Below are 121,896 nucleotides of genomic sequence, written 5' to 3' on the forward strand. Positions count from 1 at the left end.
CACGAAGCGACTATGGGATCCACAGAGCTGTGTAGGTGCCTGACACTGACTGACCTTAAGGGGAGTTGGGTTGGGAATCCCAGCCCAGTGACTTACCCCGAGTGTCCCAGGAACCAGGCCAGAGCAGGGAGCTGAACCCAGCTCAGTTCTCTAACCACTGAACCAGCCTTCCTCTGTCACCTGTGTCATGAATCATGGGTAGTGTGAATGGTTAGCACGAGTGCATGAGTGAATCAACAGTAAGTGAGCTGAAGAGAGGCCATGCTGAGGTCCAGGCAAGCGCCCCAGAGAATTATGGACTTGTTTGTTCTGGACAAAACCCCTGGAGGATCATGGACGTGTTTACAACTTTAAGAAGAAGGACCGTGGGAAATAAAAGAACTCTGTGTATGTGGCTGAGGCAGCGTTTCCAGCATTGCCAGATAAGAAAAGTAACAAGAGAAGAGTCTAACCAAGGACAGACCATTGTTTCTCACTAGTGGTGAGGCAAGTGGTGCAAAAACCGGATATTTCTGGATCGGTTGTGGACACACCAGTAAGAAGAAGGGGGTGTCACTAACGGACATCACCCCACCTGGACTGTGAGCAGCCAGTGGATGCATCCCACCGGCCTGGCCCCTGCCGAGGGGATATGTACCACACCATTTCCCCCCAGGAGTTGGAGTCCATCGATTCGGCATATTGGGGTGATGTGCACATTGGACTTCCACCTCAACCAAATTACCCAACATTCCCTGGGGTCTGGCCAGCCCCAGAGGGTGAGTGTGTGTGAGTGTGTTAAACTGAATTAAGAATTAAGCTGCTAAATTGGGTTAAGGAGTAGATGTAGATTGTTATTCCATTCAAATATTGCTTTTAATGCCTTTTAATGCTTGTGATGCCTTGTATTGTTGTTTTAATTGCTTAGTACTAAATATACATGTAGTGCCCCTCTCCACCTGGTTACTTTCTTTAAGGCCAATCTGCTTACAGGTTTTGATGGAGAGGTCTGGGTTCTTCTGGATTCCGCCACCCACTCAACTTTATTTTTTCCAATGGATTTATTTGGCGGTGCCTCCACCCCCCTCACTCCTTCCTGGCAGGGTCACCAGGGCAGCTTGGGAGAAAAATTCTAACCCAGGGTAATCCCCATGTATTTGCCAGATAGTTGGAGACTCCCAGAAACACATAGGCTGTGCCTACACTGGGCCACTTATTCCGGAAAATCAGCTGCTTTTCTGGAATAAGCTGCGAGCTGCCCCTTGAATTTCCGGAAAAGCACTGACGATCTAATGTAAGAAATAAGCTGCTTTTCCAGAAAAACTATGCTGCTCCCGCTCGGGCAAAAGTCCTTTTTCCGGAAAACTGTTCTGGAAAAGGGCCAGTGTAGAGAGCACAGTAGTCTTTTCTGCAAAAAAGCCCCGATCGGGAAAATGTTGATCAGGGCTTTTTTCCGGAAAAGCGCGTCTACATTGGCCACAGACGCTTTTCCGGAAAAAGGGCTTTTCCGGGAAAGCATCCTGCCAATGTAGATGCTCTTTTTCCGGAAATACTTATAATGGAAAACTGTTCCGTTTTAAGCATTTCCGGAAAATCATGCCAGTGTAGACGTAGCCATGCACTATAATAAACACAGTTATATTAAACAGGAGACAAATATAACAGAACAGGGTAAAACACTATTTTTAAGTTCACCGGTGCCCAACAACTGTAAGGTTAGTGTCCCGTTGGTACGTGCACTTTGCTGGGGCCCTTGATGACTTTTGACCACAAAATTCTTCTCTGCAGTGGTTTAGCAGTAGGGCTGACGGGGTCCAGTACAGCCCAAAGGACTCATAAGCGGGAGAAGGTGGTAAATCCCGCACAGGTTTAATATGCAGCAGGTAATAAAATCCCCAAGCAAATTCCCTGACTTACTAACTAAGGGTATGTCTACACTACAAAGTTAGTTCGAACTAACGGACGTTAGTTCGAACTAACTTTCATAGGCGCTACACTAGCGCTCCGTTAGTTCGAATTTAATTCGAACTAACGGAGCACTTAGTTCGAACTAGGTAATCCTCATTCCATGAGGATTAAGCCTAGTTCGAACTTACTAGTTCGAATTAAGGGCTGTGTAGACCCTTAATTCGAACTAGTGGGAGGCTAGCCCTCCCCAGCTTTCCCTGGTGGCCACTCTGGCCAACACCAGGGAAACTCGTCTGCCCCCCTCCCGGCCCCGGGTTCCTTAAAGGGGCACGGGCTGGCTACGGTGCCCGGGCCAGGTGCAAGCCTGCCAGCACCCAGCCAGCAGACCCTGCACCTGGCACGGATCGAGCCACCCACCCGATAACCCCCAGCCTTCCCCCTCTTCCCGAGACCAGGCTGGCGGCTCCTGGGAGCTTGCCCGGGACTGCAAGAGGCGGGCACCCTCCTGGGCTAGTGCAGACATCGTGGACCTTGTCCACGACCTCCGCACTAGGCACAGGAAGGTGGCCGTCTAGGGCAGGAGAGCTGCCAGCCTGGCCACCTAGGAGCAGGTGTGCATGAAAATCAAGGGAGACCAGTGAGACCCCCGACCCTGAGCTTACTGCCGACAGCAGCCAACCCTAGGGACCCTGGAGGGGATGGACTGAAGATACTGACCAAGCCATTTGTCTCGTGCCATCCCTCTCCAGCCTTCCACAAATCTTGGGCAGGGACACCACTCCTACACCCTGGCTAATACCACTCCATGGACCCAACCTCCATGACTTGATCTCACTTCCCTTTAAACTCTGTTCTAGTTGTAGCCTTCACAGCCTCCTGCAGCAAGGAGTTCCACAGGTTGACTCTTTGCTTTGTGAAGAACAACTTTCTCTTACTAGTTTGAAGCCTGCTACCCATTCCTTTCCTTTGGTGTCCTCTAGTCCTTCTTTATGGGAACTAATGAAGAACTTTTCTGGATGCACCCTCTCCACCCAACTCCTGCTTTTAGAGACCTCTATCCTGTACCCCCTCCGTCTCCTCTTTTCTAAGCTGAGAAGTCCCAGTCTCTTTAGCCTCTCTTCATATGGGACCTGTTCCCAACCCCTGATCACTGTAGTTGCCCTCCCCTCTCCCATCCTCTCTCTTCCCCTCTCCCACCTCCTTTTCCCAGTCTCCCCCAATTTTGTTCAATAAAGACAGATTCTATTTTTGAACACAATTGTCCTTTATTTTGTATATCAGGAAGGGGGGCTAGGGAAGGGTAAGTGGAAGGAGATGAGGGAGGAATGGGGTACGAGCCCCTGATGGGGAGGACTGGGCTGGCTCTGCGGGCTTCTGGGTGTGGAAGCTCTCCTGCAGCCCCCCAATTGCCTCCTCTCCGCAGATGGCAGCCTGCGGCAAGTGCAGCCGGGCTGATGGCCGAGTGCTGTGATGTGCCCAGTGTGGGCAGTCCGGGCAATCCAAGCCAGGACTGCTTTGCTAGCGGGGCACCCCTGAGAACTGTCTGTCCATGGTGGGGTCGGGACCCTTTAAGCACAGCCCTCGGCTAGCCTGAGACAGCATCTCCACGCTCTAAGTCCTCCTCTGATGCCCTGCCGGCACTGCTTCCGGCCATCCTTAAGCCTGGTTCAGGGTCTACTTAATGTGGACATGCTAGTTCGAATGAGCAAAACGCTAATTCGAACTAGTTTTTTAGTCTGGATCCGTTAGTTCGAATTAACTGATTCGAACTAAGTTAGTTCGAACTAACGTTGTAGTGTAGACGTACCCTGCCTTACTAACTAAAAGATGCTGCACTCACACACTCCATGGATGAGGCTCAGGTTCAGAGATGACTTGGTCACTGCAGAGGGGCTGGTCTCTTCTGGCAGGGATCCTCTTCAGGCAAGAATCAGGCTGCTTCAATCCCGGAATTTCCCCTCACCACAAAGGCGTGCCGGGCTCAAGGTGCAGGCCACACAACTGCACCAAAATTCAAACTATAATCTCCTAGCCCAGCATTCAGACACACACACAGCAGGCAGCAGCCCCGAACCAGCAGACGGGAAAGAGCTGACCATGGTGGCTGGTCTCACCCAGGGAGCGGGAGAGCCAGCTCTGCCTCGCTGGGGAAGCCTCCCAGCAAACTCCACAAACTGGGAATCAACAGTGGAGACATAACACCCAGCTGAGGGATCCTGCCTTCCGGTCCCTAGAGGCTAGTTCTCGGGGGGAACCCTGCATGCAGGCCTGGGGTTCACTAGCTCCCACACAGCCAGCTTCCCCTTCCCTGGCTGGCTCCAGACTCTCCCACCAATGGCTCCTCCTTCCCCTCCTGAACTCCCTGGGAAGGGCATCTCACTCCCTATGGGTTGCCGGGCAGACTCTGTCCCTGGTAGGGAGGGGGAGCCAAGGCAAACTCCCTGCGCCTGTCCCTGAGCTGCCAGCAGACAGAGCCCCAGGAATCTAGGTCATCTCCTTGGGGTTACAGACACATATAGGCTGTGTCTACATTGGCACCCTTTTCTGGAAAAGGGATGCTAATGAGAAACTTCCGAATTGCAAATGCTGCAGGGATTTAAATTTTCCCTTGGCATTTGCATGAACATGGCTGCCGCTTTTTTCCTGCTCGGGGCTTTGCCAGAAAAAAGCGCCAGTCTAGACGGGATCTTTCGGGAAATAAAGCTGGATGGGGAGCAGCCTCTGGGGTGCCAGGCCCAGGACACCAGCCTAGCAGAGGATGGGTGGGAGGTGGCAGTGACATCACAAAGGGCCTATTGGGGGACAGTGATGACCTCACAAAGAGTCTCTGGCAACAAGCACTCAGGACAGAGGTGCACGGCCGGGGCAAACGCCGAGTTTCCTGCGGCTTGGCAGCAGCATGGCCCCTTCTCAGGGTCTCTGCAGGGGCCGGATGGAGAAGTGGGACTGAGGGCGGGGGCAGGAGCCTTGTCGACATTTTCTCCTTCCCTGCAGCTGGTCCTGTCGTCCCAGGTGACAAGGTAGGAGCCTTGGAAAGGTTTGGAGCCTGCTCAGTCTGGTTCCCCTTTGCCCCATTCCCTCTCTCTGTCTCGCCTTCTCCTGCGTCTTTTCCCCTTTCCCTGCCCCACCAAGCAGGAGGAAGTGTTGGGGAGTTGGGACAGTGGGAAGCCTCACACAGAACTCAGACTGGCAGAGTTCTCGGAGCAGGCGACCTGGCCCTCCATTTGGACGTGTGCTGAGACCCACCCCCCACCTCCTAGCTCCCAGAGTCTTGCTCCCGAATGGCCAAGCGGGTGGTTACTGACGGAGGACACTTGCAGCCTTTTGTTCTCTTTCAAACCGATTTCGGGGAGTCATTATTAACAGTTCCCAGCCATGCGGGAAGTGCCTAACACCTGGGGTTCCACAGGGGTCTGCTTATTAAGTTTGCAGGTGACCCCAAGCTGGGAAGGGTGGCAAGTGCTTTGGAGGACAGGGTCATACTTCAAACTGATTTGGACAAACTGGAGACATGGGCTGAAGTAAACAGGATGAAGTTTAATGAGGAGAAATGCAAAGCGCTCCACTTAGAAAGGAACCACCCATTTCACACATGCTGAATGGCTAGGAAGGAGTCCTGCAGGAAGGGATCTAGGGCGTCAGAGTGGACCACAAGCGAAACAGGAGTCAACAGTGTGACACTGTTGCAAGAAAAGCAAACATGATTCTGGGAGGCGTTAACAGGCATGTCGTGAGCAGGATTGGAGAAGTCATTCTTCTGCTCTACTGTGCACTGATTAATCCTCAGTTGGAGTCTCGCTGCTGATTAGGCCTCTGTTGGAGTTTTGTTGCAGTTCTGGGCACTGCATTTCAAGAGAGCGTGTTCTACTTCCAGGGGAAAAAAAGGAAACTGTGAACCGTAATTTGAATACCTTTCTTCCGGGGCAGGGTTTTGTTTTTGTTTTGTTTTTTGAAGAGGCATTTCTGGGGCCAAATGTCACAAAAAGCCCTCTTTCGGAAGCTCCCTTCTTCCTGATGGGAGGAGGAAGACTGGGCTTCCAAAAGAGTAGGTTTCCACTTCCAGCTGAGCAAACATGTTCCCTGGATGTAGCGGGGCCGGGGATGGGCAGGTGTGTGTGTGGGGGGGGGGGCGTGTTTCTGGGATACAGCAGTATATACCAGGCCTGAGAGGGGACACGAGAGCAGTTTTCAAGTGCCTAAAATGGGGTTATAGGGAGGAGGAGATAAATTGCTCTCCTTGGCCTCCGAGGAGAGGACAAGAAGCAATGGGCTTAACTGCAGCAAGGGAGGTTTAGGCTGGACATGAGGAAAAACTTCCTGTGAGGGGGGTTACACTCGGGAGATATTTCAGAGCAGACACCTGTCAGGGATGCTCTAACGGTGCTTGGTCCTGCCGGAAGGGTAGGGGGCTGGACCCAAGGATCCCTGATGGCTGGTGCCCATTAGTGGTGGCTGGGCTGTGGCCGGTTGGAAGGCCTCTCTGTGTCCTAAGGGGGTGCTTGGGGGCAGGACATCAGCCTGACTGGGGTTGGGGGGGCAATGACACCACAAAGGCCTATGGAAGGGAGGGGCTAGGGAAGGGCTGAGCTCATGGAGATCCCCTGACAGCTGCACGGCAGGGCAGCCTCAGAGACACCCCCCAGCACTTTCTGGCTGTGTGGGAGCCCCCCAAAGAGGCGGGGCTGGAATCGCTCTGAGACCGACCCTGCTGGGGGTGACCTGGGCCAGCCCTTGGGACGTCCCCGGAGACCTCTCGCCCGCCCCCCTCTCCCAATCTCGCTGCTGATTGGCTGAGCCGGGGGCCACGGACAGGGAGGAGGTTTCCCGGGTGTGACCCCCCTGCCCTTCCTTTGCAGGCTCTGCACGGCCGGGGTCCAGGCCTCCAGCTGGCCCTGCAGGGGGACCGGCAGGCACAGCCCCACACAGGTGCCAGGAGAGCTGGTAGGTGAGCATGAGCAGGGGTGTGGGGGCAGTTTTCCCTTAGCACTGGGGTAGGGGGGCATGGGGACCCTGGGGCAGGGCCGGCAAGACAGGGCTGTGTTGGGCCTTTTCTCCATCCGGGACAGGTGAAGGGGATGGAAGTTGAAGTCAGGGCCTGGCTGGCTTTGGGATAGGGACCCTCAAATCCCATACACCTGGCGGGGGGGGGGGGAGGGGGGGGGCTTGTTGGCACAGCCTGGGCACTGGTCTATTGACCCGGCTCTGCCTCTCTCCCCCGCAGCACGTCAGCTCCTGCATCACGCCCACGGTGTCCTAGGGGAGAGCCAAGGCCCAGGGAACAACAGAGCCGGTTGTAACCTCCCCCCCCCCATTTCCCGCATGGGAGGCGAGTGACCTCTGAGCCGGCCCCAGACCCTGGGGTGGGCAGGAGGCTCCCGCAGGGCTGGCAGCGGTAGGGCTGCGGGCTGGCAGCAACCCCTGGGGAGGGCCAAATCCGAGCCGGGCCTGAGCAAGGTGGCCAGTGTCCGGTTTGGAACCGGACTGGCCAGAATCTGAGGTTTCTGTGTGGGAAAGAAATGGAGACAATAGAAATGAGACAATGGGAATGGGCGGGATTTCCCTGGGGAGACGGAATGTCGATTGTGATGTCATGTCAAGTGTGTCCAGTAGTTTTGTTGAGACCATCTGGCAAACCCAGGCCTGAGCCAGACTTAGGCCCAGTTCAGGGGAGACCCTGGGACGTTAAGGGCCCATGTTCCAGCCAGACTCCTGCCCCGACCTGGGTCCCTCCTTGTCCCCCTGGAGCATCTGGGGGTGCAAATCCCCCTGGAGGGCCTTGCCCACCGCTCTTTGCCCCAGGAGCTGGGGGTCTCGTTAGCTCCTCTCCCCAGTGGCTTCAGCAGAGGGATGTGGGGAGGGAGGCGCCTGGCCCAGGGGGGTTGGGAGCTGGCAGCAGGACTGCCAGAAACCAGACTCTCCAGTAGAAAACTGGACACCTGCCATCCCTAGCTGGCAGCAGGACACTGATGGGGCCCGTCTCCTCCCTTCCATCCCAGCTCAGCACAGCCCCCACTAGGGAGCTTGGGGCCCAGCTGGGACTGTCCCTCAGGGGCCCAGCCGAGGACACCGGCCGGCCGGCCAGGGAGGGTCCTGACCCCTGTGCCCACTGCTGCTGCACCAGAGGTGAGGGACCCCGCTGGGCAACGGGCCCCCAAGCACTGACACCGACAGACGCCAGGCCGGGGGCCCTGCTGAAGTGTAGCCCCCTGATCCTGCCCCCCCCCCCCCGGGAATGGGAGCCTGGTTGCTACACACCAGACCCTCTGGGACCAGCCCCACGGAGGGTGAGTCTGTCTCTCTCCCCTCCCCCACACTCCATGTAGGACCAGCCCCTCCCCAGGCCCCAAGGCACCTGCTCTTTGTGGGGCCAGGGATGCAGCCCGCTGGGAACCCAGCCCCAGCCAGGGCCCTAGGGCAGCTGGACGCTGCAGGGGGAGAGGGGCATCACCAGCTCCTGCACTGATAGCCCCGGAGGGGTCTGGCCCTGGGGGGCACTAGAGAGGTGCTACGCCCATCCCAGGGCCAGCTCCCCCTACCCCCTGGTTCCCAGGCACCGCGTCTGACAGGCCCTTGCTCTCTTGGGACAGGAGGAGCCCGGCCACGGGGACACGCCAGCTCCCCTGGGCTGACCCTGGCCCCAGGTGCCTGCAGCTCGGCAGGGGCTGCCCCAGGGCAGGTGACGACAGCTGGGGACGGAGCCGCCTGCGATATCAGCACCTCGCTTTCCCTGCTCACGCTGGGAGTGGAGCCGCAGCCGCGGCCAGGCACCGGGGAGAGGGAGGGGCTTCCCCCCCCCCTACCGCTGGGGATAGAACCACCCACCCATCTCCTGTCTCTGGACAGGGACCTGCACAGCCTCGTGAGTCAAGGCCAGCTTACGGACTACAGCCGTTAGGCTGAACTGCCTGACTAAAGGGGCAAAACACTGGCCATTGGGCCACACTGCCCTTAGAAAAGGGGCAAGGTACTGACTGGCCATTGGGCCACACTGCCCAGAGGAAAGGGGCAAGGTACTGACACTGGCCATTGGGCCATACTGCCCTTAGAAAAGGCGCAAGGTACTGACACTGGCCATTGGGCCACACTGCCCAGAGGAAAGGGGCAAGGTACTGACACTGGCCATTGGGCCACACTGCCCTTAGAAAAGGCGCAAGGTACTGACACTGGCCATTGGGCCACACTGCCCTAAGAAAAGGGGCAAGGTACTGACACTGGCCATTGGGCCACACTGCCCTTAGAAAAGGGGCAAGGTACTGACTGGCCATTGGGCCACACTGCCCAGAGGAAAGGGGCAAGGTACTGACACTGGCCATTGGGCCACACTGCCCTTAGAAAAGGCGCAAGGTACTGACACTGGCCATTGGGCCACACTGCCCTAAGAAAAGGGGCAAGGTACTGACACTGGCCATTGGGCCACACTGCCCTTAGAAAAGGGGCAAGGTACTGACTGGCCATTGGGCCACACTGCCCAGAGGAAAGGGGCAAGGTACTGACACTGGCCATTGGGCCACACTGCCCTTAGAAAAGGCGCAAGGTACTGACACTGGCCATTGGGCCACACTGCCCTAAGAAAAGGGGCAAGGTACTGACACTGGCCATTGGGCCACACTGCCCTTAGAAAAGGGGCAAGGTACTGACTGGCCATCGGGCCACACTGCGGTTACGGACTCCACCCACTAGGCTGCCCTGCCCTATGCCGGGCTCTGCCAGAGGGAAGCTGGGAGCCTGCAGGCTTTGTGGCCAGAGAAGCTGTCGTCCCCTCGGCACCAGGCGCGAGTTGGACCCAGGGGCCGGATGGTGACGATTCCAGCCCAGGGACGGGGCGTGTCGTGGCACAGACTGAAGGCTGAAGAACTCACCCAGAGGCCAGGACCAGGGCAGCGGAGGAGGAAACCGGCTGGCCAGAGCAGAGAGGCCAGATGGAGGCTGCACTTCGGGGACCGGCTGAATCTGGAATAGACGGAGGGGCCTCCCCGTCGCGCCGCTTCCCCCCGGAAGACAAGCTCAGGCAGAGAAGCCACCGCGAACCCGGCACCTCGCAGCCCTACCCTGGGCGCTCGTGGTCTGGCCAGGCCTTTCCCAGGGAGACTCCCATCCAGTGCAGATCCCTATGGAGGGGGTGGGGAGCCTTAGGCATGGGGGACGGATGCAGCCCCGGCTGGTGGGGATCCGGCCCCTGAAGCTCGGGGCTCCCCCCTGCACTGGGGGCCCATGCTGGGGAGGGGAGGGGGGCTGTTTCTCACTTGTGTGCAGCCCCCCATAGATTTCTCTGTGGGTCAGTGGCCCCGACCCAGCAAAGGTTCCCCACCCCTGCTCTGTGGGGGATAAAGGTCCCTGGGAACCTGACTAGGGCCCCACTCATTTCACAGCCAGGAGACGTGCAACGGGGGGAGAGGAGGGGATGGGGGAATGGCGAGGGGAGTCTGAGTTCCCCACGTGGCGAGGGGCCTGGAGCGTCAGCTGCTCCCTGACATGGCTGGGATGGGACAGGAGTTGTCCTGCCCCAACACGGGCACTCGCGGAGGGGGCAGATCAGAGCCACCCTGAGGGGCAGGGAGAAGTGAGGGTGAAACGGCTCTAGCCCTCCATGCAGGCTACTGGGAAGTGAAATTGGCACTCTTGGGGCGCCCCCACCCCCATTGCACACTATCCTAGTTTGGGCCAGGACCCAGCCGGTCGGAGAGCCGGGAAATTTCCCAGGGAAGCCCCCGGGAGTGTGCCAGGGAGCAGCGTGGACACGGTCTGGCTGTGAAATGGGCGAGGTTGCAGGGGGACGCGATGGGGCCCTAGTTCCGGCGTATTCCCTGGAAGTTGTGGGAAAGGGTCTGCCAGAAACTCCTGGCCCTGTTGGTCTCCAGGGTCATTGGGGAATCCCCTAGTGCAGCCTTTCTCCAGCTGGGGCTCCCCACCCAAAAGGGGGTCCCAGGGCCAGGGGAGGGGGCTCGCGAGCAGGGTCACTGGCCGCCTGGGTTTTCCCAGCCATGACCTCGTCTTCAGGCCCCAAATCTTCCTCTGGGCAGATGTTTGGAAATATTAAAAACTGTCGGATTTCTCCCGGCTTTCCCAGCTGAGTGGCTGGAGAGCAGCGGCTACTGTCTGGCCATCCGGCTTGGGGGCAGCCCCATTGACAGCAGCAGCACAGGAGGAAGGGAGGCCAGGTCCGGTGTTGCCACCCTTCCTTCTGCACTGCTGCTGGCGGGGGGGCTGCCTTTCCATCTGGGTGGCTGCAGAGCAGCGGCCCCTGGCAGGTCACCCAGCTCAGAATTCAGCGCCAGCACCAGCTGCAGCGCAGAGGGAAGGGGGCATGATAAGGTCTTGCCTCCTCCCCTTCTGCACTGCTGCAGGGTGTGGGGCTGCCTTCTGACCCGGGTGGCTGGAGAGCAGTGGCTGCTGGCCAGGGGCCCAGCTTAGACGACGGCGTCCCTGCCAGCAGCAGCGCAGAAGCAGGGTGGCTCCGTGTTGTGTCACTCCTACTTCTGCACCACTGCTGGCGGGGGCCCTGTCCTCCGAGCTGGGCGCCCCAGGAGCAGCCACGACTCTCTGGTCACCCGCTCGGCCGTCAGTGCTGCCCCAAGAGCGGTGCAGCAGGAAGTGCAGGAGGGGCGGGATTGCAGCACTTCCTTCAGCACCGCGGCGGGTGTCAGCCCTGCCTCCCACACCGGGTGACCAGAGAGCGGGTGCCACTGGCCAGGGGCTACCTCAGAGGGCAGCGCCGATACCAGCAGCAGCACAAACTAGGGGTGTCAACGTGTGTAGCTGGCTACACGATTAACCGATACGTCTGGGCTTATTGGTTAATCCTGTCGCCTCCACACGCCCCTCCCCCGGCTGCCTCAGGAACAGAAGCAGCAAGAGGGGGGGAAGGTGGGAGCTGGTGTCTGCGGGGATCCAGCTATTAAGCTACCTCCCCATGAGCACCAGATCCCATGGAGCTGCCTGGCCCGCACCATGGGCTGCTGCCTCTCATAGAGATGCAGCAACACGGAGGGTGAGGGAGTCAGGCAGGATCTGGTGCACACGGGAAGCAGCTTTTAAGACAGCTCCCCATGTGTATCAGCTCCTGTGGAACCACGTCTCACCCATCCCCCTCCACTGCTGCCTCCCTATCAGCGTGTGGGCAGGGCAGACATGAGATGAGATGTTCGGGGAACTATCTTCTAAGCCGGCTCTCCACACAGGCCAGCTCCATGGAGCCCCCTTTCCTCCCTCGCTGTCTCACATAGAGGCGAGGGGGATGGGGGGTTGCTCGAGGGGAGCTGACTTAAAATCTAGTTCTCCGTGAGCACCAGTTCTGCGGAGCTGCCTGCTCCTGCCTCTCACGCTCCAGAGGAGGCTGCTGCAGAGCAGCCTCTGTCCGGGGCTGGCACAAGCTCTCGTCGCACAGAGGCTGCTGTGTGGGATGCCGGTGCAGCCTCCGTCTGCTGTGTGGGATGCCGGTGCAGCCCCTCATTGCTGACTCAGGCACCAGGGACTATCGAATAATCGTGGAATTGCTACAGTTTGATGCAGTGACATGATTGTTCAGTGACTCCCGGTCTGACATCCCCAGCAAACAGGGAGGGGGGCCCTGGACGGTGCTCCCCTCGTCCTTCTCTGCCATCGCTGGCAACAGCGCCGCCACTCCCGCCGGGCAACTGGACAGTCTGTGCCTCCCTGCCTTCCGTGCCGCTGCTGCTGGGTAAGGATGTTAAATAACGATTCACGGACAAGTTGAGGAGTCGATGGAATTTCCATTGGCTACTCGACTAGTCGATGGGCACTTTCTGCACTTTGAACTGGACAAGGGCCCCAGCAGGGCCTCCTGTGCACTTCAAAACGGGAACTCCGTGTGCAGCCCGGGGCCAGCAGGAAGTCCCACTGACTCGGCTTTACGAGGGTCCTTCCGCTTTGAAAGACTCAGGATCCTGGAGGCTCTTGTGCATTTCTGAGTGGAAGCACCTGCATGGAGCCTGGAGTCAGCAGGGGACTCAGACCCCTGGCATCCCCGAGGTCCATGCGGCGCTGCTCCTTTGGAGAACCCCCTTTTCACACCTTTTCCCATGAGCAGGCAGCGCCAGCACCACCAGCAGCGCAGAAGGGAGGGTGGCCTGGTGTGGCGGTGCCTCCCTTCCCTCTGCACTGCTGCGGGTAGCGGCTCTGCCTACTAATGGGGAGGCTGGGGGCAGTTATAAGGGGTCAGGTGCCCAACCTGGATGGCAACTCCACCGCCAGCAGCAACGCAGGAGGGAGGGGAGCTGGTCTGGTATCGCCACCCTCCCTGCTGTGCCGCTGCTGGCCGTGCCTCTCACTTCTCAGCTGGGCAGCTAGAGAGCGCAGGCACCATGTGCACAAGGCCGCCTGACCCAGCAGAGCCACCCTCCCTTCCGTGCCACTGCTGGGGGCAGCCCTGCCTGCCACACTGACGCTACGTCTAGACGACAGGCTTTTGTCCACAGAAGTTTTGTCGACAGATACCGTGGACAAAGCTTCTGTCAACAAAGAGCATCTAGACTACGTCCAGTTCTGCAGACAGAGCAAGCCGCTTTGTCAACATGACAGTGTAGACGCAAAGGGCAGTGGAGATGCAATAGCGCCTTCTGGCGACAGAACTCTCTCGACAAAAGGCGTTATTCCTCGTAGAATGAGGTTTACAGCTGTCGACAAAACAGCGGAGTCAACAGAACTCAGCAGCAGTGTAGACGCAGGTATAATTGTGTCGACAAAAGTCCACTTTTGTCGACAAAACCCTGTAGTCTAGACACACCCTGAGTGGCCTGCGAGTGGCCCATGCTGGCAGGACACCCAGCTGCAAAGTCAGCGCCAGCAGCAGCGCAGGAGGAAGGGAGGCCTGGTCTGGTATCTCAGCTCTTCCTTCTGTGCTGCTGCAGGCGGTGGCGCTGCCTTTGGTCCTGGGCGGCAGCAGAGCAGCGGCTGCTGTTGTGGGGCCCAGATCGGAGGGGGCCCCACTAGCAGCGAGTGAGGGGTGGTCACTGACGGGTCCCCCAGCTCAGAAGTCAACGCCGCCCCAGCAGCAGCGCAGAGGCAGGGTGGCCTGGCATGTTGTTGCCACCGTTCCTTCAGCACTGCTGCTGGCAGGGCTGCCTTCTCCGCTGGGGACCACAGAGCAGGGGCCACAGGGGAGGTGCCCAGCTTGGAGGGCAGCTCCGCTCCCAGCAGCAGCGCAGAAGGAAGGGGGAGTGGCTGCCATTGCATCCTTCCCTCTTCCCCCTGCTGGGGGCATCGCTCCCTTCCAAGCTGGGTGGCCAGAGCGAGCGGGATCCCAGCTGTGGGGTCAGTGCCAGCAGCAGCAGCAGCGCAGAAGTGGAGGCAGCGATGCCGTTGCCACCCGTCCGTCTGCGCCGCTGCTGGCCAGGTTGGGGGCAGAGAGCAGCTGCCCCTCCAGCCGCCCAGCTGGGGAGGCCAGGAGAGATCAGGGACATTTCTTCTTATTTCCAAACTCCGCCGGGATGGGGACCTGGGGACTGAATTGTGAGATTGGTTTCAAATAAATACATTAAAGAGAAATACACAAATTATGTTTTTATGAGCTTTGCTTTCTGGGCCCTAAGCGCACGCTTGGGTCCGTCTCAGCCATTCCCTGCAAACCGGAGGACTTGAAACACTTTTCCCATGACAGCCGAGGGGGCGGCTACACCCCAGGGCCTGTGGGGACAGAGCGGTGCCAGCAGAGCCCCCCCACTGGGATGCAGCCCACAGGCACAGCAGGGGTGTTTCCATTGCCACGACAACAGCCCCTCCCCAGGCAAAGCCCTCCCAGACCTCTGGCTGGAGCAGTCATGCCTAGCAGTTAGAGCAGGGGCTGTGGGTCACAGCTGGGCTCAGGAGTCCCTCAGCAGCTGAAAGGCCGGTCTCCTGGGCTCAGACTTGAAGGGCCGAAGGGACCATCATGAGTACCTGGTCTTACCCCTTGCACCTTGCAGACCCTAGAACCTCACCCACCCCTCCGGTCCAGCCCCACTCTCCCTGGCTGTGTTACTGACGCCCTCACGTCACGGCTCAGCGATGGGGAGGGATGGAAAATCCCCCATTGACACGACTTGATCCCAGCCTGGGACCCTGCCCCACACTGCAGAGGGAGGCAGCCTCGTCCACCCTGCCCCCACGGGCTCTGCACATCTCCCCCTTGACAGTCCCTTCCCACCCCCAGACACGGGATCAGTCGGCGCAGGCGTGTTCTGGCCGGAGCCCCCAGCCACACGGCGGGGAAAGAATTGTCTGGAGCAGCTCAGCACGGGGAGCCCACGTTTCCCTCTGCGGAGCGCGGGGCAGCCGGTCCAATTCCTCCCACTCACGTGAGTTCAAGGGCTGCGGATGGGAGCTGGGCAGCACAAACGCTCACACTGACTCCCAGTTGCCTGAGCCCCCGTGTCGGGGGCACAGCTGGGGGGTGGCTACCCCTCGAGATGAGCCCTTCCAAGGGCGTTGTGCTGCCTTTACTCCAAGGCCGTGCCCTTTCCCCACACTCAGTGTTAACATGGCTGGTCAGCCACGTCTCGAGGGGTGTCTGCTAACAGCTATGTGACTCCGCGGCCTGGCACCCAGAGGGGTCCCCTCGGTTAGAGGCTCCCAGGCCCAGAGGCCTCGTTGAGAAGTGAGTCTCCTCTCCCTCCTGAGACATATGGCCAAGAGGTCCAGTCCATAGGTCAGTCCCTTCTATCAGGAGCAATAGGGCCTAGCTCAGAGGTGAGTGCAAACTTCCAGAGAACTCTCTTGCTACGGGTAGTGGGGTTATCTAGACCTGGGCCCTCCCGCTACCCTGGCTCCAAGCCCCGGGCCCTGTTGGCCGTGGAGCAGGGACTCCGACTCCGACTGCAGCACGCTGAGCTCTCAAGGAACAATCCCAGCTCTGGTGCATCTCTCCTGTCGTGCAGTCTCTGGGCAGCATCCCGTCCGAGGGCTTCCGTGGCTGCTGCTGGAGTCTCCCGCCACCTCCTGTTACACAGAAATCCCGCCTGGCTGCAGATGAGCATTCATGGCTTCCCCCTCCTGAAATAGCATTTTCCAAGGACCCTTTGTGGAACCCTCCCCATCCCCAGGGTGAAATCAGATTTCAAGTGTGTTCCAGCACCAGCTGACAGGGTCCCATGTCTCTGTGCCACAGCTAGGGCTTCCAGGGAAAACACAAAGCCATTTCCAGATTAGTGCTCTGAGCACTGGGCCGGCAAGGTCCTTACTCACCATGAATGGCTTTGTCTACAAGACCCAGATTAATAACACAGGTATTGGGAGAGTGGGAGCCGTGTCAGTCTGTGTCTATAAAAACAATGAGGGCTCCAGTGGCACCTCAGACTAATGGATTTATCTGAGCATCAATTTTTATGGGCAAACCCCACGTCCTTGTTACATTCCTACGTGCCTCCAGCGTCCATCCAGGACCCATCACATGCTCCATGTCCAACGCCAAGCCCTGAGACACACCCACACGGGCTCCAGTCTGTCAGGGTATGTCTACACTACCCTCCTAGTTCGAACTAGCGGGGTAATGTAGGCATACCGCACTTGCAAATGAAGCCTGGGATTTGAATTTCCCGGGCTTCATTTGCATAAGCGGGGAGCCGCCATTTTTAAAACCCCGCTGGTTTGAACCCCGTGCAGCGCGGCTACACGAGGCATGAACTAGGTAGTTCGAACTAGGCTTCCTAGCTCGAACTACCGTTACGCCTCGTGAAATGAGCACTTGAGGTGTGGATGCTCCACCGGTTTTTGCACAAAAATTGCAGAAGAAAATTGACAGAACAGAGGACTTTTGCTGGTAGAGTTATTCCTCTCCCCACAAGGAATAACTCCTTTTTTGCACGACAGCTCTTGCACAAAAAGGCAGGTATAAATGCTCTGCAGGGGTTTTTGCACAAAGCAGAAGTTCTCTAATGCCCATTTTGTGAATGGCAGTCAGAGCTTTCTTGTGCAAAAGTGTCCATGCAGTGTGGACACTCCCTTGTGCAAAAGCACATTACATTTGCAATGCACTTTGACATCTGGATGCGCGTTTGCACAAGAAGTGTTTGCATGAGAACTCTTCCACAAAAGGCTTCTTGTGCAAAAACCCTGCAGTGTAGACTAAGCAAGGGGATTGAGCTGTCATTGATTGCCACTCTTGGGTTAAACCAAAGGGGAGTGAACTATCTCTCTCACCCACACAAACACAGACTGTGATGGGACAGGGCTTATGGACATGAATATACATAACTCAAAGGTGGTTTGAGCAAATGATTTCATCTAACCTGTCCATCTTCATGTCATGATCCACTGGTTCTGTTTATCTTACTCTGTTGTATGTATCTGTGACGGCGCGTTGGGGGTCCCCCGTCTCCTGCACCCCGAAATGGCACAAACAGACTGCACCAGCCGGTGGAATAGAGGAAGTTTATTGCCTCTCCAGGATACAGCACAGCACAGATGGAATCTGGTCACAGAGCTGGGCTAGGATGCCTCAGGCCCCCTTGAGATGGGGGAGACTGGGCCCCTAAACTCCAGCCCCTTTCCCTAGGCTGTCTCCTCCATACTCCCAGACAGCCAGCAACTAACTAACTCCCTTCCAGCCCTGCCCCCCAGCCAGGGCAGCATTCCACCTTCCTTTGTTCCTCTCCATGGGGGGTGTCTGGCCACTGGTTTGCATAGTGACTCATCCTGTTTTGCTGGGTCGTGGTACCCACAGCAGCCAATGGGGGTTACCCCAGAGCCAGCAGCATAGAAACCAGCCAGGTACCTCCACTACGTCACAGTATCATTAGAATGTATAAAATTAGACAGGTGGAGTGGGGAATACTTTGTGAGTTTCAAATGTGCGAATGGGAGACATGGAGGGGGTTACCTGAAACTTCTTGATGAGCCACTGTAAAACAATCTTTTGCCCTTAAGTCTGAGCAGTGGTTGGAAGGGAGCGGCCTCAACTCCTTAACAAAAAGAGTAGGAAAGCAAAGGGTCTTTTGGCTGGGCTGTACCTGAAGGAAGAAGCCAGGCTTCATGGTGTGGAAGAGAGCCCTGGTTTAGAGTGGCAACTGGAAAAGAGGTTTTAGGGTGAGTTTGTGCTGAGGCGTCAGTGTAGAAATAGCCAAGCATTTTTGTTTCTTTTGATTTGTAACTTACTTTGTTCTGCCCTTTGTAATTTACTTTGCTCACTTATTACAGCTTAAATCCTACTGCTTCCACTTAATACAATAATTTTTGTTTTCTATCAAACCCGGTATAAGCAATTGTTACCTAGGGGGGAACAACCAGTGTGCACATTCCCAACCTACCCCCACCACGAACAGTGTAGCATGCTGGGGAAACTGAGGCAGACACCATCTTCCTGGAAACTATTACAGCAAATTCCCACCCCCACCACGAACAGTGCAGCATGGTGGGGAAACTGAGACACACCGTGCCTGGAAACTATCACCGAAAATTCAAGCCTGGAAGCCACCTTCTGTGCCTCACGTCCCAGGGCAGCCATCGCATTGGCAACACCCCGTGCCCAGACAGCGCGTGGGGAAGGGCTGGTCCCAGGACTGACCTTGCCAGGCCCCTCTGGGAGACACTGGCAGGTCCTGCACCCTGGGGAGAAAAGGGCTGAACAGCATCCTCCATGTGCCCCCACCCATGCCTGGTCCCTGGACCTCCGGGACTCCAGTTCCTCTTGCCGATGGAGGCTGCTGCGGCTCCGTCTGGTTTGGCACAAGCCAGGGCCCCGTGTGCAGCAGCAATGGCCCCAGCTGCTGATGCAGAACAGACAACGCCCACACCCGGGCCCCTCCTGCCTAGCTGGGTCCTGACCCCCTGGGTCCTGTTACCAGTGGGGCCGGGACCCCTGCACTTCCCGTCCCAAACTGCTGTGCCGTGTGTCTAGGAGGTGGCTGCTGCGCTGCACCCCAGCTACAGCTGCATTTGGCACCAGGCCAGGAAGTCCCTGCACCAACCGCCCCGTCCCGCCCCAGCGGTGGCTGCATCACTGTCCCAGGTGAGCGACGCTGGCTAAAAAGCCCCACACCTGCGCCCATGGGATGGCTGCCTCTCAGTGCTGGGCGAGGGGCCCCTGTACCAACAGCCCCACCTCTTCCCCAGAGGTGGCTGCATCTCCGTGTGCAGGTTGTGGGGAGCAGCTGGCAGCCGATGGAGGCCTGAGTCACAGCAGGCTCTGGGGTGGAGGGGAGGGAGGGCGGGCGAGTGTCCAGCGGGGTCAGGGGCAGGAATGGGAGGGGAGTGAGAGGGCAGGTGCAGTGAGTGTCTTTGGCCACCAGGTGGCGGCAGGACCCTGGGAGGGTGGGTCAGGCTGGAGTTCGGGGCTTGTGACTGATTTTGCTGCCTGCTTGGAGACCCCCACACCCCCAGCTGGCTGGGCACAGGGAGGGGGCACAGTTAGGCTAAGGGCCTGGCTGTCCTGCCCCCAATGACATGCTCACTGCTGCAATGAGTGCGTCTGTTCAAAGCACCCCGGTGGGTGGGTGGGCGTGGACCAGAGACGGGCGGACGTCCTGCTTCCTGCAGGCAGGGCTCCATGGGAGCGGAACGTGGGCAGTGTGATGAGTACCCCACCCCGTTCTGGGGCTGCAGGGGTTCAACCTGGCTCCCTGAGCGAGGGTCCCCGCCTGAGATCCCTATTGGGCATGCTCCAGCGGAAGGCAGCTATAAAAGAAGGGGGAGGGGGAGCAGCTCAGTGGGGCTGGTGTTGGCTGGACTTTGTGTCCGGGAAGGGCTTTTGGGGGGGAGGACGGGGGGGTCTGCCAGAGAGGTCAGTACCAGAGGCGGCCGCTTGCTTTTCTCTCGCCTCTCACAAGCTCTTTGGGGGACACAGAGTTTGGGGTGCCCCGGGGTTGGTTTCCATTGTCTGCCCCACTTGTGGGTTCCAAGCACTTGATGGTGGCAGCAGGTCCCCCAAAATGTGGGTATTGGGGATTTGGGGAAGCCTGCAGAGGCAGGGTTTGGGGTGCTCTTGCTGGCCCCCAACTTCTGCATTTATTGTGCCAAAGTGGGGCATAGCCCTGACAGGGGCTCCTGGAGGTGGGGCTAATCTGGGGCTGCCAGATCTGTTAGCTCCCGGGGGAGGGTCACCCCTTGACGGGCGGTGTCCTCTCCTGTCGCTATCTCGTGTCCCGGGAAGGGTTTGGAGGTGCTGAAGCTGGAGCACTGTGGAGGGCTGGACGTGCTTGCCCAGGGCTGGGGGGTGCGGATGTCATAGGCTCCTTCCCCACTCTGGCATGATAAATGCGGAAGTGGGGCCTGCAAAAGTACCCAGAACCTGATCTCTCCAGGCTGTGTAAAAACTTCCCCTCAAAAACTTAACCTAGATTTGGGGGACAAAATCCGCTGCCACCACCCAAGTGATGAGAAAAAAACCAGGGGGAGAGCACTTGGGAAATCTCCCCCCTAAGGAAAAAACCAGGACACAACAATTAACCGATGCCAGGTTAATACAAAGAAACGAGAAAGAACGTTTATTATGGTGACGGCGTGTGGGGGTTCCCGATTCTGCCCCCCGTAGCAGTGGGAACAGGCTCCGCCAGCCAGTAGAACAGGGGGGCTTATTGCTTCTCCAGGGTACAGCCCAGCACAGACGTGATGTGGCTACAGGAGTCAGGGCCAGGCAGCCTCAGACCCCTTGGGGTGGGGGGTCAATCGTCCCTGGACCCTCGCCCTCAGCTTCGGTTGTTCCCTTCATGTTTCCAAGCCAGCAACTGCCCCTTCCCCCCAAAACCTCCCTCCTTTGTCCCCTCCCTGCCCTCCACCGGTCGGACAGGTTGGGTCTTGGCCTAGGAAGGTGACCGTAGGCAGCCGTCCTGCTGGGCCGTGCTACCGACACCGGCCAGTAGGGGTCACCCCCAGCCCACACCGCCACCAGTGGATGTCCCAAGGGTACGGCTGCCCAGTGCACCACAGTCATCACCACAACACTCCTGTTGCAAGCAGAGCGACCAGCTAGAAAAGTCCCCCAGTGATGTCCCCGTGGAGGGACCCGCCCCGGGCCAGGGCTGGGTTACAAAGGCGAGCGCGGAGCTTTGGCGCTGAGCAGGCTGGAGCGAGGGGAGAGTCCAGAGCCCAGCAGGAGATTCAGTCGGGACCCTCCGCGGCTGCAGGGCCCACGGCTCAGTCAGACATTAGGAACTGGGCAGGGAGAGGCAGGGTAAGGCGGGCAGGGCCGGTCACACTGTACGGCTCACGGGTGCTCAGGGGAGGGGGGGCTCTGACCGGGGCCCACGTGGAAGGGAACGGACCCCGCAAGCCGGTCACCCACCCCCGCACTGTAGCCACCCTGCTCCCGGTGCCGGCGCCATCTCCCGTCCGAGCCAGACACGCCCCCACCACCACCCCATAGCCTCTCCTGCCTGGGACCCACCAGTCTCTGGCCCTGACCCCCCCCCCGGTCCCTCGTGCCAGCATCCCTCTGCCCCAGGGTGGGTGTGAGGCTGCCCCAGGTGAGAGGCTGCACTGAGCCCTGAGGTGTGGGGCGACGCAGGGAGGTGGCGGAAGTCGGGGGAGTTACACATGGGGCTGGTACCTGCTCCCTGGGCTAAGACCCTGCACCACCCCAAGACTGGGCACATGGGGTGGGGCTTTCAGAAGCACCTTGGGGACTCAGGAGCCCAAACCCCAGTAAATCAGTGGGGCTGAGGCTCCTGCCTCCCTCCCCCTCGGTGTAGGACACGTCCCACCAGTCCCCAGCCACAAAGCCAGGAGCCAGGCTAGACACAAGCCAGACACCCCCAGAGCCACAGCTGGCCAGATGCAGCCGACGGGAGGGGCGGGGGGCAGACTGCTGAGCCCCAGAGCGCACAGTGAGCCGCACAGGGATGGGGGAACGACTCAGCACTTACCTGCGGCTTGTCTGCGGCAACCTCTCTACTTCCCTGCAGAGGGAGACAAGGCAGAGCAGTGAGTGCGGGGAGTCTGGGGAGTCCCACCCCGCAGCGCAGGGAGCCGGGGGCAGGTCCGGGTGCCACGGAACAGACAACAAAGCCTGTCCAGCCATCCTGCTTTGGGGGGTCCTGTCTGTGGGGCTGGGCCCAGCTCCCCGCTCTGAGCCCTGCGACTGGGCACAGCAGGGAGAGGAGAAAGAGCCTGAAGCAGGAGCCTGTCGCGAGGCCTGAACCCGAGTGAGCAGTAATTGTGCTAGGAGCAGGAAGTCGGCGCCTGGGACGTGAACTCGGCCCTAGCCCGGCTAAACCGCGCAGACGTGCAATTGCCTCCCGCCAAGAAGGGCCCCGTGAGGGAGAGGAAACGCTGCTGGGGTGTCTCCCCTGGGCCTACAGCTTCTCCCCAGGGAGTCCTGGGCCAGTGCTGGGGACGTTGCTGTGGGCTCAGTCCCTGGCCCGACTGCAGAGCTTGGTGGGAAGGAACACGCCAGGGCCTCCTGCCACTCCTGCATCTGCAGCCACTTTGTTGCGGAAAACGTGTTTCCCAAACATAGCCCATGTACACGGGGCCAAAGTTTGGGAAAACCTGTTCTGTTGGAGGGGTGAAACCAGGCACAGCAGCTCCCCTCCCGCAGTCCCTCTGAGCCCCTCACAACCTCCTCCATGGGCGCCGCGCCCTCGGTCTGGTCCCAAGTTCACACCCCCAGCCCCACCGGGAGTCCATTTGAGCCCTCTCCTAGCCTTGCACGCAGCCCCTCTGCACAGCTGGTGTTCCACTCAGACCCCCCGCTCGAATGCCCCGCACTCACCCCCGCTCTGGCTGAGGGGCTTACCCCCGGTCTTTGGGTCACTGTCCACTTTGGGCTTGTCCTGGAAGAGTTTGCAGATCCCTGTGTCGAGAATGCAGGGGGGTATCAGGAAGGCAAAAGCACAATTGGAAGTGCAGCTAGCAAGGGATGTGAAGGGGAACAAGAAAGGTTTCGACAGGCATGTCAGCAAGAAGAGGGGGATCAGAGAGGGGATGGGCCCTTCCTGGATGAGGGAGGAAACCTAGTGACAGATGATGTGAGGAAAGCAGAAGTACTCAAGGCTTCCTTTGCCTCTGTCTTCTCAGACAAGGTCAGCTCCCAGATGAATGCACTAGGCTAAGCAGTATGGGAAGGCAGAGGACGGCGCTCGGTGGGGAAAGAACAGGTCAGGAACTATTCAGAAAAGCTAAACGTACACAAATCCATGCGCCCGGATTTAATGCATCCGAGGGTACTGAGGGAGTTGGCAAACGTCATGGCAGAGCCTTTGCCCGTTATCTTTGAAACGTTGTGGAGATCGGGAGAGATCCCGGACGACTGGAAAAAGTCAGATGTAGCGCCCATCTTTAAAAAAGGGAAGAAGGACGATCCAGGGAACTACAGGACTTCCGCTTCCAGCCCGGCAGGCAGCCGTGCCCTGAGCCCAGTGTGTTGCTTCCCAAGCCCCAGGGCTGTTTGCGCCATTTCTGGGAACTATTTGGGTTTGTCCCCCCTAGGGGGCGACTTTGGACCCAGGGAAGTTTGCCCCCAGCAGCAGCTCAGGCGGGGGGCTGCTGACAGACCCCAGGTCCCGCACGTCCCCTGCCAGGAGTGCACCAGCAGCGCAGGAGGCAGGGGAGAGGTGCCAGGCAGCCGCAGCGGGCGCCGTTTTGCCTGAGCCGCCATCACCCCTCCCGCACGAGCTCTGCTCTGTCGGAGGGACTGTGGGGGAAGAGGAGCAGCCCAGCCCCAAAGGGCCATGTCCCTGGTCCAGCTGCAACGCGCGGCTCTGCTCTCACCTGCGCTCTCCAGAGCATTCAGGAACAGCTCCATGTCTTCAGGTGACCAGCTGATCTCCCCCGCTCTAGGCTGCCTGCACAGGAGCTCTGCCGTGGCCTTGCGTTAGGCTGAAGGGAGACGGGGGGGTCAGAGCCACCTGCTCCAGGACCCCGCATCCCTTCTCCCCCCCTTCCCACCCCGCCCCCGACATCGCCCCCTGCACCGCCTGGGCTACAGACCTGGTCTCAGCACAGGCCCGGAAGGGAACCCGGCAGAGCCTGGAATCCCAAGACCAGCTGTTCGGCGCACACGGACCCGCCCCCTGCTTCCACCGGGCCCCGCCCCCAAGCAGCCATTGAACACTGATTGGGGGAGAAGTTGGAGGGCAGGGCTGGACCTCCCCACTCCCAGCCACTGGCTCCCCACGCCCCTCCCCCCAGCAGTGCCCTCGCCAGGCACAGGAGCTGGTCCCAGCCACTAATGCCCAAGCAATTAACACCCTGCTGGGGCTCCCCCCACTCACCCACCGCCCGGCGCATTTAGTGTGTGGGCAGGGGCCCCATGGTCCTGTCTGTGCCCAGTCTGGAGACCTGCCACCCCCGTGTGGTCACTGCCCCCCACACCCAGAGGCAGGGAAAGACCCCAGGAATCCTGGCTCCCAGCCCCCTGCTCTAACCACTGGCCCCCACTCCCCTCCCAGAGCCGGGGGAGACCCCAGGAGTCCCGCTCCCACCTGGCAGACAGCCGTGCCCTGACCCCAGTGTTTGGCTTCCCAAACCCCAGGGCTGTTTGCGCCATTTCGGGGAACTATTTGGGCTGGTCCCCCCTGGGAGGCGGCTCTGGGCCCGGGGCAGTTTGCCCTGAGCAGCAGCTCAGGCTGGGGGGATGCGGGTCCCAGGCTCTGTCTGCCCTGCAGACTTTCTCCGGGGGGGTTTCTGCCGTGTCCAGGGAACGCAGCTGCCCCCCACTTGCCGGGGGAGGTGCGGGGGGGTGGGGTGACCTCTGAGCGAGGGGTGTCCCAGACAGGGAAACCAGGGGAGGTGGGCCAGACACGGACCAGTTGGGGTATGTCTACACTACAAAGTTAGTTCGAACTAACATTCATAGCCGCTACACTAGCGCTCCGCTAGTTCGAATTTGAATCGAACTAGCGGAGCGCTTAGTTCGAACTAGGAAAACCTCATTTTACGAGGATTAAGCCTAGTTCGAACTAGCTAGTTCGAATTAAGGGGTGTGTAGCCCCCTAATTCGAACTAGTGGGAGGCTAGCCCTCCCCAGCTTGCCCTGGTGGCCAACACCAGGGAAACTCGTCTGCCCCCCTCCCGGCCCCGGACCCCTTAAAGGGGCACGGGCTGGCTACGGTGCCCGTGCCAGGTGCAAGCCTGCCAGCACCCAGCCAGCAGACCCTGCACCTGGCACGGCACAGAGCCACCCACCCGATGTCCCCCAGCCCACCCCCTCTTCCCGGGACCAGGCTGGCAGCTCCCGGAAGCTTGCCCTGGACCGCAAAAGGCGGGCACCTTCCTGGGCTAGTGCAGACATCGTGGACCTCGTCCACGATCTCCGCACTAGGCACAGGAAAGTGGCCGGCTAGGGCAGGAGAGCTGCCAGCCTGGCCACCCAGGAGCAGGTGTGCATGAAAATCAAGGGGGTCCACTGAGACCCCCGACCCTGAGCCCTGAGCTTACAATGGCCGTCCTGGGTCAGACCAAAGGTCCATCTAGCTCAGTAGCCTGTCTGCCGACAGCAGCCAACCCTAGGGACCCTGGAGGGGATGGACCGAAGACAGTGACCAAGCCATTTGTCTCGTGCCATCCCTCTCCAGCCTTCCACAAACTTTGGGCAGGGACACCACTCCTACCCCCTGGCTAAGACTACTCCATGGACCCAACCTCCTTGACTTGATCTCACTTCCCTTTCAACTCTGTTCTAGTTGTAGCCTTCACAGCCTCCTGCAGCAAGGAGTTCCGCAGGTTGACTCTTTGCTTTGTCAAATACAACTTTCTCTTACTAGTTTGAAGCCTGCTACCCATTCCTTTCCTTTGGTGTCCTCTAGTCCTTCTTTAAGGGAACTCAGGAAGAACTTTTCTGAATGCACCCTCTCCACCCAACCCCTGCTTTTAGAGACCTCTATCCTGTCCCCCCTCCGTCTCCTCTTTTCTAAGCTGAACAGTCCCAGTCTCTGTAGCCTTTCTTCATCTGGGACCTGTTCCCAACCCCTGATCATGTTAGTTGCCCTCCCCTCTCCCAGCCTTTCTCTTCCCCTCTCCCACCTCCTTTTCCCAGTCTCCCCCAGTTTTGTTCAATAAAGACAGAGTCAATGTTGGAAGAAACGTTATCTTTATTTTGTACATCAATAAGAAGAGGGGCTAGGGAAGGGTAAGTGGAAGAAGGTGAGGGAGGAATGGGGTACGAGCCCCCGATGGGGAGGACTGGGCTGGCTCTGCGGGCTTCTGGGGGTGGAAGCTCTCCTGCAGCCCCCCAATTACCCCCTCTCCCCAGATGGCAGCCTGCGGCAAGTGCAGCTGGTCTGATGGCCGAGTGCTGTGATGTGCCCAGTGTGGGTACTCCGGGCACTCCAAGCCAGGACTGCTTTGCAAGCGGGGCACCCCTGAGAACTGTCTGTCCGGGGTGGGGATCGGGACCCTTTAAGCACAGCCCTCGGCTAGCCTGAGACAGCATCTCCACGCTCTAAGTCCTCCTCTGATGCCCTGCCGGCACTGCTTCCGGCCATCCTTAAGCCCTGTTCAGAGTCCACTCAATGTGGACTTGCTAGTTCGAATTAGCAAAACGCGAATTCGAACTAGTTTTTAGTTCTAGACGCGTTAGTTCGAATTAGCTTAGTTCGAATTAACTAATTCGAGCTAAGTTAGTTGGAACTAGCGCTGTAGTGTAGACGTACCCTTTGGTAGTGCGGGGGACTCTCAACTGTGTACGATGGGCCCACATGCCAGAGATGGCCCAGGGCACTGCTGGGGGAGAGTCTGGCAGTGCGGGGGTGAGGACACACCCGCCCCACGGCCCCCACCCGGCTAGAACTGGAAGGCGCCGAGTGGCATCGAGCCCAAGGCCCTGGTGTGGGCAAGGGCAGGATTGGGGCCTTACAGCCCTGGGGGAGGGGAGATTTCCAGAAAGGGCCCCGTGAGGCAGAGGGGACACTGGGGCATCTGCCCTGGGCCAGATGGGCCTGGATCCAGGCAGGAGGGTCCAGGGGACACGTCCCAGACCGGAGGAAAAGGACCAGGCAGGTCTGTGGCCCGGTAAGCACAGAGCCCCCCCGCCCCACTGCCCTCCTCCCCTGCCTGCCTGGGGAGGGAAGAGGGAGCAGCATTTGCTGGGACGCACTTCCACTGCGGGGCAATGGGCGCAGCCGGAGGGGGGAGTGACGGTGACTCGCCGGGGGGGGGGGTGGAAAGTGGCCAGGCCTTAAAGGCCATTTCCCTGTTCCTCCCCCCTCCCCGGGCCTGCTCTCACCCCCGCTCTGGCCGAGCCGCTCCCTCAGCTCCTCCAGGGTGTGCTCGTTGTCCAGGGACTTCAGGACCGAGGCGACAGCCTTCAGGGTGGCCTCGTCCGGCAGCGGGAAGATGAACTGGAACTGGGGTTGCTGCTCCCCACGCTGCTCCGCTCCGCCCTCCCCACCAGCAGGCCGCCGGCACAGACAGCCCGGCTTGAGCATCACTGGAGGGGGGGGGTCAGAGTCACCGGCCCCCCACGTCCCTTCCCCCTGCACCTCACGTCCCTCCCCGCGCTGCCCCGACTCACCAGCGTAGCCCCCCCGCAGCGCCAGGGCCATGTGGCTGCCAGCACCAGACGCTCGTAGCTGGCAGGCCCATGAACGCTGATTGGGGGAGAAAGTTGGAGGGCAGGGATGAATCCCCCCCTCCAGCCGCTGGCTCCCCACAGCCTCCCCCCAGCCCTGCCCTGGCCAGGTACAGGAGTGGCAGCCTGGCACAGCCATTAACATCCAAGCAATTAATGCCCTGCCCGGCCTCCCCTCCCCCCCAACCGGTGGATTTTCTGTGTGGGCAGGGGCCCATGGTTTTTTTGTGTCCCGCCGTCCCCATACTGGACACCTGCCACCCGTGTGATCACTGTCCCTCTGCCCCAGAGCCAGAGGAAGAACGCAGAGGAGTTCCTATCCCAGCTCCCCTGCTCTAACCACTGGCCCACACTCCCCTCCCAGAGCCAGGGGGAGACCCCAGGAGTCCCATTCCCACCCGGCAGGCAGCCGTGCCCTGACCCCAGTATTTTGCTTCCCAAGCCCCAGGGCTGTTTGCGCCATTTCTGGGAAGTGTTTAGGCTGGTCCCCCCTGGAGAGCAGCCGGCCCCGCCAGCGAGGGGAGAGGACCAAGCCCGGGCAGGTTTGGCAGGACGGGGGGGGGGGGAGGTCCCTCCCATTGGCACGATGGGCCCACGCACCAGAGCTGGCCCAGGGCACCGCTGGGGGAGAGTCCGGCAGCGCAGGGGTGAGGACGCACCTGCCGCACGGTCCCCACCCGGCTAGATCCGGAAGGGACTGAGCCCAGGGCCCAGGAGCAGCTGGGGCAGGATTTGGGATCTTACAGTCCTGGGGGAGCGGAGGGGAGGCTGCCAGGGAGGGGGGGGCTGCTAAGAAGGGCCCCGTGATGCAGAGGGAAGGCTGAGGCCTCTCCCCCGGGCCAGATGGGCCTGGATCCAGGTGCGAGGGCCCAGGGGACATGTCCCAGGTTGGAGGAGAAGGACCAGGCAGGGCTGGGGCCTGGTGAACACAGACACCCCCCTCCTGTTTCCCCCTCCGCCCGCTTGGGGAGGGAGTTGGGAAAGCGTCCGGACCCCAAAGTCAATTTCCCTGCCCCACCTCCCCACGCCCCCCGGGGCTGCTCTCCTCTGCGCTCTGGCAGAACTGCTCACCCGTCTCCTTCACGGTGCTCTCGGGGCACTGGACCTCTTGATCCTCAGGCAGCCTGTACAGGGATCCCGGCTTGAGCGTCACTGGAGGGGGGGGGTCAGAGTCACCGGCTCCAGGACCCCACGTCCTTTCCCCCCCCCTCACGTCCCTCCCTGCGCTGCCCCGACTCACCGGCGTAGCCCCCCTGCAGCGCCAGGGCTGTGTGGCTGCCAGCACCAGACGCTCGCCGGATCCCCCCAATGCTGCCCTGGCCAGGCACAGGGGAGGCAGCCTGGCACAGTCATTAACGCCCAAGCAATGAACACCCTGCCCAGCCTGCCCCCGCATCCCCGGCCTGTGTATTTACTGGGTGGGCAGGGGCCCCACGGACCCTTCTGCGCCCTGCCCCCCGTATGGTGGGGCTGCGGCTGGCATCCAGGTGAGCACCAGCCCCCCCCCCCCCAGGTCTGGGGAGAAAAGGGAAAAATCTGCTTGCTGGGATGTGCTTCTGCTGCTGGGCAGTGCACCCACAGCTGGCAGGGAGGGGAGGGGGAGGGGGAGAGGGAGGAGCCGGGCCTCAAAGGGGCATCCCTGTTCCCGCTGCCCCCACCCCCCGGACCTGCACTCACCCGAGTCTTGGTTGAAGGACTCGTGCTGGGGCTGCAGGACCCATTTCGCCTCTGGGCCACTCCAAGATGCGATTGCTAGCAAATAATCCACTTGGATTTACTTAGTAAATGCTGCAAGCCATAGTTTCAGCTTGTCTGCCACTGTTATTACTTGACAATGTCCGACTGCGATAGCGTTCTTTGATGGGATAACGAGTCTTGTGGATAAGGGAGAGGCGGTGGACGTGTTATGTCTAGACTTTAGTAAGGCGTTTGATATGGTCTTGCGTGATATTCTTATCAATAAACTAGGGAAATACAACTTAGCTGGGGCTACTATAAGGTGGGTGCAGAACTGGCTGGATAACCGTAGTCAGGAAGTAGTTATTAATGCTTCTCAATCCTGCTCGAAAGGTATAATAAGTGGGATTCCGCAGGGGTCTGTTTTCGGACTGCTTCCCTTCAATATCTTCATCAGCGATTTAGATATTGGCATAGAGACGATTCTTATTAAGTTTGCAGCTGATCCCAAGCTGGGAGGGGTTGCAACTGCTCTGCAGGATAGGGTCAGAATTCAAAATGATTTGGACACACTGGAGAAATGGTCTGAGGTAAATAGGATGAAGTTTTATAAAGACAAATGCACTTAGGAAGGAACAATCAGTTTCACACATGCAGAATGGAAAATGACTGTCTAGGAAGGAGTACGGCAGAAAAGGATCTAGGGGTTATAGCGGACCACAAGCTAAATAGGAGTCAACAGTGTCATACTGTTACAGAAAAAGCAAACATGTTTCTGGGCTGCATGAACAGGAGTGTTGTGCGCAAGACACGAGAAGTCATTCTTCCGCTCTGCCCTGAGCTGATTAGGCCTCAGTTGGAGTATTTTGTCCAGTTCTGGGCACCGCATTTCAAGAAAGATGTGGAGAAATTGGAGAGGGTCCAGAGAAGAGTAGCAAGAATGATTAAAGGTCTAGAGAACATGAGCTATGAAGGAAGGCTGAAGGAATTGGATTTGTTTAGTTTGGAATAGAGAAGAGAGCAGTTTTCAGGTATCTAAAAAGGTGTCATAAGGAGGAGGGAGAAAACTTTTTCATCTTGGCCTCTGAGGACACGACAAGAAGCAACGGAGTTAAACTGCAGCGAGGGAGTTTTAGGTTGGACATTAGGAGAAAGTTCCTACCTGTCAGGGTGGCTAAGCACTGGAATAAGTTGCCCAGGGAGGTTGTGGAATCCCCATCTCTGGAGATATTTAAGAGTAGGTTAGATAAATGCCTATCATGGATGGTCTAGACAGTATTTGGTCCTGCCATGAGGGCAGGGGACTGGACTTGACCTCTCGAGGTCCCTTCCAGTCCTAGTGTTCTATGATTCTATGATTCTTAACCCGTGAGCTGAGATTTGACATAGATTCCTCTAAGATCTCTTCCTGTGTTGCCTGGGTAGGGAGGGAAGTCAACAGACAGGATGGGAGGCTTTCCTCCTTGCAAAGCATGCTAATCCAGGCTGCCCTGCTGCCCTGGGGATGAGAGCCTGTGTTGCTCCCCAGTACTGAGGAGTTGGGGAGCAGCAGAGGGCCCAGCAGGGCTGGATTTGGAAGGAGGCCTGCAGAGCTGGGAAAACATGATGTCCGGGGGGGCTTGGTCTGGGGTGACCATTAAACAGTCTTTCCATGCCTCCTCAAAACCTCCTCGCACACAGCCTGGGTGCACTCTTCCCTCGGGGGATCCAGTACTTGACTGAGCACAAGGAGCTGACCTCAGACTTGGGAGAGATCGCCAGGTTCCTCTACAAGGGAGAGGGCCTGAACAAGACAGGCACTGGGGATTATCTGGGGGAAAGGTGAGCAGGGGTGTAGTGAGGATGTTACGTGCCCAAGGGCAAAGAAAACATTTAGGCACCCCCCTCCCCCCGCGCGCCATGTGACACGGCCCTGAATCTGGTGCACAGCTGAGGAGAACTTCTACTGCATCTTCCCCCACCCTCTACAGCAGTGGTTTCCAACCTTTTTATACCCAAGATCACTTTTTAAATGACAGACCAAGCCAAGAGCTACTGCCCCGCCCCTTCCTTGAAGCCCCGCCCTCTCTATTCTCCTCCTCTCCATCACTTGCTATTCCCAATCCTTATACTGCTACTTTAAAAAAACATTCCCACCATTCCTTGCAGCTACTCACCTGTGCTGTTGCTCAGTGAGTAGCTGCTCCTCAAATGAGGAAATCTAATGTAAATGTACTGCGCAGGCACACAGTTCAGAGAGGGCTCAGGAGCTACTCTTAGAGCCTCCGAGATCTACCGGTAGATCGCGATCTACTGGTTGGTGACCACGGCTCTACAGTTTGAGGCCGGGCTCCCCCATGCACTAACCAGCCAGTGGAGATGGAGGAGGGTCGGGCTTAGAGCAAAGAGGCAGGGAGGAGGCTCCAGGTGCCGGTGGCAGGCGGAGTAGGAGCACGTGAGCTCAGGGACGACAGGGGGAGCAGAATGGGATTAAATTGGTGCCTCCCTAGCATGGTGCCCAGGGACAACTGACCCCTCTGGCCCCCCCTCTATGCCACTGCCCCCACCCCCTGCAGATCTATCATCTTATGCATGTGCAAGATCTGTGAGAGCGTCCCCTGAATCTGCAGTTAGTGTCTGTGGCGCCTGCTTCTGGGTGGTGTCTCAATGCTGCCACATTCACCTCCAAAGAGGGGGCTTCCCAAAGCAGGCCCTTGCTGCTGACCCCCAAGGCATCCACAGGTCCAGTCTCCTTTCAATGGGCCCACTTCCCAGGGCTCATTGATCTTGGATCTGGCTTCCATCCCCTCTCCAACCTTTGCAACTGCCCAGAGGTGTCACCTTCTGCCTTATCCCTTCCCACCTCATTCACCCTACAGGGACAGTCTTTGCCTCACTTGTCTTGTCCTAGGGACTATTCTACCAAGACGTAATACAGAGTTTCCATGTAAAAGTACTCCCTGCAAAGCTAAAAATTTCAATGAGAGAATGATTAATACAGAGATGTGTCTACATCTGCCACAGGGAGACACCTCTGCCTGCCTCCACCCCTCTTCCCCCAGAGTCTACAGCCCCATTGCAAAGCAGGGGAGGGGAAGGAAAGAGGCTGAGGCCCATCAATGACACTGAAGCAGTCACAAGCAAGCCATGCCGGGAGCCATTCTCCTGTTCATTGTACATCAAGAAGAGGGGCTAGGGAAGGGTAAGTGGAAGGAGGTGAGGGAGGAATGGGGCACGAGCCCCCGATGGGGAGGACTGGGCTGGCTCTGTGGACTTCTGGGGATGGAAGCTCTCCTGCAGCCCCCCAATTGCCCCCTTTCCCCAGATGGAAGCCTGCGGCAAGTGCAGCCGGTCTAATGGCCACGTGGTGTGATGTGTCCACTGTGGGTAGTCCGGGCAATCCAAGCCGGGACTGCTTTGCAAGCGGGGCACCCCTGAGAACTGTCTGTCTGGGGTGGGGGTCAGGACCCTTTAAGCACAGCCCTCGGCTAGCCTGAGACAGCATCTCCACGCTCTAAGTCCTCCTCTGATGCCCTGCCGGCACTGCTTCCGGCCATCCTTAAGCCCTGTACAGGGTCCACTTAATGTGGACTTGCTAGTTCGAATTAGCAAAATGCTAATTCAAACTAGTTTTTTAGTCTGGATCCGTTAGTTCGAATTAGCTTAGTTCAAATTAACTAATTCGAACTAAGTTAATTCGAACTAACGTTGTAGTGTAGACATACCCGGAGGAAGGCTGGCTCGCCCTCTCCACATATGTTCCATGAGTCACTGCTTAGCACCTGCCAGTTTCATGGAAAAAGTCTTTGTAAGACTTTCTACCCAGCCCAAGTGGTTACCCCTGCAAGGTGGCCTGGAGGGCAAGAGAGAGCAGGTGTGAGTCCCAGGATCTCTCTCTCTCTCTCTCTCTCTCTCTCTCTCTCTCTCACACACACACACACACACACACACACACACACACACACACCCCTCATTGCTGCATTGTGCAGACTCAGGAGGAACTGGAGTCCTTCTGGTGCCTCTCTGGTACATTTCCTCCTTTCTCCCTGCGTTACCTTTCTCACCCCCCTTTCCTCAGCCTCTCCCTCCCTCGCCATCCCTGTGTGCCTGGCTCCATCCTCTCAGCAGAGAGGGACGGCAGGTTTATGGGGCCGGTGAGGCTCTCCCGGGGGGAGGGGAAGCAGAGGTGCACTGCTCTGAGGAAGTTGTTGTGGGAGCTGCCCCTCCCCCCCCCGCCGCCTGCCCCGGCCTGTGACGGCGATTGCCCCACCCAGCGCCCGCCCCGTGCTTCGGGCAGGGCCACTATCAACGGAGGCGCCGCCGCTCATCTTAGGGTGCAGCTTGGACAAGTGCATCTGTGTGCAGTGATGGGGCAAAGTAGGAGGACTTGGGGGGTGGCAGGAGGAGGGCATAGAAGAGGTTTCCGAGGGGGGCAGGCTGGGAGCCGGGACTATTGGGGTCTCTCCCGGGTCGGGGAGGAGAGTGAGGGCCAATGGTTAGAGCAGGGGGGCACTGGGAGCCAGTACTCCTGGGTTCTCTCCCGGCTCAGTGCGGGGAGTGAGGGCCAGTGGTTAGAGCAGGGGGGCACTGGGAGCCAGTACTCCTGGGTTCTTTCCCGGCTCAGTGCGGGGAGTGAGGGCCAGTGGTTAGAGCAGGGGGGCACTGGGAGCCAGTACTCCTGGGTTCTTTCCCGGCTCAGTGCGGGGAGTGAGGGCCAGTGGTTAGAGCAGGGGGGCACTGGGAGCCAGTACTCCTGGGTTCTCTCCCGGCTCAGTGCGGGGAGTGAGGGCCAGTGGTTAGAGCAGGGGGTACTGGGAGCCAGTACTCCTGGGTTCTTTCCCGGCTCAGTGCGGGGAGTGAGGGCCAGTGGTTAGAGCAGGGGGGCACTGGGAGCCAGTACTCCTGGGTTCTTTCCCGGCTCAGTGCGGGGAGTGAGGGCCAGTGGTTAGAGCAGGGGGGCTTAGAGCTTCCCGGCCAGTGTCTGCCAAGGGGATCCCGTGTGATTTCAGCCTATTGTCCCTTCCTTGCAGGCACCAGCAACAGCGGCAAAATCATTGGCAGCATCATCGGCAGCAGCAACACCCACAGCACCATCGTGGTCCTGGCGGCGCCATGCCCCAGCTGTGAGCAGTGGGGGGCGGGGAGGTGATGGGGGTGTCTCCGGCGGCGCCGCTGACTCCCCGGCTCTCCGCAGTGTTCCTGGGCTCTTCCCACCCGGGGCTGACGGCCGACCCGGAGCAACTTGCCTCTTGGAGCGGCCCAGAGGAGACATGGGTCCTGCAGCCCCAGTCCCGCAACCAAGACTCTGGTGATTGCAGGTTCTGGGGGGCGGCAGCTGCAACAGGGACATGGCCCTTTGAGGCCCGGCTGCCTCCCCACAGACAGAGCAGCGAGTGTGTGGGCAGGGGCTCTGCTCCGCTGCCTAACGTCACTTCCCCCCCCCCGCCCCACAGTGGCGCACTGCCCGGCAGCAGAAGCTTCCTCTTCTCTCCCCTGGCGCGGGGGGTGTGTGTGTCTGTGCTCACCTGGACGCCCAGCCACACCCCCGGCTCCTCCTCTGCCCTGTGACATTTCCCCTCCCTCCCCCAACCTGGACCCAGGCCCAACTGGCCCGGGGGGAGATGCCTCACGGGGCCCTTGGCAGCCCAGCCTCCCCTCCCCCCCAGGGCGGTAAGGTCCTCTTTCCTGCTCCCAGGCCCTGCACTCGGTGCCCCTCAATCCCTCCGGGTTCCAGCCGGGTGGGGGCTGTGGGGCGGGGGCGTCCCCACCCCCGCGCTGCCGGACTCTCCCCAGGCGGTGCCCTGGGCCAGCTCTGGCATGTGGGCCGCTCGTGCCGGGGGGAGGTGGCCCCCACCCTGCGGACCCCACCCATGCCTGGCCCCTGCCCTCACCAGCTGGGCCGGCTGCTGCCCAGGTTGGGACAACCCTCGCTCAGCAGGCGCCTGGCCCTGCCCCTCCCCTGGCAAGTGGGGGGCAGCCACGTTCCCTGGCCATGGCAGAGACCCCCGGAGAAAGTCTGCAGGGCAGACGGAGCCTGGGACCCGCATCCCCCGGCCTGAGCTGCCGCTGGGGGCAAACTGCCCCTGGACTCAGAGCCACCTCTCAGGGGGGACCAGCCAAAATAGTTCCCAGAAATGCCGCAAACAGCCCTGGGGTTTGGGAAGCAAAACACTGAGGTCAGGGCAGGGCTGCCTGCCGGGTGGGAGCGGGACTCCTGGGGTCTCCCCCTGGCTCGGGGAGGGGAGTGTGGGCCAGTGGTTAGAGCAGGGGGCTGGGAGCCAGGACTCCTCAGGTTGTCCCCTGGCTGTCAGTGAGGGGTGCAATGCCCACCCGGGGGGCAGGTGTCCAGCATGTGGGTGGCAGGGCGCAGAAAGAACCGTGGGGTCCCTGCCCACCCAGTAAATACACAGATCAGGGGTGCGGGGGCAGGCTGGGCAGGGTGTTCATTGCTTGGGCATTAATGGCTGTGCCAGGCTACCGCCCCTGTGCCTGGCCAGGGCAGCATTGAGGGAAGGGGGGTGGGCAGCCAGGGGCTGGAGCTGGGGGGGATCCGGCGAGCGTCTGGTGCTGGCAGCCACACAGCCCTGGCGCTGCAGGGGGGCTACGCCGGTGAGTCGGGGCAGCGCGGAGAGGAACGTGAGGGGGGGGGAAGGGACCTGGGGTCCCGGAGCCGGTGACTCTGACCCCCCCTCCCTCTCCAGTGATGCTCAAGCCGGGATCCCTGTACCGGCTGCCTGCGGATCAAGAGGTCCAGTGCCCCGAGAGCACCGTGAAGGAGACGGGTGAGCAGTTCTGCCAGAGCGCAGAGGAGAGCAGCCCCGGGGGGAGTGGGGAGGCAGGGCAGGGAAATTGACTTTGGGGCCCGGATGCTTTCCGAACCCCCCTCCCCAGGCAGGCAGAGGGAGGAGCGGGGGAGGGGGGGTGTCTGTGTTCACCAGCCCTGCCTGGTCCTTCTCCTCCAACCTGGGACGTGTCCCCTGGGCCCTTGCGCCTGGATCCAGGCCCATCTGGCCCGGGGGAGAGGCCTCAGCCTTCCCTCTGCATCACGGGGCCCTTCTTAGCAGCCCCCCCTCCCCGGCAGCCTCCCCTCCGCTCCCCCAGGACTGTAAGATCCCAAATCCTGCCCCAGCTGCTCCTGGGCCCTGGGCTCAGTCCCTTCCGGATCTAGCCGGGTGGGGGCCGTGCGGCAGGTGCGTCCTCACCCCTGCGCTGCTGGACTCTCCCCCCAGCAGTGCCCTGGGCCACCTCTGGCGCGTGGGCCCATCGTGCCAATAGGAGGGACCTCCCGACCCTGCCGAACCCGCCCAGGCCTGGCCTCCTCTCCTCGCCGGCGGGGCTGGCTGCTCCCCAGGGCGGACCAGCCCAAATACTTCCCAAAAACTTTGCAAACAGCCCTGGGGCTTGGGAAGCAAAACACTGGGGTCAGGACAGGGCTGCCTGCCGGGTGGGAGCGCCACTCCTGGGGTCTCCCCCTGGCTCTGGGAGGGAAGTGGGGGCCAGTGGGGTGGGGGGACAGTGATCACATGGCTGGGAGGTGTCCAGCATGGGGGCATTGGGACACAGAAAGGCCTGTGGGGCCCCTGCCCACACAGAAAATCCACCGCTTTCTGGGGGTGGGGGGAAGCCGGGCAGGGCATTAATTGCTAGGATGTTAATGGCTGTGCCAGGCTGCCACCCCTGTACCTGGCCAGGGCAGGGCTGGGGAGAGGCTGTGGGGAGCCAGCGACTGGAGGGGGGATTCATCCCTGCCCTCCAACTTTCTACCGCAATCAGCGTTCATGGGCCTGCCAGCTGCGAGCGTCTGGTGCTGGCAGCCACATGGCCCTGGCGCTACGGGGGTGTGACGGCGCGTTGGGGTCCCCCGTCTCCTGCACCCCGAAATGGCACAAACAGACTGCACCAGCTGGGGGAATAGAGGAAGTTTATTGCCTCTCCAGGATACAGCACAGCACAGATGGAATCTGGTCACAGAGCTGGGCTAGGATGCCTCAGGCCCCCTTGAGATGGGGGAGACTGGGCCCCTAAACTCCAGCCCCTTCCCCTAGGCTCTCCTCCATGCTCTCAGACAGAACTAACTAAATTCCCTTCCAGCCCTGCCCCCCAGCCAGGGCAGCATTCCACCTTCCTTTGTTCCTCTCCATGGGGGGTGTCTGGCCACTGGTTTGCATAGTGACTCATCCTGTTTTGCTGGGTCCTGGTACCCACGGCAGCCAATGGGGGTTACCCCAGAGCCAGCAGCATAGAAACCAGCCAGGTACCCCCACTACGTCACAGGGGGGGCTACGCTGGTGAGTCGGGGCAGCGCGGGGAGGGACGTGAGGTGCAGGGGGAAGGGACGTGGGGGGCCGGTGACTCTGACCCCCCCCCCCCAGTGATGCTCAAGCCGGGCTGTCTGTGCCGGCGGCCTGCTGGTGGGGAGGGCGGAGCGGAGCAGCGTGGGGAGCAGCAACCCCAGTTCCAGTTCATCTTCCCGCTGCTGGACGAAGCCACCCTGAAGGCTGTCGCCTCGGTCCTGAAGTCCCTGGACAACGAGCACACCCTGGAGGAGCTGTGAGAGTGGGTCGGCCAGAGCGGGGGTGAGAGCAGGCCCGGCGGAGGGGGGGTTGGGGTGCAGGTGGAACAGGGAAATGGCCTTTGAAGCCCCGCCTGGTCCTTCTCCTCTGGCCTGGGACGTGTCCCCTGGACTCTCGTGCCTGGATCCAGGCCCATCTGGTCTGAGGGAGATGCCCCAGTGTCCCCTCTGCCTCACGGGGCCCTTTCTGGAAATCTCCCCTCCCCCAGGGCTGTAAGGCCCCAATCCAGCCCCTGCCCACACCAGGGCCCTGGCCTTGGTGCCGCTCGGTCCCTTCCAATTCTAGCTGGGTGGGGGCCGTGGGGCAGGTGCGTCCTCACCCCTGCACTGCCGGACTCTCCCCCCAGCAGTGCCCTGGGCCAGCTCTGGTGCGTGGACCCCTCGTGCTGGGGGGGAGTGGTCCCCCGCCCTGCTGAACCCACCCGTGCCTGGCCCCTTCCCCTCTCCAGCGGGGCCGGCTGCTCCCCACGCTTGATCAGAGGACACCCAGCCCCCCCTTCCCCTGGCAAGTCGGGGGCAGCCGCATTCCCTGGACACGGCAGAGACCCCCTGGAGAAAGTCTGCAGGGCAGACGGAGTCTTGGAGACCCGCATCCCCCCCGCAGGGCCCCAGAGCCGCCTCCCAGGGGGGACCAGCCCAAATAGTTCCCCGAAATGGCGCAAACAGCCCTGGGGTTTGGGAAGCCAAACACTGGGGTCAGGGCACGGCTGTCTGCCAGGTGGGAGCGGGACTCCTGGGGTCTCCCCCGGCTCTGGGAGGGGAGTGGGGGCCAGTGGTTAGAGCAGGGGGCTGGGAGCCAGGATTCCTGGGGTCTTTCCCTGCCTCTGGGTGTGGGGGGCAGTGACCACACGGGGGTGGCAGGTCTCCAGACTGGGCACAGACAGGACCATGGGGCCCCTGCCCACACACTAAATGCGCCGGGCGGTGGGTGAGTGGGGGGAGCCCCAGCAGGGTGTTAATTGCTTGGGCATTAGTGGCTGGGACCAGCTCCTGTGCCTGGCGAGGGCACTGCTGGGGGGAGGGGCGTGGGGAGCCAGTGGCTGGGAGTGGGGAGGTCCAGCCCTGCCCTCCAACTTTCTCCCCCAATCAGTGTTCAATGGCTGCTTGGGGGCGGGGCCCGGTGGAAGCAGGGGGCGGGTCCGTGTGCGCCGAACAGCTGGTCTTGGGATTCCAGGCTCTGCCGGGTTCCCTTCGGGGCCTGTTCTGAGACCAGGTCTGTAGCCCAGGCGGTGCAGGGGGTGATGTCGGGGGCAGAGTGGGAAGGGGGGGAAGGACGCGGGGGCTTGGTGTTGGTGGCTCTGACCCCCCCGTCTCCCTTCAGCCAAACGCAAGGCCGAGGCAGAGCTCCTGTGCAGGCAGCATAGAGCCGGGGAGATCAGCTGGTCACCTGAAGACATGGAGCTCTTCCTGGGTGCACTGGAGAGCGCAGGTGAGAGCAGAGCCACGGGATGTAGCTGGACCAGGGACATGGCCCTTTCCGGCTGAACTGCACCCTCTGCCCCCCCCTCCACCAGACGGAGCAGAGCGCTTGGAGGCGGGGTGATGGCGGCTCAGGCAAAATGGCGCCTGCTGCAGCTGCCTGACACCTCCCCTCCCTCCCGGCCCCTCCGCGCTTGCTGGTGCAGTCCCAGCAGGGGATGCACAGGACCTGGGGTCTGTCAGCAGCCCCCACACCTGAGCTGCCGCACGGGGCAAAGTGTCCCAGGCCCAGAGTTGCCCCCAAGGGGGACCAGACCAAATAGTTCCCAGGAATGGTGCAAACAGCCGTGGGGATTGGGAAGCAACACACTGGGCTCAGGGCATGGCTGCCTGCCGGGTTGGGAGCGGGACTCCTGCGGACTAGTGGTTAGAGCAGGGGGGCTGGGAACCAGGATTCATGGGGTCTTTCCCTGCCGCTGGGTGAGGGGAGCAGTGACCACAGGGTGGGGGACAGGTTTCCAGCCCGGGATCAGCAGGGCACAGACAGGACCACAGGGCCCGTCCCGCTGAGTGACACTGAGTGGGGGGTTGGTCAGTAACACCCTGCAGGCTGCTCCCTCGGCTGCTCCGAGTCTGTCACTGAAAGGGGCTGAAGGTGGTGGGGGGCCCGGTCCAGCCCTGCCCTCAAACTTTCTCCCCCAATCAGCATTCATGGGCTTCCTGGCTGCCAGCTGTGAGCGTCTGGTGCTGGCAGCCACATGGCCCTGGTGGTACAAGGGGCTTCTTGCCTACAAGGGCGCCCTGCTGACCCAGTTTCTCAGATCCAGGTTTTCATCTCCTGAAATCCCCAGGGTCTGTTCTGCAGAACTTATCCCATCGGTCCCCGGCCTGTGGCAATGCTTGGGAATCTTACTCCCCATGGGCTGGACTCTGCACTTGTTTCACCTCATCAGATTTCTTGTGGCCCAATCCTCTAATCTGTCCAGGTCACTCTGGACTCTGTCCCCGCCCTCCAGCATATCTACCTCTCCCCAGATTAGTGTCACTCCGCTAGAAACCGACCGCCAACCTGATATCGAGCCGTTGATCACTACCCGCTGGGCCCGACAGTGTAGGCAGCTTTCTATCCATTTTACCGTCCATTTACCCAAACCACATTCCCTTAACTTCCTGGCAAGTATATTTCGGGAGACCGTATAAAAAACCTTGCTAATGTCAAGGTGTATCACATCCACTGACTTTCCCATGTCCACAGAGCCAGGTACCTCATCATAGAAGCTAATCAGATTGATCAGGCAGGACTTGCCCTTGGTGAATCCATGCTGACTATTCCTAATCACTTTCCCCTCTTCCAAGTGCCTCAAAATGGATTCCTTGAGGATCCCTTGCATGAGTTTTCCTGGGACTGAGGTGAGGCTGACCGGTCTGTAGTTCCCTGCATTGTCCTTCTTCCCTTTTTTAAAGATCCAGTCATCCAGGATCTCTCCCAATCTCCACCACTTTTCACAGATAACGGCCAAGGGCTGCGCCATGACATTTTCCAACTCCTTCAGTACCCTCGGATGCATTAAATCTGGGCCCACGGATTTCTGTATGTTTAGCTTTTCTAAATAGTTTCTAACTTGTTCTTTCCCCACCAAGGGCCATCCACCTCCTTCCCATACTGCTTAGCCTAGTGCATTCATCTGGGAGCTGACCTTGTCTGAGAAGACAGAGGCAAAGGAAGCCTTGAGTACTTCTGCTTTCCACGCATCATCTGTCACTAGGTTTCCTCCCTCATCCAGGAAGGGCCCATCCCCTCTCTGATCCCCCTCTTCTTGCTGACATGCCTGTCGAAACCTTTCTTGTTCCCCTTCACATCCCTTGCTAGCTGCACTTCCAATTGTGCTTTTGCCTTCCTGATACCCCCCTGCATTCTCGACATAGGGATCTGCAAACTCTTCGGGCAGAAGCCCAAAGTGGACAGTGACCCAAAGACAGGGGTTAAGCTCCTCAGCCAGAGTGCAGGTGAGTGCAGGGCCTTCGAGCGGGGGGTCTGAATGGGGCACCGGCTGTGCAGGGGGGCTACATGCAGGGCTAGCAGAGGCTCAAAGGGACCCCCAGTGGGTGGGGTGGGGGGGTGTGGTGGTGTGAATGTGGAACCGGACCGAGGGCGCGGTGCCCATGGGGGAGGTTGTGAGGGGCTCAGAGAGGCTGGGAGAGGGGATGTGAGGTGCCTGGTCTTAGCCCTCCAAGAGAGCAAGTTTTCTCAAACTTTGGCACCGTGTACATGGGCTACGTTTGGGAAACACGCGTCCCTTCCCACCGAGCTCTGCAGTCGGTTCAGGGCCTGAGCCCGCAGCAACGTCCCCAGCACTGGCCCAGGACTCCCTGGGGAGAAGTTGTAGACTCAGGGGAGACACCCCGGCATTTCCTCTCCCTCACGGGGCCCTTCTTGGCCGGAGGCGTTTGCACATCCGCGTGGTTTAGCCAGGCTAGGGCCGAGTTCACGTGCCAGGGGCTGAATTCCTGCTCCTGGCCCAATTCCTGCTCACTTGGGTTCAGGCCTCAGGCCTCACCCCAGTCCCCTGCTTCAGGCTCTTTCTCCTCTCCCTGCTGTGCCCAGTCGTAGGGGTCAGAGCGGGGAGCCAGGCCGAGCCCCATGGACAGGACTCCCCAAGGCAGAATGGCTGGACAGGCTTTGCTGTCTGTTCCATGGCCCCTGGGACCTGCCCCCGGCTTCCCGCACTCTGGGGATGGTGCTGACCACGTCTCCGTTTGCACCTGGCCCCTGAAATGTTGCGGGGTGGGACTCCCTAAACTCCCTTACAGCTCCTCTCACTCCACGTATTCCCTCCTCATCTCCCCTCCCTATGAGCTCTTGGTCTGGGGCTGCTCAGGCGCCCCACTCCCCAGCCGGTCAGCTGAGCTCCCTGCCATTGTGGGTGCTCTGAGCCTCTGGGAGGAGCTCACTAAACAGCTGTGCAGCCACGCAGCTTCCAGGGCACTTAGCTGTCACCTCCCTTGGGATGGGCCGTGGGCATGGAATGAAGCTAGGTCCTGTCCCGGGAGTCTCCACGCTCACTGCTCTGCCTTGTCTCCCTCCACAGGGAAGTAGCGATATCACCGCAGACAAGCCGCGGGTGAGTGCTGAGTCGTTCCCCTGTCCCTGTGCTGCTCACTGTGCCCCCTGGGGCTCAGCAGTCTGCCCCCCACCCCTTCTGTCAGGTGCATCTGGCCAGCTGTGGCTCTGGAGGTGTCTAGCCTGGCTCCTGGCCTAGTGGCTGGGGGTTGGTGGGACATGCCCGACACTGACGGGGGTGTGGAGGGGGGAAGCAGGAGCTTCAGCTCCACTGATTAACTGGGGTTTGAGCTCCTGAGTTCCCAAGGTGCTTCTGAAAGCCCCATCCCCGTGTGCCCAGTCTTGGGGCAGTGCAGGGTCTTAGCCCAGATAGAAGGTATCTGCCCCATGTGTAACTCTGCCGACTCCCGCCAGCTCCCAGCGTCACCCCACACCTCAGGGCTAAGTGCATCCACTCACCTAGGACAGCCTTACACCCACCCTGAAGCAGGGGGATGCTGGCACGAGGGACTGGGGGGTCATTGCCAGAGACTCTAACACCAACTTGCCCTTCGCCCACCAGGCAGTAACCAGGGTAGTGAGGGGGGAACGGAGGGGGGGAGACACAGGAAGAGCCCGGGTCCCTTTCCAGAGTCCCCCAGGCCCTGCCCCTCTGACCTGCCGGCTGGGGAGCCAACCCCTGGTCGCCCACAAAGACGGGTCCCAAGCAGGGTGGCTGCTGCACGGGGGTGGGTGACCGGCTTGCGGGGTCCGTTCCCTTCCACGTGGGCCCCGGTCAGAGCCCCCCCTCCCCTGAGCACCCGTGAGCCGTACAGTGTGACCGGCCCTGCCCGCCTTACCCTGCCTCTCCCTGCCCAGTTCCTAATGTCTGACGGAGCCGTGGGCCCTGCAGCCGCGGAGGGTCCCGACTGAATCTCCTGCCGGGCTCTGGACTCTCCCCTCGCTCCAGCCTGCTCAGCGCCAAAGCTCCGCGCTCGCCTTTGTAACCCAGCCCTGGCCCGGGGCGGGTCCCTCCATGGGGACATCACTGGGGGACTTTTCTAGCTGGTCGCTCTGCTTGCAACAGGAGTGTTGTGGTGATGACTGTGGTGCACTGGGCAGCCGTACCCTTGGGACATCCACTGGTGGCGGTGTGGGCTGGGGGTGACCCCTACTGGCCGGTGTCGGTAGCACGGCCCAGCAGGACGGCTGCCTACGGTCACCTTCCTAGGCCAAGACCCAACCTGTCCGACCGGTGGAGGGCAGGGAGGGGACAAAGGAGGGAGGTTTTGGGGGGAAGGGGCAGTTGCTGGCTTGGAAACATGAAGGGAACAACCGAAGCTGAGGGCGAGGGTCCAGGGACGATTGACCCCCCACCCCAAGGGGTCTGAGGCTGCCTGGCCCTGACTCCTGTAGCCACATCACGTCTGTGCTGGGCTGTACCCTGGAGAAGCAATAAGCCCCCCTGTTCTACTGGCTGGCAGAGCCTGTTCCCACTGCTACGGGGGGCAGAATCGGGAACCCCCACACGCCGTCACCATAATAAACGTTCTTTCTCGTTTCTTTGTATTAACCTGGCATCGGTTAATTGTTGTGTCCTGGTTTTTCCCTTAGGGGGGAGATTTCCCAAGTGCTCTCCCCCTGGTTTTTTTCTCATCACTTGGGTGGTGGCAGCGGATTTTGTCCCCCAAATCTAGGTTAAGTTTTTGAGGGGAAGTTTTTACACAGCCTGGAGAGATCAGGTTCTGGGTACTTTTGCAGGCCCCACTTCCGCATTTATCATGCCAGAGTGGGGAAGGAGCCTATGACATCCGCACCCCCCAGCCCTGGGCAAGCACGTCCAGCCCTCCACAGTGCTCCAGCTTCAGCACCTCCAAACCCTTCCCGGGACACGAGATAGCAACAGGAGAGGACACCGCCCGTCAAGGGGTGACCCTCCCCCGGGAGCTAACAGATCTGGCAGCCCCAGATTAGCCCCACCTCCAGGAGCCCCTGTCAGGGCTATGCCCCACTTTGGCACAATAAATGCAGAAGTTGGGGGCCAGCAAGAGCACCCCAAACCCTGCCTCTGCAGGCTTCCCCAAATCCCCAATACCCAGTTTTTGGGGGACCTGCTGCCACCATCAAGTGCTTGGAACCCACAAGTGGGGCAGACAATGGAAACCAACCCCGGGGCACCCCAAACTCTGTGTCCCCCAAAGAGCTTGTGAGAGGCGAGAGAAAAGCAAGCGGCCGCCTCTGGTACTGACCTCTCTGGCAGACCCCCCCGTCCTCCCCCCCGAGAGCTCTTCCCGGACACAAAGTCCAGCCAACACCAGCCCCACTGAGCTGCTCCCCCTCCCCCTGCTTTTATAGCTGCCTTCCGCTGGAGCATGCCCAATAGGGATCTCAGGCGGGGACCCTCGCTCAGGGAGCCAGGTTGAACCCCTGCAGCCCCAGAACGGGGTGGGGTACTCATCACACTGCCCACGTTCCGCTCCCATGGAGCCCTGCCTGCAGGAAGCAGGACATCCGCCCGTCTCTGGTCCACGCCCACCCACCCACCGGGGTGCTTTGAACAGACGCACTCATTGCAGCAGTGAGCATGTCATTGGGGGCAGGACAGCCAGTCCCTTAGCCTAACTGTGCCCCCTCCCTGTGCCCAGCCAGCTGGGGGTGTGGGGGTCTCCAAGCAGGCAGCAAAATCAGTCACAAGCCCCGAACTCCAGCTTGACCCACCCTCCCAGGGTCCTGCCACCACCTGGTGGCCAAAGACACTCACTGCACCTGCCCTCTCACTCCCCTCCCATTCCTGCCCCTGACCCCTCTGGACACTCACCCGCCCTCCCTCCCCTCCACCCCAGAGCCTGCTGTGACTCAGGCCTCCATCGGCTGCCAGCTGCTCCCCACAACCTGCACACGGAGATGCAGCCACCTCTGGGGAAGAGGTGGGGCTGTTGGTACAGGGGCCCCTCGCCCAGCACTGAGAGGCAGCCATCCCATGGGCGCAGGTGTGGGGCTTTTTAGCCAGCGTCGCTCACCTGGGACAGAGATGCAGCCACCGCTGGGGCGGGACGGGGCGGTTGGTGCAGGGACTTCCTGGCCTGGTGCCAAATGCAGCTGTAGCTGGGGTGCAGCGCAGCAGCCACCTCCTAGACACATGGCACAGCAGTTTGGGACGGGAAGTGCAGGGGTCCCGGCCCCACTGGTAACAGGACCCAGGGGGTCAGGACCCAGCTAGGCAGGAGGGGCCCGGGTGTGGGCGTTGTCTGTTCTGCATCAGCAGCTGGGGCCATTGCTGCTGCACACGGGGCCCTGGCTTGTGCCAAACCAGACAGAGGCGCAGCAGCCTCCATCGGCAAGAGGAACTGGAGTCCTGGAGGTCCAGGGACAGGTGAAGGATGCTGTTCAGCCCTTTTCTCCCCAGGGTGAGATGTAGATAAGGAGCCCAAAGCTCATAAAGCCGGAGGGTTTTGCAGCAACCAGCCCAGCCCAGCCCAGCAAGTCCTACTGAGATTTGAACTCAGCTCACAGGATTCAGAGTCTGAGTGCTGCCCCTTACACCATGGGACCTACATGAGCCAGCAGTGACTCAATTACACTGAACTGGAGCCTCAGCTCATGCCCACTGGGACCAGCTTTGCTTGTTTTCCTTCCACCCAGAGCCCCCTTCTTCTCCTGGGCTGCAAGGAGCCTCCCTGGGATGCCCTGAGACAGGCACAGGACTGTCCCATAACCAGCCCCACCCCACCCAACTGGCTTTGGAAGAACAAAGCGGGGGGGCGGGGCTAGCTAGACTGTTCCCTTCTTACACACTTCAAAATGTCCATCCTTTAACAGGCCAAGACTGTGTGACCTAAAAGATAAGACACCTGCCTTTGGGTCAGAAGACTGAGGGTTTGAGTCCCTTTGCAGTTGTGTTGATTGTGCTTGTGGCTTTTTGTATCTTGTGCTTGGAAAGGTTCATAATAATATGTATCCTTTGGAAGGCCTCTAGCTATTTGGCAGATCTAAACTAAAGCCTTCTGCAGGCAGAGTGGCAGCAAATAATTGTAGAGCCTGCGCTCACATTCCATCTAAATGGCATTTCAATAGGGTCAGGCTAGGCTGTGAGAAGGGGCTTTGATCCTAATGACACCCACTGTTACCTAGTAAGAAACAGATCTCAAGGTGGGTGGAGAAAGCTTAGTTAACAGCACTTTGTCTGGCAAAAAACTGCTTATCGATAGTTGTGTTTGTGCAATTGGCATTCTATGATCATTGTCCTCACTTTCCTATTGTTTGTCTGTGTGATCGCTGTCTGGTTTGTAACTGTTTCTGTCTGCTGTATCATTAATTTTGCTGGGGGAAAATCAACAAAGGCGGTGGAGTATGATTGATTAGGAAAATGATAATAGTATGTTACTTTGGTTAGTAACATTAAACTAAAATAATTGGTTAAACAGGACTCAATTTTCACTATATAAACTGGGGTCCGAGAAGGAGACCAGGGAGAAGAAGGAAAAGGGGAAATGAGAAGAGGAAGAAGGAGGAAAAGGAAAAGGAAGGGAGAAGACCAAGAAGGAGGAGGGAGACCTGGAAGCAGAACTCACCTCCGAGGCAGCCTCAGACCAGAGCGCCCAGGACCCCTCTGTACGACCGTTGAAATGGTTTGCTGTGTGAATTCTGTCAGGTGACGTCAGGCCTGGGCACTGGGATTATTTACCATTTTCCCTGAGCTGGTAGGACTCACATCTGTGATGGCCGAGTGGTTAAGGTGTTGAACTAGAAATCTAATAGGACTTCCCTGTGCAGGTTCAAATTCTGCTCACAGTGAGGTTTGTGTTTTGGCCACACCCCTTCCTAGGGCAACAAGGTACCCAAACTCTGAGACCCCTGAGAAGAACGTGCCTGTCCCATCAGAAGGGACACCTGTGCTATGTTTACACTTGCAGCTTCTTGCATCAGTAATATGCAAATGAGGCTAAATGTGGAATATTGCTGAGCCTCATTTGCATAGCTAAGGAGCCACCATTTTTTTCAGAAGAGGCTCTTGCACCAGAAGGAGCGTCTACACTGCCCCTTCTTGTGCAAGAAAAGCCCTCTTGCGCACTGCGATTACACCTATTACTTTTCACTAAACACCATTATCAGACTGCCCAGTGCACATTCCTACCTTCCTTTGTGCACACACCATACCTGGGGCTCTAATTACTGGCCACCTGCCTTTCACACAGATCATTGATCCTTGTGACTTTCAGGTACATTCACATGGCAGCTGTTTAAACATAACGTGCTTCTATTGCATGATCAGCACCAGAGTCTCCGGTTGTGTCTACACTGTGAGTTTTCTCAGCAAAAGACGTGCTCATGAGCAGGGCTTGCCAAGCAGCGGGGAGCTCTGCTCGCCAGCCACGCGGTTTCGCATGGTTCTGCGCTCTGCGCACACGCAGATCGTTCTGCACATGTGCAGATCGCTCTGCTCCAGCTCTTCCGGGATGTAATTATTTACATCCATGGGCGAGTAGATTCCATTATTTGCTGAGCCCTGCTAATGAGAGTCTCATTTACATGAGTCATTATCTCATTTGCATATTTTCTGACAAACTGGTTTTGTGCTGGGGTTGTTGTGCAAAAACAAGCAGCATGAAAGTTTTCTGTTTGTGCAAAACCACCTTTTTCTGCAAGATCATACCCTTTTTCTGCTCCTCTTTTTTGGGAGCATAAGAATCTTGTGGAAAAAGGGAAAATTGTGCAAAAAAAATGTTCACTGCTTGTTTTTGCACAGCAATCCCATTGGCAGAAAATATGCAAATGAGATTGTGACTCATGCAATTGAGTCCCTCATTAACATATTTTTTACAGAGAAAACTTTTAGTGTAGCTGTAGTCTCTATGAGCCTCACTAAATCAAACCCCTAGGGCACCTCCTGCTCTTTGCTATTATCCTATTCCCACTGTGAGGGCACCACCAAGCTCAACTGAAGGTAAAACCAACTCCAGATACATGTTGAAGAATGGTGGGAAGAAAAGACCCATTGACCTGGCAACAAGGCACCACTGGGAGTTGAACCCAGGATCTCCTACTTACAAGGCAGGTGCTTTAGCCAACTAAGCCACAGCACCCTCCTTGGAAGCAGCCCTAAAACTGTTCTACTTTATGGTGCCAGACACCCCCTTCCCATTCCAAAGTGCAGCCGTTCCCCATTCCCCTCCAGCTCTTGCCATGACTCAAGGCCTGCGCAGCCCAAGACATTTGATTGGCAGCTGGTACCCAAAACCTTTCTGTCAATTGTAGCACCAGGCCCCAAAGGGACAGACCCAAGGCAGCCACCTGGTCCTAAGGCCGGGCCTGCAGCCAGGGGGAGGGAGAAGAATCTCTCCTTTCAGCTGGAGTTGAATCAGCCACCTAAGGGCACTTGCCCAGCACCCGCTACAGGCCTCTGCTCTGCCAGCTGAGCTATGGAAGGTGCCTGGGGCAGGCTGCTTTGCCTATGTTGGCCCTCTCATGAGTGCCAGGGCAAGAGCCCCCCGAATGGGAGGGGCAGAGGAACCCAGCAGCACAGGGGTGTCACAGGCGCTTCACCCGCAGAAGGACCCTTGAGTGATCCAGGCAGAAACGCCGCGTCTCGCTCCCTGCAGCTCCCCTTGCTGCCCTGGCAGGCGCTGCCCCTTCTCCCACTGGCCTGGGCCTGGCCTCCCTCCCCGCCCGGCACCACAGAAAGCCCCTTGGCGTGAGCCTGGGCAAGCTTAGGCCCTGGGCTCTGGGGCCAGCCCCGTTGTGTGTCAGAGCCCCCTGGCCACAATGCTACTCCAGGGGGCCTGGTTCCAGGGCCTCCTAATCCCAGGGACTGGGGGGCTGGAGGCCTTTGCCCTGGAGCCTCAGAGCTCCCCCAGTGCCACCTGCCAGGAGGGGGAATCTCCCGCAGGGCCGGTGCGATGTAGAAACCTCTCCCAGGGCAGTGCCCCCAGCCCAGTCCCTGCCCCTTGCGGGGGCAGGTAAGAGATACCCCCTCCCCTTCCCCAGAGAGCAGCCCCCCAGGGCTATAGGGGGCGGATCTGGCCCAGGGCTGCTCCCAGCAGAGGTGGCTTTGATCCCAGCCTGGGTCCAGGGAAACTGCTCCCAGCTCCCAGCATGGGCGAGGTTGGGGGAGTGAGCAGATCAGCGTTTGCAGATATTTACACTTATTTGCATAATGCGTATGCAGATATGCAGGGCTCGGCACTTAGGGCAATCTGCCCGCCCGTGGTGAGTAGATTTTAGCCCGGTGCGGCGCTCAGTGCAGTCTGTGCATGCACAGTGATATGTAAATAAAATGTTACTGGTCTGGCAAAAGTTTGTGAATGGTTTGTCTGTCCATGGTATAAACACAAAGGCTGGAAACACTGGCCTGATCCCTGGGGGCTGGCCGAATGCAAGGCAGGGAAAACATTGGGTGAAGGGAGGGGGCATATTTTCCCCACCAGGCCTTTGTCCCTCGGAATCCCTGGGGACGTTGGGTTTTGTCTCATTTTTCTTCCCTTTTCCCTGCTTCCCTCCTCGCTGTGAGGAGGGGGCGGCTCTCGCCCTCGCGGTGGGAAGCCATGGTACAGGGATGGGATGGGCACATGCTCTGAGAGGGAGTCCCTGGGCTGTTTGGGGAGAAAAGTTTCTCATGTCTGCTTTCCTCCATGCCACCAGGATGGCCGAGTGGTTAGGGCGTTGGACTTAAGATCCAATAGACGTTTGTCTGTGTGGGTTCAAACCCCACTCCTGGTAGCTTCCCTTCTTTGGCGAGACATTGATCAGGATGGTGTTTAATCCTGCTGTGAGGCAGGGGACTGGATTTTGTCTCTGAAGGTCCCTTGGGCTATATCTGCACTGGTGGGTTCTTGTGCAAGAACACATCCATGCTGGTGTGTGTGAGCTGTGCTTCTGTGCAAGAGCATCCATGGCAGTGTGGATGCTCTCTTGTGCAAGAAGCCCTTTCTTACCACACTTTACTATAAAACTTCTTGCACAAGAGTGAGTGGGCAGTGTGGCCCTTCTTGCGCAATAACCGACCAGTGTAGACACAGCCTTCCAGTTCTAGTCCCAGTTCTGATTGGCTGAGCAGGGGCCAGTCACAGGGGGGAGACTCAGGACTTTGTTAAAGCGACGAGGAGTCCTGTGGCACCTTATAGACTAACTGAAGTGTAGGAGCATAAGCTTTCGTGGGCAAAGACCCACTTCGTCAGATGCATCTGACGAAGTGGGTCTTTGCCCACGAAAGCTTATGCTCCTACACTTCAGTTAGTCTATAAGGTGCCACAGGACTCTTTGTCGCTTTTGCAGATTCAGACTAACACGGCTACCCCTCTGATACTTGATTCAGGACTTTGTTGTTCTCCTTAAGTCCCAGCAAATGAGCCAGAACTTCTCGTCTGCTCGGGGAATTGTTCTGCTTCTCGCCAGTGGTTGTCTCTGAGCAGCTCCTGAGTCTCTCTGTGTCCTGGTGCTTCTAACCCACTGGCTGAGCCATCCCTAGGCCGGGCTGTGGGGCTGTAGCTCCTTTGAGGCACTTTAGTCTGATCCATCAGGGTGTGAAACTCCAGACTGAGGGGGACTTTCAGCATCAGGCTTCTGGGTCCTTTTCTTCAGTCCCCACCCCACTCAGTAACCCACCCCCAGCCTCTTCCAGCACAGCCTGCCCCACCTTCCCCTATAGGGCTTCCACAGGGACCTCTGTCCCAGGGGGAATGGGGAGCCCCTGCCCCCAGCACCCACCCAGCCTGCTGCTACTCCCACCAGAGCAGAGGATTCACCCGACACAAGTAAGTGCCTCTGTCCCCCCTGGCCCCCGCTGCTGGTTTTCCCTCCTATGTAGCTTGCTGGCCTAGGTAAGGTCACATGAGACTGCTCATATCACCCCCTCAGCACGGAGCCCTGGGCAGCCGCCCTGCTCGCTCAGGTCTCAGGCTGGCAGGGCCTGCAGGAATACTGGGTTTGAATGACAAGGTGTTGGAGCAGCTATTAAAAGGCTTCTTCCTTGGCAGGGGCTTTGTGCTTGTGGATTGGCTATTTCTTGGATGACTGGTGCTTGCACATGCAGCTGGGCTTTAGCAAATCAGAATGAAGTGAGTCATGAGTAACCCAGCGCCTCTGGAAATGGGAGTGGAGTAAAAAGTACAATATTGTCTAAAAAAATAAAATAACTTGAATAAAAATCAAAGTGTGACTAAAATAAATGACTTGAGTAAAGTACAAACACCCAAAAAAGGTCTTGAGCAGTGTGATCAAGTATTTCTACTTAGTTATTTTCCACCTCTGCCCAGCAGGCAGGGGTTCTTGGCCCCTTGCTGGTCTGTGGACTGGCAGTTTGTTACCACTGACTTAGAGGAGCCCCAGGAACTGCAGTTTCAGGAAGAAACAGCAAGAGATTTTGATTGGCTGCCAGGTGCTCCACATGCTAATCAGGAGGCGTGTTTCTGTAAACAGGGACATGGAGCATATTCTAATATACAGATTTCTAAACCTAGTGGAGTGTGTTTGAATGGGACAAGCATTTTGCTGACATTATTTCTGTTTCACACAGATGTTGTGTGAAAACATTCCTCATGAGGAGAAAGTGAATGCACATGAATGTGGGTGTGTAGCGAGCAGGCTGCTGTTAAGACTGTGCTTTCAGGGATCATTTCTATAGTTGGTAACTAGAGAAATACAGCTGAAAGTGGTTGGTCTCGCTAGCCATGAGGATGAGTGATAGTGTTTTCTTCTGAGCATGAAGCAAGCAGACAGTGTTGTTTTAATGTAATTGCTGTCTGCTGTTGATGATTGTTCCTTCTTTCCTGTTGGGAAGCTGGAGGAAGAGAGCACAAGTTGAGTGGTTGGCTACTGTCAAAATGTTTAAAATTAGTTTTTAAGTCAAAAGGAGCAGGGATTTCACTTTATAATCCTGTCCTGGTTTTTCTTGAATTCCTGGTTTTACATGTGCTACCCTGATCCTGATGTCTTCATGTTGTTCTCTCACCAGCTTTTGGGACTTTTTCCCTGAGCTTCTCACACTCAACTTAGCTAGTCTCTTAGATCTGCTTCATGCGTTGTCCCTCATCTGTTCCTTGGTGGCCTTGGGGGAGACAGATACTAGGTGCAGCCAGGTATTAATTATCCCTTGGGTTAGTGTCTTTCTCCCATAACTTGTAGCTAAGATATTTGTTAGTAACTGGCAGAGGCCGCTGGGGCTCACCCCCGAACAGGCGCCCACAGACTCAATATTGGTGCACAAGATGAAACTCACCCTGCTCCTGGAACAGAAACACTGATGAGCAGTGAGGCCCCTCCCTGGCAGCACCGAGCAGTGAGAGCTGAGTGACAGGGGAGGCAGGTCCAGGGGAAGAAGGCTCCATGACTGCGTGAGAGGGAGGCTCTGCCCTGGCCAGTGGGGAATCGTTGCCTCTCCGAGGGGCCCAGGCCTGGTGAGTCATTTCCCCAGGTTACTGAGTGGGGGCTGGAGCCAGTTCTGTGTTGTCTCCTTCAACAATCAAAGCAAACCAATGGATCTTGTGCAGACCTGACTGTGCTGGGCTAGTGCTGTGTGTGCCACAGAGCTTCCTGCAGGGCTGCCCACACAGCAGAGGGGAGGGGCAGTTTGAGTCACTCATCTCTGCCCCTTCTGAAAATGGCAGGTGCTGTCTTAGCAGTGAGGGAGAGGTGGGAAGGAGCCTGAAGTAACCTCTTGGGTCACAGCTGCTGTAACGTGTGATAGTGAAATAAAAGGTTAGGCAGTTGTCCAGAGGGTAAATTGACCAGGGATCTGTGGCTGGTTTCTTGGAACCAGACAGGACTTGTTCGGGGTAGGTGGGATTGGGTGCTAGGACCCCCCACCTGTGTATTAGGCCCGGGGCCATCTGAGGCATGGATATTGCTGAGGTGTCGGAGGGGTTTTGCTCGTGAGGCTTCAGGCAGGCAGCTGAAGCACTCTGAGACTGGTTTGTGGCCTATTTGGAGAGGTCACCAGTCTGGGGGCTGTAAGGAGCCCCAGATTTGAGCAATTCGCCCTGAGCGGACGCCCTCAGCTGTGCCCAGATACGGCCCGGTCCGTCACAGGGGACCATTCTCCCTTGTCCAGAGGGACAAGAACAGCCAAACAGAACATCAAAGCAGTCAGACTGGGCCATGCCAGTTGTCCAACTAGCCCAGAATCCTGTCTCAGGACAGCAGACAGTTATTAAGTGATCCTTCCCATCTCCCATTCCCAGCTTCTGGAATGCACCAGCTAGGGACACCTGCCCTGTCCATCCCGGTTAAATGCCATTGATTGACTTTTCCTGCATTAAATTATCCAATTTTGTTTTGGGCCTTCTTGCAGATTTCAGTTTTGCAACATCCTCTGGCAAGGAGTTCCACTGGGTGCAAAAATGCTTCCTTTTGGTCTATTTTTAACTTGGTTACTTATCAGTTTCATTCTCTCACCCTGGTTCTTTAGTAGGAGAAAAATAATTTCTGCACCCCTGTCATCATCACATAAACCCCTGTCCCGTCGCCCCTTGCTTGTCCCTTTCCCAAGCTGAGAAGAAGAAGTTCCATGAACTCCTGGGAGCTGCTTTCCAAAGAAGAGGCATTTCCTGTGGAGAAGATGCCAAGCCCAATCCCCTATACAGAGCCCCAGGAAATACCAATGGACACTGGGAAAACTCCCTCTCGGGCACAAAGGCAGCACTTTTCCAATGGAGCTAATTCTGCCTCACCTGCCCCCTGCCTCCAGTGTTCCTGGCACTGCCTGGCCCAGGAGGGCTGGTGTCCAGCAGCTCTCTGCCTCAGTGTGGCTGGCTTTTGGGGAGAGCAACTAGGAAGTGGGGGAGGGGGGCTAGGGCAGCCACTTAGCCCCTGGCTGGCTCTGCCAGTAAAAAGATGATGATGATGATCTCCCTGAACACTGGAGAATGTGGGTATCGATCCCACTGCCTCTTGCATGCAAAGCGAGCGCTTTACCACTTGAGCTAATTCCCCTGCTGTGTTAAGTTTGGTCTTCTTGGAGGCTCTTCCCTTCTCCACAGGGACGTCTGTCTTCTAGGTCAGTTAGTCGTGGGAAAGGAGAAGGCTCCGAAAAGGCCACAAGGGCAACTCTCAGGAAGGAGACTCCCTGCAGCAAAGCCTTGGGTGGGGAGGGCAGCGGCAGGGTGTGGTCTCTTTGATGACCCCTGCCCTGCAGCCTGTCCCACCTGGTCATTGTCATGGACTCTCTGTGAGGTCATCAGCTCCCAATCTCCTTTAGCCAATAAGATGTGGTGCTGCAAAAGGCCCTTGTGATGTCACTGCCACACCCACCCCTGCCCGCCAGGGCTAATGCCCTGCCCCAGGCAGTCCCTTTGCATGGCTGAGCTGCTCCCAGGGGTGAACGTGACACATTTCTTACAGGGGCTGTTCTATTGGGCACCACCCTTTGGGGGAGGAGGAGGATCAAGGCAGGAAGTCAGGGGAGGGGTTGTGATAGGACCGTACCTGTAAGAAATTAAAATGTGGAGTGTGGGCGGCTCAGGGCAGGGATTTGGGGAGTGTGTGAGAGTGGGGGGAGGGGCTCAGGGCAGGGGTGAGGATGTGGAAGGGTAGAGAAGTCAGGGCACATGCAGCCTTTGTTACTCACCTGGCTTGGCTGGCAGCTGACACTCTGTTCCTTGCTTCCCTTCTGCTGCTTCATATCTTAGGGTGCCCCCCGCCTGCCCCGTGCTGAGAGCCAGGCCCAAGCAGGAAAGAGGCGGCTGGGCCCTCTTGGTGTCAGGGTCCCACCACCCATATTCCCACCATCAGCAGCCACAGCCCCTGTCAGCCACTGGGTCAGCCCAGGAAGGGAGGCAGGAAATGGGGCCAAGTAGTGAGTTAGGGTATGAGGGGCAGGCAAAGCTCATCTTGCCTTGCAGGGCCACCAGCAACAGCATGTGTCTTGTGCGCTGCTGTGGAGTAAAGCATCCCTGAGGGAGAACCCTGCCCCCAGGGCTACGTCTAGACTGGCCCCAAATTCCAGAAAAGGGATGCAAATCAGGTAAGTCAGCATAGGGAAATCCGCGGGGGATTTAAATATCCCCCACGGATTTAAATAAACATGTCCGCCGCTTTTTTCCCGGCTTGGAGAAAAGCCGGAAAAAAGCGTCTAGACTGGCCCGATCCTACGGAATAAAGCCCTTTTCCGGAGGATCTCTAGGAATAAGATATCCTCCGGAAAAGGGCTTTATTCCGGAGGATCGGGCCAGTCTAGACATTTTCCGGCTTTTCCCCAAGCTGGAAAAAATAGGTGAAGCTACAGAAGCTGACGGGGACAATCAGCGGGCGGAGGGTTATTTTTTCTCCTCCCTGGGCTGATGTGGCTAGAACTGAGGAGAAGAAAATCCTCTTCCCTTCTCCTCAGAAGATGGAAATTGCAGTTTGTTCTCTCTCTGGTTCTACTAAAGCTGGACCCCAGGACTAGACTTTTCTTTCTAAAACCCTGGTGAAAACTGAGAGTGAATTGCTTGCAGGCTGAGAATGTGAGTTAAAGAAAGTTATCACCCAGGATGGGGCTTGAACCCATGACCCTGAAACTAAGAGTCTCATGTTTTACCCACTGAGCTAGCCAGGCTGTGTGCAAAAAGTTTCCTAATATCCCATCACAGCATAACAGGAGCCAAGTGTTCTCCACTGACTGACTCAAGGCTCTTTCTTGACCCTCATGTGGGGTTCTGGTCTGTGGAGAGGTTTGAACTCGAACCCCACTCCCAACACTCCCACTTCTTTCCCCACAAGGAACAGACCCATTTCCATCTCTCCAGGGACAGGAGAAGGGCTCTGGCCTGTTCTCTGCAAAATGCTCAGCCTGTTTCATTTTCTGCAGGAACGAGTGGGATCCATGCGCCCTGTTCCCCAGTGAGAGGTGTGTGTCCTCTCCCCCCTTTCCACAGACACAGCAGGCCAGGGGGTTGTGCACCTGCAGTGGCCCCTTCCTACTTGGCCTCCCACAAAGCTGGGGTGAAAAGCTGCTAGACCCCAGCCCTCCTGGGCCAAGCCATGGCAGAGGTAGCAGGATTCACTCCCATCTTCTCCTGCCTGCGCCCTGGTACTGAGGGGCCGGCCCCTTTCCTGCTACCCCAGCTCTTATCCCCACAATGCACTTTGTGCAGGGGCCATTGGTCTTTGTGCCAAGGTGCGTGGCTGGGAGCCAGGACTCAGGACCCTTCCCCCAATCCCCCCTCTGACCCACTCACACTGTCTGGCTGCCTCCAGCACAGGCTGAGCTCAGGGGTCAGGTGGGTGACCTGCCCTGCAGCTGTGATGGCATCAGGCCCTTCCAGCCCACCTGCTCAGTCTGGAGATGGAGCTCCAGTGGCCTCTGACACCCAGCAAGAGGAACAAAACTCTCTTTGTTGAACCTTAGTGCATGGAAGCTGAAGCACCAGCACCTTGTAACAACCAGCAGAGTCTTAGTAGGTCCCACCGAGATTTGAACTCAGATTGCAGGATTCAGAGTCCTGAGTGCTGCCCCTTACACTATAGGACCTTTGATGTGAAAGTGCAGTGGGCACCTCTGACTCTCAGCTCTCAGGCTGGCCTCTGCTCTCCTGGCTTCTCTCCAGCTGCTTCATCCCCCAGGACTCCCTGTAAGAAATGTGTCACTTTCACCCCTGGGAGCAGCTCAGCCATGCAAAGGGGCTGCCTGGGGCAGGACATTAGCCCTGGTGGGCAGGGGTGGGTGTGGCAGTGACATCACAAGGGCCTTTTGCAGCCCCTTAGCTTATTGGCTAAAGGAGATTGGGAGCTGATGACCTCACAGAGAGTCCATGACAGTGGCCAGGTGGGACAGGCTGCAGGGCAGGGGCCAGATCAGAGACCCCTCCCCCCCCATGGCTTTGCTGCAGGGAGTCTCCTTGAGAGTTGCCCTTGTGGCCTTTTCAGAGCCTTTTCCTTTCCCACGACTAACTGACCTAGATGACAAACGTCGCTGTGGAGAAGGGAAGAGCCTCCAAGAAGGCCTCTGTAAATGCAGCAGGGGAATTAGCTCAAGTGGTAGAGCGCTTGCTTCGCATGCGAGACGCAGTGGGATCGATGCCCACATTCTCCAGCTGCGGCTCAGCTTTTATCCCTTATTTTCACTGTCAGGGGCTCAGTGGCCTCCTCCCTCTTCCTACCTGCTCTCCCAAAAGAGACAGACCTGGGTCCCCTTTCTTTGCCACCAGCAATTGCCATGCTGCAAAGCAGAGAGTGGAGATATCAGGCTCTGTGGTGCAATGGAAAGCATGTTGGACTTTTAAGCTGCAACAAAATACAGGACTATGTAGCACTTTAAAGACTAACAAGATGGTTTATTAGATGATGAGCTTTCGTGGGCCAGACCCACTTCCTCAGATCAAATAGTGGAAGAAAATTGTCACAACCATATATATCAACGGATACAATTAAAAAAACCGAACACATATGAAAAGGACAAATCAAATTTCAGAACAGAACGGGGATGCGGGGGGGAAGGTAAATGTCTGTGAGCTAATGATATTAGAGGTGATAATTGGGGAAGCTATCTTTGTAATGGGTAAGATAACTAGAGTCTTTGTTAGGACCCCGCCGTAAAGTGTCCAATTTTAGCATGAATAACAGTTCAGAGGATTCCCTTTAAAGTGCAGTTTTAAAAGGCTTTTGAAGCAGGAGGCAGGTAATTAAGTCATTGAGATAATGTCCTTTCTGAGTTAAAATGGCAAGAAACTGTTTTTTTTCTGTATTTTGTTTCAGCTACCCTAGACTAACATGGCTACTTTTCTATCACTCTTTTAAGCTGCAGTGATTCATGTGAGCCCAGCTAGACATTCAAAGTTTGTGGGTTCAAGTCCCATGAGTCTCACTTTAGCTGCTTTCTCATTTCCAGGGCGCAGCTTTTACAGAACAGGCAATCCTTAGGGTGAAACTGGGGTGGGCTTGAGTCCAGACAGTTCCCAGCAGACCCCAGTGAGGATGGAGGGAAGGGCTGGTTCTTGTGGCTGGGGCTGGGAGTTGTTCTGAAAGGCTTCAGGTGCCATTAGATCGTTTTATCCCTCCCTGTCTCCTACCAGTGCTGAGCAACACTCAGGCTATGTTTGCCCTACACTGCTCTTCTGGGAAAAGCTACGCAAACTTCAAAACCCAATTTGTGCAGCTTTTTCTTCTGCTTTTTTTTTTTTTTTTTTTTTTTTGGAAGAGGCTTTTCCGACATTTGGCCTGTTACACTGGGCAAGTCACACAAGGGAGGCAGCAGGCAGAGCTGGCCCAATGCACCAGCCTCCGAGGGCAGGGAGGCCAAGGCACAAGCAGCTGCCTGGCCTAATTTATCTGGCTTCCCCAGGTTGGCACCCAGGGGCATTATCAGCTGACGTTACCCCCCCTCTGTCACATGAGCGTTGGGCTCATCAACAGGCTGGTCAGCAGCAGCTGCAGTTACCTGGGCACCGCAATAAGAGAAGACCCTGTGTTTCTGCCTGGCTTTGAACCAGGGACCTTTTGCATGTTAGGCAAATGTGATAACCACTACACCACAGAAACACATTTCAAGACATGGAACTTGGCTGACTGTTCTGTTTCTAGCTCTTTCTAACACCCTGGTCTGGAGGGGAGGGGGATGCTCCTTGTGAACACTCCACCTCTTGTTTTCAGGGAAGCACCTAATTTCCTCACCAGCACCTTGAGATTTGTAGCTCAAAGCTGGAGCTGCTGTGGAAGGAGGTGAAGCTACAGAAGCTGACAGGGAACAATCAGCGGGCGGAGGGTTATTTTTTCTCTCCCCTGGGCTGATGTGGCTAGAACTGAGGAGAATAAAATCCTCTTCCCTTCAACTCAGAAAATGGAAATTGCAGTTGGTTCTCTCTTTGGTTCTACTAAAGCTGGACCCCAGGACTAGACTTTTTCTTTCTAAAACCCTGGTGAAAACTGAGAGCCAGTTGCTCACAGGCTGAGAATGAGACTTAAGGAAGGGCACCGCCAAGCATGGTGTTTGAACCATGACCGTGAGATTAAGAGTCTCACGCTCTACCAACTGAGCTAGCCAGGCTGCCTGCAAAAAAGTTCCTAATATCCCATCTCAGTGTAACAGGAGCCAAGTGTTCTCCACTGCCTGACTCAAGGCTCTTTCTTGCCCCTAATGTGTGGTTCTGGTCTGTGGAGAGGTTTGAACTCGAACGCCACTCCCGACACACCCACTTCTTCCCCCACAAGGAACAGACCCATTTCCATCTCTCCAGGGACTGGTCCGTTCTCTGCAAAATGCTCAATCTGTTTCATTTTCTGCAGGAACGAGTGGGATCCATGCGCCCTGTTCCCCAGTGAGAGGTATGTGTCCTCTTCCCCCCTTTCCACAGACACAGCAGGCCAGGGGGCTATGAGCCTCCAGAGGCCCCTTCCTACTTGGCCTCCCACAAAGCTGGGGTGCCAGAGGCAGGCTCTGACTGGGAGACCCTCCCAGCAGCCAAGCACATTTCTCAGGCAGCCCCTTCCCTGCGCAGGGGGCACAGGTCACACGCCTGGGTGAATAAGAGCTTGTGGGGACTGGCCAGGGCTTCAAGCAGGCAGCTCCCATTGGCCACAAACAAGCTGGGAGCAGGGACCAGGCCTGAAGCCTTTTCCTCTACAGCAGAGAGACACAAAGGGCCCAGCAGCCCCTTCTCTCAGCTGTGCGTGGGGGCAGGGCGAGCAGGGAATCTGCCTGAGGCTTCTTGCTGCCATGTTGGGTGGCTTCATGGGCTGGATCCAGCCCGCTGGCCTGTATTGCCCAGGCCTGGCTTAGAGGGAACCTTGGCTCTGGGCTGGGGGGGAGGGGCGCTGCGGAAAGGCCAGTCTGGCCTTCCTGGGCAGGGCATGACGACATGCGGCAAAACATCCTAGACACAGAATTACAGGCCAGACAGTCCTCTTTTCACAGCCAAAGTAGCTCAGTGGGGAGAGCGTTAGACTGAAGATCTAAAGGTCCCTGGTTCAATCCCAGGCTTTGGCATGCTCCAATAGGGGCTAATTACTTCAAGTTGATGGTTTTGCTTAGAGCTGTTATCACAACCTGCACTGCAGGAGAAAAGGGGAGATGAGCTGCATCCTGGGGCTCTTCCTGCTTTCTCTTGGCCCTGGGTCTCTATCCTGCCTCAGGGCAGGTACAAGGGCTACAGTTGGGGGGAATCAGGTGACACCACAAAAAACACTCCCTGTTGGCAGTGCTGGAACATGGCACCACATGAGCATGTTGCTAACACCCATGTCTCCCCCCCTCAGGGCCACTAGAGATGTCCTTGCACCCTGGGGCTGTCTGTCTGGGCCATGCACTCACACACACTGGCCCCTCCCTTTCTAGGACAGGGCTCCTGTTGTTCCTTGCTTTACTCAACCTGGGAGTTGGGCTTATCCCCAAGCAGCAGGGGCTGTGTTTACCTGGGGAGCCACAAATAGGAGCAGAACCCCCTGTTCCCACTTTTTGCTTGGCTTTGAACCAGGAGCCTTTTGCACATTAAGCAAACACGATAACCACGATAGCCACCACCCCACAGAAAGATGCTTGTCAGTTTTTTTCTGTACATAAACTTGGAGAAATATTCTGTTACTAATTCCTTGCCCAAGGCAGAGCAAGAGCAGGGAACAAGACCCCCCCCCCCCAATACTTCTCTAGACCCTTTGCTCCCAACACGGGGGGGGGGGGGGTGCACCTCGGGAGGAGTGACCCACATCATATCCCCAGCATTTCTGCCCTTCATGGATGGACCTTTGGGGGAGGCCCAGATGCTCCATCCTCTCACTCAACTCCTATCACACACTGGAGCAGGGCAGCGCCCAGGGGTAGGGCTGAGCCATGGGGTGCTGGGTAAAGGGCAGAGGCTGCAGGAGCTGAGAGTTTCCCCAGAGCCCAGGGATCCATAACGAGGGACCATGCCCCGTGTGTCTCTCTCAGAAAGGCGCGGAAAGGGATTGACTGGGGTTGGGGAGAGTGGCTCAGGGGTTGTGCAGCTTGTTGCCCTGGTTAGGGCGTGGCCAAAACACAGGCCTTGCTGTGAGCAGGATTTGAACCTGCACAGGGAAACCCTATTGGATTTCTAGTCCAACGCCTTAACCACTCCGCCACCACAGCTGTGAATTCAGCAGTGTCCCAGGATAAGGGAAACTGGTAAATAATCCCAGTGCCCAGGCCTGACCTCACCCGCCCTACAGAATTCACGGAGCAAACCTGGCTCCAGAACAGGGCAAGCTTAGGGCTCATTGCTGGGCCCTGGGGTGAAGCATTAAACCAGCCCCCTCCTGTGGGGCCTGTGAGTGTTGCTGTCCCTGCTGTACAGACAGGGCCATGGAGACAGGGAGAGGTTCACTGAATGGGCCAAGGGCACCCAGCTAGTTAGAGTCAAAATCTGCCCCCAGCTCCCTGCCCCACCCACCGACGTGCTGACTCCCTGGCTGCCAGGGGGCTGTTTGCATTGGCTTCTTTTGTTTTCTTTTCTGCTTTGAGACATTGGGACAGTTGGCCAGGGAGTCCCGCAGTTGCCATCTCCCTCTGTGCAGGTGCTGTCCAGAGCCCCGACTAGCAAACGCTGACACTGCTGTTAGGTCCAGACCAGAGGGGAGTTTTTAAGGGTTATTTCAGAAGAAGGGTTTTCTCCCCAAATAACTGCATCTAAACAGTGTTTTTTATTTCATAATAAAGTATTTTGAAACAGCGCCCGGACGTGATTATGCAAATAGAGCGCGGGATATTTAAATCCCGGTTTCATTTACAATTTTGAATGTCTCCATTTGGATCCCTCTCCTGAAGGAGACTGCAAGTGTCAACATGTCCTGGGTGTTGCAACCTCCCAGCACTCACCTGATGTTCCCTCCCCGCTGCCTGAAGACGTTTGTGAGTCCTCCTGCATCCCCTGGAGCTGCAGGTCATCAGCGTTGTCATCCTGAAGCTGCAGCCGCTGCTGCCCAGGTGTCTCCATCCCAGACTCCACAACTATCCCTGGAGACAGGGGCTCCCCACACCCCGGGATTCGGTCCAGTTCCTCACAGTATGCACAGTGCTGCGGTGCTTCCCCAGAGCAGGACCTGCCCTCACGGGCCCTCACACACCCCTCCCGCAATTCGTTGACCTTGGGTCTGACTTGGTCTAGGATGCAGGAGGGGGGAGGTGGCCTTTCTCTGCAAGGCCATCAGCCATTGGGCCATATGTTAGATAATTTCATGGAGGTTAGGTCCATAAAAGCTATTAGCCATGGGTAGGAATGGTGTCCCTGGCCTGTGTTTGTCAGAGGCTGGAGACGGATGGCAGGAGACAAATCGCTTGATCATTGTCTTCAGTCCACCCCCTCTGGGGCATCTGGTGCTGGCCACTGTCGGCAGACAGGACACTGGGCTAGACGGACCTTTGGTCTGACCCAGTACGGCCGTTCTGATGTTTTTATGTTTATAAATGTCCACATTCCTCCCCCTGGACTGCCGGGCCTGCAGAGACTCCCCATCGGATCACAGCTCCAAGAGGGTCTTTATCTCTGGCCCAGACACTGACAGTGCCCAGTGTTTCTGCCCCGTGCTTGGTCCTATGATGTGTCCCTGGAGGGGTCTCTGGGGGTTGTACCTGTGACATGGCTCTCCGGAAGGCAGACGTGCTCGATCTTAGGCAAAGGACCCAGAAACAACACTTTACGGCAAAAAACACAAGGACGCTCTTGGTCCGCATCCCTGGGCCACAAAAAGTATCCAGAAGTCACTTCCCCACTTCTCCCTTGGCTGCTCTAGAGCTTAGCCCAAAGTCTGATAAACTCTACTCTCCTACCCAACAACCTCTGGGACTCCTCTCCCGCCCAGCTCCTCACACCACGGAGAGCGCAGAACAGCCACTACTCTAGCATCACCACTTCTGGTCTTTGCCTAATGGCCAAGAAGTTCTGCTTTACCCAAACCACACGGGCACCCTCTCGCCTCTGGCCAGCCTCATGGCAGACATGGGTTTCCCTCACTAATTTTCCCAGCATGTTGGCAGGCAGGCATTGGTGGTATAGTGGTGAGCATAGCTGCCTTCCAAGCAGTTGACCTGGGTTCGATTCCCAGCCAATGCAATGTAAAGAGGGAGCATCAAAGCTCCTTGCTGAGGTTTTACTTGAACCCTGAAAAAACAGGCACAAATGGGTCCTGCAGCTGTGGGCTGCCTCTCGCCGCTTTTCATCCTGTCCGAGAGCATGCACAGTAATGTGATTCCTCCCTCACATACCTCTGCTGCGATTCCTTGACCCTTGGCTCTGACTTGGTCTAGGATGCGGGGGTAGGAGGGAGGTGGCCTTTCTTTGCAAGACAATCGGCCATTTAGCCATAAATGTCCACATTCCTCCGCATGGACTGCAGGGCCTGCAGAGACTCCTCCTAGGACCACAGCTCCAAGAGGGTCTTTATCTGTGGCCCAGACAATGACAGTGCCTGGTGTTTGCTGTCCCTTGCTTGATTTGATTCCCAGCCAATGCAAGGTGGGAAGGGAACAGGCGACCTCCTGGGGGAGATCTTATTTAACCCTGAGCAACAGGCACAAGTGGGTCCCACAGCCAAGGGCTCCCTCTCACTGCTTTTCGTGGGGAGCAGCTCAAACAAAACTAATTTGGCTGTTGTGGGGTCTGCATGGGGCTTGTACCTGTGACCTGGGCATTATTAGCATCAAGCTCTAAACAGCTGAGCCAGCAGGCCCAAACGTGACCCCACAAGAGCGGGAAGAGAAGAGTTTTCCCTCCTATTGGGGAAAGGAGGCCAGGCCAAGGGCCTTTCAGCCACTGGGTCTGTGCAGGCTGGAGCCTCCTCCTACCAGTTTTCTGGCCTGTTTCCTGAAAAGCTCACAGTCTTTTGCCTGTTTCTGCTTCCCTGTCCATAGCAGGCAGCTAAGGGGCGGGGATAGAACAGTCACCACAGCAAACATATCTGTGCCTAGCACAGGGTTTGAATCCATGACCTTGGCATTACTAGCTCCGTGCACTAGTCAACTGAGTTAGCCAGCCAACCAAAACACAGCTCACAAATAGCCCTTTCAGAAAGGCACGTCCAGCAGCTGAAGGGCTGTCTCTGCAGCTGCCAATGGCTCTTCTCTGACAGGGCCACTAGTGACTCACTGTGACGTGGGCTGGCTCATCCAGCTGGTTTGAGGGTTGGTCAAGGTGGCTGGTGGCCAGCATGGCGCACTGACACCCAGGGAAAAGAGGCAGCCGCAATCTCTTGTTGCCAGCACCTTGCTTTAGTCTAGAGAACACATCTGCTCTTCCACAAAATTTTTTGGAAGAGCAGACATGCTTTTTTCATATCTCTGTGTACTTCATTTTATGAAGAAGAAGGTGTGACGGACCGGGCCGTGTCTGGGCACAGCTGAGGGCGTCCGCTCAGGGCGAACTGCTCGAATCCGGGGCTACTTACAGCCCCCGACTGGTGACCTCTCCACACAGGCCACAAACCAGTCCCACAGAGCGCTTCAGAAACCTGCCTGAAGCCTCCCGAGAAAACCCCTCCGACACCCCAGCAATATCCGTGCCCCAGATGGCCCCGGGACTCATACACAGGTGGGGGGTCCTAGCACCCAATCCCACCTACCCCGAACAAGTTCTGTCCGGTTCCAAGAAACCAGCCACAGATCCCTGGTCAATTTACCCTCTGGACCTTACCCACAAATCACGCTGGGCCAATCCTTTAGAATCTATATCTAAAGGTTTATTATTACAGGAAAGAAAAGCACGAGAGTAAGGTTATTAAAGTACAGTACGTTACATGCACCGAATCTCCCAGTTCTCGATGCAGGCTCTAGCAGAGATGTTGCAGCTGCTGGTTTAAAAGTTCTTATTGCACATTCTACGATCAGGATGGGTTCACAGGTCTTCCGGGCTCTTCAATCCCTGCAATGCTGCCTCTGGGATGAAGTGCTGAGCTGAGAACAAAATGGCATCGACCGCATGGCCTCTTTATACCCCCTTCTTGGCCTCTTCTGGTATGCAGCAGGTCACCTGGTCCCCAGCCTCTCTCTGCTGGCCGCTCGTAGGTGTCCGCCCTCCTGCTTTAGGTGTGTCCTTGGGCCATCAAGTGCCATTGTTCTACAGGGCTTCACTACTCAGCCTGTCCATAGCAATGCTTAACCACATTCCAAGAAATATTCAGCTTCCACACAGATTAAAGATCTACACACACAGACATTATGTACTCACATAAACAGTGTACACAGGATCAGAAAACAACAAGCTCCCATTCAATACCCCACATGGCTCCCTTTCATACCAATTTCTGGGGCCAACACCCCCACCTAGGGGTGCAGCAGCGATCTGGCTGCTTCCTTCCAATTCGGTAATGTGACAGAAGGGATGTTCCAAAACAGACGATTTTTCCCCAAAATTTGGCCCAGTGTACACAGGCTAAATGTTGGAAAAGCCTCTTCCAAAAAAAGAAGCAGAAAAAGCTATGCAAATTGGGGTTCACACACTTCTTTTTCCAGAAGAACAGTGCAGTGTAGACATAGCCTGCCTGTTGCACAGCAGTGGTAGGAGACATGGAGGGACAAATGGGTCTAACGGCACCAGCAGCCTCTCAGAACCACCCCCGTCCCAAACCCCAAGTCCTTCCCTCCACCCTTACTGGGGTCTACTGGGAATTGGCTGGATGCCAGCCCACCCCAGTGTCAGCCTAAGGACTGACTGGTCTGTAAAAGCTGCATCCTGGAAATGAGGAAGCAGCTAAAGTGACTCTGGTGGGACTTGAACCCACAACCTTTGAATGTCTAGCTGGGCTCACATTAACCATGCTATCTTAGAAGTCCAACATTCTTTCCATTGCACCACAGAGCCTGGTGGACTGTTGGCATTGATATCGCCACTCTCTGCTTTGCAGCATGGCAACTGCTGGGGGAAAAGAAAGGGGAGCCAGGTCTGTCTCTTTTAGGAGAGCAGGTTAGAAGAAGTGGAGGGGGGCCCCTGACAGTGAAAACTAGGAACCAGGACAAAGCTGCAGTTGGAGAACATGGGCATCAATCCCACTACTTCTTGCATACAAAGCAAGGGATTTCTCACTTGAGCTAATTCCCCTGCATGTGAACACTTCCTTTGCCCCACCCACCTTGTTCCAGACCCTACAACGTCTCTGTGGCAGCCTAAGGCTCCTTTTTGAAAGAGCCACTTGTGGGACTGACACCCGTGGGCCGGCTAGCTCAGAGGTTTAGGACGTGGTGCTCATATCACACAGACGTGTCTTAAGAGCAAGCCCCTTATTTCAAACCATAACGGGCTCGCTATTCCAACGTCCCTGCAAACCTCATGGTGCAAGGAGCGAGGGACATTTCGCAATAGCGAATTATTTGGAACTAAGTGCTGTGTAGCCAGCGTCAAATTACAAAATAAGCTATTTGAAAATTGACTTGAAATAAGCTACCCAATCGCATCGCTTATTCTGAGCTATGGGACACACCCCTAGTGAGTTAGAGCCCAGCTCTCTGCTCCACCCACCCATGTACTGACTCCATCGCTGCCATGGGGCTGTTTGTATTGGCCTCTTCTCTCTGTAGCCAGGCTTCAGCCAGGACTGAGACTCAGGCAGGAGAATGTGACCCGGCTCCCTGCACCTGGGCCCTGCATTTCTCATCCCTTCAGAGACACTTGCTAGTGGAGGAATCAATCAGTCACATGAGTGTAGATTATGAAATGTTGTTGTTGCCTTGGAAACTCCCCACAGACCTTCTCCCGGGGGCCCTGGGCAGCCAATCACACTGCACAGGTTACTTGGAGGTGAGTGTGCTGTGTAGACGTGCCCGTCCTGTTGAGGGCCAGCCTGATAGCGGGAGGCTCTGGCCACTTCCTTTCCTTGTCTCTCTCAGGCTGTGTCTACACTGCAGGGCTACGTCTACACTGCAGGCTTTTTGTGCAAGAGGAGAAGTTCTTGCGCAAAAACTTGCAGAGTGTCTACATTGCACGCACGTTCTTGCACATGTAAATTTATAGGGCAGCTCAGAAAACAGGGCTTCTTGCACAAGGGTTATTCCTCTCCCCATGAGGAATAAGCCCTCTTGCGCAATAACTCATCCACAAGGAGGCAGTGTGGAGAGCCAACAGGGGTTTCTTGCTCAAGAAAGCCCTATGGCTAAAATGGCCATCAGAGCTTTCCTGCGCAGGAGAACCTCCACACTGCCATGGGCGCTCTTACAGAAAAGCACTTCTCTTGTGCAACAGCACATGGGAGTGTAGACACACTGTTGTGCAAGACCTTTTGCACAAAACAGTTCTTGAGCAAGAAGTCTGCAGGGTAGGTGTAGCCAGGGGGTGTTTGGGTTTTTTACTAGCACTGAGCTTTAGGGACTGGTCCTAGCCAGGAATGTGTCTGGTGCTGGTTTGTGACACTCTAAGGCCGTGTCTACACTGGGCGTGAGAGCAACGCTGCGGTGGTTGATGTTCCAGGCTCTAGGGAAGACCCACTGATTAGAACTGAGCTGTGCAGAGTCTTGTAAAGGGAACCGCAACTTCTCTGGAGATTTGCTGAGTTTTATATGAGGGTTTATCAGAAGGGACGTTGTGGGCTCTGGAACAAGGTGGGTGGGGCAGAAAAACTTTTCAGAGGTAGGGGAATTAACTCAAGTGGTAGAGCGCTTGCTTTGCATGTGAGAGGCAGTGGGTTCGATACCCACATTCTCCAGTTGTAAACTTTTGCTGCTTCCTCTTTTCCACAGACAGAGCCAGCCAGGGGCTAAGTGCTTCCAGGGCCTTCTTCCCTCTTCCATAAGGCAATGGGCTGGGTTCAGCAGTGTAGGAGGCGTCACGTTTGCCTCCCAGGGAGCAGTTCCCTGGCTAAAAGTCAGGCAGACAAAGTCCAGCCTGCAACACCCAGAGGAGGGGATTTGCTTGCCAGGGGAGGGCAGACACAGACCAGCACTTGGGAGCTTGGCTGCCAGCTGCTTAGCACATCTGGACACAGAAGAATCCCAAGGCTTGGTTCTGCCAGGCAGCAGTTTCCCCTCTTCTGTTTCTTTTCAGCTCGATGCAAACTGCCTCCCAGCTGTGGGTGATGCTGAGTGTGTGTGAAACCAGCTGCGCTTTGGATGATTTTGTTAATTGTTTAAAAAGCCTCAGGCACCTCTTCTGCCTGGGGAGGTGTCTGTAACCATCCTTCCCGTGTGTCTATACCAGAGTCCAAGAGACAGATTAGAGTTTACTTCTCAGTGGTCCCGCGTCCCTCCTTTATCTCTGCAGTTACAGCCCCTGCTCTCTCCCATTTCTGGCCCATCCCCCAGGTGTCCATGTTGTTCACTTGCCTGTGGGCTTTGGGCACCTGCCCCCATCATACCTAGTTTAAAGCCTCCTCACTAGGTTAGCCAGTCTGCACCCAAATACTCTTCCCTTCCTCCACAGGTGAACCCCAGCCCTGCTGAGCAGCCCTTCCTGCAACAGCATCCCATGGGCAAGGAAGCCAAAGCCCCCTGCCCATGGAGCTGTAGCTTTCTGTGCCCAGGGGGCCAGACACCGCCTGGGCTCGATGGCTGGAGGGAAGTGGGGAATGGCTGCACTTTGGGAATCAAAAGTGTTGTGTGGAAACATAAAGAGCTTAGTTGGCTAAAGCACCTGCTTCATAAACAGATGGAGCTGTAGCATTCTGTGCCCAGGGGGCCAGACCCCACCAGGGCTGGAAGGCAGGAGGGAAGAGGACACCCTCACTGGGGTCTGCTGGGAACTGTCTGGACTCAAGCCCACCCCAGTGTCAGCTTAAGGATTGCCTGCTCTGTAAAAGGTGCCCTGGAAATGAGAAAGTAGCTAAAGTGACACTTGAACCCACAACCTTTGAATGTCTAGCTGGGCTCACATTAACCAGTGGAGCTTAAAAGTCCAACATGATTTCCATTGCACCACAGAAACCAATGGACTGCTGAGCTTCATATCTCCACTCTCTGCTTTGCAGCATGGCAATTGCTGGGAGAAAAGAAAGGGGAGCCAGGTCTGTCTCTTTTGGGAAAGCAGGTAGGAAGAGGGAGGGGCCACTGAGCTGAGTCAAAATAGGGGATGAAAACTGAGCTGTAGTTGGAGAATGTGGGTATCGATCCTCCCACTGCCTCTCACATGCTAAGTGAGCGCTCTACCACTTGAGCTAAATCTTCTGCATGCAAAAGTCTCTACTGCCCCACCCACCTTGTTCCAGAGCCCACAACATCCATGCGGCTGCCCAAGGCTCCTTTCTGAAAGGGCCACTTGCTCAAGAAATGGCTAAAATTGCCATCAGAGCTTTCTTGGAAGGAGAGCGTCCACACTGCCATGTGCACTCTTGCAGAAAAGCACTTCTCTTGTGCAACAGCACATGGCAGAGCGGAGACACTGTTGCGCAAGACCTTTTGCACAAGAATTCTTGCAAAACAGTTCTTGAGCAATAAGTCTGCAGGGTAGATGTAGCCAGGGGGTGTTTGGGTTTGTTACCAGCACTGAGCTTTGTACAACAGCACAGGGAACATTGTGAAAAGCCAAAACCTTCCTGCCCTGGGTGTCCCTGGCCAGCCAGTGAGTGGCACAAAGGTTCCCTGAAGTGCTGACTTCAGGTGGCTTGAAATAAATTTTTATCATTCAGTTGATGTGGCCAAGTGGTTAAGGGGCTGAACTGCTAATGTGTTGTGCTCTGCACGCATGGGTTTGAATCCCATTGTTGTTGGGTGTTAATGACCCTCTCTGTTACTTCTCCCAGAAGTTCAGTGCCAGCCCCTCCTGTTACCCTGCCTGCCCCAGCCCCTCCCACTGCAGCCTGGGGAAAGGGGAAATCTCCAGAGACACTCCCAGCTCCCAAAGGAGATTCCAGGCAGCCAGGCCATGGGGGTCTCTGAGATGCCCCAGCCCTGCAGCCTGTCCCACCTGGCAGTTGCCATGGTCCCTCTGTGAGGTCACTGCCTCCCAGCCAATGAGCTGAGGTGCTGCAAAAGTTCCTTGTGATGTCCTGCCCCTGGCCAGCCCCTTGGCATGTGTGAGCTGCTCCCCCTCTGCCCCCCTCACTCAGGGCTGGTTCTGGGGCTCACGCAGGGAACATCAGAGGCTGCTCAGGGGGCCACATTGCTAGGCCAGGGGCCCTCCTGTGGGGCTGTGAGTGTTGCTGTCCCTGCTGTACAGACAGGGCCATAGAGTCTCAGGAGGCTGTAGCCGTGGGAGACACTTCCCTGGTTTCAGGAGGGAGGTGAGACGTCACGGCCAATGACTGGGAGCCAGCTACAGATACCCATGGAAAGCTGATTTTCAGAGGGGCTTAATCAGGAGCTAAAAGTTGAAGAAGGGACATTTAGAAGGGTGAATTTCTGTCTCTGGGAGTGTTTTCTGTGTTCTCCTTTGCCCTAATGGACAAGGCAGAGGCGTCCTCAGTCAGGGGTTATGTGTTTAAGTCCCACTTGGGGTGATAGTTTCCTCTTACTGACAAAAAACTTATCTTTCTTTGCTCTCTGAGACAGTTGGCAAGGATGCTCCTTACTGGCTCTGGCTCTCTACAGAAGTTGTTCAGACCCTTCAATAGCAAATGCTGGTGTTAGGTGCACGTCTGAGTTCTAAAAGCCCAGGGCTGCATCTAGACTGGCACGATTTTCCGCAAATGCTTTTACGGAAAAGTGTCCATGCCAATCTAGACGTGGTTTTGTGCAAGAAAGCCCCGATCGCCATTTTCACCATCGTGACTTTTTGTGCAAAACAGTTTTTAGCTGTCTACACTGGCCCTCTTGCGGAAAAACATTTCCGGAAAAGGGCTTTTGCCCTAACGGGAATGTCAAAGTCGCTTGTCATATGGGCTCTGGAACAAGGTGGGTGGGGCAGGGCATTTGTTCCCATGCATGGGAATTAGCTCAAGTGGTAGAGCGCTTGCTTTGCATGTGAGAGGCAGTGGGATCAACACCCACATTCTCCAGTGAGAGATGGCTGCTTTTTCCTTTGCTTTACAGGCAGAGACAACAAGGGGACCTAAGTGCTTCTAGGGGCCTCTTTGCAATAGGCAGTGGACTGGTTTCTGCAGTGCAGGGGGTGTCACGTTTGCCGGGCATAGAAAAGTTCCCTGGCTAAAATCCAGAAAGGCAAAGTCCTGGCTGTAACACCCAGCGGGGGGATTCGCCAGCCTGGGGAGAGCAGGAACAAACCAGCACTTGACTGCCAGCTGTTTGCACATCTGGACACAGAAGCATCCTGAGCCTTGGTTTTACCAGCCAGTTTCTTTTCAGCTCCCTGCAAACTGCCTCCCAGCTGTGGGTGAGGCTGAGTGTGAGTGAAACCAGCTTCACATTGGATGATTTTGTTAATTGTTTAAGAAGCCTCATGCACCTCTTCTGCCTGGGGAGGTGTCTGTAATAGACGCCTAGTGTGACAACACCCTGGGGTTTTACCCCTTTAACCTCACCCAGAGACTCCCGACAAGTCCACTCCTGTATCCATCTCCGCCTCAGGCCAAGTGTTCGCATGTTTCATATTGAAGGAAACTCCTCCTCCCTTTTTCCTGCAAATCCAGAGCAAGCTGAACCCTTCTGTGCCAATATTCCAATAAAGTGTATTATCCCACCACGTCCCTGTGATACCAACTTCTTCCTGCTTATTACCCATAGTCCCGTGTGTCTGTACCAGCATCTAAGATACAGATTAGATTTTGCTTCCCAGTGGTCCCGCGTCCCTCCTTTATCTCTGCAGTTACAGCCCCTGCTCTCTCCCATTTCTGCCCCATCTCCCAGGTGTCCATGTTGTTCACTCACCTGTGGGCTTTGGGCACCTGCCCCCATCAAACCTAGTTTAAAGCCTCCTCACTAGGTGAGCCAGTCTGCACCCAAATACTCTTCCCTTCCTCAACAGGTGAACCCCGTCCCTGCTGAGCAGCCCTTCCTGCAACAGCATCCCATGGGCAAGGAAGCCAAAGCCCCCTGCCCACGGAGCTGTAGCTTTCTGTGCCCAGGGGGCCAGACACCACCTGGGCTCGATGGCTGGAGGGAAGTGGGGAACGGCTGCACTTTGGGAGGCAAAAGTGTTGTCTGGAAACATAAAGAGCCATTTTGGAGGAGGGCACCATGGCTTAGGTGGCTAAAGCACCTGCTTCATTAACAAAAAATCCTGGGTTCAACTCCCAGTGGTGCCTTGTTGTAACCTTTGCTCACATTTTCCTATGTCATTCTTCCCAACACTCCTCCCCACTCAGCCTTTTCCTGAACCAGCAGTTCCATGGGTGGCCAGGGGAGGCCTCTTCTGTGTCCCAGAAGGGGATAAGTAAATGTGAGCAAAGGCTGCAACAAGGTACCAGTTGTAACTGAACCCAGGTGCTGTTGTTTATTTGGTAAGTGCTTTAGCCAGCTCAGCCACGGTGCCCTACTCAGACCCACCTCTAAACTGTTCTACTGTACGGTCCCTGACAACACCATTGTCTCGCAAAGTTCGGCCATTCCCCATTTCCCTCCTGCCTTCCCACCCTGGGGGTGTCTGGCTCCCTGGGCACAAAAGGCTACAGCTCAGTGGGCAGAGGCTCTAACATGCACATCTCCCCAGCCGCTGGGACTGTAGAGTTGCCTTTGAGGTTCTCCAGGGTTGGGGGAGGGCAAAATTGAGCAAACTTTGATTCTCTGGCTTGTAAACCCCTTGGTCTCAGGGTCTAGGTTGGAGTCCCCAGGCGGGGGCCCGGCCTCCTTCAGTTTGGTCCCTTCCTGAGGGCACAAAATTGACATCAGAGAATTCCTTTGCCCTGCAGCAATCTCTGTTGGCCAAAGGGTTAGCAACTGAATATTTGCCCAAGCTTAAGTGCAGTAGCAGAAAACATTTTAAGTGTGTTTCTGTGGTGTAGTGGTTATCACATTTGCCTAACATGCAAAAGGTCCCTGGTTCAAAGCCAGGCAGAAACACAGCATCTTCTATTATTGCGGTTCCCCTGGGTGCCCACAAGGCAGTTCCAAGGCCTGCCACCTGGTGCAGGGTTTGGCAGCATGTGTGCTGGCTTTCAGGAGCTTGTGGGAGACAGCTCAGCAGGTTAGGCTGAGAAAGGAGAACGCTGAGGGGGGGGGGGCTGAGACTTCTCAGTGGTGCCTTGCCTGAGACCAGGTCATTGCAGCCACTCAGTCCAGGGCCCACCCTGGAAGTGCCACTACTGTGGCTGTGCACCTTCGGGGCAGTGTGGCTGTCACCTTTGGTGCAAGTGGACACAAAGCCACATAATGTCCTGTCTCATGCCCAGTCCCCAGCCACCCCATTCCCCTGGCTTTCTTCTCACCCAGCACCCCCAGCTTGCTTTGCCACCCTCCCTTGTTCCTGCTCCCCCACCCTGCTCCTTCCTCCACGGTCCTTCTGCACCCTTTCTCCTGGACACACACGACTCCTTGGCGCTTCTCAAGCCAGGCCCTGCAAGGAGCCACCAGGCAGGATCCAGCCCTTGGAGCTCGGCTTGCACCGGATCTGGTAGTTTCCCACGACATCTCACCTGGGAAGAGGTGACTTGTTCTCCTTCCTTCTGACCTAGCAGATCAATGATTGCAGTTATCTACACTTAAAAATTCACAGAGGAAATTCCCCTCAGGCTCCTGGGGCGGGGGGGCAGCTCTTCCCCCCGGGGGACTGGTGCCTGCAGAGGGAGGGGCGCAGGGAGAGGCACCCACAGAGGCAGGGGGCATTTGCGACACCCTGGTTATAAACTTCAGAAATGTCGTTGGGGCAGAGAAGTTGGTGCCCCCAAGTGCCACCACCAGTCACCTCTGCCCCCCCTCCTGCCCCACGGGGGTGGGGGAGTTGCCATTGTATCTTTCCCCATCTCCTTCTGTACAAGCCCTGCCCTGTGTCTCCCCTTCCCCAGCCAGGCTGCTCTTGCTCCCCCTGTCTCTTCCCAACCTCCTCTGCCCCCTTTCCCTTCCTGTGACCCCCCGAAGTTTCCCTCCATTGCACCCCTGCTCCCAGCCACCCACTGACTGGCATGATCCCCCCAACCTCCCTTCAGTGCTCCTGCCTCCCCTTCCTGCCCCCACCTCACACGTCCCTGTTCCCTTCACCTCTCTCTTCTTCCCCCACCCCACTTGATCCCCCTCCCCACCCTCTCTGGGGTGGCTCTCCCCGCCTCGCACGAGCTGATAGCAGCTTCCCTGGCCCCAGGCTGGGATCACAGCCCCCTCTGCTGAGAGCAGCCCTGGGCCAGATACCCCCACTGCCACCCTGGGGGCTCTGCTCTTCTGGGAAGGGGAGGGGGCCTCTCTTACCTGCCCTCACAAATGCTGGGGGCCAGGCCGGGCAGGGACTGGCCAGGCTGGGGGCGCTGCCATAGGAAAGGTTTCCAGGGAGCAGCTTTCTACATCCCACCGGCCCTGCGGGAGATTCCCCCTCCTGGCTGCAGCCCAGGCGCCGGGGGCCCAGCAGTGCTGCACCCAATGCTGGGGCTCGGGGATCCGCCCGGAGCTATTTCCAGGGGCCCTGCAAGCAGAGGGCAGGAAAGGAGCCAGGCTGAGGCTTTGCAGGGAGCAGACCGGGAGCAGGCCGGGGACCTGGCAGGAGGAGGCTCCAGCGAGCACAGAGCCTGCGCAGGGCCAGCCTGCTGGGAGGGGAGCAGGAGCATCCAGCACCATTCAGGCCACTGGCAGCCGACACTGGGGGAGCTCTGAGACTCCAGGGCAAAGGCCTCCAGCCCCTCAGCCCCTGGGATTAGGTGCCCTGGAACCAGGCCCCCTGGAATAGCATTGTGGCTGGGGGGCTCTGACCCACAGGGGGGCTGGCCCCAGAGCCAGGGCCTGGGAGTCTGGTCAGCAAGTGAGACTCGCCCGTCAGTCCAAGCTGCTTTCTCCCCGGCTGCCGTTCCTGCCTGTCCCGTGCCAGTGTCGCACGCAGGCCAGTGGGGCAGGACGGGACGGGGGGTGTCAGTGGGGCCCTGCTCTCAGTCCGTCCCTCACAGGCCCTGTGGGCTGCTCGAGGGCTGAGCCCATCGCCCAGGCCTGGCGCAGGGATGGAACATGGGGCACGTTTCCCCCTGTGAGCGTGTGCGGGGGCAGGAGGGAGCCACACGGGCCGGGTGAAGGTTTTGTGCTGGGGCTGGAGGCTTGAGCCAGAGCTGTCGGCCTCAGCGGGACTTGCTCCTCCCCTCTCCTGCCTTGCTGCCTCCTTTGGCCAGCAGCGCTCAGGGGCACCCAGGAGAGTCAGGACGCCGAGGCACAAGCTCCTCAGAGGGCCCTGAGGCCTCTGGCTTCTGCCAAGGGGCTTTCTGTGGTGCCGAGCAGGGAGGGGGGGGCCAGGCCCCAGGCCCAGGCCCAGGCAGGAGAAGGGGCAGCAAGACACTGCGTTTCTGCCTGGTTTCACTCAAGGGTCCTTCTGCAGGTGAAGCGCCCATTAGAGCCCCCTGTGTTGCTGGGCTCTCCTGCCCCAACACTCACCCAAGGGCTACCTGGGCAAAGCAGCCTGCCCCAGGCCCCCTTCCAAAGCTCAGCTGGGGCAGAGCAGAGGCCTGTGGCTGGGGATCAGCAAAGGCCTTAGGTTGCTTTTTTTTTTTTTTTTTTAAAGAAGTAATGGAGATTGCCTATCTCCTAGAACTGGAAAGGACCTTGAAAGGTCATCAAGTCCAGTCCCCTGACTTCTCAGCAGGACCAAGTACCATCCCTGATGAATTTTTGCCCCAAACGGCCTGTGCAAGGCTTGAACTCACAACTCTGGGTTTAGCAGACCAATGCACAAACCACTGAGCTATCCCTCACCAAACATCTCTGTAGTCAGCATAGGGCTTGAACCCATGACCTTGGCATTATTAGCACCAGGCTCTAACCAACTGAGCTAGCTGGGCTGCTAACTTGACTCCTGCTGAAAGGAGAGATTCTTCTTCCTCCCCCTGGCTGCAGGCCCGGCCTTAGGACCAGGCGGCTGCCTTGGGTCTGTCCTTTTGGGGCCTGGGGCTACAATTGCCAAAAAGGTTTTGGGTTCCAGCTGCCAATCTAACGTCTTAGGCTGTGCAGACCTCAAGACACGGCAGGAGCTAGAGGGGAACGGTGAACGGCTGCACTTTGGAATGGGAACATGTTCTCTGGAACCATAAAGTAGAACAGTTTGAGGGCTACTTTCAAGGAGGGCACCATGGCTTAGTTGGCTAAAGCAGCTGCTTTGTAAGCAGAAGATCCTGGGTTCAACTCCCAGTGGTGCCTTGTGGTGAGGCCAATGTGTCTCTTCTTTCCACCATATCCCAACACATATCTGGAGTTGGTTTTACTTTTTGCTGGTGTCCTAACAGTGGAAGTAGGATGGCAGCAAAGAGCTGGTGCAGGTGCCCTCTGGGTTTGATTTAGACAGTCTTATCTAGATTTGCAAAATCAAACTCTGGGAGATGGATTGCAGCAGAAATCTCCACCTGAGTGAAGACATGGCCTAATGGTGCAATTAGTTAGATGCTGACGAGAGCCAGCCTGAGCCATTCTAGTGCCCCGGGCATGTGGCACTGCCCCCCGGCTCATGGTGCATGTGGGGCTCCACCCTGGCTGCACAGTGCATATACAGCCCCTCCCCCTCCATGCAGGGAGCTTGTGGTGGCAGGATGCTCTTGTGCTGCCCAGCCTGGCCCTGCCACCACCGCTGGCGTGCAACCCAGGGTCCCCTGGGGCAGGCCATGCAGAGCCCCACAGCTGCATGGGGAAGGGCACTATGAGGAACTGGACCAAGTCCTGGGGGTTGGGAAATCCTGTCTCCAGGGACAGTTGTGGAGTCTGGGATGGAGACACCTGGGCAGCAGCGGCCGCTGCTTCAGGATGACAACCCAGATGACCAGCAGCTCCAGGATAAGGAGAAGGAGGATTCCAGGAACGTCGTGACCCTCACCCTGGAACCGGTCCCCCAGATGGAGGAGGCCTCCCAAATGTCCTCGGGCACCGGGGAGGGAACATCAGGTGAGTGTTGTGAGGTTGCAACACACACAGGGCAGGCGGGACCACAGGGGATGATGCGCTATTGTGACGTGTCGTGCTGATTGTAGGTGGGGGGACACCACACATGTGTGACCCCATAGAGGGCCGTCCTCCCCCCACCATGTGTGCAAGGCACCACCTGCTCCTGCAGACAGTGCTGCCAGCGGCTAATTTCCTAACACTGGATGCAAACAAGCAAATGTAACGGGGGTGTAGCTCAGTGGTAAAGTGTTTGACTATAGGCAAAAGGGTCCCTGTTTCCACTCCAAGTGCCCCCTGAAAGGTTGATCAACTTCTTTGAAACCTTTGCATCTCCAGTTGCATCTCACTCTGCATTTCTGATGTGCAGAGATTACTACAAACCCCTGGGCTGTGTCTACGCTGGGTCACTTATTCCAGAAAAGCAGCCGCTTTTCCAGAATAACTTGCCAGCTGTCTACATTGGCCGCTTGCTTTTCCAGAAAAGCAATGACGATCTACTGTAAAATTGTCAGTGTTTTTCCAGAAAAACTATGCTGCTCCTGTTCGGGCAAAAGTCGTTTTCTGGAAAAACTGTTCCGGAAAAGGGCCAATGTAGACAGCCCAGTTGTCTTTTCCACAAAAAAGCCCCATTCGCAAAAATGACGATCGGGGCTTTTTTCCGGAAAAGCGCGTCTACATTGGCCACGGACGCTGTTCCGGAAAAAGTGCTTTTCTGGAAAAGCATCCTGCCAATGTAGAGGCGCTTTTTCCGGAAATCCTTATAACGGAAAACTGTTCCATTTTAAGCATTTCTGGAAAAGGGTGCCAGTGTAGACTGTGACGGACCGGGCCGTGTCTGGGCACAGCTGAGGGCGTCCGCTCAGGGCGAATTGCTCGAATCCGGGGCTACTTACAGCCTCCGACTGGCGACCTCTCCACACAGGCCACAAACCAGTCCCGCAGAGCGCTTCAGCAACCTGCCTGAAGCCTCCCGAGCAAAACCCCTCCGACACCCCAGCAATATCCGTGCCCCAGATGGCCCCGGGCCTATACACAGGTGAGGGGTCCTAGCACCCAATCCCACCTACCCCGAACAAGTTCTGTCCGGTTCCAAGAAACCAGCCACAGATCCCTGGTCAATTTACCCTCTGGACCTTGCCCACAAATCACGCTGGGCCAATCCTTTAGAATCTATATCTAAAGGTTTATTATTACAAGAAAGAAAAGCCTGAGAGTAAGGTTATTAAAGTACAGTACGTTACATGCACCGAATCTCCCAGTCCTCGATGCAGGCTCTAGCAGAGATGTTACAGCTGCTGGTTTAAAAGTTCTTATTGCACATCCTACGATCAGGATGGGTTCACAGGTCTTCCGGGTTCTTCAATCCCTGCAGTGCTGCCTCTGGGATGAAGTGCTGAGCTGAGAACAAAATGGCATCGACCACATGGCCTCTTTATACCTCCTTCCTGGCCTCTTCTGGTCTCAGCCGGTCACCTGGTCCTCAGCCTCTCTCTGCTGGCAGCTCTTGGGTCTCCGCCCTCCTGCTTTAGGTGTGTCTTTGGGCCATCAAGTGCCATTGTTCCACAGGGCTTCACTACTCAGCCTGTCCATAGCAATGCTTAACCACATTCACAGAAATATTCAGCTTCCACACAGATTACAGATTCCTACCTACACACATAGACATTATACACTCACATAAATAGCGTACATAAGATCAACAAACAATAATCTCCCATTCAATACCCCACATGGCTCCCCCCACACCAATTTCTGGGGCCAACACCCCCACCTAGGGGTGCAGCAGCGATCTGGCTGCTTCCCTCCAATTCGGTAATGTGACATAGAGTGCCAGTGTAGACGTAGCCCTAATGTGTTTCTGTGTCAATGTGCATAAACCAGGCAAACCCATCTCATCTGAAACAAGTTCAAATCTGCTGTGTCTCGTTTCTATTCCCATCAATTCAGCAAGGGTGTGATCTGAAAGTCCTTGGTCTACCTGGGCTATGCTGTGCAGAAGAACAAGAATCACACCCAGTGGGGGAGGAATGGCCACTATCTTTCAATCTTCCAGAGTTTGATTTAGCAAGTCCAACTAAGACTCACTAAATCAAATTCAGAGGGTACCCACCAGCTTCCAGTACTTCTGCTCTTTGCTCCCTTTGGGTTCCTGCAGTAGGGACACAGCCAGGCTCAACTGACAGAGGCCAACTCTCGCTACGTAGGGTATGTTTACACTTGCACCCTCTTTTCCAAAAAGGGATGCAAATGTAAAGAGTGAAAACTGTAAATGAAGCCACCAGGGACACATACAATGGGTCTGCAAAAAAATGAACCAGCTGAGCACTTTGCAGGGAACAGGCCATCGCCCTGCTGGGAGAGGCTCCATCATGCACAGACTCTGCGCAGGGCCAGACTGCTGGGAGGAGGCTCTGGCCACGGACTTTCCTCCCCTCTCTGTTACCTCCTGCACCTGGGGCTGAAAGGGACGTGGGCTGCAGGCTGGTCCTGCCCAGCTGCCTTCCCCAGTGGGAGCAGAAAATGCTTATGGAAGGGCCCACACGTTGTCCCAATGCACTGGCCTGAGGGCCTGAATTCTTGCTGCCCCTGGCTGCACCCAAATGCCCTTCTGGGGGGGCAGGTTCCCCAGCTCACACCCCTCCTGTCACACAAAGCTTGCAAATGGGGTTGATTTTCCTCCATCTCTCCTTGCTGCTGCACTAAAAGAAATCCTGAACCCGAACCCTTGTCCTGTCACTGGAGAGATGGCCCTGTGCTGGGATATGAGAGAGTATCCCAGTGATGCTCCTCGCAGCCCAGGAGAAGAAGGGGGCTCTGGGTGGAAGGAACCCAAGTAAAACAGGTCCCAGTGGGCATGAACTGGGCACCAGCTTGGCCCAGTTGAGTGAGGGGAGGTTGGTCCCATGGTGTCAAGGGCAGCGCTCAGGACTCTGCTGCTGCTGGCAGGGAAGAAGCTGGGAGGCAAGGTGCTGGCAGCAAGATATTCCGGCTTCTCTTTGCCCTGGGTCTGCCAGCCACCAGCCACCTGGACCAACCCTCAAACCAGCTGGACTAGCCAGCCCACGTCACAGTGAGTCACTAGTGGCCCTGTCAGAGAAGAGCCATTGGCAGCTTCAGAGATGTTCCTGCAGCTGCCTGAGGCACCTTTCTTGAAAGGGCCACTGGTGAGGTGCACTTTTCTAGGCTGGCTAGCTCAGCTGGTCAGAGTGTGGCACTAATAAAGCCAAGGTCAGGGGTTCAAGCCCCATGCTGGCCAAAGGGGTGTTAGGTTCAATGACTTGTTTTGGGAAAGTTTTAGCTTGTTTCCCTGACTGGGAATTGAACCACTAGACCATCAGGGACACATAAAACAAGTCTCTTTGCTCACCTACACTAGCCTTTCGCAGGCCATTTTCTGTCCACTTCAGGATGGGGGGGGGGGTCCATTCTCCCTTGCCCAGAGGGGACAAGAACAGACAAACAGAACATCAAAGCAGCCAGACTGGGCCATGCCAGTTGTCCAACTACCCCAGGATCCTGTCTCACAACAGCAGCCAATTTCATTGTCCGGAGGGAATCCTCAGGACAGACAGTTATTAAATGATCCCTCCTTTCCCAGCTTCAGGTATACACCAGCTAGGGACACCTGCCCTGTCCATCCTGGTTAAATGCCATTGATTGACCTTTCCTGCATTCAATAATCCAGTTCTTTTTTGGACCTTCTTGTTGATTTCACCTTCGCAACATCCTCTGGCAAGGAGTTCCACTGGGCGCAAAAATGCTTCCTTTTTAACTCGGTTACTTACCAGTTTCATTCTGTCACCCTGGTTCTTAAGCCCCTTGCTTGTCCCTTTTCCGAAGCTGAGAAGAAGAAGTTCCACGAGTGACTTGTTGGGTGGCTTCATGGGCTGGATCCAGCCCGCTGGCCTGTATTGCCCAGGCCTGGCTTAGAGGGAACCTTGGCTCTGGGCTGTGGGGGAGGGGCGCTGTGGAAAGGCCAGTCTGGCCTTCCTGGGCAGGGCATGACGACGTCCACTTTGTGCAGCACGACTGCCAAACATCCCAGACAGAGAATTACAGGCCAAAGAAACCTGTATCTAACAGCCAAAGTAGCTCAGCGGGGAGAGCATTAGACTGAAGATCTAAAGGTCCCTGGTTCAATTCCAGGCTTTGGCAGGTGCTGGCATGTGCCAGTAACTTCCCTGGTGTTCAATCCTTACCTTGCTGTTTTTGGTCACAGCTTGGTATTGACAAATCAAGATCATCTCATGAGCCCCGCCCCCAACTTCTTCCTGTTACTCGCTGCCTCTTTGACTACTGCCCACCCAGTGCTGGCCCTAGATATGGAACAGGGCTGTGGGCTGATGGGGATGTGCTGGGGAATTGTTGGTTTGTGTAAATCCTTGAGAATTGATCTTCTTGCCCCTCTGGCTCAATTCTACTTTGTGCTTCTTCACTTTCTCAATGTAAGGACTTTGGAGAAAACTCTGAAATGTCTGCTCCAGTGGTGCCATGGGTCAGTGCGCAGTATTGATAAAGCAGTGTGCATAGGAGACATGCTGAGGGTGTGAATTCAAACCTCACCTGGAGCAGTGGTTTTCAGTCCCTACTGGGCTGCCCCTTTCCAGTGATCGCTGTGGGAGCTGGAATTCTAGCTCAGAGGAGACTGTCAGTCAAATTCCCCCTTCAGACTTGTCAGACTGAATGGTGGGTGGCCAGGGAAGGTCCTTCTTGCTTCCAGGGTCTTGTTGCAGGTCTTCTCCCCCCACTCCTTACCCAGCAGCAGCTGCTGTCCCTTTCGGCCATTGGGTCAGCTCAGGGAGGGAGGCAGGAAATGGGGCAAAGGAGCCAGACAAGCTGAGGGAGGCGGGGAAATTCTGATCTCTGCATCTCCCCTATGTGAGGGTTTGTCTACACGTCATTCCTCTTCCCAGAGAGCAATGCAAATTCAGCTGAGTGACATTGCAAATGAAGTGGAGATTTGCATAATCATGTCTGGCCGCTATTTTGAAATATGCTATTTTGAACTAACAGGCGCTGTCTAGACACAGCTCTTTGGAAAGAAAACCCTTCTTTCAAAATCCCCCTTACTCCTTATGAAATGAGGTTTAAGGGTTAGTTCTGACGAAGGGTTTTCTCCCGCAATAAGCGAATCTCAACAGCGTTTTGTATTGCAAAATAAAGTATTTTCAAATAGCACCAGTCTGTGAATATGCAAATGAAGTGCAGGATATTTAAATCCCAGCTTCATTTCCAATGTTGAGTGTCTACATTTGCATCCCTCACAGGCTCTCTGGGCAGCGATACCCCAAGGGAATGACAAGGGCATGTGGTGCTGGCTTTCCTGTCCCAGCAATTGGAGTCAGAGCCCTGCCTTGCCAGTGCCAGTCACAGCAGCCTCTGCACCTGCTCCAGGCTTGTGGTTTCCTTCTTCCCAATGCACCTCCCCAATCAGCCTTTTCCTGAACCAGCAGCTCCATGGGAGGCCTCTTCTCTGTCTCAGAAGCACACAGGAAAACATGAGCAAGGGCAACAAGGCACCACTGGGATCTGAACCCAGGATCTCCTGCTTACAAGGCAGGCACTTTAGCCAGCTAAGCCATGGTGCCCTTTTTGGCTAGCTCCTCCTCCCCTCCCCTCCCCTGTGTTGAGACAGGCTGTATAGTCTCTGGGGTGGGAATGAGGGATTTGGGTGTGGGAAGGGGTGAGAGGTGCAAGCTCCGGGAGGAAATCTGGATGCAGGAGGAGGTGGAGAAGGGGAGGGGGCTCCAGGCTGGGCAGTGTTGGGATTCTAAGCAAGCCACAGGCTTGCGGATGTGAGAGTGCAGGAATTTGGGTTGGGGTATGGGAGGGGCTGAGGGCAGGGGGTTCCAGTGTTTGATAGGCTCAGATCTAGGGTCTGGGGACGGGAGAGTGCAGGAGTGGTTGTGGCCAGATGGGGGCTTGGCCCCAATTGTGGGTTTGTTGGCCAGGCTTCATTTTTAAATAGAATACTATGTTAAACACAAAAAGTTTCTGTATTGTCTTTATTTATGAGAATGGCAGGGAACCTGCCTTGAGTCAGGTGTCACTGACCCATAGAAAAGTCATTTGGGAGCAGGGGACACAGTACTGGGGAGAGGTGCTAGTGGGTTCTGGAGCAGGGAACAGGGTGCCAGTGAGGGCAGGGGAGAGGGGGCAGGGTGCCGGGACAGGTTTCTGCAGCAGGGGACAGGGTGCTGGGGGGGGGGGCAGGTTTCTGCAGAGGGGAGCAGGGGGACAGGTTTCTGTAGTAGGAGACAGGGTGCCAGAAGAAACTGGTTTCTGCAGGGGGGGAAGGTTTCTGGAGAGGCGTCGGGGGGGCAAGGGAGAGGGAACAGGGGGCCAGGAGGGCGGGGGACAAGTTTGGGGCAGAGGAGAGGAAACAAGGTGGCGCTCCCTCCGGACTGACCGCAGGGCAGCCGGGCTGGAGTGAAGAAAAGCGGCTGCCGGGCCAGCTGGCCATGGCGCTCAGCCAGGGTGCACCACGCTCCACGTGGGCAGGCACAGAGGGGAAGCCGCCCAATCAGCTGGAGCGCAGTTCAGCCTCCTCTGGGCTGAACGCCACAGTCAGCAGGCCAGGCAGCTTCTCCTCTGTGCCAGCCCACGTGGAGCGTGGTGCACCCTGGCTGAGCGCCATGGCCAGCTTACCTTCTTCTGCTTTCTGAGACAGTTGGCAAGGATGCTCCCAAGTGGGTCTCTCTCTTACTCCACAGAAGCTGTTCAGACCCCTCATTTGCCAATGCTGGTGTTAGGTGCAGATCTGGATGCTAAAAGCCCAGGTATCCAAAGTAAGAGTGAAGGGGCACATTTTCCTCCAGAAGGCCCAGGAGTGACAGACAGAGGGAGGTGGCTGTAGCAGAGCAGGGTCTGTCTGGAGACAAAGCGGAGCCTGAAGATGAGAAGATCCATGACAGGCAGAGACTCCAGAGCACGGGGGGCTAGTTATTTGGTCTGGCAAAGTGACAGAAAATCCCCAGGCCCTGAGCATGGTGCAGGCAAAGCCCCTGGGGCAGTTTGCCTGGTGAGGTTTGGGGGCGTGGATCTTACACCTTGTATATTTTCCCTTTGCAACATCCTCTGGCAAGGAGTTCCACTGGGCGCAAAAATGCTTCCTTTTTAACTTGGTTACTTACCAGTTTCATTCTGTCACCCTGGTTCTTAAGTAGGCGAAAAAATAATTTCTTATTTGCTTTCTGCACCCCTGTCATCATCACATAAACCCCTGTCCCGTTGCCCCTTGCTTGCCCCTTCCCACGCTGAGAAGAAGAAGTTCCATGAACTCCTGGGAGTTGCTTTCCAAGGAAGAGGCATTTCCAAAATAGAAGATGGCCAAGCCCAATCCCCTACACAAAGGCCCAGGAAATACCAGTGGAGCTTGGGAAAGCTCCCTCTCGGGCAGCGCTACGGAATGGATCCGGCTGCCCATCGGGCTGACTAACCCATCAACAGAGGCGTCCCCGTGAGACTTCTCAGCCCAAGTGCAGAGACTATGGCGTCTCCCACTCCCAGCCCAGTGGCAGAGGGGCAGCGCCCTGAGGAGGCGGGTCCTGAGGTGGAGGAGACCTTTGAAGGGAACGGAGACAAGGGAGACGTGAGGTGAGAGGAAGGAGAACAAGTCGCCTCTTCTCAAGCGAGACGTGGTGGGAAACTGCCGGTTCCGGTGCAGACTCTTGCAGTGTTGTTGTGGAATAACGGCCATTGCTCCAAAAGAACTTTTGTGTGTGGACAAAACCTGCACAGCCCAAGAAATGTGGTTGGCAGCTCCTCCCCACAATCCTTTTGTCAATTGAAGTGCAGGGTTCTGAAGACATGGACCCAAGGTAAACACCTTGCTTGCTTTCTGCTAAGGCCACGCTGGAGGGAAAAGAATGACTCCTTCGAGCCAGAGTTAAACCAGCAACCTAAGGAACACTTAACAAACACACACTACAGTCCTCTGCTCTGCCAGCTGAGCTATCAAAGGAGCCTGAGCAGCATTAATTTGTCCAGGTTGTCCCTTCTAAAAGTCTCAGGGCAACTGCTCTCCCAAGTAGATGGCATTGCTGATGAGGGGCAGAGGAGCACAGGGGCTGTCACAGGCACTTCACATGCAGACAGACCCCCTGAGTGAAACCTGAGCTAGATCCATCCATGTCACAGCAAAAGGAAGAAATCTGGGTTCTTCTCATGTGTCTTCTTTGTTCCAGAGTCTCTAGGGGTGCGGCACCGAAACCTATTGTGCTGGCCGTAATGTTTTCCTTTATTTAAAATGAAGTTTGATCAACTAACATGAGACAGTTCAAACGCTTAATCATTTAATGATTTAAATGAAACTTTTCTCCCCAGCTGCAGCCCTAGCAAAATGGCTGGGGTGTGATTGTGTCATTAGTGGCGAGTGTCCATTAGTAACCAAGAGTCCATGGAAAGGTTTGGGGAGGGCAGGGGCTCAGCAAAGGGGTGGGGTCTTGGGGAAGGGACGGGATAGATCCTGGCTTGCCCTGACATTTAATAGGTGACCTTGGGGTCATGTGGCCCCCTGAGCAGCCTCTGATGTTCCCTGCGTGAGCCCCAGAACCAGCCCTGAGTGACAGGGGCAGAGGGAGAGCAGCTCACACATGCCCAGGGGCTGGACATGAGCCTGCAAGGCAGCAGTGACATCACAAGGAACTTTTTCAGCACCTCAGCTCATTGGCTGGGAGGCAGTGACCTCACAGAGGGTCCATGGCAACAGCCAGGTGGGACAGGCTGCAGGGCTGGGCCATCTCAGAGACCCCCATGGCCTGGCTGCCTGGAATCTCCTTTGTGAGGTTTCCCCTTGAGGGCAGAAGGGATTGAGGGTCCCAGCTGGGAGTGTCTCTGTGGAGATTTCCCCTTTCCCCAGGCTGCAGTGGGAGGGGCTGGGGCAGGCAGGGGTACAGGAGGGGCTGGCACTGAACTGAAGAGAGATCTGGGAGAAGCAAGAGGAAGGGCTGCAAACACCCAACAAGGATGGGATTTGAACCCATGCATGCACAGCACAACGGATTAGTAGTCCATCGCCTTAACCACTCGGCCACCTCATTTGGCCTGCAAGGTTTGTTTCAAACTACCCAAAGCCAGCACTGCCAGGAACCTTTGTGCCACTTCCTGGCTGGCCAAGGACACCCAGGGCTGGAAGGTTTGGGCTTTTCACAATGTCCCCTGGGCTGTTGTACAAAGCTCAGTGCTTGTAACAAACCCAAACACCCCTTGGCTACATCTACCCTTCAGGCTTCTTACACAAGAACTGTTTTGTGCAAGAGTGCTTGTGCAAAATGTCTTGTGCAAGAGCATGTCCAAACTGCAATGTGCTTTTGTGCAAGAATGTCGGTGGCAGTGTGCACACTCTCTTGTGCAAGAAATCTCTGATGGCCATGTTAGCCATAGGGATTTCTTGCACGAAAAAACCCTGTTGCCCATTCATACTACAGGCAGTCCCCGGCTTACATGGATCCGACTTACATCGGATCCCTACTTACAAACTGGGTGAGGCAACACCGCACTAGCTGCGTCCCCCACCCCAGCAGACCGCCGAGACGTGCTGCGGTCTCGCCGCCCGCGTCCTCCGCAGTGAGAAAAGCCACTCCGCATCTCCCTGGTCTGCTCCCCCCCAGCAGACCAGGGAGACGCGGAATGGCTTTTCTCAGCAGACACCTCAGCTTGAGAATAAAGGACTGAGGGAAGTGAGGTGTGGGAGAATAAAACTGAGCTCTGGAGAAATGTTTGGCTAGAGTTTCCCCTACAATATGTACCAGTTCCGACTTACAAACAAATTCAACTTAAGAACAAACCTACAGTCCCTATCTTGTACGTAACCTGGGGACTTCCTGTACCTTCTTGTGGAAGAGCTCTTGCACAAGAGGGTTTATTCCTCATGGGGAGAGGAATAACTCTTGCCCAAGAAGCCCTCTCTTCCTACGTTTTGCCGTAAATTTAGTTGCTCAAGAACGCGCGTGCAGTGTAGATGCTTCTCAAGATTTTGCGCAAGAACAGCCATTCTTGAGCAAGAAGCCTGCAGTGTAGACATAGTCCCTGGGTGCCCAGAGAGGGGCTGGCTAGTCACAGTCTGGCTCGGCGCATGCTCTGCAATGGGAAGATGTCCACGGAGCAGGCAGATGGCAGCGGCACACGGCTCTGGTGGGCCCAGCATCCAGAGGAGCGTTTCCGACACAAGTGTTTACTGACAGTGTCTGTCTCTGGTCTGATTTCACAGTGTGGTGAGACACTGGCACCCACCAGCATGGATGGGGTGGCTGGAGGGAGTGGCTGGCAGGCGGCCGGTAGGAGCAGTGGCAAGTGGCCAAGGGAGTGGGCGAGCCTCATTTGCATTTCTAATGAGCCACCATTGTTGTGGAAGAGGCTCTTGTGCCAGAAGGAGCATCTACACAGCCCCTTCTTGTGCAAGAAAACCCCTCTTGTGCAATGCCGCTACGCTTAGCCTCATTTGCATATTTCTGGTGCAAGAACCTGCCAGCGTAGACATAGCCCAATTGTTTTCACTGTCAGGGGGCTCAGTGGCCCCTCCCTCTTCCTACCTGCTCTCCCAAAAGAGACAGACCTGGCTCCCCTTTCTTTTCCGCCAGCAATTGCCATGCTGCAAAGCAGATATCAGAGTGTAAGCAGGGGCTGAACTGCTGCTTGCTGTCAGCCAGCTAAAAGGAGGGGTGGGTGTGCCCACTACAGTTGTTTAGCTCTGCAAGGTAATTAACTGTTAACTGTTGACATGTAAATACTGCTCAGAAGAGAATCTGAGGTGTGGCTATGGAAATCCCATTCAGCCAGGGCTGATGGAGGGTCAGTGTTGGAATGGAATGTGGAGAATTGTATATAATTTGGGACTGTTGTGGGGGGTCACTAATGCTACCCCTAAATGTGGGAACTGTAAAACATGCCACCAGTGGTTGCAGGAGAGACACCACCATCATGGTAAGAGGTCTCGGAAGAACAAGCCTCCCCCCTTCCAGAATTGAGTGGCTAGAGCTGGGGGAAAGGGTTAAAAGATTTGAGTCAGCTTGTTTTACACCTGCCAGCTGTGAGCTATAAGAGTGGCCCAATCTGTGCCTTTCTCCCTTTGTTTTAAGCATAGACTTAAACCAGACTCCCTGAAGAGTCATTTCTGTTGCTAGTCCAGTGAAAGCTGGATTCATTTGCTAGTCCAGCTGGTGGCTAAAGAGTTGAAATCACTGAGAGCTGAAATCACTGGTTTGGCTGAGTGCCAGACCTGTTGCACCAGTGAAGTAGTGGCAACCAGTGGTGTGGCGTGGAGCGGCGGCAGGCGAAGAGCGGCCACCAGCGGCGTGGAGCGGTGCGGTGGCAGGCGAGGAGCAGCCACCAGCGGCGTGGAGCGGTGCGGCGGCAGGCGAGGAGCAGCCACCAGCGGCGTGGAGCGGTGCGGTGGCAGGCGAGGAGCAGCCACCAGCGGCGTGGAGCGGTGCGGCGGCAGGCGAGGAGCAGCCACCGGCGGCGTGGAGCGGTGCGGTGGCAGGCGAGGAGCAGCCACCAGCGGCGTGGCGTGGAGCGGCAGCAGGTGAGGAGCGGCGACCAGAGGCATAGCGAGGAGCGGCGGCAGGTGAGGAGCGGCCATCAGCTGCATGGCGTGGAGCGGTGGCTGGTGCCCAGTGGAGCATCCAGAGGCATGGAATGAGACAGCTGGTGGAGCATGGTGGAGTTTCGTATAAGGTGCCCCCAATCTATCCCCTCCCACCCCCATATATACCCAGGTTGGGAGGTGAAACTCTTTGGGTGAACTTTGGGACTCTCGGTGGCACGGACCAAGGACAGAGACCTTTGGTGTGTCAGACTTTTTGGACTTCGGGCGATTCTTGGCTGGGGTGGGGGCTTGGCTCATGTTAATGCCGTATGACTTCTCTTTGGCTGTGTCTACACTGGCATGAATTTCCAGAAATGCTTAAAACAGAATAGTTTTCATTATAAGTATTTCCAGAAAAAGAGCGTCTACATTGGCAAGATGCTTTTCCGGAAAAGCCCTTTTTCCGGAAAAGCGTCCGTGGCCAATGTAGACGTGCTTTTCCGGAAAAGAGCCCCGATCGTCATTTCCACGATCGGGGCTTTTTTCCTGGAAAAGACTACTGGGCTGTCTACACTGGCCCTTTTCCGGAACAGTGTTCCGGAATAAGGACTTATGCCTGAGCGGGAGCAGAATAGTTTTTCTGGAATAGCGGCTGATTTTGTACAGTTCAACGTCGTTGCTTTTCCGGAAATTCAAGGGCCAGTGTAGACAGCTCGCAGCTTATTTCAGAAAAGCGGCTGATTTTACGGAATAAGTGGCCCAGTGTAGACACAGCCTTTCTGTTTCATTAAATGTTTCTTTCCTACCTCAGACTCGGTGCTTGCGAGTGGGGAAGCATTGCCTCTCAGAGGCGCCCAGGGGTGCATGAATTTCCCAGATTACTGGGTGGGGCTCGAGCCGGTTCTATGTGTGATGGCCCCAAGATATTGATCCCAGCCCTGGTTACTGCCAGGCCTACCCGGAAGAAGGGTTACAAGAGACAGCAAAGGTCTCAATTCACAAGGCTCTGTGGCCCAAGGGAAAACGCGTTGGACTTCTAAGTTGTGGTGCTCACTGTGACCTAGGTGGGTCATTCAAAGGTTGTGGGTTCAAATCCCACCAGAGTCACTTTAGCTGCTTCCTCATTTCCAGAGCAGCTTTTACAGAACAGGCAATCCTTAGGCTGACACCAGGATGGGCTTTAGTCCAGACAGTTCCCAGGAGACCCCAGCGAGGGGGGAGGCAAGGGCTGCTCTGAAAGGCTGCAGGTGCCACCAGACCCTTTTGTCCCTCCATGTCACCTACCAGTGCTGTGCATCACTCAAGCTATGTCTACACACACTGTTCTTCTGAAGAAGCTAGGTACATTGTGAAGCCTAGTTTGCATAGCTTTTTCTGGAAGAAGCTTTTCCAACATTTGGCCTGTTTACACTGGGCCAAATGTGGGAAAAAAAACTTTTTTTGTAACATCCCTTTTTCTTCATAAAATGAGGTTCACAGAGGCACTAAAAACACATGTCTGCTCTTCCGAAAAAAATTCAGCAGCTGTGTTCTCTGGACTAAAGCGTTGTCTCTGTACTGTAGACAGAGCCCTGATGTAACATCTTATTTCAAGTTTAGGTGCACCATAGATAGAGGGTTGACTCAGAGTCCTTAGTGCTGCCTCTTAGACCATGGGACCTACACAAGACACCTGTGACTCAGCTGGGTCAAACTGGAGCCCTGGCCTAGGCCCACTGGGACCAGCTTTGCTTGTTTTCCTTCCACCCAGAGCCCCCTTCTTCTCCTGGGTTGCAAGGAGCCTCCCTGGGATGCCCTGAGACAGGCACAGGGCTCTGCCTCCCCACAGCCAGCCCCACCCCACAGGCTTTGGCAGAACAAGGGGGGGAGGCTCTGCTCACCCTACTGAGTCCCACCGAGATGTTGAGCTTTTGTCCTGCCCCCCTCAGCTTGGCCTCCCTCCTCTGCCCCATTCCTGCCTCACTTCCTCCTTGGGCAAGTCACACAAGGGAAGCAGCAGGAGGAGCTGGTCCCATACACCAGCTTCCGAGGGCAGGGGAGGCTGAGACACAAGTGTCCATCAGGTGCCTGGCCTGACCCCTCTGGCTTCCCCAGGCTGCCACCAAGGGGCATTCTCAGCTGATGTCACCCCCCTCTGTTGCATGTGAGTTGGGCTTATCCCAGGCAGGAGGAGCTGCACTTACCCGGGTACCCAGGAGAGCAGCAATAAGAGATGACTCTGTGTTTCTGCCTGGTTTTGAACCAGGAACCTTTTGCATGTCAGGCAAATGTGATAAGCACTACACCACAAAAACACACAACTGTTCTTCAGAGAATGGCACTTGTCTGACTGTTCTGTTCCTGGCTCTTTCTAACACCCTGCTCTGCAGGGGAGGGGAATGCACCTTGTGAACACTCTACCTCTTGTTCTCAGGGAAGCCACTAACCCGAGCTGCCAGCTCCTCATTTCCTCACCAGCCCCTTGAGATTTGTAGCTCAAAGCTGGAGCTGCTGTGGAAGGAGGTGAAGCTACAGAAGCTGACAGGGGACAATCAGCAGGCAGAGGGTTATTTTTTCTCCTCCCTGGGCTGATGTGGCTAGAACTGAGGAGAAGTAAATCCTCTTCCCTTCTCCTCAGAAGATGGAAATTGCAGTTGGTTCTCCTAAAGCTGGGCCCCAGGACTAGACTTTTTCTTTCTGAAACCCTAATGAAAGCTGAGCCAATTGCTTGCAGACTGAGAATGCGAGTTAAGGAAGGGCACCACCCAGCATGGGGCTTGAACCCATGACCCTGAGATTAAGAGTCTCATGCTCTACCAACTGAGCTAGCCAGGCTGTGTGCAAAAAGTTTCCTAATATCCCATCACAGCATAACAGGAGCCAAGTGTTCTCCACTGCCTGACTTAAGGCTCTTTCTTGCCCCTAATGTGGGGTTCTGGTCTGTGGAGAGGTTTGAACTCGAACCCCACTCCCAACACACCCACTTCTTTCCCTACAAGGAACGGCCCCATTTCCATCTCTCCAGGGACAGGAGAAGGGCTCTGGCCTGTTCTTTGCAAAATGCTCAGCCAGTTTCATTTTCTGCAGGAACGAGTGGGATCCATGCGCCCTGTTCCCCAGTGAGAGGTGTGTGTCCTCCTCCCCCCTTTCCACAGACACAGCAGGCCAGGGGGTTGTGCACCTGCAGTGGCCCCTTCCTACGTTGCCGGGAAGAAAGCAGCTTGAACTGACGGGCGAGTCTCACTTGCTGATCAGACTCCCAGGGCCTGAGCTCTGGGGCCAGCACAGGCCGGGAGGGAGAGGGGGTGTGAAGAAATTCCAGGGGAGGGGGAAGAGGTGACCCAGCCCTCCCCCCATCAATTTTTTTCTTTTTTGCTAAAACAAGTTTTGCTTCTATTTTTGGGGAGGGGGGGGGGGCGTGAGGGTTTTCAAAAATCAAAAAGGGGGGGAGTGATGCTGAAAAGTTTGGGAACCACTGCAAGGGGATGAACCAGCAGGGACTCAAAGTGAGTGCTCCAGGTGAGGTTTGAACTCACAACCTCAGCATGTCTCCTACAAGTACTGCCTTATAAGTACTGTGTGCTGACCCATTGCACCACTGGAGCAGATATTTGCAGTGCTTCTTCAAAGTCCTTAGATTGAAAAAGTCAAGATGCACAAAGTGGAATTGAAGTTTCTGCTGAGCCCTTGTTCTTTCTTTTCACAGGCAGAGCCGCGGGGCTCCGCACATCCAGAGACCCCTCCCTCTTCCTCTCTGGTCTCTGAAATAACCCACCCTAGTGGGGCACAAAGCTGCTGGAGGCCAGAGCACTAGAGATGAGTTGCACGTGGGCTAGTGCTCCCTTTGCACGTGAGAGGTAGGAGGATTCACTCCCATCTTCTTCCACCTGCTCAATGGGGCTCAGGGGTTGGCCCCTTTCCTGCTGCCCCAACTCTTATTCCCACAATGCACTTTGTGCAGGAACCATTGGTCTTTGTGCCAAGGCGTGTGGCTGGGAGCCAGGACCCTTCCCAAAATATACAACTCCCCCGCCCCCATTCTGCTCACACTCTCTGGCTGCCTCCAGCATGGGCTGAGCTCAGGGGTGAGATGGGCCTCAGGCACCTGACCACAAGTCTGCTCACGAAGCTCTAATGGGCCTCAGACAAGCAAAACCCCCCTTAGTGAACCTCAGGACAAGGAAGCCAAAAAGCCTGGAGCACAAGGACCTTCCAGCAACCACCCCAGCCCGTCCCACTGAGATTTAAACTCAGATTGGAGGATTCAGAGTCATTAGTGCTTCCCCTTACACCTGGGACCTAGACAGAAGGGCTGGGGTAGACACCTGGGGCACTCAGGTCTCAGACTGGCCTCTGCTCTCCTGGCTTCGCTCCGGTTGCTTCATCTCTCAGGACTCTCTGGCTACGTCTACACGGCACATTTATTTTGGAATAAGCTCTTCAGGAACAGTTATTTCAAAATAGCACATCTACACTGCAGGGAAACCTCAAAATGAGTCTGAGGAGGCTTCCCTAATGTAGACGTGTTACCTTGATTTAGAGCCCCAGGAGGAATAACTTAGAATGGCCCTGGGGAGGGGATATTTTGAAATAGCAGAAGTGGAGCATGTACACGCGCCTCATTTGGAAATAGCTATTTCAGAATAGGCATTTTTCTGCATACAGTGAGGTCTACAGAAGTTGGAATTAGCCGTCCGTTATTTCAGAGTTACTTCAAAATAACGGAATTGCTGTCTAGACTCTTGCCTTGTTATTCTGGAATAACGGCCATTGTTCCAAAAGAACTTTTCCGTGTGGACAGAACCTCTGTCCTGCCCCAGTTCTGATGCTTTCAGGACAAACTCCATGTTAGGACCAGTCACAATCTGGGGTCAGTGAGGGTCCGTCCTACCTGAGACGTGTGTGACACAAAAGCCTCCTGTTCCCTGCCCAGTCCCCAACACTGGCTGCAGACCCAGAGATATTTGGTGCCTTGGCTGCTGTCCCTGCTGGCAGGGAGCTGTCCTGCACCCGCAGTTCATCTGCCTCCCGGAGAGGAGGCAGCTCTGTGAGGGGGAGAAGCCGGGGAATTTCCCTGCATGTGTAAAAACCATCACTGCCGGCCCAGCCTGGGGCAGTGCGCTGGCATCCCTCCTGTCTGGAGCATCCGCCAGGGAAAAACTGAAACCGTATCAGGAGATAAGGGGCCAGGGTCCCCCCCAGCAGGAGCTATAGGGAATGGGCTACCTCTACTTCTCCACAGCAGGAAATACTGGACGGGGTCCCTCCACCCGTCTCCAGGAGGAGCTATGGAGCCAGGGGACCCTCCACCCCCCAGCAGGAGCCAATGGGCACCATGGGGGCTCACACACAAACAGGTGCACATGCCCTCAATATTGGTGCCCAGGGAAAAACTCGTTCCGCTCCTGGAACAGGAACAGTGACTAGCAGTGAGGCCCCTCCCTGGCAGCACCGTGTCAGATGGTTTCTTCTTGGCCTGGCGCCTCCTGAATGCTGGGAGCAGCTGCCTGGCCCGAGGGGCTGCAGTTCTCTGGAGAGAGGGGCTGGGGCGTGTGGCTGCAGGAAAACCCTTCTGCTGTGTCTGCGGTTGAGCTGCACAAAGGAAGATACAAGATCCCTGGGGGGGTCTTTGCCGGATGAACGTACCTGAGGAAAGAAGCTGGAAGCGCAACAGACACACAAAAGGGGACGAGGGACAGTTTGAGTCACACACACGGCAGGTGGCGCAGCTCAGCCAGGGACCTTATCCACTCAGAGAGCTTCAAAACTTCTCCACCCCCCCACCAGGCAAACTGCCCCATGGGCCTCGCCCGCACCATGCTCAGGGCCTTGGGATTTTCTGTCAGTTTGCCAGACCAGATCACTAGCCACCCCCACTGCTCTGGAGTCTCTGCCTCTCATGGGCCTTCTCATCCTCAGGCACCGCTTTGTCTCCAGACAGACCCTGCTCTGCTACAGGCACCTCTCTCTCGCTGTCACTCATGGGCCTTCAAGTGCAAAAAATGCCCCTTTGTTCTGCCTGTGAATACATGGGCTTTTAGGAAATACACCTGTATTTGCTAGGGAGGGGTCTGAACAGTTTTTATAGAGAGAGACAGCCACCATGGATCATCCTTGCTAACTGTCTCAGAGAGCCAAGGAAGGCAAATAATTTGTTAATGAGAGGAAACGATCATCCAAGGTGGGACTTGAACCCACAATCCCTGGTTTAGAAGGCCAATACCTTGTCCATTAGGCCAGTGGGGAACACAGAAAATAGTGCCAGGGATTCACCCTTCTAAATGTCCCTTCCTTGGCTTTTAGCTCCTAATGAAGCCCCTTTGAAGAAGCCAGATACACAGGAAGGGCTGATCATACCCCTCTGAAAATCAGCTTTCCATGGGTATCTGTAGCTGGCTCCAAGTCATGGCTTCCCCAGGCTGGCACCCAGGGGCATTATCAGCTGATGTCACACCCCCTTTGTCACATGGGAGTTGGGCTCATCCTAGGTACAGGCTGGTCAGCAGCACCTGCACATACCTGGGCACCCAGGGGAGCAGCAATAAGGTCCTGATGTTAAGAGGAATAAGGGATCTTCCGGAAAAGGTTTATTTTCTGAAAGATCCCTGTCTACACTGGCGCTTTTTTCGGGCAAAGCCCCAAGCTGGAAAAAAGCGGCACCCATGTTCATGCAAATGCCATGGGGAAAATTTAAATCCCCGTGGTATTTGCAATTCCGAACTGTCTCATTAGCATCCCTTTTCCGGAAAAGAGTGCCAATGTAGACACAGACATTGGGTTTTGAAATTTGCCTAGGTTTTTCCAGAAGGACAGTGCAGTGTAGACACAGCCTGAGTGTTGCTCAGCACTGGTAGGAGACAGGGAGGGACAAAACAGTCTAAAAGCACCTGCAGCCTTTCAGAACAACTGCCAGCCCCAGCCCCAAGGACCAGCCCTTCTCTCCACCCTCACTGGGGTCTGCTGGGAATTGCCTGGATGCCAGCCCACCCCAGTGTCAGCCTAAGGATTGACTGGTCTGTAAAAGCCACATCCTGGAAATGAGGAAGCAGCTAAAGTGACTCTGGTGGAACTTGAACCCACAGCCTTTGAATGTCTAGCTGGGCTCACATTAACCACTACAGCTTAGAAGTGCAACGTGTTTTCCATCGCATGACAGAGCCTGATCGACTACTGAGTTTGATATTTCCACTCTCTGCTTTGCAGCATGGCAATTGCTGGGGGTCTGTCGCTTTTGGGAGAGGAGGTAGGAAGAGGGAGGCAGCCACTGAAATTAAAGGATAAGAGCTGAGCTGCAGATGGAGACATTGATCCCACTGCCTCTCGCATGCTAAGCAACCGCTCTACCACTTGAGCTAATTCCCCTGCCTGCAAAAAGAGCTGCTGCCTCACCCACCTTGTTCCAGAGCCCACAACATCCCTGCGGCTGCCCAAAGCTCCTTTCTGAAAGGGCCACTTGTGAGACTGACACCCGTGGGCCGGCTAGCTTGGAGGTTTAGAGGACGTGGTGCTCATATCACACTGACGTGTTTTAAGAGCAAGCCCCTTATTTCAAGCTATAACGGGCTCGCTGTTCTGATGTCCCTGCATGGCAGGAGGAGGGAGGGATGTTTCGCAATAGCGATTTATTTGGAATAAGTGCTGTGTAGCCAGCCCCAAATTACAAAATAAGCTATTTCAAAATAGGCGCATTGATTATTTTGAGCTATGGGACGCACCCCTAGTGAGTTAGAGCTGAACTCTGCCCCCAGCTCCCTGCTTCACCCACCCACGTACTGACTCCTCCTTGCCATAGGGCTGTTTGCATTGGCCTCTTCTCTCTGTCGCCAGGCTGCAGCCAGGACTGAGACTCAGGCAGGAGAATGTGACCCGGCTCCCTGCACCTGGGCCCTGCATTTCTCATCCCTTCAGAGACACTTGCTAGTGGAGGAATCAATCACAGTCACATGAGTGTAGATTATGAAACTTTGTAGTTGTTGTTGCCTTGGAAACTCCCCACAGACCTTCCCCTGGGGGCCCCGGCAGCCGCTCACACCGCACAGCTCACTTCGAAGTGAGGGTGCTGTGTAGACGTGCCCGTCCTGTTGAGGGCCAGCCTGCTGGGGGGAGGCTCTGGCCACTTCCTTTCCTTGTCTCTCTCAGGCTGTGTCTACACAGCAGGGCTACATCTACACTGCAGGCTTTTTGTGCTAGAGCAACTGCTCTTGTGTAAAAACTTGTAGAGCGTCTACAGTGCAGGCACGTTCTTGTGTAAGTAAATTTATAGTGCAGCATCAAACAACAGGGCTTCTTGCACAGAAGTTATTGCTCTCCCCACAAGGAATAACCTCTCTTGTGCAAGAACTCGTCAACAAGGTGGCAGTGTGGATGGGCAACAGGGGTTTCTTGCTCAAGAAAGCCATGTATCTAAAATGGCCATCAGAGCTTTCCTGCGCAGGAGAGCGTCCACACTGCCATAGGCGCGCTTGCAGAAAAGCACTTCTCTTGTGCAACAGCACATGGCAGTGTGGACACACTGTTGGGCAAGACATTTTGCACAAAACAGATTTTGCGCAAGAAGCCTGCAGGGTAGATGTAGCCAGGGGGTGTTTGGGTTTGTTACCAGCACTGAGCTTTGTACAACAGCCCAGGGAACATTGTGAAAAGCCAAAACCTTCCCGCCCTGGGTGTCCTTGGCCAGTCAGCAAGTGGCAGAAATGTTCCCTGAAGTGCTGACTTCAGGTGATTTGAAACAAACCCCAGCAGCTCAGATGAGGTGGCTGAGTGGTTAAGGCGATGGACTGCTAATCCATTGTGCTCTGCACGTATGGGTTCAAATCCCATCCTCATCGGGTGTTAGTAGACTTCTCTCTTGCCTCTCCCAGAGGTTTAGTGGCAGCCCTGCCTGCCCTACCCCCCTCCCACTACAGCCAGGGGAAATCTCCTCGGGGGAAACCTCACAAAGGAGATTCCAGGCAGCCAGGCCATGGGGGTCTCTGAAATGGCCCAGCCCTGCAGCCTGTCCCACCTGGCTGTTGCCATGGTCCCTCTGTGAGGTCACTGCCTCCCAACCAATGAGCTGAGGTGCTGCACAAGGCCCTTGTGATGTCACTGCTGCCTTGCAGGCTCATGTCCTGCCCCTGGCAGCCCCTTGGCATGTGTGAGCTGCTCTCTCTGCCCCCCTCACTCAGGGCTGGTTCTGGGGCTCACACAGGGAACATCAGAGGCTGCTCAGGGGGCCACATTGCTAGGAATAAGGGATCTTTTGGACAAGGTTTTATTTTCCAAAAGATCCCCGTCTAGACTGGTGCTTTTTCCTGGCAAAGCCCCGAGCCGGAAAAAAGCAGCAGCCATGTTCATGCAAAGGAAGCGGGGGAGATTTAAATCCCCGCTTCATTTGCAATTGTGCTGTGTCTAATCTGCATCCCTTTTCCGCAAAAGGCCCTTCAGCAGCAGCACATGGCTGCCATCCAGCAGGCCCTTCCGGGGGCTTGTGCATCTAAGAGGCCCTGAGGGAGAGTTCCAGACAAGGACACCTGTGAAACTCTCCCCTGGGTGCCCCCACAAGGGCCTTCTGTATTTCCCCTCTGTGCCTCCCCCACCACCCACACACACCCTTCCCCTGCCCGCCCTTCCCACTTTCTGCTCCAGCCTCCCCTGCTGAAGACACGTGAGGAGACACGTGAGAAGTGGTTTGTTTTTTTGTGGACCTGCCCCGACCGCAGCCCTAGAGACTCTAGAACAAAGAAGACACATGAGAAGAACCCAACTTTCTTCCTTTTCCTGTGACATGGATGGATCTAGCTCAGGTTTCACTCAAGGGGTCCGTCTGCATGTGAAGTACCTGTGACAGCCCCTGTGCTTCTCTGCCCCTCATCAGCAATGCCACTTACTTGGGGGAGCACGTGCCCCGAGACTTGTAGAAATGACAACCTAGACAAGCCAGCATCAATCAGGCTCCCTTCGATAGCTCAGCTGGCAGAGCGGAGAACTGTAGTGTGTGTTTGACAAGTGATCCTTAGGTCGCTGGTTCAACTCCGGCTTGAAGGAGCGATTGTTTTCCCTCCGGCCTGGCCTTAGCAGAAGGTAACCAAGGTGGTTGCCTTGGGTCCGTGTCTTCAGAGCCCTCCGCTGCAATTGACAGAAAGATTGTGGGGAGGAGCTGCCAATCACATTTCTTGGGCTGCGCAGGTTATATCCACAAACACAAAAGTTCTTTCGGAACAATGGCCGTTATTCCACAATAACAATGCAAGAGTCTACACAGCAATTCCGTTATTTTGAAATAATTCTGAAGTAACAGACGGTTTATTCCGACTTCTGCAAACCTCATTCTACGAAGAATAACACGTAATCCAAATTAGCTATTTCAAAATAAGGTGTCTGTAGCTGCGCCACTGCTGCTAGTTTGAACTAGCCCCTCCCCAGGGCCATTCTAAGTTATTCTTCCTGGGGCTCTAAATCGAGATAGCTCGTCTAAACTGGGGAGCCTGCCTCGGACTATTCTGAGGTTTCCCTGCAGTGTAGACGTGCTAGTTCGAAATAAGCTATTTTGGAATCACTATTCCAGACCAGCTTATTCCAAAATAAATGTGCCGTGTAGTCATAGCCAGAGGGATGAAGCAGCAGGAGGAAAGCCCAGAGTCTAGAGGCCAGTCTGAAAGCTCAGTATTCCATATGGCTACACACAGTCACCTGTCTTGGTCCCATGGTGTAAGGGGCAGGACTTTGAATCTTGCAATCTGAGTTCAAATCTTAGTAGGACCTCCTGGGTTGGGGCTTATTGTTGTGAGGTTTTTCACACTGCCTGGCTATGCTGCAGGCTTCTTGCACAAGAATGGTAGTTCTTGTGCAAAAACTAGCACAGTGTCTACCCTGTATGTGCATTCTTGTGCAAGAAAAACAGTAAATCATTGGAAAAGAGGGCTTCTTGTGCAAGAGTTAGTCCTCTCCCCATAACGAATAAGCCCTCTTGCACAAGAAGGCAGCGTGCACAGGCAAGAGGGATTTCTTGCACCAGAAACCCCTAAGGCTAAAATAGCCATTAGAGCTTTCTTGCACAAGAGAGCATCTATGCTGCTGTAGGTGCTCCTTAGGAGGAGATAAACCACCTCATAGAGCTGGAAGGGACTTTGAGAGGTCAGATAGTCCAGCCCCCTACCCTCATAGCAAGGACACGAACCCTTCCTGACAGATTTGCCCCAGCTCTCTAAATGTCCCCCTCAAGGATTGAATTCAGAATCCTGGGTTTAGCAAGTTAATACTCAAACCACTCAGCTCTCCCTCCCTGTTGTGCCAAAGCACATGGCCGTGTGGATGTGCTCTTGCACAAAACAGTTCTTGGGCAAGAAGCCTGCAGTGTAGATGGAGCCTAAAGTTTTTCATATTTTTTGTTTTAAAAATATTTCAAAGAGTTGTTCAATGTGCCCCAGGCCTGGAATTGTGCTGCAGCCGCCTCCCTCGCTACGGTCGCTGGCTCCATGTGCACTGGCCTTCTGTCTGGGTGCTGGCAGGGGAGTGAGAGGTGGTGGGTACCGATGGGTAACAGGTGCCAAGGCGCATACACAGACACCAGCGCCTGCATCTCTGCAAGTGACCTCACTATGCACAGCTCAGCTTTTAACAAACACTCTCCTCCTGTCTGCGCCTAACAGCAGCGTCACTGTCTGCTCCTGAGGGGTCCTGTCTGGGGGAAAATGGCAATTCCAGGGGACCCGCACAGCTAACATGGTAAAGAGGAAACCAAAGAGACTCCACTAGGAAACATCACAAGTGTTACCCCAGATGGGATTTGAACCCACAATCCCTGGTTTCGGAAGCCAATGCCTTGTCCATTAGGCCACTGGGGCACATGAGTAATGATACAGAAACCGAAATTCCCTTTCTTTCTGGCTGGCCAGGGATACCCAGGGCTGGAAGGTTTTGGCTTTTCACAGTGTTCCCTGGGCTGTTGTACAATGCTCAGTGCTGGTAACAAACCCAAACACCTCCTGGCTACATCTACACTGCAGGCTTTTTGCGCAAGAACTGTTAGGTGCAACAGCGCGTCCACACTGCCATGTGCTTTTGTGCAAGAACGTCCATGGCAGTGTGAACGCTCTCTCTTGCAAGAAACCCCTGTTGCCCATCCATACTGCCTTCTTGTACAAGAGCTCTTGCACAAGAGGGCTTATTCCTCATGGGGAGAGGAATAACTCTTGCGCAAGAAGCCCTCCTTTCCTACATTTTGCCATAAATTTACTTGCACAAAAATGCACGTGCATTATAGATGCTCCTCAAGTTTTGCGTAAGAAGCCTGCAGTGTAGATGTAGCCCCTGGGTGCCCAGAGACAGGCTGGCTAGTCACAGTCTGGTTCGGAGTGCTCTCTGCAATGGGAAGATGTCCATGGAGCAGGCGTATGACAGCAGCACACGGCTCTGGTGGGCTGGGGAGGGAGGCCCAGCATCTGGAGGGGCGTTTCCAAGAGAAGCTTTTACTGACAGTGTCTGTCTCTGGTCTGATTTCACAGTGTGGTGAGACACTGGCACCCACAGCGGCATGGATGGGGTGGCTGGAGGGAGCGGCTGGCGGGCGGCTGGTAGGAGCAGTAGCAAGTGGCCAACAGAGTGGGTGAGATGCCTCCTATCCCCACCCCCCCAAGAGTGGGAGGTGAGCTCTGAAAACCACCTGTGAGCTCTTATCTGCCCTGAGCAAGGGCAGCCACTGTGAGTGGGGTATGGAGAAAGTTTGGGCATGTGAATGGGACACTTATATGGCTGGACTTACATTGCTGGCAAAGGACACTGCTCAATCCTCTTGAGCGGGGACTTACTTGTGGGTTGGTTCTGAACCCTGCTTGTGCCCAGGCCTGACATAACCTGCCCCACAGAATTCACACAGCAAACCGGGCTCTCAAAGCACAGGGCGAGTCTGGGGGCTCATTGCTGGGCCGTGGAGTGAAGCATCAAACCAGCCTCCTCCTGTGGGGCCTGTGAGTGCTGCTGAATCTGGGCCTCTGCACCTAGGCATTGGCAAACAAAAGGTCTGGGGGCCACACAGAGACCCCGCTGGGCTGAGCAGAAAGTGGCTGGGATTTCACTTCGTTTGTGCCTGTGGGTTTGTCTGTCTGCAGCCTGGAAACCTCCTGGCTCCTCAGACCACTGGTCTGGATGGAGCGTTACAGACGTCGGAATAATGGAATTGCTGTGTAGACGCTCCCATTGTTATTGCAGTGTAATGGCCGTTATTCCCAAGGAACGCTGCTGTGTAGATGCAGTCTCAGAGAAATGCTGAGCAAGTGCTCCTGCAACATCTGGGGAGACAGGGAAATGAGGTCACTTCTCTAGCTATCAAGAAGAAGACATGTCAGGAGAGGGATTTGAACCCACATCTCCATTCAGACACCAGAACACACCACTGAGGAAAAAACAGACCCTTGCGTCTGGCACCTTAGACCACTTGGCCATCCTGACTCCCATGCAAACACCTTCAACTGCAGTTTTCTTACATGTGTGAATTGCTCAGGGAGGCCAAATGAGCCCATCAATTTCCACACCTAACAGCCGCTCTACAGCACAGCTGGGTTTATCCCCACTCACCCTCACTGACCGTTGTGAGGTAATTTGCAGGGAGCTCACAAGAAGTGGAAGAAGCTACAATAAGGCACCACTGAGAGTTGGACTCAGGATCTCTTGTTTATAAGGCAAGTGCTTTAGCCAGCTAAGCCTGGCATCTCCTTCACACACTGGGGTAAAATTGTTCTACTTTAAGGTTCCAGACAACACCTTTGACTCCCAACATACAGCCATTTCCCTCCAGCCTTCCCGCCCTGGCAGTGTCTGGCCCCCTGGGCACAGAAAGCTACAGCTCCGTGGGCAGGGGGCTTTGGCTTCCTTGCCCATGGGATGCTGTTGCAGGAAGGGCTGCTCAGCAGGGACGGGGTTCACCTGTTGAGGAAGGGAAGAGTATTTGGGTGCAGACTGGCTAACCTAGGGTGTGTCTAGACTACCGAGTTTTGTCGACAAAAGTGGACTTTTGTCGACAAAACTATACCAGCGTCTACACTACCGCTGAGTTCTGTCAACATAACGTCGACAGAACTCAGCAGTTTTGTCGACGCTGGTAAACCTCATTTTACGAGGCATAACACCTTCTGTCGACAGAGTTTTGTCGACAGAAGGTGTTATTGCCTGTAGGGTTGCGTCCAGACTACGAGGTTCTGTCGACAAAGCAGCTTGCTTTGTCGGCAGAACTCAATGTGTCTGGATGCTCTATGTCGACAAAAGTTTTGTCGACAGTATCTGTCGACAAAACTTCCATCGACAAAACCCGGTAGTCTAGACGTACCCCTAGTGAGGAGGCTTTAAACTAGGTTTGATGGGGGCAGGTGACCAAAGCCCACAGGTAAGTGAACAACATGGACACCTGGGAGATGGGGCAGAAATGTAACAGCAGAGATAAAGGAGGGACGTGGGACCACTGGGAAGCAAAATCTAATCTGTGTCTTAGATGCTGGTACAGACACACAGGACTATGGGTAATAAGCAGGAAGAAGTTGGTATCACAGGGACTCGGTAGGATAATACACGACTGGAATATTGGCACAGAAGGGTACAGCTTGCTCGGGAAGGATTGGCAAGAAAAAGGGAGAAGTTTCCTTAGTCTGAAACATGCCAACACTTGGCCTGAGGTGGAGAGGGTCACAGGAGACAGACTTGTCAGGAGTCTCTGGGTTAAAGGGGTAAAACCCCAGGGTGATGTCACACTAGGCGTCTATTACAGACACCTCCACAGGCAGAAGAGGTGCCTGAGGCTTTTTAAACAATTAACAAAATCATCCAAAGCGCAGCTGGTTTCACACACACTCAGCCTCACCCACAGCTGGGAGGCAGTTTGCAGTGAGCTGAAAAGAAACTGGCTGGCAGAAACAAGGCTCGGGATATTTCTGGATCCAGATGTGCAAACAGCTGGCAGCCAAGCTTGTTGCCCTTGTTAGGGGTGTGACCAAAACACAGGCCTCACTGTGAGCACGATTAGAGCCTGAACAGGGAAACCCTTTTGGATTTTTAGTCCAATTCCTTAACCGCTTGGCCATCACTACTGTGGGAGAAGCGTCTCCTGTACTTGTATGTGAACAAAAAATGTGTTACTTGCTCTTTGGCCAACTCAGATTGCTACAGGGCAAAGGAATTCTCTCTTAATTCTGTGCCCTCAGGAAGGGACCAACCCAAAGGAGGCCGGGCCCCCACCTGGGGTCTCCAACCCAAAACCTGAGACCCAGGGGTTTACAATCCAGACGATCAGGCTACGTCTACACTGGCACCCTTTTCCGGAAATGCTTAAAATGGAACAGTTTTCCATTATAAGGATTTCTGGAAAAAGCACGTTTACATTGGCAGGATGCTTTTCCGGAAAAGCACTTTTTCCGGAAAAGCGTGTCTACATTGGCCACGGACGCTTTTCCGGAAAAAAGCCCTGATTGTCATTTTCGCGATCGGGGTTTTTTTGCGGAAAAGACTACTGTGGTGTCTACACTGGCCCTTTTCCAGAACAGTTTTTCCGGAAAAGGACTTTTGCCCGAACGGGAGCAGCATAGTTTTTCCGGAAAAACACTGACAATTTTACAGTAGATCGTCATTGCTTTTCCAGAAAAGCAACCGGCCAGTGTAGACAGCTGGCAAGTTATTCTGGAAAAGCAGCTGGAGACACAGCCCCTCAGTGTTTGCTGCACTTCTCCCTCCCCCAGCAATGCTAAATCTCAAGGCCAACTCTACAGTCCCAGTAGCTGGAGGAGATGTGCATGTCAGAGCCTCTGCCCACTGAGCTGTAGCCTTCTGTGCCCAGGGAGCCAGACACCACCAGGGCGGGAGGGAAATGGGGAATGGCTGCACTTTGGGAGTCAAAGGTGTTGTCTGGGACCATAGAATAGAACAGTTTTAGGTGCTGGCCTGCAGAGGGCACCATGGCTTACCTGGCTAAAACACCTGCCTAATAAACAGGAAATCCTGGGTTCAACTCCCAGTGGTGCCTTGCTGTGGACTTTGATCATATTTTCCTATCTTCCTATCCCCTTCTGGGACACAGAAGAGGCCTCCCCTGGCCACCCATGGAACTGCTGGTTCAGGAAAAGGCTGATTGGGAGAAGGAAACCAGAAGCCTGGAGTGCGTCCAGAGGCTACTGGCACTGGCCAGGCAGGGCTCTCACTCCACTGTAAGTCGCTGGGTACCACACACTGGCCAGTGAGTCCTGCTCCATCATTGTCCCAGTGCTCTGGCTGTGAGAGACGTGCCTGTAACTCCCTGCTGGGAGCATGGGCCCTGCTCTGCCTGGTGGGGGAGGGAACAAACACAGGGCCGGTTGACAGGGGCTCTGACACTCCAGCAGTGGGGCACTTGAGCCCTTCAGCTGGATTCAGACCAGGCCGGTCGGAGCCTCTCACACTCGCCAAGGGGGATTCTGCACTTGCTGCCTTGGGAGCCAGGGTCACATTGCAGAGCTCCCCCAGGGACGTCCCACGGTGCCGCCAGCCCAGCACCAGCCGCTCTCCCTGCCCTCAGCAATGTGGCTGCATTTTATCCTTCCCCTTCAGTGACAACTGCCCATTCCCCGCCAGCCCCAGATCCTGTGGGACCTGCTCCCTTCCCCACGAGCAGTGAGCGCCAGTGCTGCACCCTGCCGAGGCTGGGGCTGTGGGAACAAGCCCCTGGCTATGGGAGGGAGACAAGATGTCAAGGTGTTGAGTTTCACCCATGGCTAGTGTGGGATGACCCACACTCTGGGGACAGCTGGAGGTGCCTTCTGAGAGCTGATTTTCAGAGGGGCGTGATCAGCTCTTCCTGTGTTTCTGGCTCCTTCCAAGGGCTTGAACCTGGCACCTAAAATTGAGGAATGTGCATTTGGAAGAGGGAATTTCTGTCTTTTTGTCATTTTTTGTGTGTGTCAGTTACCTGTTACCATTGGTACCCACCACCTCTCACTCCCCTGGCAGCACCCAGACAGAAGGCCAGTGCACATGGAGCCAGCGACCGTAGCAAGGGAGGCGGCTGCAGCACAATTCCAGGCATGGGGCACATTGAACAATTGTTTGAAATATTTTTAAAACAAAAAATATGAAAAACTTTAGGCTCCATCTACACTGCAGGGTTCTTGCCCAAGAACTGTTTTGGGCAAGAGTTCTTGTGCAAGAGCACATCCACACTGCTGTGTGTTTTGGTACAAGAGGGCAGGATAGCTCAGTTGTTTGAATGTTAGTTTGCTAAGCCCAGGGTTATGAGTTCAATCCTTGAGATAACCATTTAGGGATCTGGGGCAAATCTGTCAAGGATGGTTCTTGGAGCTTCTATGAGCACAGGGACAGGACTAGCTGACCTCTCAAGGCTCCTTCCAGCTCTATGAGGTGATGTATCTCCTTATAAAGAGCATGCATGGACACTCTCTTGTGCAAGAAAGCTCTAATGGCTATTTTAGCCATAGGGGTTTCTGGCGCAAAAAATCCCTCTTGCCTGTGCACACTGCCTTCTTGTTCAAGAGAGCTTATTCGTTATGGGGAGAGGAATAATTCTTGCACAAGAAGCCCTCTTTTCCAATGGTTTACTGTACATTTTCTTGTGCAAGAATGCACATGCAGGGTAAACACTCCGCTAGTTTTTGCACAAGAACGTCCAGTCTTGTGCAAAAAGCCCACAGCAGAGACCATAGGTGTGCAGTGTGAAAAACCTCACAACAGTCAGCCCAACCCAGGAGGTCCCATGGAGATTTGAACGTAGCTTGCAGGATTCAAAGTCCTGAGTGCTTCCCCTTACACCATGGGACCAATATGGCTCAGTGGATGTGGGGACCTGGGATATTCAGTTTTCCAGCTGGCCTCTGCACTCCTGGCTTCCCTCCTGCTGCTTCATCCCTCTGGCTATGACTACACGGCACATTGATTTTGTAATAAGCTGGTCTGGAATAGTGATTCCAAAATAGCTTATTTCGAACTAGCACGTCTACACTGCAGGGAAACCTCAGAATAGTCTGTGGCAGGCTCCTCAGTGTACACGAGCTACCTCGATTTAGAGCCCTGGGAAAAATAACTCAGAATGGCCCTGGGGAGAGGCTAGTTCAAACTAGCAGCAGTGGCGCATCTGCACAGGCCTTATTTTGAAATAGCTAATTGGGAACAGGTGTTATTCTTCGTAGAATGAGGTTTGCAGAAGTTGGAATAAGCCGTCTGTTACTTCAGAATTATTTCAAAATAACGGAATTGCTGTGTAGACTCTTGCAGTGTTGTTGTGGAATAACGGCCATTGTTCCCAAAGAACTTTTGTGTGTGGACAGAACCTGCGCAGCCCAAGAAATGTGATTGGCAGCTCCTCCCCACAATCCTTTTCTCAATTGAAGTGCAGGGTTCTGAAGACATGGACCCAAGGTAAACACCTTGGTTGCTTTCTGCTAAGGCCATGCCGGAGGGAAAAGAATGACTCCTTCAAGTCAGAGTTGAACCAGCAACCTAAGGATCACTTGCCAAACACACACTACAGCCCTCCGCTCTGCCAGTTGAGCTATCAAAGGGTGCCTGAGCAGCCTTAATTTGTCCAGGTTGTCCCTTCTGCAAGTCTCACGGCAACTTCTCCCCCAAGTAGATGGCATTGCTGATGAGGGGCAGAGGCGCACAGGTGCTATCACAGGTACTTCACATGCAGACAGACCCCCTGAGTGAAACCTGAGCTAGATCCATCCATGTCACAGCAAAAAGAAGAAAGCTGGGTTCTTCTCACGTGTTGTCTTTGTTTTAGAGTCTCTAGGGGTGTGGCACCGAACCCTTTTGTGCTGGCTGTAATGTTTTCCTTTATTTAAAATGAAATTTGATCAACTAACATGAGACAGTTCAAACGCTTAATCTTTTAACGATTTAAATTAAACTTTTCTCCCCACGTGCAGCCCTAGCAAAATGGCTGGGGTGTGATTATGTCATTAGTGGCGAGTGTCCATTAGTAACCAAGAGCCCATGGAAAGGTTTGGGGAGGGCAGGGGCTCAGCAAAGGGGTGGGGTCTTGGGGAAGGGACGGGATAGATCCTGGCTTGCCCTGACATTTTAAAGGTGTCTTTGGGGGCATGTGGCCCCCTGAGCAGCCTCAGATGTTCCCTGCGTGAGCCCCAGAACCAGCCCTGAGTGACAGAGGAAGAGGGGGAGCAGCTGACACATGCCAAGGGGCTGGGCAGGGGAGGACCTCAGCTCATTGGCTGGGAGGCAGTGACCTCACAGAGGGTCCATGGCAACAGCCAGGTGGGACAGGCTGCAGGGCTGGGGCCTCTCAGAGACCCTCATGGCCTGGCTGCCTGGAATCTCCTTTGTGAGGTTTCCCCTTGAGGGCAGAAGGGTCCCAGCTGGGAGTGTCTCTGGAGATTTCCCCTTTCCCCAGGCTGCAGTGGGAGGGGCTGGTACTGAACTGAAGAGAGATCTTGGAGAAGCAAGAGGAAGGGCTGTAAACACCTGATGAGGATGGGATTCGAACCCATGTATGCAGAGCACAACGGATTAGCAGTCCATCGCCTTAACCACTCGGCCACCTCATCTGAGCTGTTAGAATTAGTTACTAATTACTCAAAGCCAGCATTGCCAGGAACCTTTGTGCCACTCGCAGGCTGGCCAGGGACACCCAGGGCGGGAAGGTTTTGGCTTTTCACAATGTTCCCTGGGCTGTTGTACAAAGCTCAGTGCTGGTAAAAAACCCCAAACACCCCCTGGCTAAATCTACCCTGCAGGCTTCTTACCCAAGAACTGTTTTGTGCAAGAGTTCTTGCGCAAAATGTCTTGTGCAAGAGCACGTCCACACTGCCATGTGCTTTTGCGCAAGAATGTCCGTGGCAGTGTGCACACTCTCTTGTGAAAGAAATTTCTGATGGCCATTTTAGCCATAGGGATTTCTTGCACAAAAAAACCCTGTTTCCCATTCATACTATCTTCTTGTGCAAGAGCTCTTGCACAAGAGGGTTTATTCCTCATGGGGAGAGGACTAACTCTTGCCCAAGAAGCCCCCTTTCCCAAGTTTTGCCGTAAATTTAGTTGCTCAAGAACGCGCGTGCAGTGTAGATGCTTCTCAAGTTTTTGCGCAAGAACGGCCATTCTTGAGCAAGAAGCCTGCAGTGTAGACGTAGCCCCTGGGTGCCCAGAGAGGGGCTGTCTAGTCACAGTCTGGCTCGGCGCGCGCTCTGCAATGGGAAGATGTCCAGGGAGCAGGCAGATGGCAGTGGCACACGGCTCTGGTGGGCCCAGCATTCACAGGAGCGTTTCCGATATGAGTGTTTACTGACAGTGTCTGTCTCTGGTCTGATTTCACAGTGTGGTGAGACACTGGCACCCACAGCAGCATGGATGGGGTGGCTGGAGGGAGTGGCTGGCAGGCGGCCGGTAGGAGCAGTGGCAAGTGGCCAAGGGAGTGGGCGAGCCTCATTTGCATATCTAATGAGCCACCATTGTTGTGGAAGAGGCTCTTGTGCCAGAAGGAGCATCTACACAGCCCCTTTTTGCACAAGAAAACCCCTCTTGTGCAATGCCGCTACGCTTAGCCTCATTTGCATATTTCTGGTGCAAGAACCTGCCAGCGTAGACATAGCCCAATTGTTTTCACTGTCAGGGGGCTCAGTGGCCCCTCCCTCTTCCTACCTGCTCTCCCAAAAGAGACAGACCTGGCTCCCCTTTCTTTTCCGCCAGCAATTGCCATGCTGCAAAGCAGATATTAGAGACAGCAAAGCCAATGCTCCATGAGGCTCTGTGGCGCAATGGAAAGCGTGTTGGACTTCTAAGCTTTGGTGTGTTCTATAACTTGGGTCAGTCATTCAAAGGTTGTGTGATCAAATCCCACCAGAGTCACTTTAGCTGCTTCCTCCTTTCCAGAGCAGCTTTTACAGAACAGGAAATCCTTAGGCTGACACCAGGATGGGCTTTAGTCCAGACAGTTCCCAGGAGACCCCAGCGAGGGGGGAGGCAAGGGCTGCTCTGAAAGGCTGCAGGTGCCCACAGACCCTTTTGCCCCTCCATGTCTCCTATCTGTGCTGTGCATCACTCAAGCTATGTCTACACACACTGTTCTTCTGAAAAAGCTAGGTAAATTGTGAACCCTAGTTTGCATAGATTTTTCTGGAAGAAGTTTTTCCAACATTTGGCCTGTTTACACTGGGCCAAATAAGGGAAAAAGACCTTTTTTTGTAACATCCCTTCTTCATAAAACGAGGTTCACAGAGGCACCAAAACGCACGTCTGCTCTTCCAAAAAAAATTTGGCAGCTGTGTTCTCTGGACTAAAGCGTTGTCTCTGTAGTGTAGACAGAGCCCTGATGTAACATCTTATTTCAAGTTTAGGTGCAGCGTAGACAGAGGGTTCACTCAGAGTCCTTAGTGCTGCCTCTTACACCATGGGACCTACACAAGACACCTGTGACTCAGCTGGGCCAAACTGGAGCCCTGGCCCAGTCCCACTGGGACCAGCTTTGCTTGTTTTCCTTCCACCCAGAGCCCCCTTCTTCTCCTGGGTTGCAAGGAGCCTCCCTGGGATGCCCTGAGACAGGCACAGGCCTCTGCCTCCCCACAGCCAGCCCCACACCCAGGATTTGGCAGAACAAGGGGGAGGGGGTCTCTGCTCACCCTACTGAGTCCCACCGAGATGTTGAGCTTTTGTCCTGCCCCCCTCAGCTTGGCCTCCCTCCTCTGCCCCATTCCTGCCTCACTTCCTCCTTGGGCAAGTCACACAAGGGAAGCAGCAGGAGGAGCTGGTCCCATACACCAGCTTCCGAGGGCAGGGGAGGCTGAGACAGAAGTGTCCATCAGGTGCCTGGCCTGACCCCTCTGGCTTCCCCAGGCTGCCACCAAGGGGCATTCTCAGCTGATGTCACCCCCCTCTGTTGCATGTGAGTTGGGCTTATCCCAGGCAGGAGGAGCTGCACTTACCCGGGTACCCAGGGGAGCAGCAATAAGAGATGACTCTGTGTTTCTGCCTGGCTTTGAACCAGGGGATTTTTTGCTACACTACACCACAGAAACACGCTTCAAGGGGGTGAAACTTGTCTGACTGTTCTGTTCCTGGCTCTTTCCAACACCCTGCTCTACGGGGGAGGGGAATGCACCTTGTGAACACTCCACCTCTTGTTCTCAGGGAAGCCACTAACCCGAGCTGCCAGCTCCTCATTTCCTCACCAGCCCCTTGAGATTTGGAGCTCAAAGCTGGAGCTGCTGTGGCAGGAGGTGAAACTACAGAAGCTGACGGGGGACAATCAGCGGGCGGAGGGTTATTTTTTCTCCTCCCTGGGCTGATGTGGCTAGAACTGAGGAGAAGAAAATCCTCTTCCCTTCTCCTCAGAAGATGGAAATTGCAGTTGATTCTCCTAAAGCTGGGCCCCAGGACTAGACTTTTTCTTTCTAAAACCCTGGTGAAAACTGAGAGCCAATTGCTCACAGACTGAGAATGTGAGTTAGAGAACTGGCATGGCCCAGCATGGGGCTTGAACCCATGACCCTGAGATTAAGAGTCTCATGCTCTACCAGCTGAGCTAGCCAGGCTGTGTGCAAAAAGTTTCCTAATATCCCATCACAGCATAACAAGAGCAAAGTGTTCACTGCCTGACTCAAGGCTCTTTCTTGCCCCTAATGTGGGGTTCTGCTCTGTGGAGAGGTTTGAGCTCAAACCCCCCTCCCGACACACCCACTTCTTTCCCCACAAGGAACGGCCCCATTTCCATCTCTCCAGGGACAGGAGAAGGGCTCTGGCCTGTTCTCTGCAAAATGCTCAGCCTGTTTCATTTTCTGCAGGAACGAGTGGGATCCATGCGCCCTGTCCCCAGTGAGAGGTGTGTGTCCTCTTCCCCCCTTTCCACAGACACAGCAGGCCAGGGGGTTGTGCACCTGCAGTGGCCCCTTCCTACGTTGCCGGGAAGAAAGCAGCTTGGACTGACGGGCGAGTCTCACTTGCTGATCAGACTCCCAGGGCCTGAGCTCTGGGGCCAGCACAGGCCGGGAGGGAGAGGGGGTGTGAAGAAATTCCAGGGGAGGGGGAAGAGGTGACCCAGCCCTCCCCCCATCAATTTTTTTTCTTTTTTGCTAAAACAAGTTTTGCTTCTATTTTTGGGGAGGGGGGGGCGTGAGGGTTTTCAAAAATCAAAAAGGGGGGGAGTGATGCTGAAAAGTTTGGGAACCACTGCAAGGGGATGAACCAGCAGGGACTCAAAGTGAGTGCTCCAGGTGAGGTTTGAACTCACAACCTCAGCATGTCTCCTACAAGTACTGCCTTATAAGTACTGTGCACTGACCCATTGTACCACTGGAGCAGATATTTGCAGTGCTTCTTCAAAGTCCTTAGATTGAAAAAGTCAAGATGCACAAAGTGGAATTGAAGTTTCTGCTGAGCCCTTGTTCTTTCTTTTCACAGGCAGAGCCAGGGGGCTCTGCACATCCAGAGACCCCTCCCTCTTCCTCTCTGGTCTCTGAAATAACCCACCCTAGTGGGGCACAAAGCTGCTGGAGGCCAGAGCACTAGAGATGAGTTGCACGTGGGCTAGTGCTCCCTTTGCACATGAGAGGTAGGAGGATTCACTCCCATCTTCTCCCACCTGCTCGCTGGTGCTCAGGGGTTGGCCCCTTTCCTGCTGCCCCAACTCTTATTCCCACAATGCACTTTGTGCAGGAACCGTTGGTCTTTGTTCCAAGGTGTGTGGCTGGGAGCCAGGACCCTTCCCAAAATATACAACTCCCCCGCCCCCATTCTGCTCACACTCTCTGGCTGCCTCCAGCATGGGCTGAGCTCAGGGGTGAGATGGGCCTCAGGCACCTGACCACAAGTCTGCTCACGAAGCTCTAATGGGCCTCAGACAAGCAAAACCCCCCTTAGTGAACCTCAGGGCAAGGAAGCCAAAAAGCCTGGAGCACAAGGACCTTCCAGCAACCACCCCAGCCCGTCCCACTGAGATTTAAACTCAGATTGGAGGATTCAGAGTCATTAGTGCTGCCCCTTACACCTGGGACCTAGACAGAAGGCCTGGGGTAGACACCTGGGGCACTCAGGTCTCAGTCTGGCCTCTGCTCTCCTGGCTTCCCTCCGGCTGCTTCATCTCTCTGGCTACGTCTACACGGCACGTTTATTTTGGAATAAGCTCTTCTGGAACAGTTATTTCAAAATAGCACGTCTACACTGCAGGGAAACCTCAAAATGAGTCTGAGGAGGCTTCCCTAATGTAGACGTGCTACCTTGATTTAGAGCCCCAGGGGGAATAACTTAGAATGGCCCTGGGAAGGAGATATTTTGAAATAGCAGAAGTGGAGCATGTACACGCGCCTCATTTTGAAATAGCTATTTCAGAATAGGCATTTTTCTGCGTACAGTGAGGTCTACAGAAGTTGGAATTAGCCGTCCGTTATTTCAGAGTTACTTCAAAATAACGGAATTGCTGTCTAGACTCTTGCCTTGTTATTCTGGAATAACGGCCATTGTTCCAAAAGAACTTTTCCGTGTGGACAGAACCTCTGTCCTGCCCCAGTTCTGATGCTTTCTGGACAAACTCTATGTTAGGACCAGTCACAATCTGGGGTCAGTGAGGGTCCGTCCCCCCTGAGATGTGTGTGACACAAAAGCCTCCTGTTCCCCACCCACTTCTCAATACTGGCTGCAGACACTTTTTTTCATATGGGGGTGTAGCTCAGTGGCAGAGTGTTTGACTGCAGATCACATGGTCCTTGGTTCAAATCCAAGTGCCCCCTGCAAGAGTGTCTATTTAATAGAGACACTTCCTTTCTATGTGAACTCTTTGAATGAATACAAACCTGTAGGCTACATCTACATGGCAGGGTTTTTGCTCAATGTTCTTGCACAAAAACGTGCAGAGCACAGCACGAGTGTTCTTGCATAAGTAAATTTGCACTACATCATTGGAAAACAATGCTTCTTCCAGAAGAGTTATTCCTCTCCCCACGAGGAATAAGCCCTCTTGCACAAGAGCTCTTCCACAAGAGGGCAGTGTAGACAGGGAACATGAATTTCTTGTGCAATAAACCCGTATGGCTAAAATGCCCATCAGAGTTTTCTTGCACAAGAGAGCAACCACACTGCCATGGACGCTCTTGCACAAAAGCACATCTCTTGTGCAAAGCACTTGGCTGTGTGGACATGTTCTTGTGCAAGACCTTTTGCACAAGAACACTTACGCAAAACAGTTCTTATACAAGAAGGCTGCAGTGTAGAAATAGACGTCGTGTTATGATGGTGTTTAGGTCAGTAACTGGGGCCACTAAATGGTGCTTGTGACCTGTAACCTGTCAGTCCCCGTAATACACGAGGTTCGAAGGGATGCCGGAAAGGATGAGACCGTAACTGGGGGTTTCAAAAAGCACAAACTGATTTTATTTTGATGACGCCAGACAATCATCAGAACAAAAATTAAACAGATTGCCAGACAACACAAAACAATTCCCTGAGGCTTTTCTAAATCACAATAATTCCCAATAACTGCCCAGGGGTTAGGAACAGTTGAATTAACACTGGTATTGTCCATAGGGCTGATTATTTACACAACTTTATACAAGGAAACAGTAAAAAACCTAAACCACAACTATTTATAAACTAACTTAGTAACTTTTTAGCCACTGTCACTTGACAATCAATAAGGACAACTAAAAAACCAATTAGGATAGGGATGATGGCGGGAGGGGGGTGGGTTATACCAGTTCTGGAGACAGCAGGAACACAAGTACCGGTCACACGCTCATAAACTGTCTCCACTCGGGTCGACCAACTCGGAGTACGCTCAGTAAGACTCGAGAGCGGGGGGTGCAAGGCGTCTGGGTGATCAGGCCAGGCGTTCACTCGATGCGAATCCCCAGTGAGAGAGGGGCTGCCTGCCTGTTTTATTGCCTGTGAACTTATCACCCCATAGGTTGGTTTTTGCTGCAGTGGGTGGAGTAGCAGGCCTGAGCAAAAGTCAGCCCATTGGCTGATCTTTCACTGCAATGGGTGGAGCGAGCAGGGGAAGATTATTAATTTACATGCCCTTATATGGAAAACACTCCACCTCACAGACAGAGCCCACTATACCAGCCTTAGAGGTATTACAGGCTATGGCTCCCTGTGACGGGCAGCCATTGTTGTAGTTCTGACTCGGACATAACCTAGGGATCCATGTTGGATCCCCTCAGGCACCGGCCACTCAGAGACGGGTCAGAACTGGATTTTTCTGCCAACTGGCACGAGGATGCCTGAAAATAAGTGGCGGAACAGCTCTGCACAAGAGGGTTTTTTTGTGCAAGAAGGAGCAGTGTAGACAGCTTCTTCTTGCACAAAAGTCTCTGCTGCAAAAATGATGGCTCATTAGGTATGCAAATGAGGTGTGGCAATATTCATCCTCACACTTCATTTGCGTATCTTATTGCACAACAATGTGCGGTGCAGACATAGCCAAGGAAGCCAAACCCTGGCATTACCAAGGATTTGCAGCAAGCCAGTATTTCACCAGCGGGTCCCACTGAGGTCGTGGTGCAGGATTCAGACTCACTTGCCGAGGAAGGCTCTAGAATCTTCCTGCTTTGCACAAAATTTTTTAAGCTTAGACAGAAAGCACAGGGGCCATGTTTACACTGACGGGTTCTTGAGCAAGCAATATGCCAATGAGGCTAAGCGTGGACTATCACACTGCTCCTTCATGCACAAGAAACCCCCGTGACAATAAGCAGCGGAACGGCTCTGCACACGAAGGCTCTGTCTGCACTGGTGGCTTCTTGCACAAGAACACGGCCACATAGGGCTGCTGACGCAGGTGACCAGGTGGTTGGCAGCAGTGTTGTGGGCCGGGCACATGCCCCAGGCCACCTGGACATATGGAGCCTCCCTCTGTGGCTTGGGCTGGAGGAACCTGCCCCCTGCAGGGAGCCTTGGGCCAGCCACTGCAGCAGCAGGAATTTGGGAATCACGTCACCCCACTGGGGCAATGGAGGGAAGAGAAGGGTTTTCCCTGCCATTAGGGAAAGCAGGCCAGGCCAAGGCCCTTTTAGCCACTGGGGCTGTGCAGGCTGGAGCCTCCTCCTATGAGCTCTCTGCTCTGCTTCCTGCAAAGGTCTCAGCTTCTTGTGTGTCTCTGCTTCCCTTTCCATAGCAGGCAGCTAAAGGGTGGGTGAGGACAAACACCACAGCAAACATCTCAGTGGCCAGCATGGGGCTTGAACCCATGACCTTGGCATTATTAGCACCATGCTCTAACCAACTGAGCTAGCCAGCCTGCCAAGACTAAGCCCACAAATGGCCCTTTCAGAAAGGCACCTCCGGCAGTTGCCGGGATGACTGGAGCTGCCAATGGCTCTTCTCTGACAGCGCCACTAGTGACTCACTGTGACGTGGGCTGGCTAGTCCAGCTGGTTTGAGGTGTCACAGAAATCCAGACTCAGGGTTGGAAGGAGAGAAACACTTTCATTAAGAGCTGTGGGAAGTTTCAAAAGAAAGACTTCCAAAATCAAGTATCAGAGGGGTAGCCATGTTAGTCTGAATCTGCAAAAGCGACGAGGAGTCCTGTGGCACCTTATAGACTAACTGAAGTGTAGGAGCACATGCATCTGACGAAGTGGGTCTTTGCCCACGAAAGCTTATGCTCCTACACTTCAGTTAGTCTATAAGGTGCCACAGGACTCCTCGTTCCAAAATCAAATGTCCATGGTAACCTTATATACATTCATGGTTGCACACAAAATAGAATAGACATCACATAAGCTAGTGACAGCGTTACAATTGGCTTAATGCTTAAAGCTACTTTTATCTCAATATGCAGAGATAAACTTAGTTACATGGGTGTTAGTCTCATCCTTGCAGCAGAAAAGCTAGATCAGGCTGGTTTTAGTAGGTTCACTATCTCTCACACACAACGCAAGGTCACGTTCAGTCAGTTGCATTCACACTTCACATTGTTCCTTTTAACAAAATACATTTTCCTTCTCAGAGGTTTGGTCATGGTTGCTGGCGGTCAGCATGGCATGTCACCCTCCTGTCACACTTGGTGCCAGAAGAACAAAGCTTGCAAAGGAGTTTGAATTCCCTCCATCTCCCCATGCTGCAGCGGTAAAAGAAATCCTGAAACCGTCCCCTTCTCCTGTCGCTGGAGAGATGGAAATGGGGCCGTTCCTTGTGAGGAAAGAAGTGGGTGTGTCAGGAGGGGGATTTGTGCTCAAACCTCCCCACAGACCAGAACCCCCCATTAGGGGCAAGAAAGAGCCTTGAGTCAGGCACTTGAGAACTCTTGTTCCTGCTACCCTATGATGGCATATTAGGAAAGCTATTGCACTAGCCTGGTTAGCTCAGTTGGTAGAGCATAAGACTCTTAATTTCAGCATTATGGGTTCAAGCCTCATGCTGGGTGATGCCCTTCTTTAACTCACTCTCAGTTTTCACCAGGGTTTTAGAAAGAAAAAGTCTAGCCCTGGGGTCCAGCTTTAGTAGAACCAGAGAGAAAACAAGCTGCAAGTTCCATCTTCTGAGGAGAAGGGAAGAGGATTTTCTTCTCCACATCAGCCTAGGGAGGAGAAAAAATAACCTTTGGCCTGCTGATTTTCCCCCGTCAGCTTCTGTAGCTTCACCTCCTGCCACAGCAGCTCCAGCTTTGAGCTCCAAATCTCAAGGGGCTGGTGAGGAAATGAGGAGCTGGCAGCTCGGGTTAGTGGCTTCCCTGAGAACCAGAGGTAGAGTGTTCACAAGGTGCATTCCCCTCCCCCGCAGAGCAGGGTGTTAGAAGGACTGAGTAACAGAACAGTCAGACAAGTTTTGCCAAAGTGTGTTTCTGTGGTGCAGTGATTTTCGCTGTTGCCTAACATGCAAAAGGTCCCTGGTTCAAAGACAAGCTCTGCTCTTATTGCTGCTCCCCTGGATGCCCAGGTAAGTGCAACTGCTGCTTACTAGCCTGTTCATGAGCCCAACACCCACGTGACAGAGGAGTGACATCAGCTGAGAATGCCCCTTGCTGCCAGCCTGCGGAAGGGAGATGAATCAGGCCAGGCAGCTACTGGAGGCTTTTGGCTTGGCCTCCCCTGCCCTGGAAGGCTGGTGTATTGCGCTGGCTCTGCCTGCTGCCTCCCTTGTGTGACTTGCCCAGTGTAACAGGCCAAATGTCAGAAAAGCTTCTTCCAAAAAAAGCAGAAGAAAAAGCTGCACAAATTGGGTTTTGAAATTTGCGTAGGTTTTTCCAGAAGAGCAGTGCAGTGTAGACACAGCCTGAGTGTTGCTCAGCACTAGTAGGAGACAGGGAGGGACAAAATGGTCTAAAGGCACCTGCAGCCTTTCAGAACCACCCTCAGCCCAGCCCCAAGAACCAGCCCAGCCCCAAGAACCCCACTCACTGGGGTCTGCTGGGAACTGCCTGGACTCAAGCCCACCCCTGTGTCACCCTAAGGATTGCCTGGTCTGTAAAAGGTGCCCTGGAAATGAGAAAGCAGCTAAAGTGACTCTGGTGGGACTTGAACCCACAGCCTTTGAATATCTTGCTGGGCTCATGTTACCGACCACAGCCAAGAAGTCCAACATGCTTTCCATTGCACCACAGAGCCTGCTGGCTAATTGAGTCTGAAATCTCCACTTTGCAGCATGGCAATTGCTGGGGGGAAAAAAAGGAGGAGCCAAATCTGTCTCTTTTGGGAGAGCAGGTAGGAAGAGGGAGGGGGCCACTGAGCCCCTGACCCTTAAAGTAAGAGATAAGAAGTGAGCTGCACTTGGAGAATGTGGGCATCAATCCCACTGCCTCTTGCATGCTAAGCAAGCGCTCTACCACTTGAGCTAATTCCCCTGCTGGGACAAAAAGGAAGCTCTCCTGCCACACGCACATTGTTCCAGAGCCCACAAGGTTCCTGCAGATGCCCAAGGCGTCTTTCGGAAAGGGCCACTTGTGATTTATTTCGAAGTAAGTGCTGTGTAGCCAGCCCAAATTACAAAATAAGCTATTTCAAAATAGGCGCATTGATTATTTTGAGCTATGGGATGCACCCCTAGTGAGTTAGAGCTGAACTCTGCCCCCAGCTCCCTGCTCCACCCACCCAGGTACTGACTCCCTCGCTGCCATGGGACTGTTTGCATTGGCCTCTTCTCTCTGTAGCCAGGCTTCAGCCAGGACTGAGACTCAGGGGAAACCTCACAAGGGAGATTCCAGGCAGCCAGGCCATGGGGGTCTCAGAGATGCCCCAGCCCTGCAGCCTGTCCCACCTGGCTGTTGCCATGGTCCCTCTGTGAGGTCACTGCCTCCCAACCAATGAGCTGAGGTGCTGCACAAGACCCTTGTGATGTCACTGCTGCCTCCCAGGGCTCATGTCCTGCCCCTGGCCAGCCCCTTGGCATGTGTGAGCTGCTCCCCCTCAGCCCCCGTCACTCAGGGCTGGTTTTGGGGTTCAAGCAGGGAACATCAGAGGCTGCTCAAGGGGGACATATTGGGGCCTGTGAGTGTTGCTGTCCCTGCTGTACAGACAGGGCCATAGAGCCTCAGGAGGCTGTAGCCGTGGGAGACACTTCCCTGGTTTCGGGAGGGAGACGAGACGTCAGGGCCCATGACTCGGAGCCAGCTACTGATACCCATGGAAAGCTGATTTTCAGAGGGGTGTGATCAGCCCTTCCTGTGTATCTGGCTTCTTCACAGGGGCTTAATCAGGAGCTAAAAGTTGAAGAAGGGCCATTTAGAAGGGTGAATTTCTTTCCCTGGCAATTTTTTCTGTGTGCTGCATGGGCCTAATGGGCAAGGCACTGGCCTCCTGAGTCAGGTATTGTGGGTTCAAGTCCCAGCTGGGGTGACAGTTTCCTTTCACTGACAAAGAGTTCCTCTGCTCTCTGAAGTAGTTGGCAAGGATGATCACCAGTTGCTGTCTCCTTCTCTACAGAAACTGTTCAGACCCCTCACTAGCAAGTGCTGGTGTTAGGTGCAGATCTGGTTGCTAAAAGCCCAGGTGTCCGAATGAAGGGGCACATTTTGCTCTAGAAGGCCCAGGAGTGACAGACAGAGGGAGGTGGCTGTAGCAGGGTCTGTCTGGAGACAAAGAGGAGCCTGAGGATGAGAAGGCCCATGAGAGGCAGAGACTCCAGAGCAGTGAGGGGCTAGTTATTTGGTCTGGCAAACTGACAGACAATCCCCAGGCCCTGAGCATGGTGCGGGCGAGGCCCATGGGGCAGTTTGCCTGGTGGGGTTTGGGGGGTGGAGAAGCTGTGAAGCTCCGTGAGTGGATAAGGTCCCTGGCTGAGCTGCTCCACCTGCCGTGTGTGTGACTCAAACTGTCCCTCGTCCCCTTTTGTGTGTCTGTTGCGCTTCCGGCGTCTTTCCTCAGGCACGTTCATCCGGCAAAGACCCCCCCAGCGATCTTGTATCTTCCTTTGTGCCGCTCAGCCGCAGACACTGCCAGGGCTGGAAGGAAATTGCTGCACTTTGGGAGTCAAAGGTGTTATCTGGGACCATAAAGCAGTTTCACCCAGGAGGCTGAGAAGGGCACCATGGCTCAGCTGGCTAAAGTGCTTCTTTCATAAACAGAAGATCCTGGGTTCAATTCCCAGGGGTGCCTTATTGCAGCCTGTGCTCACATTTTCCTATGTCCTTCTGGGACACAGAAGAGGCCTCCTCTGGCCACCCATTGAACTGCGGGTTCAGGAAAAGGCTGATTGGGGAGGAGTGTTGGGAAGAAGGAAACCACAAGTGAGAAGCACCTGATGCCCACAGACTCTCACTCTCCATGGCTGCAGGAGCTGTAGAGGTTGCACCCTCAGGCTCTCTGAGCACGGACACCCCCAGGGAATCACAAGGGTGTGTGGTGCTGGCTCTCCTGTCCCAGCAATTGCAGTCAGAGCCCTGCCTTGCCAGTCACAGCAGCCTCTGCATCCGCATCTTGGAGCTGTGATCCGAGGGGCAGTCTCTGCGGGCCCAACAGTCCAGGTGGAGGAATGTGGACATTTGTGAACATATGAACATCAGAACGGCCGTACTGGGTCAGATCAAAGGTCCATCTAGCCCAGTGTCCTGTCTGCCAACAGTGGCCAGCACCAGGTGCCTCGGAGGGGGTGGACCGAAGACAATGATCAAGCGATTTGTCTCCTGCCATCCGTCTCCAGCCTCTGACAAACAGAGGCCAGGGACACCATTTTATCCCCTGGCTAATAGCTTTTATGGACCTAACCTCCATGAAATTATCTAACATATGGCCCAATGGCTGATGGCCTTGCAGAGAAAGGCCACCTCCCCCCTCCTGCATCCTAGACCAAGTCAGACCCAAGGTCAACGAATTGTGGGAGGGGTATGTGAGGGCCCATGAGGGCAGGTCCCGCTCTAGGGAAGCACCGCAGCACTGTGCATACTGTGAGGAACTGGACCGAATCCCGGGGTGTGGGGAGCCCCTGTCTCCAGGGATAGTTGTGGAGTCTGGGATGGAGACACCTGGGCAGCAGCGGCCGCAGCTTCAGGATGACAATGCTGATGACCTGCAGCGCCAGGACTAGGAGGAGAATTCCAGAAGCTTTGTGACCTTCACCCTGGAGCCAGTCCCCAGACGCAGGAGGACTCCCAAACATCTTCAGACAGCGGGGAGGGAACATCAGGTGCGTGCTGGGAGGTTGCAACACCCAGGACATGTTGACACTTGCAGTCTCCTTCAGGAGAGGGATGCAAATGGAGACATTCAAAATTGTAAATGAAACCGGGATTTAAATATTCTGCGCTACATTTGCATAATTACATCCGGGCGCTATTTCGCAATACTTTATTTTGAAATAATTAACACTGTTTAGATGCAGTTATTTTGGGAGGAAACCCTTCTTCTGAAATAACCCTTAAACACTCCCCTCTGGTCTGGACCTAACAGCAGTGTCAGCGTTTGCTAGTCGGGGCTCTGGACAGCACCTGCACAGAGGGAGATGGCAACTGCGGGACGCCCTGGCCAACTGTCCCAATGTCTCACAGCTGAAAAGAAAACAAAAGAGGCCAATGCAAACAGCCCCTGGCAGCGAGGGAGTCAGCACATCGGTGGGTGGGGCAGGGAGCTGGGGGCAGAGCTGGGCTCTAACTCACTGGGTGACCTTGGCCCATTCAGTGAATCTCTCCCTGCCCCCATGGCCCTGTCTGTACAGCAGGGACAGCAACACTCACAGCCCCACAGGAGGGGGCTAGTTTGATGCTTCATCCCATGGCCCAGCAAGGAGCCCCCAAGCTCCCTCTGTGCTCAGGTTTGCCGTGTGAATTCTGTGGGGCAGGTGCCGTCATGCCTGGGCACTGGGATTATTTACCATGGCCCTAGGGCATTATTGCAGTTACAGCTGTGATGGACGAGTGGTTAATGTGTTGGATTTAAAATCCAATAGGGTTTCCTTGTGCAGGTTCAAATCCTGCTCACAGCGAGGGCTGAGTTTTGGCCACACCCCAACCAAGGCCACAAGCTACATAACGCCTGAGCCACTCTCCCTGTCCCCAGTCAAATCCTTTCTGTGCCTTTCCAAGAGAGACGTGGGCCATGGTGCCTCATGCAGCCTCTGCCCCTTGCCCAACGCCCCATGGCTCAGCCCTACCACCGAAGGCTGCCCTGCTCTAGAGTGGGATAGGAGTTGATCCAAAGGACCAAAGGTCCATCCATAAAATGTTGGGGATATGATGTGGGTCACTCCTCCTCAGGCACACAGCCCCCGCCTCCCCCCCGCCCCGCTCTCCCACTGTTGGGAGCAAAGGTCTAGAGAAGTACGGGGGGGGGGGGCCTTG

At 55.5% G+C, this 121,896-nt stretch overlaps 26 non-coding genes across 26 annotated transcripts; 11 read left to right on the forward strand and 15 right to left on the reverse strand.

The window, feature by feature from the left end:
• Window positions 1-48,018: 48,018 nt before the first annotated feature.
• On the reverse strand, window positions 48,019-48,092 carry TRNAT-UGU (transfer RNA threonine (anticodon UGU)). Its single transcript has one exon. It is a non-coding gene; the product is annotated as a tRNA-Thr (tRNA).
• A 1,550-nt stretch (window positions 48,093-49,642) lies between these two features.
• Window positions 49,643-49,725, forward strand: TRNAL-UAA (transfer RNA leucine (anticodon UAA)). The gene has a single exon. It is a non-coding gene; the product is annotated as a tRNA-Leu (tRNA).
• Window positions 49,726-51,597: 1,872 nt separating this feature from the next.
• Window positions 51,598-51,813, forward strand: LOC142820564 (small nucleolar RNA U3). Its single transcript, XR_012897791.1, has one exon. It is a non-coding gene; the product is annotated as a small nucleolar RNA U3 (small nucleolar RNA).
• Window positions 51,814-58,385: 6,572 nt separating this feature from the next.
• Window positions 58,386-58,458, reverse strand: TRNAV-AAC (transfer RNA valine (anticodon AAC)). The gene has a single exon. It is a non-coding gene; the product is annotated as a tRNA-Val (tRNA).
• A 433-nt stretch (window positions 58,459-58,891) lies between these two features.
• On the reverse strand, window positions 58,892-58,963 carry TRNAK-CUU (transfer RNA lysine (anticodon CUU)). The gene has a single exon. It is a non-coding gene; the product is annotated as a tRNA-Lys (tRNA).
• Window positions 58,964-59,829: 866 nt separating this feature from the next.
• Window positions 59,830-59,902, forward strand: TRNAF-GAA (transfer RNA phenylalanine (anticodon GAA)). Its single transcript has one exon. It is a non-coding gene; the product is annotated as a tRNA-Phe (tRNA).
• Window positions 59,903-60,936: 1,034 nt separating this feature from the next.
• On the reverse strand, window positions 60,937-61,018 carry TRNAS-AGA (transfer RNA serine (anticodon AGA)). Its single transcript has one exon. It is a non-coding gene; the product is annotated as a tRNA-Ser (tRNA).
• A 1,888-nt stretch (window positions 61,019-62,906) lies between these two features.
• On the forward strand, window positions 62,907-62,978 carry TRNAG-UCC (transfer RNA glycine (anticodon UCC)). The gene has a single exon. It is a non-coding gene; the product is annotated as a tRNA-Gly (tRNA).
• A 2,637-nt stretch (window positions 62,979-65,615) lies between these two features.
• Window positions 65,616-65,720, reverse strand: TRNAR-UCU (transfer RNA arginine (anticodon UCU)). The gene is made up of 2 exons: window positions 65,684-65,720; window positions 65,616-65,651 (listed from the first exon to the last, which is right to left on the reverse strand). It is a non-coding gene; the product is annotated as a tRNA-Arg (tRNA).
• Window positions 65,721-72,663: 6,943 nt separating this feature from the next.
• Window positions 72,664-72,736, forward strand: TRNAV-AAC (transfer RNA valine (anticodon AAC)). The gene has a single exon. It is a non-coding gene; the product is annotated as a tRNA-Val (tRNA).
• Window positions 72,737-75,920: 3,184 nt separating this feature from the next.
• Window positions 75,921-75,994, forward strand: TRNAT-UGU (transfer RNA threonine (anticodon UGU)). The gene has a single exon. It is a non-coding gene; the product is annotated as a tRNA-Thr (tRNA).
• A 4,817-nt stretch (window positions 75,995-80,811) lies between these two features.
• TRNAF-GAA (transfer RNA phenylalanine (anticodon GAA)) lies at window positions 80,812-80,884 on the forward strand. Its single transcript has one exon. It is a non-coding gene; the product is annotated as a tRNA-Phe (tRNA).
• Window positions 80,885-82,243: 1,359 nt separating this feature from the next.
• TRNAT-UGU (transfer RNA threonine (anticodon UGU)) lies at window positions 82,244-82,317 on the reverse strand. The gene has a single exon. It is a non-coding gene; the product is annotated as a tRNA-Thr (tRNA).
• Window positions 82,318-85,688: 3,371 nt separating this feature from the next.
• Window positions 85,689-85,770, reverse strand: TRNAS-ACU (transfer RNA serine (anticodon ACU)). The gene has a single exon. It is a non-coding gene; the product is annotated as a tRNA-Ser (tRNA).
• A 4,707-nt stretch (window positions 85,771-90,477) lies between these two features.
• Window positions 90,478-90,550, reverse strand: TRNAV-GAC (transfer RNA valine (anticodon GAC)). The gene has a single exon. It is a non-coding gene; the product is annotated as a tRNA-Val (tRNA).
• Window positions 90,551-90,997: 447 nt separating this feature from the next.
• On the reverse strand, window positions 90,998-91,070 carry TRNAK-CUU (transfer RNA lysine (anticodon CUU)). Its single transcript has one exon. It is a non-coding gene; the product is annotated as a tRNA-Lys (tRNA).
• Window positions 91,071-91,746: 676 nt separating this feature from the next.
• TRNAI-UAU (transfer RNA isoleucine (anticodon UAU)) lies at window positions 91,747-91,840 on the reverse strand. Its single transcript has 2 exons — window positions 91,803-91,840; window positions 91,747-91,782 (listed from the first exon to the last, which is right to left on the reverse strand). It is a non-coding gene; the product is annotated as a tRNA-Ile (tRNA).
• A 5,141-nt stretch (window positions 91,841-96,981) lies between these two features.
• TRNAS-GCU (transfer RNA serine (anticodon GCU)) lies at window positions 96,982-97,063 on the forward strand. The gene has a single exon. It is a non-coding gene; the product is annotated as a tRNA-Ser (tRNA).
• A 1,108-nt stretch (window positions 97,064-98,171) lies between these two features.
• On the forward strand, window positions 98,172-98,261 carry TRNAY-GUA (transfer RNA tyrosine (anticodon GUA)). The gene is given in 2 exon segments: window positions 98,172-98,208; window positions 98,226-98,261. It is a non-coding gene; the product is annotated as a tRNA-Tyr (tRNA).
• Window positions 98,262-107,667: 9,406 nt separating this feature from the next.
• On the reverse strand, window positions 107,668-107,749 carry TRNAS-GCU (transfer RNA serine (anticodon GCU)). Its single transcript has one exon. It is a non-coding gene; the product is annotated as a tRNA-Ser (tRNA).
• Window positions 107,750-110,655: 2,906 nt separating this feature from the next.
• TRNAK-CUU (transfer RNA lysine (anticodon CUU)) lies at window positions 110,656-110,728 on the reverse strand. Its single transcript has one exon. It is a non-coding gene; the product is annotated as a tRNA-Lys (tRNA).
• Window positions 110,729-111,398: 670 nt separating this feature from the next.
• TRNAI-UAU (transfer RNA isoleucine (anticodon UAU)) lies at window positions 111,399-111,492 on the reverse strand. The gene is made up of 2 exons: window positions 111,455-111,492; window positions 111,399-111,434 (listed from the first exon to the last, which is right to left on the reverse strand). It is a non-coding gene; the product is annotated as a tRNA-Ile (tRNA).
• A 1,354-nt stretch (window positions 111,493-112,846) lies between these two features.
• On the forward strand, window positions 112,847-112,918 carry TRNAC-GCA (transfer RNA cysteine (anticodon GCA)). Its single transcript has one exon. It is a non-coding gene; the product is annotated as a tRNA-Cys (tRNA).
• A 2,433-nt stretch (window positions 112,919-115,351) lies between these two features.
• TRNAI-AAU (transfer RNA isoleucine (anticodon AAU)) lies at window positions 115,352-115,425 on the reverse strand. Its single transcript has one exon. It is a non-coding gene; the product is annotated as a tRNA-Ile (tRNA).
• Window positions 115,426-117,628: 2,203 nt separating this feature from the next.
• TRNAR-UCU (transfer RNA arginine (anticodon UCU)) lies at window positions 117,629-117,733 on the reverse strand. The gene is made up of 2 exons: window positions 117,697-117,733; window positions 117,629-117,664 (listed from the first exon to the last, which is right to left on the reverse strand). It is a non-coding gene; the product is annotated as a tRNA-Arg (tRNA).
• Window positions 117,734-121,459: 3,726 nt separating this feature from the next.
• Window positions 121,460-121,541, forward strand: TRNAL-UAA (transfer RNA leucine (anticodon UAA)). Its single transcript has one exon. It is a non-coding gene; the product is annotated as a tRNA-Leu (tRNA).
• The last annotated feature ends 355 nt before the right edge of the window (window positions 121,542-121,896 follow it).

Source organism: Pelodiscus sinensis, chromosome 26, assembly GCF_049634645.1.
Source record: "Pelodiscus sinensis isolate JC-2024 chromosome 26, ASM4963464v1, whole genome shotgun sequence".
NCBI classification, from domain to species: domain Eukaryota; kingdom Metazoa; phylum Chordata; order Testudines; family Trionychidae; genus Pelodiscus; species Pelodiscus sinensis.